Source organism: Henckelia pumila, chromosome 3 (genome assembly GCF_033568475.1).
Source record: "Henckelia pumila isolate YLH828 chromosome 3, ASM3356847v2, whole genome shotgun sequence".
Lineage (NCBI taxonomy): Eukaryota > Viridiplantae > Streptophyta > Magnoliopsida > Lamiales > Gesneriaceae > Henckelia > Henckelia pumila.
In genome coordinates, this window is record NC_133122.1 from 42,943,647 (window position 1) to 43,065,542 (window position 121,896).

Sequence of the window (121,896 nt, forward strand, 5' to 3'; positions counted from 1 at the left end):
TACTCGCTAGAAACCCCTGGCAACCCCGTCTCAACAACTTCCTCGCCTGAATATGAGATATCACCTGAAGCATATCACTGCTCTGAGATGCATGAAAAGTGAACGGGTCGCCTACTGTAGGTCTCACTGACACTGATCTCCGACGAAAATCAATCGAAGCTCCACTGACTGTCAACCAGTCCATGCCCAAAATCAAATCGAATCCACTCAATGGCAAAACTACTACATCTGCTCAAATGGAGTGTCCCTGCAGCTCTAACTCCAGTCCTCGAATAACCTTCGAGGTAGAAATAATCTGCCCTGACGGCATAGTAAAATCATACCCACTGTCACTACTCTCAGGTGTGATGCCTACCCGCCTGATAAACTCCAGGGAGATAAACGAATGCGTAGCCCCTGAATCTAGCAACGCAAACGTGAAGTTTTCTCCTACTAGAATTCTCCCGATGATTAAGGAGGTATCTGGGTCTGCCTCCTCAGCCTGCATGACAAACACCCGCCCAGTGGTGTTCTTCTTCCTTGAGCAGTTGTATGCCCCATTCCCTAGCTCCTTGCAGTGGTAGCAAACGTTGGAACCGATCAAACACTGACCTGAGTGAGGCCTCTAACACTATGGGCACAAGGGAACTACTCCTGTCTTAGGGGCCCCGCCCCTCTGCTGCTGCTGCGGCTGGCGCCCCTAAGGCCTCTGCTGTTGTCCCTGCTGATTCGGGCCCTTAGACGGCCCAGTAAACTGCTTCTTCGCAGAAGGCTGCGAAGATGGTCGATAAGCTCCTGGCTAGAACTGCCTCTTGCTTTGCTGTTACCTCTGCATCTCTCGTCTCCCTTCCTCAGAACGCAATGCTCTGCTAACTGCCGCCTCGTAAGTAGTGACATCCAACATGCGATCGTCATGCATGATGTCAGCCCGCAATCCACAAACTGTCTCAACTTGTCTGGTGCACTCAGCAAAAGAGGCACGAAGCGACACCCTCTCTCGAACTGGGTAATGTAATCCACCACATGTTTCTTTACGTAAATCACCATGCATAACTAAGTGTTTTAACATTAATGCTAACTTAAATTCTTAAAAGTGAATCATGCTATAAACACTAAAAACTTACAGACCGGTAGCGTGGATTTCTGAGCTCGCATAGCAGTAATGACCCCTCCAAGGACCGTGCTTTGATACCAACTGAAACGACCCTAACTCTATAATTAATAAATAAATATGCGGAAATTTTTTTTTTTTTATACTTACTAAATAAAATATGTACATATATGCCCATACATATATGCACAGAATAAAAAGTTTTAAAATAAATAAATAAATAAATAAATAAACAATTAAACACTTAAATAAAAATGCATTCTTTAAAATAAAATAAATATCTGAGTCAAATATTTAATTAAAAATACTGCATAAATAAAATGATTAAAATTTGCATGCACTAACAATATTCCATAAAAATATTCAAAATTCCCAACCACTGAAAAATAAAATAAAATGTAGCATGCTGACATAAATAAACATGCACGTGACTCAGACATCTATCACGGTCACGGGGTCACTGCATGTCCGCTCATACATCCTTGCCTCCGGTGGATACAACATCCTCCTCAACGTACTCACCTGCACCATACCAGTGTAGTGAGCCTAGAGGCCCAACATGCTAACATAACAAGGGTTTAAAATAATTTAAAACAATTAAATACTAATACATACATATACATGAATGAGCATGCTTAAAAATTACATAACATAACTTAACTTAAATAAACTTAAATAACATAATACATAACATTGTTGAGCAATTAATTTTCTAACATCGCATGTTTGTATCCGTAGTGTAACCTTAAATCATACATTAAATACTGATCAGCGTGAAAACCAACGTACGTGGCCGGTGACGAATCACCTCTTAAATTGGCAGTAAACTGCCCTTCAATCATATGGGGACGAATCCCCCTTAAATTGTCACACTATTTCAACTTCCAACATAAAATATTTTCTTGCTCAACCTTAAACATTAAATCATGCATAAAATATTATTTCATGAATGCATGTACTTGAATAAAATGTGTGTCCTTCATATATATTTAATTTAAATTTCATACTATCATATAAATATAAAAATAACTTCCATTCATAAAAAAAAAAATAATTAAATATATATTCAGGACACATGCAATTTCTCATGGGTTGTCCTGAACTGCTGGCCCTAACACTCAAGCCCATTTTTCTTAAATCTGGCCCATTAACACTGAGAATGGCCCAATAACATACTTGAGCCCAAAAATACAATTCTAAGCCCAAATAATTAATTTAAGCCCATTAACACTCTATTCTGGCCCAATGGGCCCAAAAGCCCAAAGACTGGCCCAATAATTTCCATGGGCCCCCAAGGCCCATAAAATTAATGGACTTACTTAATTAAATTAATTAAGCCCAAAATAAATAAATTTGACTCAAAATAATTAAATGGAGCCCAATTAAATTTTGGGATTTAATTAGGCCCATTAAATACTTAATTAAACTTAAAATTTAAAAATAAAAATACCCGAGCCCGACTCACTTAACCCGGACCCAGAACCCACAGCCCGACCCGGACCAGCTAGAAACCCTAGAACCCGAACCCCTCTCTTATCCTTCTCCTCGGCCGTGAGCAGCAGCTTTCCGGGGCTGCTGCCGCCATGCTCCGGCCATCCCCTGGCCGGAGCACCACTACCTACCCCTAGCCCTCTTCAAGACGTTTCCAACAAGCTAAAAACCAGCCCAATCCGAGCCCTAACGAAGGAGAACGAAGCAAAACCAGCTATCCCTTAATCTGCTCGCGTCCTGCGCGCAACGCCGGACTTCCGACCGTTCGGCCGCCCAGCTCCGGCCACCACTGGCCGGAGAACAACTTGGATTACCTTCCCCTATGTCTTGTGGTTCTAACCCAACTGGAATCAGTCTAAAACACGCCTTATGGACCGAGAACGACCCAATCTCCCAACATCGCTCAACCTGCGCACCCTAGGACCTGTTCTGAACCAGCTCCTCTCCTGGCCATGCATGGCTCGAACCAGGCAAGCCATTCAATCCTAGGGACCCTAAGACATCACCCTAGACGTGGCCAGCAGTCCTGGATCGGCCCCTTCCTTAAAAACATGAGTATGCATCATGAACAAGCCAACACATGCAAAAAAACGTGAATAGTTCATTCAAAATCCAAAGTTTCTTACAAAAATCGAACATGACAGTACATAATCTGATGCATACACACTCACACATATACCCACTGATATGGTCTTAAAAAGTGGAAGGAAACATGCCTTTCACCGATGCAAATAAAGAGCTAAGTGCGTAGGACGTTTTCGGGACGACGATTGGACGAAAACTTGACAAAACGTTCGAAAGTTGGCTATGGAGGCTTGAAGGTTTCTGCTGAAAACGTGAGAATGGGGTGGAAGGAGAAGGTGTCGGCTGATGGAGTTAGAGTAGGATAGGTTTTTGTTTTAAATTTTTGATAATTAGGAATAATCTAGGATAATAACTAACATAAAATAATTAGGTAGATAATATAACATAAATATAAGATTTTAAACTTTTAAAAATACAAAATAATCTGATATAAAAGATAAATCCCGAAATATAAATTTAAGGAATTTTTAAACATTAATAAAAGTCATTAAAATGACTTATTTTGGCTAAAAATAAACTCCTAAATAAATATATAATTAAATACTATAATTTTCTTGACAAAACACCTTAAAATATTATTTTGAGGCTCATAAAACTCATAAAATATTTTTGGCTAAAAATATTTTGGTATCTCGTCCGTCCACGTTCCCGTCTACGCGATCAAAACAATTAATTAAAATACTAAAAATCATAAAAATCACTAATTATGGGTTAAATGCTTAAAAATAAATTAAATCATGCACAAATAATTCACATAATTATTTAACCCATAAATCTAAAATTTAAATAATTAAATATCATAATTATGCATGCGGATTTACGTATTTAAAAATACCGGGTGTTACATTAAATTTGTCATATTTTACCCATATATCAAACAAGACAATATAATTGTGTAAATTATAATTTTGACACTCATTTTTACGATTATATGCATGGTTGTGACGTGGACCCAGGGGCCACATTTCGCATTTACACGTTAATGCAAAATAAATGGAATATAATTTCTGGTTAATTTGTTCTTCTCTGGATAATTAATGAAGCATTAATTAACTTGTTCTAAAATTTTGGTGAATAGAGTCAAGTGCTGAAAATATTAAATTACCGATGAAATTTCCCAAAAAAACAAAAAGTAAAAATATATTAATTAAATGCTGGGCGTTGAGTCAACCAACAAGTCCACCTTATGCAAGCAATTTCATCCATCCCAATAATTATTATTCATTCGTTCATTCATTTTCTTTGTTATATTATATACAGTACAGAAGCAATTAAAAAGTGATAATGTCGATGGTGTATGACAACTGGGAGAGGCTGGTTGCAGCCGTTTTGAAAAGAGAGCAGCTCCGGGAAATTGCTCTGTGCCCCAGCTTCAGCTCCAGCTCCTCCTTTTCATCTGATTTCCGTTTCGATCCATCACATTCTTCACATGTTTCTGCAGGTATATCTTATATATTTTCATTTTGAGTGCTTAATTTCTTTTTATCAGATTTCAATCAATGGTAAATGCAACCATGGAATAGTTAGTTAACTAATTCTTTGTTTCTGTGTGATTTTGGTTTATAGATTATCATTTTTTTTTAATTTGTGACAAGTGATGATTGTTTTTTTGTGGCTAACCCACTTAATCACGTTTTTTTTTTGTTATGAATGAAAAAGTTTCAAAATCAAATATGTGAGCATTGATATGTTGGAAATATTAAATCCATGAAATTATAGCCAGAATCGTCATGCAAATCATTAAGATTAATCTGAAAAACTTAAAGCGGAAGCATACCTGAAGCCATGATCTTAAATCTGTAGAAATCTTTAGAGAACGAGTCGGTTGATCTTCCAGATCTACGCGTTCTTCCTGAGAGCCCTTTGTTTTCTCTCTGGTTCTATTCTAATAATGGGAATTAGAGATAGTGGAACGTGATACGCGTAATTTGGGGACCATAACCACGTTATATAGATAATTCTGTTAATTATCTCTATTATTTCTGTTTCAGCCCATCACAAAACCAGAAATAATATTTTAGTCTCTACACATCAAAAGGCCCACGTCGTATTAGATACATTAAAGTCCAATTACTGAAAACTTTAATTGATCACTTTATTTTGGACTAAACTTAACTGACAACCCACAATACATAATTATTCACATATAAGCCCATATAATTAAATTGATCTAACAATCTCCCACTTGGGCTATATGTATAACTTTATAATTATGTTTCATGAAAATAACCTTATGAGCTCAAAACCGCTGTCATTCCTGAATGTATCTACGCTAAATCCGGTCCATCAATCATGTCAACATAGGATCAAAGCAGCCTTCGTTACATTTATGGAATTGTCACATATGCCAAAACAATTGAATGACATGGATTATGACATGGATGTGCAGCATAGAAATTTCATGCAATGTGATCATAACATGCCTATTTCCAACTGGTCCTCCCTAAACCTTATTGAGATCAAACTTTAGTCATAATCAGAGTGTGAATAAACTGAAACTTTATTTCTGCAGAAAATAACCAAATAACTGAAAATGTCTATAACAGAAAAGCATTAAAAATGACAAACTCCCACTAAAACTGAATATCCTCAATCCTCAATTGACACAACACCCATACGAGTTGTATGCTCATGAAACAATTTGGGTGGTAGTCCCTTTGTAAGCGGATCCGCAACCATGGAGTTTGTACCAATATGCTCAATAGACAACTGTCCACTCTGAATTCTTTCTTTAACAACCAGGAACTTGATGTCAATGTGCTTCGACTTCGTCGAGCTCCTGTTGTTATTGGAATATAAAACTGCTGACTTATTGTCACAATGTAACTTCAGTAGTCTGTCAATACCATCAACAATGCGCAGTCCCGTGACAAAATTTTGCAGCCATATTTCGTGATTGGATGCCTCGTAACATGCTACAAACTCTGCTGCCATAGTGGAAGAGGCTATAAGAGACTGTTTAGCACTCTTCCAAGAAATGGCACCTCCAGCAAGGAGATAGATGTAACCCGAAGTAGATTTCATACTATCTTGGCATCCAGCAAAATCGGAGTCAGTATACCCAATGATCTCAAGCTGATCCAACCTCCGATACATGAGCATGTAATCTTTTGTTCTCTGTAAGTACCTTAAAACTCTTTTGACTGCTTTTCAATGATCCATTCCTGGATTACTTATATATCGGCCCAACATCCTTGTCACGTATGCAATATCTGGACGTGTACAAACCTGAGCATACATTAGACTCCCCACTGCAGATGCATAGGGAATCTTCTGCATTTCCTTTTCCTCAAAATCATTCTTGGGACACTAATTGAGACTGAATTTGTCTCCTTTAGCCACAGGAGTATCACCTGGTTTACAATCTTGCATCCCATATCGCTTGAAAACCTTCTCGATATAGCCTTTCTGTGATAATCCAAGCATACCTCAAGAGCGATCCCGATGTATCTGGATACCCAGTACAAATGATGCATCACCAAGATCTTTCATCTCAAAATTCTTAGCTAGAAATCTCTTGGTGTCATGCAACATATCTATATCATTGCTAGCGAGTAGGATGTCATCAACGTATAAAACCAGAAAAATATGCTTGCTCCCACTGAACTTATGGTATACACAATCATCAACCAAATTCATCTCAAAACTGAACGAGATGATCACTTGATGAAACTTAAAATACCACTGTCGAGATGCCTGTTTGAGTCCATAGGTGGATTTTTTGAGTTTGCAAACCATATTATTTGTATCTTCAGACACAAAATTTTCTGGTTGCACCATATAAATCGTTTCATCAATGTCACCATTCAGAAACGCTGTCTTAACATCCATCTGATGTAACTCAAGGTCGAAATGTGCCACTAATGCCATTATAATCCTGAAAGAGTCTTTCAAAGAAACTGGAGAGAAAGCCTCTTTATAATCAATACTTTCTTTCTGTGTAAAGCCTTGTGCAACAAGACGTGCCTTGTATATTTCCACATTACCTTTCGAATCCCTCTTGGTTTTAAATATCCATTTGCAACCAATGGGCCTAACACCTTTAGGTAATGGGACAAGATCCCAAACGTCATTGTCTTTCATAGACTTTATCTCCTCATCCATGGCATTAATCCACTTTTGAGAGTTAGAACTTTCCATGGCTTGACGAAAGTTGATAGGATCATCCTCCATCATTCCAATGTCTACCTCATGTTCTTGAAGAAATACAATGTAATCATCTGTCACCGCATTTCTTCTCTCTCTTGTGGATCTCTTTAATGGCATAGGTTCTGGAGGTGCTTGAGTTTGTTCATCCTGAATATTGTCTTGAATGGGAGGATCTCCAGTATTGTCTTGTATTGTGTCTTGGGCAAGGTCAGAAATGATATCCTGATTAGTTCCCAAAACACCTGTGGGAATATTCACATATTCCTCTTCAAAGACAATATCTCTAACTTTATCTCCCCCCGCAAACTCGGCATCCTCAAAGAACCGGGCATTTTTCGACTCAAAAATCGACTTAGTTGTGGGATCATAAAACTTGTACCCCCTAGATCTTGCAGAGTATCCAATAAAATAACAACTAACCGTCCTTAAGTTCAGTTTCTTTTCATTAGGCTTGTAAGGCCTTGCCTCAGCTGGACATCCCCAAACATGCAAATGCTTAAGACTAGGCTTTTTGCCTGTCCAAAGTTCATAAGGGGTTTTGGTAGTTGCTTTTGTCGGAACCCTGTTAAGGATATATGCTGCAGTCTTTAGCGCTTCTCCCCAGAGTGATTTTGGTAAGGTAGAATGACTAATCATACTCCTCACCATGTCCTTAAGCGTTCTGTTTCGTCTTTCAGCAACACCATTCATAGTGGGCGAACCCGGCATAGTGTACTGTGGGACGATACCGCATTCCTCTAGGAATTTAGCAAAAGGTCCTGGACGTTGTTCACCTGAGCCGTCATATCTACCATAGTATTCACCACCACGGTCAGATCTAACGGTTTTAATCTTTAAGCCAAGTTGATTTTCAACTTCAGCTTTATAATTTTTGAACACATCCAATGACTGTGCCTTTTCATGAATGAGATAAATGAAGCCATATCTTGAAAAATCGTCTGTGAACGTTATAAAATACTGTTGACCATTCCAAGAAGCCGAAGGGAATGGCCCACAAATATCAGTATGTATAAGATCTAAGACGCCTGAAGTCTGGTTGGCTTCAAATCTCCTCTTATTGGTTTGTTTTCCTTTTATACAATTAACACAAATATTAAAATCTGTAAAATCTAAAGGCTCGAGAATTTCATCTGACACAAGTCTCTGTATTCTCTTTTCGGAGATATGTCCTAATCTCTTGTGCCATAACGCAGCTGAATTCTCACTGATTAATTTTCTTTTAGTGCCTTTACTGATTTGCAGGGATTCGTTGAATGAAGCAATAGTATCCAAAGAATAAAGATTATCATAGCCTGATAAAGAACCGGAACCAACTAAATTTGAATCACGAAACAAACTGAATATTCCATTTTCAAAAGAACAAGAAAAACCAGATTTGTCCAATGCAGAAATAGAAACCAAATTTCGCCTAAAAGACGGTACAATAAATGTTTCAAAAAGATCCAAATAAATTCCAGTCTTTAACAATAATCTAAATTTCCCAATTGCTTCAACTTGAACTTTGTTGCCATCACCAACATAGATGAATCTTTCAGCATCATTTGGTATTCGGTAATCCAGGCAACCCTGCATAGACACACTGATGTGAGTTGTTGCACCAGAATCTAACCACCACATGTGTCTAGGCACTGAAATTAAATTAATTTCAGAACAAACCATATTAAGAAACATACCTTTATTAGCACACCAAGCATGATAATTAGTGCAATGCCTCTTCATATGCCCTTCACCACCACAAAAGAAACATGCAGTACTTTGAGAATCACTAGGATCCTTCTTTTGTTTCTTTAGAGGTTGTGCAACTGCAGCTTCCTTACCCTTCTTTTTATTTCCTTTGTCCTTGGTTTTTGAGGTAGAGGCGAAATGAGCACTTTCTGTCTTTTCTTGCTTCAATCTTTCCTCTTCCTGAACACAGTGTGAGATGAGCTCATTCAGAGACCAAGTCTCTTTCTGACAGTTATAGCTCACCTTAAACTGGTTAAACTGATGAGGAAGAGATAACAAAACCAAATGCACTTGCAAATCCTCAGAGAGTTCAAGCTTAAGTGCTTTCAATTTTGAAGCAAGATGAGATATTTCCATAATGTACTCCCGGATATTGCCTTTACCCTTATACCTCATTGAAATTAGATTTGCCAAGAGTGTACCAATTTCAGCCTTTTCATTCTTGACAAACCTCTTTTCAATATCTGTAAGGAAATCTTTTGCCGTAGTGATGTCGCTAGACATCGTGCCCCTGAATGTTTTCGGAATAGCTTTCTTCATAATCATAAGACACATGCGATTCGACCTCTCCCACTTTTCAAACTCCCTCTTATCATCAGAGGTACTCTTATCAGTAAGAGCAGGAGGACGGTCAACCCTTATCGCAAGATCTAGATCCATGACTCCGAGAACTATAAGCAAATTCTCTTGCCATGATTTGAAGTTTGAGCCATTTAACAGAGGAATTGAATTGATGTTGGAACTGATATTCGCAGGAATTAAATCTGAAGCCAGAGAACAAAAAATAAAAAAAAAAATATTGCATGCTCAACAAATATCCATATAAAATAATCAATAAATTCAAATAATGTAAACCCCATTACAGAATACCGATAACTCCATTAATATTTTATTTTTGGACAAAATATTAACTTGTAAGTGATATCCTGACATAGTAGTCAAACACTGACAATAAATATTATGTCAAATAAAAATATTTCTTTGGGCCGATTTATTATTTACATAAAATCGAATAACTGTCACATGTTTACCACCACACATGCATATGTAAAAATATTAAATATTAAACTTCCTTTGGGTCGAATAATACTTATAAAAATTACATACGCAAAAAACCTTTTATATTTTAAAATAAATTAAAATCCACAAGAGAGGTCACTTTGGCGACATCATGTTTCAATTAATTAATTTTAAAATATATAAAATAAATCTTATCATTATTTGAATAAATTGAATATTTAAACCTTAAACCCAAAAATAAAATATTGGGTTTATAACTACATTAAACTTTATCCAAAAAATATGTGATGGGTCAGAAAATTTTCTCAAATCTGAAATTACAGTATCTTAAAAAAAATAAATTTATTTTTTTTTTTTTAAATTTTCGAATTTTCGAAAATTACCAAAAAATAGAACCCTAACCCATCACCCATCTCACGCCGCCACCGCCACCGCCCATTCCCGGATAAATTTCGACCGACCAGTGGCAACATACATGGAGGCGACCACCATGGCACCGTCACCAGTCCAGATCTTGCCTTTATCGGCCGGAGAAGGAGGCCTGAATTTTTTGAATTCGCGCAGAAACAGAAGTCGAAACTTTGGGGTCCAAATTCGATCAATATCCGACGTAATCCGGCGTTAATCTGGTTCTAAGTGAGGCGCCTGTATGTCTCCTACAAAACGCCTCATCCCTCCGCCGCCCGAAAATGGCTGTAGGTTGGCCGTTTTCAGCGTTTTCCGGCGGCTCCAGAAACCCTGATCGGGAAATTCAAAATTTTCCAGTTTTTTTTTATTTATTTAAATCCGAAAATAAAAAAATATATATACTGGACTGAAAATTTCGAATTTCATACACAATAATCATATTCTGTTTTCGATTAAACCAAATCGAATATAATATACATCTTAATGATTTAAACATGAGTGGCTCTGATACCACTTGTTGGAAATATTAAATCCATAAAATTATAGCCAGAATCGTCATGCAAATCATTAAGATTAATCTGAAAAACTTAAAGCGGAAGCATACCTGAAGCCATGGTCTTAAATATGTAGAAATCTTTAAAGAACGACTGGTTGATCTTCCAGATCTACGCGTTCTTCCTGAGAGCCCTTTGTTTTCTCTCTGGTTCTATTCTAATAATGGGGATTAGAGATAGTGGAACGTGATACGCGTAATTTGGGGACCATAACCATGTTATATAGATAATTCTGTTAATTATCTCTATTATTTCTGTTTCAGCCCATCACAAAACCAGAAATAATATTTTAGTCTCTACACATCAAAAGGCCCACGTCGTATTAGATACATTAAAGTCCAATTACTGAAAACTTTAATTGATCACTTTCTTTTGGACTCAACTTAACTGACAGCCCACAATACATAATTATTCACATATAGCCCATATAATTAAATTGATCTAACAAGATACAAATATATATATAAAAAAAACAAAATGTATTATATTCATAATCAAACAATAAGGCAAATTAGCATTCTTTTGAAAGAAAAAATCATTATTTGCAGGAGGGGTTGCTGCCCGTCTATTTGCTGCCCCTTCAATTGCGCTTGCTTGGTTTCGCAAAAGGAAGCCAAAGGATCATTCATTTGATTTTCCTGGTTTGTGGATTTAGAAAAAAAGCATCATAATTAAAATATACAGCTTTTAGTTTTTTTTTTTTTTAATTTTAATTCTCTAATTTTGTGTATTAATATTGTAGCTGATGAGGATCCAGAAGTCCATCTGGGACGGCTCAAAAGATTTTCGCTACGTGCATTGCAAGTTGCATCAGATAACTTCAGTAATAAAAATATCCTTGGCAGAGGTGGATTTGGTAATGTTTACAAAGGTCGATTAGCTGATGGCTCTCTAGTAGCTGTAAAAAGACTGAAAGAAGACCGCACTCTAGGTGGAGAGCTTCAATTCCAAACAGAAGTGAAAATGATCAGCATGGTTTTGCATCGAAATTTACTTCGCTTGCTTGGCTTTTGCATGACTCCTACAGAATGGTTGCTTGTTTATCCTTATATGGCTAATGGAAGTGTTGCATCGTGCTTGAGAGGTACGCTTGACCTGCTGTGCATATTTTACTTCATGTGTTACATGTCCAGGAGAGGATAATGGGCTTATATAAGCCCATATCCCCTCCTGGACTCGTAACATCATGATTCACGAGTAACTCAAGATCCTCGACTGTTGTAGCTTTAAAAATGACTCAAAAATTTTGGAATGTCGTGTCATTTATGTGGGACAACTAATTAACATGATCTATGAGGTAAAATCCATTTTGTTTTTATAATGCTTCGAAGAAAAATGATTTTTCAAGAATACTTCTTATTCCATCTCAGTGTCAAGCAGCCGAATGCATTTGCCTTGATCCAGCATATCTTGACAGAGATTTGGATGGTTTCCTCACAATTCAACGAATCGATTAAAAGCTTGTGCAATTTTATTTCAGCTAGCATTCATATATCCGTATGAGAAGACAATCATTCTATGCCATGTACTACCTTGTAACTATCTCATGGCATTTTCCTTTTTTAGATTCTCAACACTTGTGTGGTTATTTATACTCCTTCAGTCACTAGCTAGTAACTACTATAACCACCTTATTTATACCCAAACATGCAGTACTATATTGCCGAAATTATATGATTCTAGATGATCATTTGCCAGTTGTCCAGTGAAACGCACACTATGTATTATATATGTATTGCTTTTATTGAACTTGTTTGGTGCTTTACTCTAGATAGACCTGAAACTCAACCTCCACTTGATTACCCAATAAGAAAACGGATAGCGTTGGGGTCTGCGAGGGGAATTGCTTATTTGCATGATCACTGTAACCCTAAAATCATTCATCGAGATATCAAAGCTGCGAATATATTCTTGGATGAGGACTTTGAAGCAGTTGTCGGTGACTTTTGGCTGGCCAAACTTATGGACTACCAGGATACTGATGTTACCACGGCTGTTTGTGGAACAATTGGTCATGTTGCTCCAGAGTACCTCTCCACCGGTAGATGTTCCGAGAAAACTGATGTTTTTGGTTATGGGGTCATGCTTCTTGAGCTGATCACTGGTCAGAGAGCTTTCGATCTTGCTCGACTTGCCAATGATGATGATGTGATGTTACTCGATTGTGTGAGCCATATTATATCACTTATACTCTTTGTACTGATGAGTCTTTAGTATATAACATAGCTTCTTGTAATTTTGGATGCTGAATCTGTTTTCACACTTGCGGAAACTAGAGATGACCATGATGTTTCACTTGTGAACCAAACCTAACGTAGTTAGTAACCTTCCATGATTTTTGGATCACTCAAGGGTTTGGGTTTTCCCTACCATTGAACCGCCGGTTCAGTAATCTGCAAGTGTAACAGTGGGTTCAGATGTTTTGTTTTTCGTTTTTAGTAAATATGTAGATATTTTAAATTTAAGTTTATGCTCCATTTCTTCTTCATTTGTATGTTTTATTGAATTTGTCGTGGAATCATTTCAATTACTGTATTCAGTGGTTCATTCTCAGTTCATACATTAAAGTGCATGTACTTGAAAAATGTCAGGTCAGGGGACTTTTAAAGGAAAAAAAGTTGGAGACACTCGTCGATGCGGATCTTCAAGGTAATTATGTCGACGATGAGGTGGAAGAGCTGATCCAAGTAGCTCTGCTCTGCACACAGAGCTCCCCGTTGGAGCGTCCAAAGATGTCGGAAGTGGTGAGGATGCTGGAGGGTGATGGCTTGGCTGAGAGGTGGGAAGAATGGCACAAGGAAGAAATGTTGGATGACCCGAAAACTGATTGGATAATTGATGGTCACGAGAATATTGATTCCGAAGTATTTTCCGAGCCAAGATGATTCTCCAGTGGTGTTCTGAATGGTTTTCTTTTGCTGTTTTTAAGTTCCACTTCTCATTATGTCTCAGAATTTTGATCTCAGATGTTCACATTTCCACCGCAGGAATCGCTAAAATTTATTTCATAGTAACGATAAGAATACCCAAATGAGAGAAAAAAAAATACCTGCAGATATTTAAATGTAATGTTTGTTGATGGGTTTTTGCTTGTCCAATATAATGATTGAACATATTATTTTAACCGGGTTATTTTAAAATTTTGATATTATATTTACAGTGAGAAAAAGACCATTATTTGAAACATTATACAACAAGGATATTAAATTAAAAATCAAATCAAGGGAACGATTTATTAATATAAAATTATATAATTGTGAAATTAATTTTAAAAAAAAACAATAACAACAGTATGGTGTAATGTTTTTTGACGCCTAACAACAGGTTGTTACTTGTAACGCCAGTACAAATCTTCATTTCTTTATTTACATTTTATTTTGAAAAGGTAAGTAAGAATATAAATAAATTAATCTCATTTGTAACCGTATATAATTTGATTATAACGTAATATATTAATTACTATTAATATGTGCTACGGTTAGGTAATGTTTGAAGTGACAAATTATTAATTAATTGATAATTTATCTTGTACAATTTCATGTTTATTTTGTCATACTAGAAAAAATGCATGTGCATTGCACGTAACAACAATTTTATTTGATTGAGACCGAATTTATCAAATTTCGAATGTTTAGCTATATTAAAATCAAGTGTTATACTTTTTAGAGTAAGTTCAAACTTCAAACACTATGATTCAATATCTAATTAACTACTGAAGTGGGAATATTACGTCTTTAACTTTCTTTTTTGTGATATTTGTCGGTTCATGATCAAATTTTTTTTTTGTAGTGATATTATATGTTTATACCTTGAGTTTGATTTATTTTTTAACTAACAACTTTAAAGTAATAACATGTGTTATATATTTATTGTAAAACGTAAAAAAAAAATATTTTTATTACAAACTATAGGATCAAGAGATTTGTAAATCTATAATTGGTGGTAATTGTGCAACTCAAATTTTTTAAATCGTACAACAGTTCAAACAAATACATGTTTCAATTGTTCAACACAGTAGGAGGACAAGTATTGCACTCAAACAATAATCACCTTATCAATAATTGTGCTTTCAATCAATGTGAATCGAAATCATGACCTTCATGACTTCGATATTAATTGTATGACCAAACGTGTCTCGCTTTACCAAAATTTATAATTGATGGTAACAATACGACTCAAATGTTTTTAACAATACAAAATCTCAAGCGTCATGTTTAATTCGATTGCTCTCAGAGACTATTATTGCACCACAACATAAACAATTATCATAAATGATAATTTTACTTATATCGATTTTTAAGTAAAAAATAATAATTTCTTTTTTTTTTTTATAAATATCATTCAAATTTTATAATAATAATAATTATTATTATTATTATTATTATTATTATATAAATATCATTCAAATTTAATTTATTTTTTTAAAAAACAAAATAGTAATATATTATCATATCTAAAATTTAATCAGTCAAACAAACTATCAAACCAAATATTATATTAACTATATTTTTTTATTTAACACAATATATTGTTTATATCTATAATATTATTGCCATCTTAAACGTACAACAAACTCAATGCGTCGAGTCAACAAACAAGTCTATCCATCCATCCCCTAGGCTGCTTCCAATAATTATTCATTCATTTTCATTTTCTTTGATTATTGTAACTACAGAGTGATCATCTCAAAGCAAAAGTGGTGCCGATCATGGTGTATGAAAACTGGGAGAGGCTGGTTGGAGCCGTTTTAGAAAGAGAGCGGCTCAAGCAAATGGCTCCGTGCCCCAGCTCCTCCATTTCATCTGATCCATCAGATTCTCCACATGTTTCTGCAGGTATAATTAGTTTCATTTGGGTTCCTGGTCCATTAATGGTTAAATCTTGGGTGTTTCAGGTAAATTAATTAATATTTGTATGTTTCGTTTCATGCATGTTTCTGTGTTCTTTTGGTTTAAAAGATTCTCCATTTTTAATTGTGACAAGTGATGATTATATTGTTTGTGTGGGTTTCTTTCCAAGATTAACCAACAACATGAATATGTCAATTGGTGTATCAGTTGTCTCGGTTGGATAAATATATATACTGCAGTTCAATATATAGACAAAGACAAACCTCTTCAATTTACCGTAACTTTCGACAACACTATAGCTCACCTGTCAATCAAAATTTAATTTAATTTAATTATTTTACATTTATTTCACATATATTAATTGATGTTTGAACTAGCATGCGACCGTCAAGCTTAGACCTTAATTTATTTTTGTTTTTAGGAATGTGTCAACAACTACAAAAATTGAATAACACTTGAAACAATAAGATCCCTTCATTTTTTTTTAAATGAAAGTTTTTAAAAATTAAATATGTGAGCATTGATACAAATATATCAACAAAAAAAAAAAAAAAAAAGTCCTTGCATTTGCCAACAGAGCCACTGCAGGAGCAGCGCGTCTATTTGCTGCCCCTTCAATTGCGTTTGCTTGGTATCGAAGAAGGAAGCCAGAGAATCATTTCTTTGATGTTCCTGCAGGTACGTAATTTGTCGATTGAGAAATAAAAAAAAAAAAAAAAAAGCGGAAATATCATCATATAATGCACAGCTTTCAAATTTTTTTTCCTTGTTTCTTATTTTGTCTACTATTGTAACTGAGGGGGATCCAGGAGTTCATCTGGCACAGCTCCAAAGATTCTCACTACGTGAATTGCAAGTTGCATCACATAATTTCAGTGAGAAAAATATACTTGGAAAAGGTGGATTTGGTAACGTTTACAAAGGTCGATTAGCTGATGGCTGTCTAGTAGCAATCAAAAGACTGAAAGAAGACCGCACTCAAAGTGTTGAGCTTCAATTCGAACAGAAGTGGAAATTATGGCCATAGCTGTGCATCGAAATTTACTTTGTTTGCGCGGCTTTTGCATGACTAGTACACAACGGTTGCTTGTTTATCCTTATATGGCTAATGGAAATGTCGCATCATGCTTGAGAGGTAGGCTTGATATGCTATCATATTGAGTATACTGTGTTTGTAAAATATTTTATTAAAAATATATCATTCTCATATTGAATGTTGCTTACCTTATGTTTGCCTTTTGTTGGTGCATTATTTTAGAGAGACCTGAATCTCAAGCTCAACTGGATTGGCATATGAGAAAACGGATAGCATTGGGGTCTGCGAGAGGGCTTGCTTATTTGCATGATCACTGTGATTTGAAAATCATTCATCGGAATGTCAAAGCTGCGAATGTCTTATTGGATGACGACTTTGAACCGGTTGTAAGTGGCTTTGGGCTGGCTAAACTTATGGACGGCAAGGATAGTCATGTAACCACGGCTGTTTGCGGAACAATTGGCCATATTGCTCCTGAGTACCTCTCCAATGGTAACTGTTCTTTGAAAGCTGACGTTTTTGGTTATGGGGTCATGCTTCTTGAGTTCGTCACTGGTCAGAGAGCTCTCGATCTTGCTCGGCTTGCTGGTGATGATGATTTGATGCTACTCGATTGGGTCAGCCATGTTATTTCACTTTTGCTTCTATTCTGCTAAGTCTTGCATTTTTTGTTAAAAATAGCTTATTGGAATTTGAGATGCTGAATCTATTTTTTTTCACTCACGGAAGCTATGTATTGCTTCTAATATGAAATATTTCGACTACTGCATAGTGTCAACTTTAAATTTATACATGAAGAGATATATATATATATGTAGTTGAATAATGTCAGGTCAGGGAAGTTTTCAAGGAAAAGAAGTTGGAGACGCTTGTGGATGCTGATCTTGGAGGTAATTATGTAGAAGAGGAAGTGGAAGAGCTGATCCAAGTAGCTCTGCTCTGCACACAGAGCTCACCATCGGAGCGCCCAAAGATGTCGGAAGTCGTGAGGATGTTAGAGGGTGATGGCTTAGCTGAGAGGTGGGAAGAATGGCACAAGGAAGAAATGTTCCGTCAAGAATTCAATCGAATGCATCACCCCAACACATATTGGATAATTAAGGACTCCACTTCGAATATTCGTCCGGATGACTTATCCGGGCCAAGATGATTCTCCATTAGCGCTTTGGACTCTCAACTTTGTATTTGATCAATAGTGTTTATGTAAATGGCTATTTTTTTTTCGCCTTTTTGCCCCCCTTTCCCTGTTTTCGATTTTACTCCCAAGTTCCCGTGCTCGTTCCGTTTCAGAATTTTGATGATGCAGGATGTTAATATTCTTTATAGTTTGTTGGTTGTATTTCAGATGCTCTCATATCCATAGAGCAGGAATGGCTGCGGAAGAACCCAACATATATTTTATATTCACACTCATTTTATATATATGGATTGAATAGGACAATATTGCAAAAGAATAAGCAAAGTTTACGTGGGAATTACAATTTCTTGCTTGGGGATAACTTCTAATACTTCTATCAGCAAAAGATGAATATATAATCATTTTATATCTAACTTTTGCATGTTTTGGTAGTTTTTTTAAAATCTGAACTAGGCTCTGTGTCTACTGTTTCATATGCTAAAAAAAATTGAAGTTGTTCATCTCCTTCCCTCAGATTTCATGGTTATGGGGTGCTGAACGAATCATCCTCAGAAAGTCACTGGCTGAATATATAGTTATTTCTAACGATGACTTTGGAAAACCTGTTGAGGAAATATCCCATCGTGATTTTAATTACCACTTAATTTCCATAATTATATAAAAAAAAATATCTTCTTTTTATCAACCAATTAATACGAATAAAGCTAGCAGGGAGTGTGGGTCTGCTGCTTCCTGTAAAGCAAATGTTGATGGATATTTTGAGAGGAAAGGAGTATAGCTGGAACCTTGTAATTCATTAGGTGGAAGTTTCGCAACTTTTTACTTGTAATAAATCTGAAAAGGAACGAGGGGAAGTTTCGGATTTGGGCAAGAAGAAAGAAGTCGTTAATGACTTGTACAGGTGATGCAAGAAATCTCTTCCATCCATCCCGTAGCTAGTTGGTTTTGATAATATTAATTCATTTTCTTTGAGTACTATAATTACAGAGTGATGTCCATGGTGTATGACGACTGGGAGAGGCTGGTTGCAGCCGTTTTAAAAACAGAGCAGCTCAGGCAAATTGCTCTGTGTCCCAGCTTCAGCTTCAGCTTCAGCTTCAGCTTCAGCTCCAGCTCCTCCTTTTCATCTGATTTCCGTTTCGATCCATCACATTCTCCGCATGTTTCTGCAGGTAATTAATATATACATAACATGACAGCATAAAAATACATTATATGATAGATAATAATGCAACACATAAATACTTATATATATACCTTTAAAAAATTGGTTTAGGAGTATAGATTCTAAATTCCCAGCCTAAAGATAAGTGAACATCATATCATTATTATTTTTAATCTAAAAGTATCTACTAATCCAATAGATACTACAAATAAATATTAAGGATTCGGAACAATAATTTCATCTATCTTTAGCCCGCAGAAGTTGAGAGTACCTCAAATAAGAAATTAGTTCATAATAAATTCGAAAATCAAACAAAACATGTTCTTGAATCTAGACATCAATTCAATAATAATAAGCTCATATCATTTATTCAATTCATTCTCCGTAGGAACGAATTGGACTTAATTCCTATATTATAAATTGGTTAGTAATTTTATTTCTGAGTCCACAAAAAGATTTGAGAGAACTAAGAATAGACTTGATAATATGGAGATACACTTGACCAATGTGGGTACTTTAATTCAAATATAAATTACGTGCATAAATTGCACTTATCAAATTCCCCCAAACTTAGACTTTTGCTAGTCCTGAGCAAAACAATAATGAGCAATATAGTCGGCCTCCGAATTTTTACATTCCAATATTAAAAACACATGTTTTAAAATTTCATCTTTATTGAAAAATCGGAGAAAAAGTCCTTTCGTTAGAAGTTATAAAAACCTGCTATCAAAAAAAATAGGCAAAAATAAACAGGACTGGAATCTAGACATTGATTCTTTTTTTTCGCAATCTTCTTTGAACCGTATGCATCAAAAGGTGCACGTACGGTTCTTAAGGGATACTATTTTACCCTAATCAACCGACTTTATCGAGAAAGATTACTCTTTTTAGGCCAAGACGTTAATAGCGAGATCTCGAATCAACTTATTGGTCTTATGGTATATCTCAGTATCGAAGATGATACTAAGGATCTGTATTTGTTTATAAACTCTCCTGGCGGATGGGTAATAGCCGGATTAGCGATTTATGATACTATGCAATTTGTGCGACCAGAAGTCCATACAGTATGCATGGGTTTAGCCGCGTCAATGGGATCCTTTCTCCTAGCTGCAGGAGAACTTACCAAACGTCTAGCATTCCCTCACGCTTGGCGCCAATGAGGTTTTTTTATTTGAGAGAAAAAAGAGAACTATGCCTTCGCCATATGAATATTAAGTAATAATAAAGTAATAATAGCATGGCACTTCGAATTCGATATGAAAAATTTTTGTATTGTCTTTTTTCCAATAGATTCAATTATGTATCGAGAGAGTAGTATGAAATAACAAGGATTTTCGATTTTCAATTATCTATCGAAAGTCCAATCCAGTGTCACAAACTTTTTTGTTTTTATACCGAAGGGCTTTTAAACAATATTTTTGTTATAAAAAAGATCGCGAATGTTGCGTAATTTTGTGCCCGCAAGTGCACGGTGTCAAGTTTTAATATAAAAAATGAGTCCAAGTCGATCCCACAGAGAATGAATAAAATGATATTATATTAAATATTTGCAACAAATAAAATCTTAATCCTATGTAGAGCTACGAGAATGATTTGAGTTTATATCAAACTAAAATTTACAATAAATAAAATTAATTAATGGTGAGTTCACGAGAGAAAAATTCAATAAGCGAAGAATGCTAGAGGTTCGACTTCACTTGACTGTTCATCGCAATTTATTTCTAATGATTGTTCAATTATCAATTCTTTTAGTTTATTAGCCAAGAATCCCTATTATTTTCTACTACCTCTCTCGAGTGTCAAGCAGAAATTCGTATTCAATAACAAACTCAATATCTCTATCAAAGTTCAATTATTAAATCCGATAAATAGCACAAGAATTCTTCTAATGACTTCTATGGAGTTATATGCCTCTCGAACAATATAAACACCAAAGATGTATTTTCCTATGTCGTATTTAAAATCTCCTCTCTCGAGTGATAGATTCTAAATAAATTATCATTCAATCTATGACCAGTAAATTGAAAGCATTAAAATCAGGAAAACACAAATAAACTGTGCGAAGAATTCAAATATATAAATCAAAATATCTCAATCATGGTTTCCAGTCAAGATCCGTCTACCTCTAGACTAAGAAATTAGTTCATAACGCAATTCAAAATCAAATAAGACATGTTTTTCCAACAATTCATAAACTAAGAAAAATAGAGTTTAAAGAAAAACTAGAACGAATTAGAATGAAGCTTTTCCGTCGCCGGATGCCGCCGTTTTCAGTCTTTGTACCGGAATCTCGAGCTCTTGTGCACTTCAGAAATTCTCAATCGCCGTCTCTATGCTCTGAAAACTCTCTAAACCCTCGTATCCTCCCGAATAAGTCATAAAATCCCAACTCGATTAAAGACTTTCCATATTTTTGGAGACTGCGCAGCATTGGAGCGCTAATAATTCGGCGCTGGGGCACTCAAGTTTCGTATTTTATTTTTCAATGACGGACGTCTAGTGCTGGAGCGCTCAAAAGATGGCGCTGGGGCGCTCTGGACATGAATCTACGGGCGCTGGAGCTATGGTAAACTAGAGCTGGGGCGCTACTTGTTCTTCCATTTCACCATCTGCGCAGTATTTTTGTAAAAATCATAACTTAAGTTTTAGCCGTCGGATTGAGCTGAAAGTTTGACAGCAACTTTAAAACATCCTAAACCTCAATTTTAAAGGTGAAGATCGGATTTAGGAGTCTGTAACATTCCCAGTAATTTTCTGAAGTTTGCTATCCCGTAATTCGGCTTTCCGCTTCTTCTTGCTACTTTTCTTCAAATCCTTGCAACTCACAAAAACAACAACAAATACGCATAATATTCACTCGATACATCACAAAATCCAAGTCAAATCATATATAAATTAAGTGCATAAAATGCACTTATCAAATCCCCCCAAACTTAGACTTTTGCTAGTCCCGAGCAAAACAATCATGAGCAATATAGTCGACCTCTGAATTTTTATATTTCAAGGTTCAATACACATGCCCGCTAATTTTCTCAAGAGTTCTCGTGTGTGTGTGATTTGCCAATCTCATCTACCCACCTAACTTTCGGTAAAATCATGCAATTCGTAAGCTTCATAAAATCATTAACTTCGCCCTCAAGTTTCAAAATACTCTCAACCAAGTTCAACTTTTACTCACACAGATCAACAGGACTTTTTCGGTTAACATTAGGCTCAAGCATAATCAACAGGAGATAAGCATCTATATATATATATATATTAATGCAAACAAGGACTCATGATGCAAAGCAAAGGGAATTGAATATTTTCAATTTGTGCAGGATTATGAGTAGCTAAAAAATGTTTATTTGCATTGCCAGACATTAGTCTTGGCTTTCTTCTACTCCATACATCTCCATCTTTATGCCTTGTATTTGGACTAGAATTTCAATCCATTTTTTTTTCTTTTCAAGGCCTCCCCTCACCTTACTTTCTCCGCCATTACTTTTCTTTGAACTTTTTTAGTTACTCAATTTGTTTTGGATTTTTCATGAATATAGAATGGCTAAAAAAACTCAATAGATTCGGAAAAAAAAAACGCCTAAATCATTTCTGTGATCTTAAAAATCTACCTCAGTTTCAAATAAAAATCACAAGAGTTAAAGAATCAAATCCTCTAATCCACATCACAAATCCACATAATTTTTTTTTCTAATTGCTAGGAGTATCGAAAATCATGGCATTCGTGCATAAATGTGAGAACTCAAGATTAAATATAGCTAACATAAACTTTTTCTGCACACAACATTTATTTTCATCATGGGCCAATACAATTACAACATCATGCCTTCAACTCCAACTAACTCATAAAAAATTTCAAATTTTCACAATTTTTAAACACCCCTCCAAACTTAAATTGTGCATTATCCTCAATGTACAGTATTCATTAAAAACAAGGGACACATACCTTAGGCACTGAAAGGGCCCGTGTCCTGATTTAATATTTAATGATCAAACAACCAGGATTAATTAATGTAAACAGCGAAAACGAGTTAAAAATTTGCGTTTGGGCCTACAGAAATTTCGGCATGACCTATTCGTAAATAGGACATTCCAAAAACCTGTACAACACAACCAGCAATATATACTCGAAAATAGAGTCACAACTCCAATTTACAAACCTATAGCCGCACTGGCCAGGACTAAACACATGCAGAGCCGGCAAGGTTCGATCACACAAATAACAATTCAAAACAAGGTCCAAAACTATTTATACAGATACACAGGGCATCACCCCGGCAAATATAAAACTCGCTAAACTGATATATATACATATATCTGGGAACTCGACTCCACGCTCGCCTCACTGGGTACCACTAGATGACGCTCCACCAGATGCGTCAAATCCCCCTGGATAACCTGCTATGGAATCACAAACAACCACAGCATAAAAAGAAAACAGGGGTCGGACCCCAGTACGACGAACTATAAAAATTATGACAAATATAACTGACATGAATAAAATCAAGTACAATGCAATGAAATGCAATGCAATGCGTGACAGGTATCAATGAAATAAGGGATACCAAAAGGAGTCCAAATAATCGTATCACAATAAACTCAGTGGCCACCCGTGCCAGGAACGCAGCAGACCTCGAATCATCACTGCTAATCCATACACGTAGCATCGGAGGGTGACAGGAGCGACCCGTCCAGCCTCATGCTGTCATCAGGAGTGTCGTACGTAGCATCGGAGGGCAACAGGAGCTACCTGTCCGTGCCTCATGCTATCTCAGGAGTGCACTAAAACAATGTCACTCGCTCCATGATGACTCAATACATCTCAAGAGATTAATATCAATAGCAATCAAAGGAGTCAAGGCTCAACGTGCTATGTAAACTTGTAAATGAGTGAATGCAATCATATAATCCACGTAAGCACATAAAACACATTATCACTCATTACAAAATACTTAATATCATTACATGCCATTATAGGCGTCGTAATATAAACAGCTCATACGTACCTCAACCAACACTTAATTACCACAGAAATATCTCAAGTAATATTCGAATACTCCAATCCTGTGAAAAACCATTTATTTCACATCAATTCCTATTTTCGTTTACAAATCTGACAATTATCGGAACTAAGTCTAAAAATCAAACTAACAGTTCCAAATATTCATATTTCATATTCAGTCATCCTATCCATGTCTAAATCTCGATAAATGACTCTAAAAGTCGAAATATCAACATATTCAGATCATCCTATCCATGTCTAAATCTCGATAAATGACTCTAAAAGTCGAAATATCAACATATTCAGATTCTGAATATTTCCAGAAAATTCCCAAATTTTTTGAATATTATATATATCAATTCTAACACATCAAAACATCTAAAACTTGATTTCAAGACTTCTAAAATTCGAAATTTCCAATAAAATAAATCTGGAAATTCGAAATAATGCTCCAATAATTTCTGAAAAATAGCCAATACCTCCAATCGAGTCCGATATAATACCTACAACCGATAATAAATCAGATATCAATTATCGAAAGTCAATCGAATCAAAATTCCCAAAATTCGAAACCCTAACTACTGAAAATAACCTCAAAGCTTGGAATTAAAGGTCTAACCAACTAACACAACCTACCCCTAAACTCCGGCGACGATCGGCGGTGGCAAACGGCGGCGGCTTTTGACGTTGGGTTTTTAAAACAGCGACGAAACCTTACGAACTTGGTATCAAAAGAAAGCTCTCGTCGCGAGGATTCCGGAACTATATTTATTTTCGAAAATCGATAACCGACGGAAAAGTTACGGAGATTTGAAGAAATGAAGAAATTTTAAAAAAACAAAGAAACAAAAGAAAGGATACGGAGGGAGAGAGACGGTGGAGAGAGAGAGAGTATATATATTATATATTTATATATAGATATGTATTAGTTTAATGTGTGTTTTATTTTATTCATTCGGGGTTCAAACTTGATCCGGTTTGAGTTATTTCAACTCTTGTGTGCTCTATAAATAACATATTCATTTTAATATCGTCTATAAACCGATATTTATAAATACATATTTTTAACACACAAATTAATTAATATATTAATATCGGGTCCTTATATTTTTCCCCCTCTAAAAAGAAGATTTCGTCCTCGAAATCAAACACACATCAAACTTATATACATAGTGGTCAAGCATCTACCACTGATAGTACATAGGAAAATCAGAGTACATGGCATAATTCATGACATTGTCAAACAAATGAGGCCATTCTTGACGCATTCGAGACTCCAATTCCCATGTAGCTTCTTCTCTCCCATGTCTACTCCATTCCACCATAACCAAAGGAATCGTCTTGTTCCTCAGTTGCTTTTCTTTATGATCAAGAATCTGCACTGGATAATCAACATAGCTAAGGGAACTATCCAACTCCACATCATCAGCCCTCAAGATATGAGAAGGATCTGGTTCATACTTCCGCAGCATAGATACATGAAATACATCATGTATCGCAGACAAACTCTGCGGTAAGTTCAAACGATACGCTAAAATACCAATCTTCTCAACAATCTCGTATGGACCGATATAACGAGGAGCTAATTTTCCTTTACGCCCAAATCTCATAGTACCACGAAATGGTGATACTTTCAAGAAAACAAAATCGCCAACCTGAAATTCTAAAGGTCTACGTCTGTTATTAGCATAGCTGGCTTGACGATCCTGGGATGCTTTCATTCTTTTCCTGATCAGGTCAACTTTTTCTTTCATCTCTTGAATAAACTATGGTCCTGACAACTGTCGTTCTCCTACTTCTTTCCAACAGATCGGAGATCTACATTTTTTGCCATACAAGGCTTCAAATGGTGCCATCCCGATAGATACTTGATAACTATTATTGTAAGAGAATTCCACCAGAGCTAAAGATTCTTGCCAACCACCACTAAAATCCATCACAACAGCTCGTAATAAATCTTCAAGTGTCTGAATAGTTCTTTCAGATTGACCATCTGTTTGTGGATGATAGGCAGTACTCATGGCCAATTTAGAACCCAAAGCTGATTGCAAACTAGACCAAAACTTAGAAGTAAATTTGGGATCACGGTCTGATACTATAGTAACTGGCACACCATGCAATCACACTATCTGATCAATGTACATTTTTGCCATTTTCGTATATGTCCACGTACGATCATATGGAATAAAATGGGCAGATTTAGACAATCTATCCACAATAACCCAAATGGCATCACAACCACGATTAGATCGAGGTAGGTGTGTCACGAAATCCATAGCAATGTGTTTCCAATTCCACTGTGGTACTTCAAGACTAAGTAACATACCACCTGGTCTCATTCTTTCAGCCTTAACTTGTTGACACGTCAAACACTTAGCCACAAAATCAAAAATATCATTCTTCATACCTTCCCACCAGTAATGGGCTTTCAAGATATGATACATCTTTCTAATTCCAGGATGTACACTATGTCGACTACAATGAGCTTCTCGTAGTATATCGTCTTTCAAATCTATCAAATTCGGAACCACAAGTCTACCATTATAACGCAAACATCCATCAGAAGCAACAAGAAATTTCCCTAACTGACCAGCTGGAGTTAATTCTTTCAAATGATGAATATATGGATCAGTCTTTTGTGCTGCTTTGATTTTTGAAATTATTCGTGGTTCAACTTGTATAGATGAAACTATGAAATGATTACCTTTAGCTCGATAAGTCCATCCTGAAGTTCTCAAATGCTCATGAACTTTAGAAATAGTTAACGATGCCAACATCTTAGTATGAACTTTTCTGCTCAAAGCATCTGCAACTTGATTCACGTTTCCTGGCTGGTATTGAATATCACAGTCAAAATCCTTAAGTAATTCCAACCATCGACGTTGTCTCATATTCAAATCAGACTGTGTGAATAAATATTTCAGACTCTTATGATTGGAATAAATCACAAACTGCTCACCGTACAGATAATGACGCCATATTTTCAATGCATGCACAATGGCAGCCAATTCTAAATCATGAACTGGATAACGAGTCTCATGTGGTTTCAATTGACGAGATGCATACGCAATCACGCGTCCATTTTGCATCAAAACACAACCCAGTCCATTCAAAGAAGCATCTGTACAGACAACAAATCCACCTGAGCCTGAAGGTAATGCTAGTACTGGAGCCGTAGTCAATTTCTCTTTCAAAGTCTGAAAACTAGCTTCACATTCCTCAGTCCACACAAAACGTCGATCTTTTTGCGTCAATATAGTCATAGGCCTAGCTATTTCGGAAAATCCCTTGATGAAACGCCTATAATATCCAGCCAAACCCAAAAAACTACGAATCTCAGAGACATTGGTTGGTCGAGACCAATTAAGAACAGCTTCAATTTTACTAGGATCGACAGATACCCCTTGTGCTGATATCACATGTCCTAGAAATAATACTCTGTCCAGCCAAAATTCACACTTCGAAAACTTAGCATATAATTGTGATGTTCTGAGTGTCTGAAGAACTAATGTTAAATGTTCTTTATGCTCCTTCCTTGACTTAGAATAAATCAAAATGTCATCAATGAAAACGATAAAAAATCGATCTATAAACTCCCGAAACACACGATTCATTAAATCCATAAAAACCGCTGGAGAATTAGTCAACCCGAAAGGCACAACTAAGAATTCATAATGTCCGTAACGCGTTCGAAATGCTGTCTTGGAAACATCTTCCTCTCGAACTCGAAGTTGATGATATCCGAAACGAAGATCAATTTTAGAATATACAGATGTACCCTGCAACTGATCAAACAAGTCATCAATTCGTGGCAAAGGATACTTATTCTTCACAGTAGCCTGATTCAATTGCCGATAATCGATGCAAATTCTCATCGTTCCATCTTTCTTCTTCACAAACAAGACTGGAGCACCCCAAGGTGATACACTTGGTCTAATATAACCTTTTTCCAGCAAATCTTGCAATTGCGTCTTGAGTTCTTTCAATTCTGCTGGAGCTAATCGATATGGAGCTCGGAAAATAAGACTTGTCCCTGGCATTAATTCAATGCTAAGATCTATTTCCCTTTGAGGCGAAAAACCCGGAATCTCATCAGGAAATACATCAGGAAAATCCTTAACGACAGGAATATCTGAAACTTTCAATTTCTCTTCCTTCGTCGCATCAAGAGCATAAATCATAAATCCTTCATTTCCTATCGACAATAATCTAAACATTTTCATTGCCGATACTAATGGAATGCAAGATTGTGAATCACTACCATAAAAATTCCACTTATTTCCATAATACGGTCTAAATCTCACAATGCCATGGAAACAATCAACCGTAGCTCTATAATTCATCAGTGTATCCATACCCAAGATACAGTCAAAATCAGACATAGCTAGTTTGATTAGATTGGTTATCATGATCTTATCCTCAAATCTAATCACACAATTCAAAACTATCTCATTAGACATCAAGAAAACACCAGCAGGAGTAGCAACAGACACAGTATCCAATAACGGGGTAAAAGCAATCTCATGCTCATCAGCAAATGTAACAGATAAAAATGAATGAGATGCTCCTGTGTCTATCAAGATACGTGCAGGATACTCAAAAATATAACAAATACCTGCAATAACTCCCCCAGGTGCATCTTGTGCCTGATCCTGAGTCATAGCATGGACTTGAGCCTGCTGTGGACCTGGAAAACGTTGCTGACTCTGAGGAGATGGATACCTAGGCTGCTGAGTGGACTGTACTGGAATATAAGGCTGTGTAGGAGCAAACTGTGGTATAGGAGCATATGGTCTGAATGATGGTCGTCCAGAAAACTGGTCAAACTGTTGTGGCTGAAATTGCTGTCTTCCAGCATTTGGACATACTCGAGACGAATGTCCAGCCTGCCCACAAGTATAACAAGTTCCTGGAAATCCTGTACAATGTGCACTCAAATGATTACCACCACATCTGTCACAGTACACTCTCCCAGACGATCCAACTGAACTTCCACCACGACTACCACTGGATCTGGAGGAACTAGACTGTGGTTTTTTTTTTTTAAATGGCTTTCCTCTAGCTTTAAACCAAGGCCTTTTCGCTTGCTGAGAAGATTGCGTAGGCTGATATGAAGGTAAACCCTTTGGTGTCTGTGAACTGCTTCCAGCTCCTTGAGGAACAGATGCTGGGATTGATTGTGGTTCACCCCTGAGTAGACTTACTTCAATTTTCTTGGCCTTTTCTACTGCTTTCATATAAGTAGATGGAGTTCCAGTAGTCACCAAAGTATGGATCGTTCGTGTAAGCCCCTTCAGAAAATGTGAAAGCTTTGATCGATCATTCTTTGCAACATGTGGGACATAAGGCAAAAGAGCAAAAAATTGAGAAGCATATTCAGCAACAGATTTATTGCCTTGCACTAACAGATTAAATTCATCTTCTTTAGCAGAATAGTATGATGGTGGTGCATATTCTTGTGCAAACTGCTTACAAAATACTTCCCATGTGATCTTTTTACCAGAATCAGAAAGTGTTTCTGCTGTCGTTTCCCACCACAGTTGCGCTCGGTCTTTCAGCTGAAAAGGAACTAACTTCAGTCGAATGTCATCAGGATATTCTAATCCATTAAACATATTGTTGAGACTTTTCAACCAACTAGCATCTTTCTCACTTCCTTCATTGCCAAAGAACTTTTGCGGACGCAACTCCTGAAATTGAGAAATTATTAATCGTATTCCTCCCATTTTCTCAGTCAATTGGGCTACTGGATCAGCCTCAGCCTGAATCGCTTTTCCTTTGTCAGGATTTACCCGTGGTTGTTGTTCCACCTCTAATTCCACATCTTTCGGAGGCTGAACAGCTGGTCGACCACGTCTTCCCCTGACAATATCATCAAGATTTCTAACATTTTCCGCTGCAGACTCTTCTACAACTTCCTTCCCTTTTCTACCTCTTCCTCCTGGTGCCATTCTACAAGACACAAGGATTTAAATACAGGCAAAAATATCTTAACAAACAGAAAACTATGATAGGAACTCAGAGTTCTAATAGAATTCATAAACTAATTCTAAAGCCAAGAACTACTGGTTCTAACAAATACGTTCAAAAATAAACACCACAAGTAAGTCACGTAAGAACAAGTAGTCACACACATACGCAACCATTTTGTTAGTGTCTAAACTCGAGTGTCCTAGACTCTAATTCGAGCATATCCCAGTATACGCTCTGATACCAAATGAAAGGACCCGTGTCCTGATTTAATATTTAATGATCAAACAACCAGGATTAATTAATGTAAACAACGAAAACGAGTTAAAAATTTGCGTTTGGGCCTACAGAAATTTTGGCATGACCTATTCGTAAATAGGACATTCCAAAAACCTGTACAACACAACCAGCAATATATACTCGAAAATAGAGTCACAACTCCAATTTACAAACCTATAGCCGCACTGGCCAGGACTAAACACATGCAGAGCCGGCAAGGCTCGATCACACAAATAACAATTCAAAACAAGGTCCAAAACTATTTATACAGATACACAGGGCATCACCCCGGCAAATATAAAACTCGCTAAACTGATATATATACATATATCTGGGAACTCGACTCCACGCTCGCCTCACTGGGTACCACTAGATGACGCTCCACCAGATGCGTCAAATCCCCCTGGATAACCTGCTATGGAATCACAAACAACCACAACATAAAAAGAAAACAGGGGTCGGACCCCAGTACGACGAACTATAAAAATTATGACAAATATAACTGACATGAATAAAATCAAGTACAATGCAATGAAATGCAATGTAATGCGTGACAGGTATCAATGAAATAAGGGATACCAAAAGGAGTCCAAATAATCGTATCACAATAAACTCAGTGGCCACCCGTGCCAGGAACGCAGCAGACCTCGAATCATCACTGCTAATCCATACACGTAGCATCGGAGGGTGACAGGAGCTACCCGTCCAGCCTCATGCTGTCATCAGGAGTGTCGTACGTAGCATCGGAGGGCAACAGAAGCTACCTGTCCGTGCCTCATGCTATCTCAGGAGTGCACTAAAACAATGTCACTCGCTCCATGATGACTCAATACATCTCAAGAGATTAATATCAATAGCAATCAAAGGAGTCAAGGCTCAACGTGCTATGTAAACTTGTAAATGAGTGAATGCAATCATATAATCCACGTAAGCACATAAAACACATTATCACTCATTACAAAATACTTAATATCATTACATGCCATTATAGGCGTCGTAATATAAACAGCTCATACGTACCTCAACCAATACTTAATTACCACAGAAATATCTCAAGTAATATTCGAATACTCCAATCCTGTGAAAAACCATTTATTTCACATCAATTCCTATTTTCGTTTACAAATCTGACAATTATCGGAACTAAGTCTAAAAATCAAACTAACAGTTCCAAATATTCATATTTCATATTCAGTCATCCTATCCATGTCTAAATCTCGATAAATGACTCTAAAAGTTGAAATATCAACATATTCAGATTCTGAATATTTTCAGAAAATTCCCAAAATTTTTGAATATTATATATATCAATTCTAACACATCAAAACATCTAAAACTTGATTTCAAGACTTCTAAAATTCTAAATTCCCAATAAAATAAATCTGGAAATTCGAAATAATGCTCCAATAATTTCTGAAAAATAGCCAATACCTCCAATCGAGTCCGATATAATACCTACAACCGATAATAAATCGGATATCAATTATCGAAAGTCAATCGAATCAAAATTCCTAAAATTCGAAACCCTAACTACTGAAAATAACCTCAAAGCTTGGAATTAAAGGTCTAACCAACTAACACAACCTACCCCTAAACTCCGGCGACGATCAACGGTGGCAAACGGCGGCGAACGGCGGCGGCTAGACGGCGGCTGTTGACGTCAGGTTTTTAAAACAGCGACGAAACCTTACGAACTTGGTATCAAAATAAAGCTCTCGTCGCGAGGATTCCGGAACTATATTTATTTTCGAAAATCGATAACCGACGGAAAAGTTACGGCGATTTGAAGAAATGAAGAAATTTTAAAAAAACAAAGAAACAGAAGGAAGGATACGGAGGGAGAGAGACGGTGGAGAGAGAGAGAGTATATATATTATATATTTATATATAGATATGTATTAGTTTAATGTGTGTTTTATTTTATTCATTCGGGGTTCATACTTGATCCGATTTGAGTTATTTCAACTCTTGTGTGCTCTATAAATAACATATTCATTTTAATATCGTCTATAAACCGATATTTATAAATACATATTTTTAACACACAAATTAATTAATTAATATATTAATATCGGGTCCTTACAGGCACTAAGCGTCAGTACTCAGCACCATCTTAATCACTCAAAACTCTTCATCAGGGGTGACTCCTAAACTCTTTCAGCTCCATACTTTTTAACCTACACAATTCAAAATCATTATTAATGTCTAGTTTCCTCATGATAAAAATAAAAACAAAAACAACTAAAAAAAATAAAAAAAACGCAAAAAACAACTAGCTTGGGTTGCCTCCCAAGAAGCGCTTAGTTTATAGTCCATAGCCCGATTTTATTCCAATTCTAGCCCGGTTCCGTTTTGTTGAGGGTCTTTCCTTTTGCTTTCACCCTCCAAATATATTCAACAACCTTTTTAAACTTTGATTTCTTCTTCGTTTTCTTCTTCTTCTTTGGCACCTTCGGATCATTCTTCTTTGAAAATACCTCATGAACAAGTTTGGGATGACCATCCAGCTTCACAACTCGCTCAATCATGAATAATTCCTCGATGGGTGGATTACTTGATTTCTTGAATATGTTAAAAATAACTCTTTCTCCGTCCACACCCATCGACAACTCACAATTCTTTACCTCAATCTTGGCATCAGCAGTGGCCAAGAAAGGTCTCCCCAATATTAGTGGCATATTTGCATCCTCCTCCATATCTAGCACAACAAAATCCACCGAAAAAATAAATTTATCTATTTTTACCAAAAATCTTCAATGATTCCAAGCGGATATGTAATAGATCTATCATCTAGCTGCAATGCGATCATTGTGGCCTTCACCTCGCCAAGTCCTAAGCTCCTGAAAATAGACAAAGGCATCAGATTAATGCTAGCTCCTAGATCGCAAAGTGCATTATTAAAATAAGAATAACCAATAGTGCAAGAAATAGTAAAACTCCCTGGATCCTTCAGCTTTTGTGGCATCTTCTTTTGGAGCACAGCATTATATTCTTCAGTTAAGCTCACCACATCATTCTCTTGCAGCCTTCTTTTCTTGGACATCACCTCTTTAATAAACTTCGCATAATTCGGCATTTGTGCCAAAGCATCAGCAAAAGGGATGTTGATATGTATCTTCTTGAAAATATCCAAGAATTTTGAGAACTGCTCGTCCACTGCCTTCTTCTTGAACCTTTGGGGGTATGGAAGAGGAGGTTTATACATCGGTTTTTGCTCAGGTTCAGACTCTTTCTCCTCGACCTTCTTCTCATCAACTGCAACTTTTTCAGACGTCTTGCTCTCAAATTTGCCTTCTTCAGTATCCACCTGCTTCCCACTCCTCAACGTTATAGCATTACACTGCTCCTTGGGATTCACCTCAGTATTACTTGGGAATTGGCCTCTGTTATTATCTTTCAGTGCGTTCGCCAACTGCCCAATGCTAGTCTCCATGGATTGCAATACAGCACCCATGTTGGCCACATGCGTCTCTAAGTTGTCAAGGCGAGTCTCAGTCCTCACCATCCTCTTGCTCGATTCCTGCACAAAAGCATTAACAACATCCTCCAAAGGAGGCTTACCCTCACCCTTATTTGTATTGTATCCCGGAGGAGGATTCAACACATTATTATTGTTAGCATAAGAAAAATTTTCATGATTACGCAGACTAGGGTGATATTGATTGGGTACAGGATTACCTTGATAGTTGTTGTAATTTCTGTTGTTCACATATTGAGCTTGCTCCACACTCTCAAATCCATCAGCAGAATTTACGGCAGTCGCCAGTGATGCTGTCTTAATAGAAACTTGATTGCCTTTGGTCAGTGCAGCCAACTGTGTAGAAATAATAGCCATCTGAGCAGTCAAAGCAGTGAATGCATCAACCTCATGAATTCCAACAGACTTCCTTATTACAGATCTCTCACTCGGCCACTGATAACTGTTAACAGTCATTTGCTCAAGCATCTCATAAGCCTGTTCAGGAAATTTAGAAAACATTGAACCTCTAGCTGCAGCATCCACAGAAATCCTCGTTTATCGGAATCTCGAGCTCTTGTGCACTTCAAAAATTCTCAATCGCCGTCTCTATGCTCTGAAAACTCTCTAAACCCTCGTATCCTCCCGAATAAGTCATAAAATCCCTTTTAAAACTCGATTAAAGACTTTTCATATTTTTGGAGACTGCGCAGCGCTGGAGCGCTAATAATTCGGCGCTGGGGCGCTTAAGTTTCGTATTTTATTTTTCAATGACGGACGTCTAGCACTGGAGCGCTCAAAAAACGGCGCTGGGGCGCTCTGGACATGAATTTACGGGCGCTGGAGCGCTGGAAAACTAGAGCTGGGGCGCTACTTGTTCTTCCATTTCACCATCTGCGCAGCATTTTTGTAAAAATCATAACTTAAGTTCTAGCCGTCGGATCGAGATGAAATTTTGACAGCAACTTTAAAACATCCTAACTTCAATTGAACGGTGGAGATCGGATTTATGTGTCTGTAACATTCCCAGTAATTTTCTGAAGTTTGCTGTCACATAATTCGGCTTTCCGCTTCTTCTTGCTACTTTTCTTCAAATCCTTGCAACTCACAAAAACAACAACAAATACGCATAATATTCACTCGATACATCACAAAATCCAAGTCAAATCATATATAAATTAAGTGCATAAAATGCACTTATCAGCGAAAAAATATTTTTTGGATAAAAAATAGAAACTTTGGGATTGTTGAATCCAAGATAAAAAAAAATAATCCAGAAAGCAACGGAGCCATCATAGTATTTTTTTTTATAGCATTTTTGAACTCCTACGAAAGGAAGGGTGGCAATTTGATCATTTACCTATTTGGGGCTGATAAATTCTATTTTTATCTTTCTTCATTGGAGAATAAAAGGGTCAATTTGATTCTAGAGCCGTATGCAATGCACAAAAGATGATGCCCGTACGGTTATATAATTCTATATTTTTCCTATTATTCTTTATCTTTCTTTTCTATTCGTTTCATCACACCAGATAGAAAACCCTTGTATCATCAGGGTAATGATCCATCAACCTGCTGCTTCTTTTTATGAGGCGCAAATGGAGAATTTATCCTGGAAGCAGAAGAGCTGCTAAAAATACGCGAAACCATCACAAGGGTTTATGCACAAAGGACGGGCAAACCATTATGGGTTGTGTCTGAAGACTTGGAAAGAGACGTTTTTATGTCAACAACAGAAGCTCAAACTTATGGAATTATTGATCTTGCAGCAATTGAATGAAAAAAGATGGATTTTGTGCAAATCCGTAATTTTAGATTTTATCTCCGAGTTTACTATTCTATTAAATAGAAAAAATTCATAATCATCCGGTTAGGATCAATCTAAACCAGCCCATTATGTATATGATTCAACATGCCAACCATTAAACAACTTATTAGAAATACAAGACAGCCAATTCGAAATGTCACGAAATCCCCCGCTCTTCGGGGATGTCCTCAGCGTCGAGGAACATGTACTAGGGTGTATGTGCGACTCGTTTAGATCATAAGCTGGCGCACAAAAAAAGAAAGAAAACCGCTTTCCAGTATGAATGATCAATACCTTTTTATAGGATAGAATAAAAGAAGGAACGCCCTTCAGTATCTAAAAATAAGCAAATTGATCGCTTATATTGTGTATTAAAGTTTATGGTTTCCGTTGGTGCAAATCTAATCACCTGAATCTAAGATGATAAGCAATTCTCCATTGGTAGCAAATGGTTATCCATTAAGCGGAAGAAATCTTATTTAATTTAAATGAAAAAAAACATAAAAATGAAGTTCCCACTCGGTCAAGAACGGACTACGAGGGTCAGCTACCCCAGCTAACTTTCATAATGAAATACTGTAATGGGATGGGTGCATCCCTCTGCTTCTGGCCCATATGGATTTCTGCTCTGGGGGGCCCAGGCCCATACTCACGGTCTTCTCCCCACCTGGAAAGGAGAGTTTTTGCCCTCCGTAGATTCGAACTTGGACCACCAGACATATATCCAAATTCAACTCAATTCTGGTACCACTAAGCTGAGCTTCAGAAATGAAAGGTATCATGATGCATATAGAAGAAACGAGCGTGATAACACCGCCAGAGACCGTACGGCTAAAAAAATCCTCATTGATTTTCGGGTACGCATCCAAATTTCGCAACTTGATGTACAATCTTTCCATATATACGAATGAACGTACAAATATATATGCCCCAATCATTTCATCCAATGTCTGTTTCTGCTTCTCCAGCAATTCAATGCATCTCTCTTGCTGCACAAAGAGACGACGCCGAACCGCCTCCGCCTCCGCAGCCTTTGCCTTCATTGTCTTCATTGATGCCTTTGCCAAGTACATCTCCCAAACTCCGCCTGCAAACCTTAAAATATAGCTACCATATGGCTTGAGCTTATCCAAAACCACCGAGGAGTACTTCATTCCTTCGAAGAATAGATTGATTGGGTTTTTTCTGAAGAGTGACAATCACACTCTGAACGTGAATGTGTATTAATATATTTGAGACGCGGTAGGAATGGTTTTTTTTTTTTGGGCTGTGCCCAATTTAAATTTACAATTTAGATATAATTGGCTGAGTTATCCATTTTTGAGAAATTGGTGTTTTCATGGAAGGATTGGGGCATATATGTATGTACGTTCATTCGTATATAATGGGCTGAGTTATCCATTTTTGAGAAATTGGTGTTTTCATGGAAGGATTGGGGCATATATATCTGTATGTTCATTCGTATATATGGAAAGATTGTACATCAAGTTGCGAAATTTGGATAAGCTCAAGCCATATGGTAGCTACATTTTAAGGTTTGCAGGCGGAGTTTGGGAGATGTACTTGGCAAAGGCATCAATGAAGACAATGAAGGCAAAGGCTGCAGAGGCAGTTCGGCGTCGTCTCTTTGTGCAGCAGGAGAGATGCATTGAATTTCTGGAGAAGCAGAAACAGACATTGGATAAAATGAAAGAGATTATGCACGAATACATAAGTTCAAAGAGATGCGAGATTTTTGTCCTTAAGTGCACATTCAAAGGCTCCTGGGCCATTCAATCTATATTTAAGTGTTTTTATTCATATTATCGAGAACCAGCAAGGACCAAGGTGTTACCGAGGTCATAGCAAAACAGGTCTCAAGTTGCGGCATTTTTAACTTATGTGGACTAACGACAGATGGAGTTATAGTCCTGAATCCCTTTATTAATTGGAAATTTTGGAGTAGCTATTATATATTAATACACATTCACGTTCAGAGTGTGATTGTCACTCTTTAGAAAAAAAACCCAATCAATCTATTCTTCGAAGGAATGAAGTACTCCTCGGTGGTTTTGGATATGCTCAAGCCATATGGTAGCTACATTTTAAGGTTTGCAGGCGGAGTTTGGGAGATGTACTTGGCAAAGGCATCAATGAAGACAATGAAGGCAAAGGCTGCGGAGGCGGAGGCGGTTCGGCATCGTCTCTTTGTGCAGCAGGAGAGATGCATTGAATTGCTGGAGAAGCAGAAACAGACATTGGATGAAATGAAAGAGATTATGCGCGAACACATAAGTTCAAAGAGATGTGAGATTTTCGTCCTTAAGTGCACATTCAAAGGTTCCTGGGCCATTCAATCTATATTTAAGTGTTTTTATTCATATTATCGAGAAACAGCAAAGACCAAGGTGTTACCGAGGTCATAGCGAAACAGGTCTCAAGTTGCGGCATTTTTAACTTATGTGGACTAACGACTGATGGAGTTATAGTCATGAATCCCTTTCTTAATTGGGAATTTTGGAGTAGCTAACTATTGGATAAACATGTACTTATCTTTAGGCTAGGACTTTAGAACCCGTGTTCTTAAACCAGTTGTTTAGTTGTACATAAGTACTAATTGAGATATCAAATTGAGTACATATATTTTTTGTTGCATTTTTATTTTTTACATTATTAATAGTCATATGATGCATGTTTATCTTGTCATGTTATATGTGAACATGTATATCAAGTTGAGACTGATAACCATTGAGATATTCGGTGGTGTAGGGTCGCTCTCAACTCTTTTTTTATTAACCATGTAACACCCACTGAGTACATAGAGCAGCGTGTGCAATATTACCCATGACAATTTTAGTCCAAGATCATAGTTAGTGTGTGTAGCACCCATTGGATTTTCGTAGCAGCATACTCATAATGAAGATGTCTTTACTCTAAACACAGATTCCAATGTTTGATCTCTGCTTACCAAAGTAGTCATACTTCATGCATTGCATGTAAACATATGTATTAATAGATTATATACGTACGTGACGATTTCAATCACGTCCATGTTCCTTTCTCGAATATCACATTCGATGAGATAAATTGCAAGTTACTTATCTAGGGGAAAACAATAAAATAAATTAACATAAAAATAAAAAATTTGACCAATACCGGTAAATTAAAAAATTTAAACAACAAAAAATATATCACATTAATTTTTGACCATATTTTATTTAAGTAATTTTTAAATACAAAATATAAAAAATCAAACCACATGATATAGTTGATATTTTTATTTAGATATATAATTTAAACATATAATTTCTGGTTAATGACCATAAGTAGCATAAGACTAATAGCAAATTAGAAGCTCTGAAAAAAATGAATATAACTTTTATTAAACATATAATTTGTGGTTAATTTTTGAAAGTAGAATAAAGAGATTTTTGAATTATAAGATCTAAATTGCACATTCAAAGATTCTTGAGCTATATTTAAGTGTTTCTATTCATATTATCGAGAACCCTCAAGGACCAAGTTGCTACTGGGGTCATCGCAAAATTTTTCTCAAGTTACGGCATTTTCTACTTGTGCAGACTGACGACAGATGAAGTTATAATCCCGAATCCCTTTCTTACTTGGGACTTTGGGATTAGATGTTATTTTTTGCATTATTAGTAGTCATATGATGTATATTTTTCCTGTCATGTTATATATGAACATTTGAGTACATGTTGAACCTGAACCCTTGAGATATTCAATTGAGTAAGGTCGCTCAACTCTTATTTCTTGTAACCATGTGACACGCACTGAGTATATAAAGCAGCGTATGCAAACTTACCATGACAGTTTTAGTCCAAGATCATAGTTAGTATGTGTATTGGATTTTCGAAGCAGCGTGCTTATATTGGATATGCCTATAATCTAAGCATGAGTTTCAATGTTTGATCCTTGCTTACCAGAGTAGTCATGCTTCATGTATTGAATGTAAAAATGTATACTAATAGATTACATGTATGAAGATTTCACTCACATCTCTGTTTCTATCACGAACATCACATTAGACGATATAATTTGCAAATTGTTCATGAGATGGATCATTTTTCATTCGATTGCCAAGGCCTAGAAGCAGATGTTACCAATAGTTCTAGTTTAAATCTATTCTGTTATTTTGTTGTAATTTGATTGAGTTATATAATTAATTCTTAAGTTTTCAATTATCTTCCATTATTTATATGTTAATATTTTAATTAAGTTAGTTACATGCTTATCAAGTGATTGGTTGTTGATCCAGGTAGGGTGACAAGTAAATTAAAAAATTTAAAAATTTAAAAAATTATATACAACAAGAAGTATACCACATTAATTTTTTTTGACTATATTTTTTAAATACAAACCGTAAAAATTTATATAGAAATAAAAAATTAGATATAGAAAACCAAGCCACATGATGTAGTAGATATTTTAATTTAGATATATAATTTAAACATATAATTTTTGGATAATGATCATAAGTATAATAAGGCTAATAGAAAATTAGAGGCTCTGAAAAAATAAATATAACTTTTTTAAACATATAATTTGTGATTAATTTTCGAAAGTAGAATAAAGAGATTAGAGAATTATAAGATATAAAATACACATTCAGAAGTTCCCAAGCCATTCAGTTTATATTTAAGTATTTCTATTCATATTATCAAGAGACAGCAAGGACCAAGGTCCTACCGAGGTCATAGAGAAATTGTTTTCAAGTTGCGGCATTTTCGAGTTATGCGGACGAATGACAAATGAAGTTATAGTCCTGAAACCCTTTATTAATTGGAACTTTGACAGTAGCTATTGGATAAGCACACTTATCTTTAGGCTAAGTCTTTAGACCCTATGTTCATCAATCAGTTGTTTAGATGTACATAACTATTGAATGAGATATCAAGCTTAGCATGCATATTTTTTTGTTGCATTGTTATTTGTTGCATTATTAATAGTCATATGATGCATTTTATTATGTCATGTTATATATGAATGTGTGTATCATGTTGAGCCCTGATAACATTTAAGATATTCAGTTGAATAGGGTCGATCAGCGACAACCAATGGGTACATAGAGCAACATGCGCAATCTTACCCATGACAGTTTTAGTCCAAGATTATAGTTAGTATGTGTAGCACCAATTGGATTTTCGGAGCAGCGTGCTCATACTGGGAATGCCTATAATCTAAGCATGAGCTCCAATGTTTAATCCCTGCTTACCAGAGTATTAATGCTTCATGCATTGCATGTAAACATGTGTACTAATAGATTACGTACATGAGCATTTCACTCGACACTCGCAGCCATGTTTCTATCACGAACATCACGTTTGACGAGACAACTTGTAAGTTGTACAGGAGGTGGATCAATGTAATGCCCCGATTTTATTATAATTGAGTTTAATCGAGATAATCAGGGTTTTCAGTGATTGAGAAATGTTTTGTTATTTAGCAGGGGGTTACTTTACAAGATTGGAGAAATAAAGGACTAAAATGCAAAAGTTGGATTTTTATATATATTAAGGAGCAAGTTGACCAATCATTGGTCATCTCCTTCCTCCCCTACTCCCTCTCTCGATTTCTCTCTCCCCGGAAGCCATGAGAGGCGATTTCCAAGCCTTTCCTTCCGCTCGATTCGATCGATCCGACCGTTAGATTTCATTTCCGAGTTGAGATTCACGATCCCCACAACGAGGGCTCCGTTTAGACGTAAGTTTTGCTTCGATCTCTTGAACTTCGATTTTGTTGAGTTGTCAGAATTTGATAATATTGGAGTATGTCGTTCTTGAGCTAGTATAGATCGTGTATTTGAAGTCGGTTTGGAAAAAGAACGAAGTTTGGATTTTATATGATTTTAGAGGCATATTTTTGAAAATGGTGATTTTTTATTGAGGTTGGATTTGAGTTGTTTGATGGATTGTGATGATGATTGAGTTATTGTGATGTTGTTGGATGATTTGAGTTTTTTTGGATAGTCGATTTATAGCCGTTATGCCGTCGAAATCGAGTTTGAGTTATCGATTTTGGTTCAGTTTGATTTGTATATCAAATTTGTTTAAGTTTGAACTCCGAGTTGATATCGAATCCGTGTCTCGATGTTTTGACAGTTGGTTAGAGATTGGAATTGGAGGACTTGGAGATCGGTTACCAATCGAAGAGTTGGAAGACGGTATAGATTGTTTGATTTATCGACTTTGAGTTTCGAATTGTTTAGAGTTTGAATCGAGTTGTCTCTTGTTTGACAGGATTGATTGAAGCTTCGAGAACAAGGTAAAAGTCGACATGGAAATGAATGAGAAAGAATACTCGAGATTGACTTATTCTCGAGTTCCCAAAAATCACATACCGCTTGTTTATTTGCTTGCGTGAACTTGATTTAGTTATTAATGCACTTGCATTCATATTGAGCCGACTTTCGATTCGTTTTGAAATTAGACGTTTTAGAGAGCTATATTGAAGTGGCTTTGGATTTCGAGTTTTTCCAATTGCGAGAATACTTCTTATAGTTGCTCTGAAGTCTAGGGGATCGAGTTGATCGACTTCCACCCCGAAAGGGTGCGTCGGTGAGTTGTCGTGAAGACTTGACCCTGGGATCCCAACCGAGTACCGATCGATTTTATGATTATCTGACTTGATAATCTTGACTTTTAAATCCATGCATTCATTCAATATCATTTCGATGTTATAATTTATGTTGACACATTTCGATTGAGGTGTTTATTTGATATTGAGTGCATGTCTCTTTTACTTAGAAATTATATTTCTAACCGGATTATTCCGGCTGTTGTCTTTGTTTTGTATGTGTAACTTGGCAACAGGAGGATCAGGAGCTGGACCGAGTCGTCCTGGTTAGCTTGGGGGTGAGATTGATAGAAGTGAGACTCCGAGTCGTAGGGTCGAGTCTATTTGGAATTGTATTAGTTTTGTTGAGTCGGTGGAACTCATTTATGAAACTCGACTGGTTATTGTATTTTGGACAGAACCTTGATTTGGTATATTCTAAATATTGATTTGTATTATGTTTGAACTTGGAATGTTTAGAATTGACTTGTTGGTTGTTCGCAGGCTCCTCGACCCCTCTGCCCATTTTGCCTGCACACGGGCGAGGCAACACCTCGCGCGCGCGCAGGGAGTTTGAGAGGCTCTGGAGATTTTTCCCGCGCGGGCGCGAGTATCTCCGCGAGTCTCTGTTCGCATAGCCTGCGCGCGCGCAAGGTGATGACCTCGCGCGGGCGCGAGGCTTCTAAAAAAAAAACTTTTGATTCGTTTTCCGAGGCTTATTGTGTTCGATTATGATTAATTATTCGAGTTTATAAGATTAGAAACGGGGTCTCACATTAAATGGTATCAGAGCGATAAGATTCTTGGATTTGAACTAGAGTGAGCGGGGTAGATCGAGTCCGCATGAATTGAACTCTCGCATGTGATTGATTTATTTAAATGATTATTTTTAAATACGTGCGAGCATGCTTTATTGATTCTTGAGTTAATTGAATTACATGAGTTGTGATTTAATTTATAAAGCATGAATTATGTGATATATATATCTGTCAATATATCTATCATTGTATATCGTTGAGATTAATGAGTACTCAGAGCAGAGTTTTGGACACCGAGGTTATGAGATTGAGAATAAGTCTGAGATATTGTGTCCTAACCCTTGGTATCAGATGGCACCGCGACGATCTTTGAGAAGGAATCAACCACCTTTGACTCCTTCTTCTATTGAGAATCTGCCGCCAGTTATTACTCCTCCGAATGATCAGGATAGTACAGGAGTGGATCAGTTTGATGCAACCACGACCCCGATGGAGACTCTTTTGAAGAGATTCCGATCTTTTCAACCGCCTACTTTAACGGGTACCGAGATCTCCTTTGCTTGTGAAAGTTGGCTAGATGAAATGGATGAGCTCTTCGATTCCCTCGACTATACCGATGACTGCAGGATCAGGTTAGTCAGTCATCAGTTGCAGGGTCTTGCTAAGAATTGGTGGACCATAACCAAGAGAGCGAATGAGAACCGAGGCACCGCCATCACTTGGAGCTTGTTCAAGACTGAGTTCTTCAAGCGTTTCTTTCCTGTCTCTTATCGAAAGGAAAAGGATGCCGAATTTGCGAACCTGAAACAAGGGAACTTGAGCATTGAGGACTATGTGAGCAAATTTGACAGTCTCTTGAGGTTTGCACCTCACGTTGCAGATAACGAGGAATCCAAGGCCGACAATTTCATCAATGGATTGAACCCTGAGATATTTACCTTGGTCAATACCGGAAGACCCAACAACTTCGCTGATGCTATGGATCAAGCAAAGGGAGCCGAAGCCGGATTCTTGATGCAACGAGGTAATCAGGTAGCTCCTCAGCAGCAGCAGAGATCTTTTCAGGACCAGCCTATTTAGTTTCAGCCTCAACAAGCTCAGTATCAGTACCAACCGTCTCAACAGTCGAATCAGCCTCAGAGGTTTGAGGGAGGCAACAGTGGAAGAAACAGGCGAGATCATTATCGGCCGAAGGGGAAGAATTTTAAGAAGTCTAGTAACAGTTCATCGAGTTCCAGTGGCTCTAGACAGTTCAGTTCTGGACAGAATTTTGGGTTTTCTGGAGCTTCATGCAGCAAGTGTGGAGGACGTCACCCGAGTGATCAGTGTCGAGGCGTGTTTGGTAGTTGCAACATCTGCCAGTAGCCGGGTCATTTTGCTAGAGTCTGTCCTCAGCGAGGATCCAATAGAGCTCAGAGCGGCAGTTCTTCACGACCGCCAGCTCATCCCGAGAGATCAACTTCTGCAGTTCATTATTTTTTGCCTCAGCAACAAAATCGTCAGGGAGGTAATCAGAACCAGAACCAACCTCCACGACAGCAGGCGAGGGTGTTTGCCTTGACAGAGGATCAAGCCAATGCAGCTCCGAATGACGTGATAGCAGGTAACTGTTCGATCTTTGGTTATCCTGCGCTTGTTTTGATTGATACGGGTGCTTCCCACTGTTTCATCTCTGAAAGATTTGTTGTGATGCATGATTTAATTGTTGAGCCTTTATCTGATGTTGTTTCTATTACTTCACCTTTGGGTGGAGAGACTGTTTCGGTGAGATTGGTCTGTAACTGTGTGTTAGAATCCGAAGGTAATTCGATTGAGATTGACTGCATCATTCTTGGATTATTTGATTTTGACTGTATCGTCGGGATTGATGCTTTGACCAAGTATAGGGCGACAATAGATTGCTTTCAGAAAGTTGTTTGTTTCAGGCCTGAGATGGCAGATGATTGGAAGTTTTTCGGTAAGGGTTCTCGATCCAAAATTCCTTTGATTTCGGTGTTAACCATGTCTCGTTTACTTCAGAAAGGAGCAGAGGGATTCTTGATTTATGCTTTGGATATTCAGAAGTTTAGCCCTGAGTTGTCCAAGATACCGGTGGTTAGCGAGTTTCCTGATGTTTTTCCAGACGAGATTCCTGGTTTACCGCCTATTCGAGACATCGAATTTAGCATTGAACTTGCGCCAGGTACTCAGCCTATTTCGAAAGCACCTTACCGTATGGCTCCATTAGAATTGAAGGAATTGAAGGAACAGTTAGAAGATTTGATTGCCAAAGGATACATCCGACCTAGCGTATCGCCTTGGGGTGCACCAGTGCTTTTTGTGAGGAAGAAAGACGGTTCTATGCGACTTTGTATCGACTACCGCCAGTTGAATCAAGCGACGGTCAAGAACAAGTATCCTCTACCAAGAATCGACGATCTTTTTGATCAAATGCAAGGTTCTTCAGTGTATTCGAAGATAGATCTGCGATCAGGGTATCATCAGCTGAGAGTTCGTGACGAGGATGTGCTTAAGACAGCTTTCAGAACTAGATATGGGCATTTTGAATTCATAGTCATGCCTTTTGGTTTGACCAATGCTCCAGCAGTTTTTATGGACCCGATGAATCGCATCTTTCAGCGGTATCTAGATGAGTTCGTCATCATCTTCATCGACGACATTCTGATCTATTCTAAGAACCGTTCTGATCATGCCGAGTATTTGAGGATTGTGTTGCAGACTTTGCGAGCCGAACAGTTGTATGCTAAGCTATCGAAGTGCGAGTTTTGGTTGGACCGAGTGGTTTTCCTAGGTCACATTGTATCAGGAGATGGAATATCCGTGGACCCCAGTAAGATCGAAGCAGTTATGAATTGGCAGAGACCGACATCAGTGCCAGAAATCCGAAGCTTCATGGGTTTAGCGGGGTATTATCGCCGATTTATCGAGGGATTCTCTTCCATTGCAAAGCCGATTACTCAGTTGACCCAGAAGAATGCACCGTTTGTTTGGTCCGAACAGTGTGAGGCTAGTTTCATTGAGCTGAAGAAGAGATTGACCAGCGCTCCGATCTTGTCTATTCCATCAGGTACTGGAGGTTTCTCTGTGTACTGCGATGCTTCTCACCGTGGTCTAGGATGCATTCTCATGCAGAGGAAGCACGTCATAGCCTATGCTTCGAGGAAGCTGAAGCCTCACGAGACTCGTTATCCGATCCATGATCTCGAGCTAGCTGCAATCGTGTTTGCTTTGAAGACTTGGCGCCATTACCTGTATGGCGAGTCGTTTGAGATATTTTCTGACCACAAGAGCCTGAAATACTTGTTTTCCCAGTCCGAGCTGAATATGAGACAGAAGAGATGGATGGATTTGCTTAAGGACTTCGACTGCGAAATCAAGTATTATCCTGGAAAGTCGAATGCAGCTGCAGACGCTCTTAGTCGGAAGCTTTGTTCTTTGTCTCTTTCTACGATTGGTGTCTCTCGATTGATTGAAGATTGTTGTACTTCTGGTTTTGAGTTTGAGACCGATGGGAAATCCATCAGAGTTTTTGCGATTCAAGCCGAGCCAGAGTTGTTTCAGTCGATTAGAAAGGCTCAGAGATCAGATCCGAGTATTCAGAGTTTGATAGAGAGAGTCCGATCAGGTCACCAGTCAGAGTTTCAGGTCAGGGATGACATTTTGTTTGTGAATAGCCGTATTGTTGTGCCCGATGTTTCTGAGTTGAGACAGCGTATTCTATGAGAGGCGCATTGCAGTCGGTTCAGTGTTCATCCTGGAGGCCGGAAGATGTATAATGACTTGAAGACTCAGTTCTGGTGGAAACAGTTGAAAGGAGATGTCACGAGGTTTGTATCCCGCTGCCTGAATTGTCAACAGGTGAAAGCGGAGAGGAAGAAGCCCGGAGGATTATTGCATAGTTTGCCTGTCCCGGAATGGAAATGGGATCATATCTCAATGGATTTTGTCACGAAGCTACCGCGTTCAGTCAGAGGTTGTGATACGATTTGGGTTGTGATTGACCGGTTGACGAAATCTGCTTGCTTCATTCCTTACCGTATGACATACCGTCACGATCAGATGGCCGAGTTGTATGTCAGAGAGGTTGTGAGATTGCACGGCGTGCCGAAGTCGATAGTATCAGACAGAGATCCGAGATTCACTTCTCACTTTTGGCACAGTCTTCAAGAGGCTTTGGGTACTCGTTTGCACTTGAGCACAGCGTATCACCCTCAGACCGACGGTCAGTCCGAGCGTACGATCCAGACTTTGGAGGATATGCTTCGAGCTGTAGTGCTGGATTTTCGATCAGGTTGGCAGGAGTCCTTGCCTCTAGTGGAATTTTCGTACAATAACAGCTTCCAGGCGAGCATTGGAATGGCACCTTTTGAAGCTTTGTACGGGAAGATGTGCACATCTCCGTTATTTTGGGATGAGATTTCAGAATCACCTGAGTAAGGTCCAGTTATGATTCGTGATATGGCAGAGCAGGTGAAGTTGATTCAAGTCAGAATAAAGACAGCCCAAGATCGACAGGCCAAGTATGCGAATGTCAGACGCAGACCACTGTGTTTCGAGCAGGGAGACCGTGTGTTTATGAAGATTTCTCCTTTCCGAGGCACTGTTAGATTTGGGAAGAGAGGAAAATTGTCTCCGAGGTTCATTGGTCCGTATGAAATTCTGGAGAAGATAGGCGATCTTGCCTATAGGATTGCTCTTCCTCCGTCTCTTTCAGGCATCCACGATGTGTTTCACATTTCGATGCTTCGTAAGTACCATCCGGATCCGTCTCACGTTCTTCAGCCGGACGAGGCCGAACTTGATGAGACTCTGAGTTACTTCGAGCGACCGATTCAGATTCTTGACAGAAAAGAGAAGCAACTCAGAAACAAGTCGATTCCGTTGGTGAAGATTCAATGGAGTCGTCATGGAGTTGAAGAAGCGACTTGGGAGACCGAATCCGATATGAGGCAGCGATTTCCAGAGTTGTTCGATTGAGGTGAGTTCGTCTTTAGTTTGTTTCGTTCTTGTTGAGTCTGTGATCTGTCAGATTTCGAGGACAAAATCGAATCTTAGAATGGGAGAATTGTATTGCCCCGATTTTATTATAATTGAGTTTAATCGAGATAATCAGGGTTTTCAGTGATTGAGGATTGTTTTGTTATTTAGCAGGGGGTTACTTTGTAAGATTGGAGAAATAAAGGACTAAAATGCAAAAGTTGGATTTTTATATATATTAAGGAGCAAGTTGACCAATCATTGGTCATCTCCTTCCTCCCCTACTCCCTCTCTCGATTTCTCTCTCCCCGGAAGCCATGAGAGGCGATTTCCAAGCCTTTCCTTCCGCTCGATTCGCTCGATCCGACCGTTAGATTTCATTTCCGAGTTGAGATTCACGATCCCCACAACGAGGGCTCCATTTAGACGTAAGTTTTGCTTCGATCTCTTGAACTTCGATTTTGTTGAGTTGTCAGAATTTGATAATATTGGAGTATGTCGTTCTTGAGCTAGTATAGATCGTGTATTTGAAGTCGGTTTGGAAAAAGAACGAAGTTTGGATTTTATATGATTTTAGAGGCATATTTTTGAAAATGGTGATTTTTTATTGAGGTTGGATTTGAGTTGTTTTGATGGATTGTGATGATGATTGAGTTATTGTGATGTTGTTGGATGATTTGAGTTTTTTTGGATAGTCGATTTATAGCCGTTATGCCGTCGAAATCGAGTTTGAGTTATCGGTTTTGGTTCAGTTTGATTTGTATATCAAATTTGTTTAATTTTGAACTACGAGTTGATATCGAATCCGTGTCTCGATGTTTTGACAGTTGGTTAGAGATTGGAATTGGAGGACTTGGAGATCGGTTACCAATCGAAGAGTTGGAAGACGGTATAGATTGTTTGATTTATCGACTTTGAGTTTCGAATTGTTTAGAGTTTGAATCGAGTTGTCTCTTGTTTGACAGGATTGATTGAAGCTTCGAGAACAAGGTAAAAGTCGACATGGAAATGAATGAGAAAGAATACTCGAGATTGACTTATTCTCGAGTTCTCAAAAATCACATACCGCTTGTTTATTTGCTTGCGTGAACTTGATTTAGTTATTAATGCACTTGCATTCATATTGAGCCGACTTTCGATTCGTTTTGAAATGAGACGTTTTAGAGAGCTATATTGAAGTGGCTTTGGATTTCGAGTTTTTCCAATTGCGAGAATACTTATTATAGTTGCTCTGAAGTCTAGGGGATCGAGTTGATCGACTTCCACCCCGAAAGGGTGCGTCGGTGAGTTGTCGTGAAGACTTGACCCTGGGATCCCAACCGAGTACCGATCGATTTTATGATTATCTGACTTGATAATCTTGACTTTTAAATCCATGCATTCATTCAATATCATTTCGATGTTATAATTTATGTTGACATATTTCGATTGAGGTGTTTATTTGATATTGAGTGCATGTCTTTTTTACTTAGAAATTATATTTCTAACCGGATTATTCCGGCTGTTGTCTTTGTTTTGTATGTGTAACTTGGCAACAGGAGGATCAGGAGCTGGACCGAGTCGTCCTGGTTAGCTTGGGGGTGAGATTGATAGAAGTGAGACTTCGGGTCGTAGGGTCGAGTCTATTTGGAATTGTATTAGTTTTGTTGAGTCGGTGGAACTCATTTATGAAACTCGACTGGTTCTTGTATTTTGGGCAGAACCTAGATTTGGTATATTCTAAATATTGATTTGTATTATGTTTGAACTTGGAATGTTTAGAATTGCCTTGTTGGTTGTTCGCAGGCTCCTCGACCCCTCTGCCCATTTTGCCTGCGCGCGGGCGAGGCAACACATCGTGCGCGCGCAGGGAGTTTGAGAGGCTCGGGAGATTTTGCCCGCGTGCGCGCGAGCTCCCTTCTCGCGCGCGCGCGAGTATCTCCGCGAGTCTCTGTTCGCGTAGCCTGCGCGCGCGCGAGGTGATGACCTCGCGCGGGCGCGAGGCTTCTAAAAAAAAAAAAAACTTTTGATTCGTTTTCCGCGACTTATTGTGTTCGATTATGATTAATTATTCGAGTTTAGAAGATTAGAAACGGGGTCTCACAATCAATGTTCATTCGATTACCAAGGCGTAGGAGCAGAGGTTGCCGATAATTTTAGTTTAAATCTATTTTTGTATTTTGTTGTAATTTGATTGAGTTATATAACTAATTCTTACATTTCAGTTATCTTCCGTTATTTATATATTAATATTTTAATTAATTTAATTACATGCTTATGAAGTAATTAGTTGTGGATCTGGATCGGTAACAAGTAAATTATGAAATTTAAAAATTTTAGACAACAAAAAGTATATCACATTATTTTTTTGACCATATTTTATTTACTTAGTTTTATCTACAAACCGTAAAAATTTTTATAGAAATAAAAAATTAGATATAGAAAACCAAGCCGCATGATGTAGTTGATATTTTTATTTAAATATATAACTTAAACATATAATTTCTAATCAATGACAATAAGTATAATAAGGCCAATGAAAATTAGAAGCTCTAAAAAAAGTAATATAAATTTTATTAAACATATTATTTGTGATTAATTTGCGAAAGTAGAATAAATAGTTTAGCGAATTATAAGATCTAAAAATGCACACTTAGAAGTTTCTAAGTCATTCAATCTATATTTAAATGTTTCTATTCATATTATCGAGAACCAGTAAGGACTAAGGTGCTACCGAGGTTACATCAAAATTGTTCTCAAGTTGCGGCATGTTCTAAAATTATGAAATTAAAAAAAATTTAAATTACAAAAGGTATACAAATTAATCTTTTAACCAGATTTTATTTACTTGACTTTTAAATAAAAACCGTAATTTTTTTTAAAAAAAATAGATATACAAAACCAAATCACATGATGTAGTTGATATTTTTATTTAGGCATATAGTTTTAAACATATAATTTTTCGTTAATGACAATAATGATAAAATAACAAACAAACAATGAACAATAGTGAATGAAAAAATAAAAAACAATTAATAGGTCAACCAATTAACATTGGTACCGAAGTAATAATTATTGGTAGAAAAAAAATTATTTAAGAACATCATTTTTAGCCTTATTTTTAAAATAATCAATGAATTTAAAAATAATGTATGATAACAAAACCAAACAAATAATGCACAACAATTAATGAAGAAAATAAAAAAAACAATTAATAAGGGTACCAAAATAAATTCATAATGAAAGCTACATATTTATGAGAAAATAACAAACAAACAATGCACAATAATGAATTAGAAAATTAAAAAAAACAATTAATAAGTCAAAAAATTAACAATGGTACCAAAGTAAAAACTATTGGTAGAAAAAACCTATTTAAGAACATAATTTTTAGCCTTATTTTTAAAATAATCAATGAATTTAATAATAATGTATGATAACTAAACCAAACAAATAATGCACAACAATTAATGAAGAAAAGAAAAAAAACAATTAATAAAAAAATAATTAATAAGGGTACCAAAGTAAATTCACAATGAAAGCTACATATTTATAGATAATATATAATAGAATAATAGATTATTTTTAAAATAATCAATGAATTTAAAAATAATGTATGATAACAAAACCAAACAAATAATGCACAACAATTAATGAAAAAAATAAAAAAAATAATTAATAAGGGTACCAAAGTAAATTCATAATGAAAGCTACATATTTATGAAAAAATAACAAACAAACAATGCACAATAATAAATTAAAAAATTAAAAAAAACAATTAATAAGTCAAAAAATTAACAATGGTACCAAAGTAAAAACTATTGGTAGAAAAAAATTATTTAAGAACATAATTTTTAGCTTTATTTTTAAAATAATCAATGAATTTAATAATAATGTATGATAACAAAACCAAACAAATAATGCACAACAATTAATGAAGAAAAAAACAATTAATAAGAAAAACAATTAATAAGGGTACCAAAGTAAATTCACAATGAAAGCTACATATTTGTTGATAATAAATAAATAATCATAGAAATAGATATATAAGATCTTGAGAAGTTTATAGAAGCGATTGTATTGTAATTTTTATATATATGAATGAATTGAGTTTATTACAATCTCATAAATTACAATGAAATTCATCACTAAGTGCGCAATCCTTTTCTTGGCCCAAGTTTTTTTTGTTTGTTGGCATATTCTGTCATTTTTATAATGTAAGACAATGAATTGATCGATATCGATCATAGTAGAAAATGAAAAACATATATAAATGATAAAAATTAAAAATGTAAATTTCCCATGTGGTTGGGCCACTTGAGCTTTATGTAATTATTATTATGTCAATCTTAGGTGTAGTTATATATCCTTCAAAGAACTTCTTGGCTTTAGATGTGAATGCATCAGTAACTTCCAACTCGATGGGGTTTAAAACGAAGTTGGTAGAAATTAATTAATGGCGTCTCCGTTGAAAAGCAAAGCATCTACTGGGAACCATTTGGCTGCTTTGCCAACGGAAACATGTGCCAAGAGACGACACTTGTTTGCTCCAATGTTTGTGCATGAATTCACTCACTACGACGACTTTAACAATGTTGTCATCGGAAGGTCCCTCGAATGCATCCCACCTTCGTCGCATGATCAAGAAGCAGCTTGATTCACAGATCTTGATCTGGTTTGGTTTGGTAAGCATGATTAATATAAACTCAAGCTAGCATGTTATGTTTTGATCTATTTGCGTACATATATACATCTTATTGCATAATCATTAATCTTTTACCAGTTTGAAAGACATGGAAAGTCTCTTGCAAGAATTCGGCAACATTATAATGCCGCAGGAACATGAACTAATTGGCTTTCAAGAATCACAGCCATCAATGCAAGAAACTCAGCGACGAGACTATCATTGTTCCTATCCCAGTCTATTGGCGCATCCACATCAAGTCGCGGCTCCGGCGGCGCCGTATTTCGGTGGTTACAATGGCCTACTTGATGGTGGAATATTAGTACCAAGCGCCGAATCCTTATGGCAACGAATAAAGTGGACGAATGAGATGGTTAAGCTGATGATTACAGCCGTTTGTTACATCGGCCAGGATTCGTTTTCTGAATCCGCGGACAGCGAAAAGAGAAGTCGAATAAAGGGTAAGTGGAGGGCTATCTCGAAATGCATGGTCGAACGAGGCTACTTTGTTTCACCTCAACAATGTGAGGATAAATTCAATGACCTCAACAAAAAGTACAAGCGGCTGAATGATGTAGTCGGGAGCAGCGCGGATTCACGCGTGGTGGTCGAAAATCGGCCTTGATGGAGACCATGGACATTGGAGTGGAAGCCAAGGAGGAGGTTCGGAAGATTTTGATGTGCAAACAGTTGTTTTACCGAGAGATGTCCTCGTATCACAACCGGAACTGGAACTATATCCCGCAAGACGAGTCGCTGAGGCTTTCGCTGCTGTCCTGTCTCAGAGGTAAAAGCAAGCATGTTTCTCGAAAAGGGATTCAGGAGATGATCACACCGGTAATTAAGAGACAGAAACAAGGAGAAGATTATGGAGTTGTTTCTACACCTGATCATGATACATATTCGACTCGAGTTTGCGAAAAGGATGACAATCCGGCTATCGTAGCACGTTTGCTGCAGCTACAAGAAATGAAAAAGCAGATACAAGATGAGAAGATAGAGCTGGAGAAGAAGAAGTTGTGGTGGCTGAAATCCAACCAGCTAGAAGACAGGGAGTTGCACGAGATGAAGCTACAAAACGACATCTTAAAGCTCGAAAACGAGCGATTGAGGCTCGAGCTCTCGAGTTGGAAAATCAGGACTAACAATTAGAAGTGATTGCATCATATGGGGCTTCTTCGATCAAATTAACCAAGTGCAATGCCTGCATCAGTTCCATTTGCATCGTCCATGCACAGATTTGTCTTAAGCTTTGTTATTTCTTTTGTGGCATCATACTATGTGTGTGTTTCATTTGCTCTTCGTGCAATAACTATCGCTAACTGAGCATTCTAGCTAGACAGAACAAAACTGATCGTGGTGGTTATATTCTAAAACACTGTTGAATGCCAATGATAAGATTCAACTATTTTATTATTGATATTTGGTTCAAGTTAATTCTAAAGTCAAAGAATAATTATGTTATCCTTATCTTTAAAGAGAAATGTTATATATACACGTTGAGTTACATATTACATATGAAATTACAAACGTATCCCTCCACTTTATTTGAAATTTTTTTTTCCAAAATACATTAAATATATTTATGTAATTTCAAGTGCAACGTATAACCCAACATGTAATCTTTCGTGTACATGTAGCATCACTCTTCTTATCATCTCATACGTCGTCCTAACCATGTGTGGCTCTATTACGAATATTTTGATGTAGAAGTACTAATATTCTCATATTTTTTTAAATCAAAATTATACATAGTAAAATGAAGCCTATGATTTAGAAGCCAAAATTTAGTGTTTCATGTGTCAATTAAGAATTGTGTTCGTAATGTAATGAGATTAATATCCGAATGATAATCAATTAATTATATTGTAGCTTGTTTGTGTCAATTATATGTCATGTTTTTCCTTAAAATTAATAGGGAAAATTGCAAATTTAGTCCTGTATGTTTGTCATTTTGCGATTTTGGTCCTTTATGTTTTCACATTTCAGTTTTAGTCCTGTATGTTTCGATTTTTGGCAATTTCGGTCCTTTTTCTTCAAAAATGCTGACGTGGCACTGTACACGTCAGCTCCACATCAGCATTGAATTTGTGCCACGTCAGCGCCACATCGGAAAAAGGACTAAAATTGCCAAAAAAATAAAGATAGCGGACTAAAACTGCAATCTAAAAATATAAAGGACCAAAATCGCAAAGTGACAAACATACAGGACCAAAAAAGCAATTTTCCCAAATTAATATATAAGATTATATTATATTATATATATATATTTCGAAAATTCAATATTATATAATAATATAATTAGCAATATTTTTTGTATTATTTTACTAATATATCTCTATATAGTAACTAAGTTTTTTTAATAAGTTTTGAAAATTAAATATTGATAAATTAAGAAGTTTGTATGTAAATTTATCTTCTCAATGATTTTTTTTAATTATGTTTAAAAATATATAATTGTGACTGAGCTAGAGACTTTTTTTTTTTTTTTCTTATCTTCGGCTCTTTGCCCCCTCATGCAACAAATTAATTTCTGGTTCCGTTTCTCGTCCCAACTTCACGAGCCAAATGATGTGTACGTAATTATATCGATCTCGTCTAAAATTCATGTGCAACTCGTACATATTACATAATCCAACCATTTAAACGAATCTACCAAGTTCGACTTGAGGAGGAATTGGCCGGCTATACATCCTACGAGGCATGTGTGATATCCTCTCGGGTGTCTTTTTCCTAAATTTTAGACACCAAAATATTTTTATAAACCAAAACTTGTATTCTAAACACTAGAGTGTTCCAAAATAAGGCATAACTTATTCCTAGTTAGCACCTTCAACATAACTGACTTTTTTTTTTTCTTTTGCTATTCTCCCAATATATATACACACACATTTTAAAGCAACAAATTCATCACATACACAAAATTAATTTCCAAAACGTCTAATACTTTTTTAGCAATATATATAGTCCTCAACACAATGGAAACATTTATTTCCTCGTACATAAGAGAAGTACCATTTGATTTGTCATATGTTGCTTGCTTTGTTGGAACATTGGTTGCCATTTATATTACTCACTGGATTTACAGATGGAGGAATCCTAAATGCAATGGAGTTCTCCCTCCCGGCTCTATGGGCCTCCCTCTCATTGGAGAAACCATCCAATTGGTCATCCCAAGTGCCTCTTTGGATCTCCCCCCATTCATCAAAAATAGAATGAAAAGGTGTGCATGTCACTTCTGTTTTTTAGCCAAAAATATTTATCATTTCTATAATCTCTTTGTCACACTTTACGAGTCACCGTTGAACCTATTAAAATATTTGAGTTGCGCTGTCGTCTTAGATATGGCCCTATCTTTCGAACCAACGTAGCAGGACGGCCTGTGATCATAACCGCAGACCCCGAATTCAACCATTTCCTACTGAAACAAGATGGGAAACTAGTTGACACATGGTCCATGGACACTTTCGCCGAAGTTTTCGATCAGGCGAGTCAATCTTCGAGGAAATACACCAGAAACTTGACTCTGAACCACTTCGGAATCGAGGCCTTGAGAGGGAAACTACTCCCACAGATCCATGCTATGGTCCAGAAAACCCTCTCTGTCTGGTCAAGTCGGGGATCCGTAGAAGTCAAAAGCGAATCCGTCACGGTAAATATATCTTCATTCAAACAGAACTTTTGATCGATCATTAATTACACTTTTTTACGACACGAAATGATCAAGAAATTCGATCTCTACTCATGACAGATGGCTATTGATTTTGCTGCAAAACAAATATTCAGCGGCGATGCGCCAGACAAGATAAGTGACATGTTCAGAGACTTGGTTGAGGGCCTAATGTCTTTCCCCATCAATATCCCCGGCACCGCACATCATAAATGTTTGCAGGTAAATAACATGTGAAATCATGATATTGCTAAAAAAAATCTTATGACTATATATTAAAAAACACGGGAGCATATGACTTTTTAGCAATATCGATATTTCACTGGATAATGCATCGCAATTAATCCATGAATATATGTAATATGATCGTTCATCAAATTATATCAAAATATTTCACAAGAAACTATATGTTACCGATTGAAACTTGAAAAACTCATGATCAGATACACAAGAAAGTTCGTGAAATGATGAGGGATGTAGTGACCAAGAGGCTCGCGGAATCCGAAAGGAGCCACGGCGATCTTCTCGACCATATCATCAAGGACAAGAACACGGAATCGTTCTTGAACGAAGACTTCATCGTTCAACTCATGTTCGGACTATTGTTCGTCACCTCGGATTCGATCTCCACCACACTTGCATTGGCTTTCAAGTTGCTGGAGGAAAACCCATTGGTGCTGGAGGAACTAATCGTGAGTAGATGACATTTTTTACAATATATTTGGAACAAATTAATATTAACATTATGGGCAATGTGCATGCATATGAAATATAAATTGTAACATAATTACAGGCGGAGCATGAGAATATAATCAAGAAAAGAGAGGATCCAGAGTCGAGTCTGACATGGAATGAATACAAATCCATGAGCTTCACACTTCATGTCATCAATGAAGTACTCAGGCTGGGGAACATTGCCCCTGGATTTTTTCGTCGAGCCCTGAAAGATATCCCAGTTAATGGTACTGTTATATATATTAGGGAAAACTGCAAATTTGGTCATTTATGCTTGCCACTTTGCGATTTTGGTCCTCTATGTTTTCATATTTCAATTTTAGTCCTGCATGTTCCGATTTTTGGCAATTTCGGTCCTTTTTACTCGAAAATGTTTACGTGGCACTGTACACGTCAGCTCCACATCAGCACTGAATTGGTGCCACGTCAGCGCCACATAGGAAAAAGGACTAAAATTGCCAAAAAAATTTAGATAACGGACTAAAACTGAAATCTGAAAATATAAAGAACTGAAATCGCAAAGTGTCAAATATACAGGACCAAAAAAGCAATTTTTCCTATATATTAATTAATCTTCACAATTTTATTTTTTTAAAAAAAAAATTAGAATGTTCAATTAATCTTCAACTGATTTTACAAAACTTTTAGAAACGTTACAAAGAAGGTTATTTTGTATAAAATCCCCTTTCCCAATACTTAAAAAAAGGAAAAATAAAAATAAATAAACCCCATTTTTTTAAAAAAGAAATAAATAAAACAACCGACAAAAAAACTTGTGGGGTTGCGTGTTAATTGTGTGATAGATTTCTAATCCAAAAATCATCTATAAAAAAAATTATTTTTTATATTTAAAATATTAACTGACTCGTCACATGTATAGATTCGAGTCAAAATAGTTATATATAATTCATAATTTTGTGCAGGATACACAATCCCGGAAGGATGGGTGATTATGATAGCCACGGTTGGTCTTCACCTCAATGCTGACCAATTCGAGGATCCGCTTAAATTCAACCCTTGGAGATGGAAGGTTCAAATCATATTCATGTTACCTGATTCAAACCTTGAAACAATTATATTGAATTATTGATTAAAATCATATCAATATAAAGATATATATAAAATATTTTTAGTTGAATAAAAAATTTTATGGATTGACTTTTCTGGGTTTTTTTCTGAAAAAAATTGTTTGAATTTAGAGTAATTTTTGTAAATTTCAATAAATCCTCTCAAAATTTTCTATAAAAATAATAATCATTAATCATTTTGGACAAAAGAATATGCTGAGTTTAAACCAATTTTTATATCCATTTTTATGACAGGAAATTCAACCGAGTGTCGTATCGAAATGTTTCACGCCATTTGGGTCGGGCCTGAAACAATGTGCTGGCGCCGAATACAGCAGAGTCTTGATAGCAACATTTTTACATGTCTTGGTCACAAAATATAGGTAATTCATTACTCTCTATCTCTTTCAATATTCAATTCAATAAATAAATAAATAAAAAAATTAATGAATGTACAAATAGTTATTTACGATACCTAATTTAAATGTATAGAATTCAAAATTATAGAGTACAGTACCTTTGACTTCACAGATTCAAAATGTTAAAAAAAATGAATATTGTTTCCAATGTAAGCACATTCATGTAATAAATTTGTATTGTTTTTGTAGATGGGCTATGGTGAAAGGAGGTAAAATCGTGAGGTCTCCTATCATCCGATTCCCAGATGGATTTCACTACAAAATCTTGGAGGGCAAGAACTGATCAAACATGTCGCGATGATAAATGCGCTTGTCTGAGATAGAATAAAAGTCGCGTTATGCTTGCTAATTAACGTGTTATGTACAATGTAAACCTATGTTAAAGTTGTTGTATCTGTATTAATATATCTTGTGTTGATGCATAAATAAGCATTTTCAATGCACATTCTTAATTTCTCAACACTTGTTCAAAACACTTTTTTTTTTTTAACTGAATGAGATAATTAAAATGAACGAAGCAGCTGCCTATAAAAAAAACGCGTGGAATTGAATGCGAGCATTTTCCCTAAAATTCATGTCTTCGTCCGCATCTTCCAACCATCATATTTAATATACACCTAGCTAACAATCCAACTATTTAAACGAATCTACCACGTTCGACTCGAGGAGGAATTGGCCGGCTATGCCCACAGGGGCATAGGCGAGTTGGTAAGGCCTGAGGTGACGTGGGAAGAAATTTCCCAGCATTGCGAGTTCGATCCTCGTGTGGGGCATATTCCTCTTTGAAATATTTGGGGGTATGGTCTGGGGATTGGACCATGTTGTTCCCTCCCTCAGGTCCCTGCTTACTCGTGCACATCCCTCGATTTAACCCCCGCATGAACCAATGGGCCTCTAACTCATGTGAGATGGGGTTTCTTCGAGGTCAACCCTTTTTTAAGGGAATTGACCGGCTATATATCTTACGAGATTTAGCATGTGTGATATCCTCTCGAGTGTCTTTTTCCTAAATTTTAGACACCAAAAAAACATGTATTCTAAACACCATAGTGTTCCAAAATATGGGATAACTTATTCCTAGTTAGCATCTTTAACATAACTGACCTTTTCCCTTTTTTTTTCTTTTGCTATTCTCCCAATATATAGGGAAAATTGCAAATTTAGTCCTGTATGTTTGTCACTTTGCGATTTTGGTCCTTTATGTTTTCACATTTCAGTTTTAGTCCTGTATGTTTCGATTTTTGGCAATTTCGGTCCTTTTTCTTCAAAAATGCTGACGTGGCACTGTACACGTCAGCTCCACATCAGCATTGAATTGGTGCCACGTCAGCGCCACATCGGAAAAAGGACTAAAATTGCCAAAAAAATAAAGATAGCGGACTAAAACTGCAATCTGAAAATATAAAGGACCAAAATCACAAAGTGACAAACATACAGGACCAAAAAAGCAATTTTCCCCAATATATATACACACACATTTTAAAGCAACAAATTCATCACATGCACAAAATTAATTTCCTAAACATCTAATACTTTTTAAACAATATAGTCCTCATCACAATGGAAACATTTATAATTTCCTCGTACATAAGAGAAGTTCCATTTGATTTGTCATATGTTGCCTGCTTTGTTGGAACATTGGTTGCCCTTTATATTACTCACTGGATTTACAGATGGAGGAATCCTAAATGCAATGGAGTTCTCCCTCCTGGCTCTATGGGCCTCCCTCTCATTGGAGAAACCATCCAATTGGTCATCCCAAGTGCCTCTTTGGATCTCCCTCCATTCATCAAAAATAGAATGAAAAGGTGTGCATGCATGTCACTTTTGTTTTTTAGCCAAAAATATTTATCATCTCTATAATCTCTTTGTCCCACTTTACGAATCATAGTTGAATTTATTAAAATATTTGAGTTGCACTGTCGTTTTAGATATGGCCCTATCTTTCGAACCAACGTAGCGGGACGGCCTGTGATCATAACCGCAGACTCCGAATTCAACCATTTTCTACTGAGACAAAATGGGAAACTAGTTAACACATGGTCCATGGACACTTTCGCCGAAGTTTTCGATCAGGCGAGTCAATCTTCGAGGAAATACACCAGAAACTTGACTCTGAACCACTTCGGAATCGAGGCCTTGAGAGGGAAACTCCTCCCTCAGATCCATGCTATGGTCCAGAAAACCCTCTCTGTCTGGTCAAGTCGGGGATCCGTCGAAGTCAAAAGCGAATCCGTCACGGTAAATCTTCATTCAAACACAACTTTTGATCGATCATTACACTATTTTACGACACGAAATGATCAAGAAATTCGACAGATGGCTATTGATTTTGCTGCAAAACAAATATTCAGCGGCGATGCACCAGACAAGATTAGTGACATGTTCAGAGACTTGGTTGAGGGCCTAATGTCTTTCCCCATCAATATCCCCGGCACCGCACATCATAAATGTTTGCAGGTAAATAACATGTGAAATCATGATATTGCTAAAAAAACTCTTATGAACTATATACTAAAAAAACACGGGAAACTAATTGATTATTTTTTTTTTTCATATGATTTTTTAGCAATCTCGATATTTCATTGGATACGATCATTCATCAAATTATGTCAAAATATTTACAAGAAACTATATGTCACCTATTGAAACTTGAAAAACTCATGATCAGATACACAAGAAAGTTCGGGAAATGATGAGGGATGTAGTGACCAAGAGGCTCGCGGAATCCGAAAGGAGCCACGGTGATCTTCTCGACCATATCATCAAAGACAAGAACACGGAATCGTTCTTGAACGAAGACTTCATCGTTCAACTCATGTTCGGACTATTGTTCGTCACCTCGGATTCGATCTCCACCACACTGTCATTGGCTTTCAAGTTGCTGGAGGAAAACCCATTGGTGCTGGAGGAATTAATCGTGAGTAGATGACATTTTTGACAATATTTATTAATTTGGAACAAATTATAATATTAACATTATGTGCATGCATGCATGCATATGAAATATATATAATTGTAACACAATTATATTACAGGCGGAGCATGAGAATATAATCAAGAAAAGAGAGAATCCAGAGTCGAGTCTAACATGGAACGAATACAAATCCATGACCTTCACACTTCAGGTCATCAATGAAGTGCTCAGGCTGGGGAACATAGCCCCTGGATTTTTTCGTCGAGCCCTCAAAGATATCCCAGTTAATGGTACTGTTATATATATTAATTAATCTTCACAATTTTATTTTTTTAAAAAAAATTAGAATTTTGATCAATTTTCCTCTTTACTTCCTACTATATAGTGGAAGAGAATAAACCAATATTTGTCAACTGATTTTACTAAACTTTTAGAAACGTTAAAAAGAAGGTTATTTTGTATAAAATCCCCTTTCCCAATACTTAAAAAAAGAAAAAATAAAAATAAGGGAAAATTGCTTTTTTGGTTTATATGTTTGTCACTTTGCGATTTCAGTCCTTTATATTTTCAGATTTCAGTTTTAGTCCGCTATCTTTATTTTTTTGGCAATTTTAGTCCTTTTTCCGACGTGGCGTTGACGTAGCACCAATTCAGTGCTGATGTGGAGCTGACGTGTGCAATGACACCTAAGCATTTTCGAATATAAAGGACCTAAATTGCCAAAAATCGGAACATACATGACTAAAACTGAAATATGAAAACATAGAGGACCAAAATCGCAAAGTGACAAACATACAGGACCAAATTTGAAATTTTCCCTAAAAATAAATAAATCTCATTTTTTTTAAAAAAAATAGAAATAAATAAAACAACCGACAAAAAATCTTATGAGATCGCGCGTTAATTGTGTGATAGATTTCTAATCAAATATCATCTATAAAAAAAAAAATTATTTAATTAAATTTTATGTACAAAATATTAACCGATAGTCACATATGTAGATTTGAGTCAAAATAGTTATATATAATTCATAATTTTGTGCAGGATACACAATCCCCGAAGGATGGGTGATTATGATAGCCACGGTTGGTCTTCACCTCAACGCTGACCAATTCGAGGATCCGCTTAAATTCAATCCTTGGAGATGGAAGGTTCAAATCATATATATCCCTATTAACTAATTCAAACCTTGAAACAATTATATTCAATTATTGATTAAAATCACATCAATATAAAGATATATATAATATTTTAGTTGAATAAAAAAATTTATAGATGGGTTGACTTTTCTGGGTTTTTTCTGAAAAAATAATTGTTTGAATTTAGAGTAATTTTTGTAAATTTCAATAAATCCTCTCAAAATTTTCTATAAAAATAATAATCATTAATCATTTTGGACAAAAGAATATACTGATTACTGAGTTTAAACCAATTTTTATGACAGGAAATTCAACCAAGTGTCGTATCAAAATGTTTCATGCCGTTCGGGACGGGTCTGAAACAATGTGCTGGCGCCGAATACAGCAGAGTCTTGATAGCAACATTTTTACATGTCTTGGTCACAAAATATAGGTAATTAAATTACTCTGTTTCTCTTTCAATCAATATTCAATGCAAAAAATAAAAATAAAAATCTAATGAATGTAAAAATAGTTATAATTTACGATACCTAATTGAAATGTATAGAATTCAAAATTATAGAGTACAGTACCTTTGACTTCACAGATTCAAAATGTTAAAAAAATTAATATTGTTTCCAATGTAAGCACATTCATGTAATAATTTTGTATTGTTTTTTTTGTAGATGGACTATGGTGAAAGGAGGTAAAATCGTGAGGTCTCCTATCATCCGATTCCCATATGGATTTCACTACAAAATCTTAGAGGGCAAGAACTGATCAAATATGTCGCGATGATATATGTGCTTGTCTGAGATAAAATAAAAGTCGCGTTTTTTAAGCAAATTAACGTGTTACGTGCATGTAAACATATGTTAAAGTTGTTGCATTTGTATTAATATATCTTGTTCGATGCATAGATAAGCATCTTCAATGCACATTCTTAATTTCTCTTCACTTGTTCAAACATTTTTTTTAACTGAATGAGATATTTGTTACAAATGAATCTTAATTTAAACGATGAAATATGATATCTCGTCCCAAAATTGGAACATTTGGTCACTTCTTTTTTGAGGACACCAGTTTATTCTAATAACAAATAAAAATATAAAAGTTGTGCCTTTAAGTCTTTAACTAATACAGAGTGATTAATACCGACAAAATTTGATAATCAGCCAACAACTTTGCTATCAGAGAAAGAAAAATTGTCTCCGAAGACAAATATATCACATGACCCATCAATCATATTTTTTTTGGTCATCATATACTAATAATCTACTCATATAAATTTTGCTTTACAATAAAAGAAAAAGCCAATTGGTATAGCAATTATAGAGTATTAGGATAATATTTTTTATTATTATTGTCATGTTGATGATTGATACAATTGTAACATGCCACATGGCCAAATTAATGCACCCCTTTTCCGCCTAACATATTGCACGTAATTTAATTTGCGCTTATGACTGTGGGCTCAAACCAAACCTAATTACCATGTTCGAAAAACAATTGTAATATTGGGGTCCCATCGATTTTATGATCGATTCTTTGAATATGTATTATTATTATTATTATTATTATTATTATTATTATATAATATACGTGACTGCTACTTTTTGGCTATGTATCCATTTATGTGTGATATGTTCGACTGAAAAATTGTTGATAAAGATAATTTAACTCGTGATCATTTATCATCATAAAAATATACTCTATCAATTTGAACAACACGAGAAATGCATTATTTTGTTTCAATTTTAAATATGATATTTTAGTTTTTAACTAATTATCACATGATAGCTAACGGTCATGTTAAGAAACTAAATCAAAAATAGAAAAATTTTCCCTACATAATTAGAATCATATCTCCCCTTGATTGAGGGGGAAAAAAATAAAGCATATCTAGGCCATTCAAATTTATCTCTCGCTTTATAAATTATTATAGATAATGACCAATGAGTCCTATAGGAACTTCATAATCCACGTGATTTTTTTCGAGTAATAACCATATGATTTTTACTCATTATTTGGCAATTGGATAAGGATTATTTATGTATTATAATCTTTAAATAACTTTTATGCTCAAACTTAAATAAAATATTGTCAAAATCTAAATATATACCAAAACGTAGGGTAAAAAGAGTATATCATTGATTCATTGCTTTTTAAAAAGGTGTTCGAGTAAGTGAAATAGTGTTAGGTTAACAGTGACCAAGAATCACAAGTTTGATTCTCTCCACTAATATTTTGTCGGGTAAGCCAGTCGCTGAAGTTCGCAATTTACTTAACTAACGAAAATTTCATACTACTGTATTAGCCCGAAGATTTATCGAGTTCACCCAACAAATAACTGTTGTGTGAGTTTGATCCCCAAAAAAAACCCCCGAAAAGAAAAGGAGAGTATCCCATTTCTTGGCTTTTCTAAAGAGATGCAAAGTTAAGAGGATCGGAGAAAGAGAAATTATATGTTAATCATACAAACTTTACACTGAATAATATCATAAAATAGTCTTACAAAGTAATACGGAATCATTAGATGAGATATGTACGCAATTATTAAAATTCATCAAATCATAAAAGCAAGAACAAAACCACTCTTGACAACTGAAGGAATTCAATTCAAGCATCACTAATGCGCACCAACAAAGGAATAAACTTCAAGAATGCTTCCCATTTTCACCTGCCAAAGTTGGAAAAAAGATAATTAAAATTCTTTTTTCCCATTACCTCCTAATCCTTTTCCTAAAACAATCTTTGAACAAATTTTCATATCTGATAAACTTTTCCAGATTTTTTAAAAGCTTTTTTAAAAAAAAACATGTGATTTCAGATTTTTTTTAAAAGTAAACCAATATTTGACGAATTTTCTTCGATCCACCTCTTAAATAAAAATAATTTATTGGGGGCAAAAAAAAAAAAAAGAGGCAAATTATTATCAAAATCTGGACCACAAGTACCATTTAATCGAAAATAACGTCACGAGTAGGTTAGGTTTTTTACTTTTTTTTTTTTTACGTAGAATTGCTTTTAAACACCACCACCAACCTCCATGTTGTGTTATCGTCTAAATTTCACATCAAATTTTTCAAGTTCATCGAATACAACAAAAATCAACTTATAAAAGTTTGATTAGATATTGAATTTCATCTCACGCGCTTTTTAGAATATATAAAATAATAAGCAGAGAAAAGTACTGAAAATCGCACTTATCTGCTTTTCGTCAACAAAATATTATAATTTTATCAAAAAAAAAAACTAAGATTTGATTAAAGAAAAGATAGAATAGCACGTAAATATAAAGAATAACGTACAGAACTACTTAGTGATGGCGTAGATGGCATAGAGAATTCCAGGGATGTAACCCAAGATGGTCAGCAGCAGACAAATCCAGAACTCATGCTGCACCAAATTTAATTATAATTATAAATATAAATAAATAAACCCTTTATATATTAAAATCAACAATCATGTTCATCACATCCTAATTAATTCCCATTTAAAATTTATTAAAAAAAAAAGAAGAAGAAGAAGGAAAAGATTTATACCCCGCAGCCAAACTTGAGGAAGACTCCAAGAGGAGGCAAAAAAATTGCCACAATAATATCAATGCAAGATGCTGTGCCCATTTTTCCCTTCTGTTTTTTGTTGGATTTATCTCAAAGAAATATAAGTAAATAATAATAATAAAACAGAAATGTATGTAAATAATCCAGATGAATATTGAACGAGTGGAGGGGGTCGGAGATTTATAGGCGGGGGCGGGGGGTGGCGTTGAATTAATTAAGGGTAAGTACGTGTTTAATGGTGATTGGGTGTCTTTTCCATGTGTTGTATGGATAAGCCAACCTTTGCTTGCCTGGCTCCATTATTTCTTGTCCAACCTTCCATTTTCATATTAGTAATATTTTGGGACATTTCGAATTTTTTTTAATAAAATTTTGAAATTTTTTAAAAATTTTTATTAAAAAAAATTGAAAAATAATTTTTAAAAACTCTCTCAAACACTATCCCTAGTTAGATCTTTTTGTGCTCTAATTTTTTGTTATGAAACGGATCAAATGTATTCATATTTATGTGATTAACTCAAACAAGATATGTATGATCTCACAAATTTAGTTCGTGAACACGTCTCTCACATCAGATTTTGTGTTAATTTTATTCTTATTTTTCAAAGTCCAACGTTGTTACTTCCGTTTAATTATATTTTGTCTTCATGGAAGTTATGATTATTTTCACTCATTTTTTTTAAAGCTTTGTTCATATATATTATATACCAGACATACACCATGCAGCAAATTCGAGGATTATGGTAATTGACTAAAATTATTCTTTGAAGAGGGAATCTTGAATTCTTGACATGTTTGTAAAATATAATCAGAGGACATGTGGATAAAAATTGCATTTTGGACAACACCAATGTTAGATGTTGGTAGAGAGTGTGTGTAAGTAACCAAACCCTTAGTAAGCCTCCTTGAAATAGTATTCCATTTGATAAAAATAAATAAATAAATAAAATAAAATATAATATAAAAGTATCTATCTTATCGAAAATACTCCATAAAAAATGAATTTCAAGCCTAAATTCACGCACATGATTTTATTATTATTATCATAGTGGTGTACAGCTAATATGTAAATGCGATGGCGTGTCATGTGTTTGCTTTGCCATATGGACCAGCTAGCTAGAGCATCTTTCAAGGGGTGAAACACATTTTTTATACATACTAGCACGGAGCACAGCGTGTGTAAAATAATAAATATAATAAAAATATAATTTTTTTAAATAATATATGAATCTTTAATTTGTCAAAAATAATATTTTAATTTTTGAATTTTTAAAAGTGAATAAGATATGATAGTTATGAGTAAATTATAGATTTTTTTTAAGTGAACATGAGTATTTTTATAAAAACTATTTGGTATCATGAAGTCGAACCACTAAGTTTTAGGCCTCCACTTTTATAATATAGAAATATATATATAAAAAATATTTATTTGGTAAACAGACAAAAGTAAGGTCGGGGGTAAAACCTGCTAACGTGGACAGATTCTTAAAAGGTGTAACTTTCGTAAAAAAATTTAAATTAAATTAAACGTGTAACTTTAATTACATAAAACCCCCCGATAATCCATGGATCTCTCTTTCATAAACAAATTGCAATACCATTTTCCTTTTAACAATCCTAAGACTTAAAATTCACGATAGAAATATTCTCAAAAAAATTCACGGTAGAAATTTTCTAACCACTTGACAAATTTTCTCCAACTGTTAATATTAATTAAATTTTCCTTGATATGGGTTCCATTCAGTTAATATTAGCTGTCTCGATGTGCACGTAATCACATATAGTTGACTTCAATATGTTGGATGAGAATAAAATAATATATGCGGATAAAATCTAGGGTAATTTTTTCAAAAATCCTCAAATATAAACATGTTTTGCTTTGGGGTTTTTAGTCATAAAATATGGTACAAAATAATACAAGATGTGGTATAAAACCATACAAGATGTGGTACAAATTAACAAAAATTATGGTACAAAAAAATGACTAGAAAGTGCAAAATAAAACATGTTTGCATTGGGGATTTTTCAGCAATTTGCACTAAAATCTAAATAAACCAAAAATAAATTTTTATTATTATTAATAATTGGAGTAGAGGCAGGATGATGTTCCACGTGTGAATCCGCCACCACCGACAGTCGCACGGGCGGAAGAGATAAATACGGCAGGAATTAGTAGATCTTTTTATTTCTTTTTTTTTTTTTTTTGAAGAATTTACTTCTTTTTATAAAAAAGAATTTACTTATTTTTATTCTTACGTGAGGAGTGGTAATTTTATCATTTTTTTAAAAAATTAATTTTATCATTTTATGGGATGAGATGTTTGTATAAAGGGTGGCCGCATCTTTTGATTATATATCCAAAAATTCAATTTTAGTTTAATTATAAAAGATCCATATATTTATTTTTTTGGGGTAAAAAAAGCATGTTTGTTTGTTTTAATTATTTTAATCAATTAGTGAAACTCACGTGCGATGCACGTAAGAATATTTTTTATTATCGATAAACGTTGTTAAATAAATGAGTTGAGATTAGAAGACATAAATTTCCAGTTAGTTAATAATTTTTATAATATTTTAGTAAATATTAAATTCAATGTAATATGATATTTACAACATGTATTATAAAATGAGTGCGAAAAATCTTTGTTTAAATATTTTATATGTTACAAGACTAATTGAATTTATAAACGTTGTTGCAAATACTGGTTGTAACAAATACTATAATTTTGTATAAATTAAACATTGAGGAAAATATATAATTTGATGTCATTACATATTTAATAAATAAAATTTAAGAAAAAAAATATAATAAATAATACATAGTGTTGAAAAAATATTTTACCACTACTGATTTTGAGAAAACAATAATAATACAGATAATGCATTCTAAAATTTAAATTAAATTACAGCGTCTGTTCTTTTTTTTACATAACCATTTTTTCTTCTTTCACGATTTTTTCGTTTTTCATCCATTATTTATTTTTTAAAATAATAATTTTCTTATCATCTTCAATAATAATTCTTGTGATGTTTTATCTATCAATTATTTTCATTTTTATTTTTATATTTTTATTCTTTGATTATTTTGTTGGATTATGTTGAAATAATTCTTTGAAAAAATATAAATAATTTCATTGTCTCCAACCTCCATTCTTGTGTTATTGTATTATATTATTTGTAAGTCAATATCGTTAATAATCAATGTGTTATTGGACATTTTTTTTATTTTTAATTTCATGCTAAGTTGTTCGAAATCTATTGTTGCAATAATTTTTCTTTATATGTTGAATTTTTATATTTTTCACAATTTTTTTTCCATTTATCATGTATTATTTTCTCTCTATAAAAAAATCAATATTCCTATCATCTTTATTAATAAAAATTTTTATGGTGGTTCTGGCCAAACGTGAAGATCCACCTCGGAACCTGTTTGTGAACCCGTTTGGGCGAGTCTAAACTCGTCTCTTTGGGGCGGGTTTAATACAAGGCTAATTAGTTTAGACCCAGTCCATTATCATCCATTTATTGAAGTGTTGTCGTTCTTTAAATAAAATATATTTTATAATAATTGGTAATATATACTATTTGAAATAAAAACTATTATATGTTTAGTTATGAAATCAATATAATCTTTAATATTGCAACTAATAAAAAAATTTGTCATACTTTCGACAATGTAACCCTGAGTTTCAATATTTTTATCATTTATGATCATCATTATTTTATATCTACATTAACAGTTTAGAATAAAACAATATCAATAACTAATGTAATCTTATAAATATAATATTTAATGTAGTTTTACCTTGTCACAATATTGATATTGAAATCTATGCAATTATTACAACTAGTGTTTTCTATTATTTTCTTGATTAATCTTGAGCAATTATGGTTTGTTTCGTATCATGAATTCGCCTTATTTTATATCTCATGTATATATGCTTTCAAGAAATATTATTTATTCTGTATTTGTTAATAAGTGAGATAAATTAATAAATTAAATATTTATTTTGTAATTTCTTTTCTAATTATGTGTTGATTATTTATTTTGTGACTATTGAATATTTATGGAGAACAAATGTAATATAGATAATTTATTCTAAACCTTAATCTAGATTATTGCGCAATTATTTTTTTCTTTTATATTTTGGGTTTTTCTCTCTTTCATTTTTTTCCATTTACCATCCATTTTTTATTTCAATATGAAAGAATCAATATACCCATCATCTTAATAGAATTTTGTGATGATGTCTTTCTCCATCAATCATTTACATTTTACTATCGTTATTATTTTATTTTTTCGTTGAACATACTTTTTTTTATGACTAAACATTTTTACTTGCAAGAATAACAATAATTTCATCATCCCCAACTGCATTCTGGTATATATCGTCTTCTATTACTTATATGTCAATATCGTTAATGATTGATGTAATTGTTGGACATCCTCTTTTCTTTTTAATTTCTTGTTTTTCGAAATCTAATTATCTCCTTTTCTTATAATGTTTTAGTTTCTGAAATTTTTGATTAAATTTTAAATGTCATTAATTACAAACGTTTACATTTCATATTTTATTTCAACCTCTTTTTTTTCTATTTTGAGAGAATGCATATTCTTATTTATTTTGGTGTATCTAAATACTTGTGATATATTGAAGTGTTATCGACTGGTCTTCATATACGTAAAGCAGATTTTAATAATAATTTTTAATCATTATATAGTTTCATTAAAAATAAATAAATTATTTATATATATTGTTGATGGATTGAATCTATATAATATTTAATACTGGAACCAATAAACATATTTGCAACACTTTCGAACAAATATAACTGTAGCAATTTAAGTGTCATCATTTATTATAATTTTTTTTCTATATTTACATTTAAGATAAGAGATTTCAATAAATCACGCGAGCTTATATATATAATATTTAAATGTAGTTTTACGTTGACACAATATTAATAGAATTTATCCAGTTATTACTACTCGGGTTTTTTGTATTGTTTTGTTGATTGATCTTGAGAAATTACTACATGTTTTGTGTCATGGATTTGCCTTTTTTATCTCGTATATGAACGTCTTGAAGCAATATAATTTGTTATATATATATATATATTTAATAAAGAATATGCGTTAAATTAAATTAAATCCTTATTTTGTAATTTTTTATCTCATCTTCATTACATGTTAAAACTTAAAAAAAAATTACCTTCAAACTTGTATTTGTAAGTTATAGAAATCCATAACCGATTTATTCATCTTCATATCTTGTAAAAAAATATTCATTCGTTAATTTTAAAATCATTCCATAAATAATTATTATACTTTTTACCCTTTATGATAACTTTTTCATTTTAATGTTTAATTTACAAATATGTTATGAATGTGTTGGGGTGTTATTTATTTATATTTTGGATTAAAACTTAACTCAGTTTGAATTGATTTATTTCAAACCGGTGTGTAATTTAATTCAAATATATATTTCAATAACAGTTAGAAATATGATATTTGTAATATATATATATATATATATATATATATATATATATATATATATATATATATATATATGAACTCATAATTTAATTATTTAATTCAATAGGTCCTTACACAAATTTTGAGAACGTCCTTGTTTTGAGCTGAATTTTTTTTATATTATTAGTCATAGGAGAAGTAGTGAGTAATGATAATGAATAAATTTTGTAAAAAATTATTTATAAAAAATAAAAAAATTACCTTCAGAACATGTACTTTAAATTACAGAAATCTATAACCGATTTATCCATCTTCAATTCTTGTAAATATATTCCTTCATTAATTGCAAAACCATCTCATAATTGTTTTTAATGATTTTAGCTTTTATGAGGAGAAAAATTAGTACTTTTAATTTCAAATTATATATATATGATATGTGTGTGTTGGTATGTTTTTTTATTTATTATTTTAGATTAAAACTTGACTCTACTTGAAATGATTTATTTCAATATTATTGTGTATTTTAATTAACACACATATATATATATTAATAACTTTTACAAATCTAATATTTGTATATATTTAAATATGAAATCATGATATAATTATTTACCTCAATAGGTCCTTACACAAATTAAAATACATAAGATTTTAAAAAAAAATATGTTTATTCAGTCTACAAACAAATAAAAACTAAGTATTTGATGTTTCAATAATTTTTAAGAAACTGAATATCATTTAATTAAGATTTTTGTGGATTTATTTTAAAATATTTGTGTAAAAAATATATTCACTTTATCTACAAAAAAAATAAAAAACAAAGTATTTTGGTATTTCAATATTTTTGAAAACTGAATCCTTATCTAATATGCACACACTTTGTCAATTTTAACCTTATCATAATAATCGATTTTACATATAATATAAATATTGATTTACGTTTATGTCCTAACTAAAATGTTATTTTTACTTTTAGAACCCTATATATTTTTATATGGTTTTACTTATAGTGTAAATAAAAGGACAAAGTTGTTATTTAATAATGATAAAACTTTGACATTTTATTCACACTTTAGATATTAGTATATTATTATTATATTTATATTATTATTATTATAGATTATAGATTAGATAGATTAGATATATTAGATAGGTAATAATAATAATAATAATAATAATAATAATAATAATAATAATAATAATAATAATAATAATAATAATAATAATAATAATAATAATAATAATAATAATAGATTTTAAACTCTTAAATTTATTATTATATGATGCACTCTTGTTTTAACATGACCCATAATATGATAAGAAAACTCGGTCTTCACAACTTCCAAAAAGATTTTATTTTTATATTGGTATAAGATCTAACATTTCAAAGCGTTTATGTCGACTAGGAGGACATTTAGCTAAATTTATTAAACATAGGGTAGAATTCAATTTAAGCACTTTAAGGCACCGTTTGGTTTGATTGATAGGATAAGTAATCCATAGATAAGTAATATTATGTAAATTAAAAAAAATAAAAAAAAATAGTTAATACATTATTTGATTTAATGGATAGATTATAATTTATTTGATTTAATTGATGTAAAATTATTAATTAATAAATAGATAAATAATATAACGAAAATAAGGCGAAATTAATTGAGATCAGTTATACATAGATTAATAATACATCAAACCAAATAATGCATCTTAATCATAGATCTAATGTCTCATTATGTCATCAATAATATATCATTAATTATGTCCATTTATAGAGATATGAATTATCGGATGCATGATTTGGGCATTATCCCCAATGTAGGTAGAGTTCAACCTAGCATATGAGTATTACCCCAATGATAGATCTAACGTTCCATGATTTTTCACGTCAATAATATATCATTAATTACGCCTATGTGTAAAAATACGAAACATTGGATGCATGATTTGAGTATTACCCAATGTAGGATCTCATTAACCACCTAAAAATGGCTTATAAGCTCCTAAATATTAAAAACTATTTTATGAGCTTATGAGTTGTAAAGCTTTATTTGAAAAATAAAATGTTAAAGGTTTAATAAATATTTTAAACAATTTAGAGATGTTGATATGTTGAGTATTATAAGATTTTTTTATTATTATAATTATTAAAAGATATAATGTTATGAAGGTGATGTAAATAATTATACAAATAGTAAAATAGTTTTAGAATAAATTTATATTAAAAAAATAAAATTATTTTATATTTTAACTTAGAAAAATTTATATTATTTGGAATTTTTCAAAAATAATATTTAATGAGTCGAGGACATTATAAGATTTATGAAAATATGCAAATATAATTTGGATAAATAAAATGTTAAAATAAGATATTTTTCAAAAAAATTAAAGTCACTTTTACTTCTTTTTTTAAACCGCTTGCAAGTTGTCAAACAACTTATTTTGATAGCATATAAGCTCCAAAATAACTTATAAAAAACACCCTTTTTGATTCAAACTTCTTCAAAAAAACAACTAAACTTTTATCATGATATGTTGTTTTATGGGTAAATGATTTTAAAATTCCTACCAACCCTTCAAACTTTATCTTAACTCCTTAACCACAATTTTTTTTATTTCAACTCCCTAGTGGTCCCCATTTTTGAATTAAATATTATTTAGTAACTAATCTTTTGTATGTAACATTGTTAACCTATCGAATCAGTCCCGGCCATGCAAGACTATTAGTTACGCAAGGTTTCCAGCCGATATACTCCGAATTAGGATCCAACATGCTTCCGTAAGATGAATTAAATTCAAATAGCTCTTTGACCAAAATGTCGCCGGGTCATACCTGCCGAGTTTTACGAAGTGCTCCTCACACTCCAACCACGCAGTCGCAACAGATGGTTTCTGCACAAGCTCCTTCAACGACACCCAACACAGCCTTAATTCATTTTCTACCTTAAGGTGTATGATATATAAATTTAATTATAAAATATGAGCATGAAAGAACAAGAGGCTTTAAAGAAATTATTCAGACATAATATTATTACATAAATCAACTCCTTTAAAGAGGAGAAGACAACTTATTTAGCTACTTATAGTAGCTTTGTTCTTGAAATACATGAAAGAAAACTTAATACAATAGAAAGAAAAATATTACAACAATTTATTTGTAAGAAAACTGAAGGGAATGATCGATATCTTCAGCTTCCTTGAACGCTTGTATTTATAGCTGAGGTTCCACTCGTTTCACCGAAAAACTTCAGGGAATATTACAGATGTCTTGTATTTCTTTATGCCATTATTGATGGCATCTTTTACTAGTGGATGAGGCAGCTGTCTTGTATTCTTTATGCCATTATTGATGACATCTTTTACTAGTGGAGAAATTGAAAGAGTGGGTGCCCGGTTAGCCAACTTGTGGTTAAGGGCTGTTATGACTCTATGTGTAAACAATCTTTTGTTTAATATAATTTACACTTTTTAATAATGGCATTTACTTTATCTTCCTTCATATTGATATATTATGATATACTATTGTTGTTTTGATAAAGACCTTGAATATACTATAGTGTATGTAAGATGTGGTAGTACATTGGGATGACTATCATGAAACACATCTTATAGTCACTGTATATTCTAAACAGTTCCTAGTCGATTGAGCCGTCCGCAAATAAGGATAAGGATCGCTCGAGATTGAGACTAGCATTTGCGATGCCTAGTACCACGTTTCATTGGTATGAAACATAGAGATGTTCAAAGCATGCAAATGGATATTCATATGATGAATGATCGAACTACCCTATCCGGATTTTCCAAGTGGTTATCACTTATCGAGTGGATAAAGTCCGCGGTTTTGGTTGTACACCATTAGTCCTTACTACTTGAAACATCATTGAGACAATATATGCTAGTACTGTACTTTGACTCGTTTACCGACTCTATTGGGGTCGTAAGGTGTCGGGATTGGGTGCAGTTACGATACATATAGGAGTCGATGCTTTGTTGTCAAGGATTCACCACATGCTTGCGAGCGTGGATATCCTATGCGATCTGAGGAGATATTAGTGTGACAAATCTCTGGCCAGAGTACATGATGTGCTTTAAAAAATGGTTTCTTAGTAGCACATGCGATGTCAATATTTGATCTTCAAGATGAATTGCGTAGTTATCGAATCTCGAACGACTCTCGATTTACCAATGGTTGTTGATTCGATCGGGATATATGGATGAAGGGACCGTACTGTACGCTAACCAAACTCTATTGGTTCTTGCAGGCACTATCAGTGATACCTAGGGAATCATGGGGCGATGTTGCTAGGCGCTCTTACCATAATTCGTTGGGTAAGTCGGAAATTATTGTTCCGAGTCACAAGGAGTTGTGAGCCCACGGCTAGCTGTATCCCTGAACCATTGAGGGTCACACAAGTAATGGATTTCTAATCCCCGTTTAGATAATTAAATTTAAAGAGTTAAATTTAGTGAATAAAGAAGTGGGACTTCTTATTTAAGAATAGAGGGAGTAAGATTTCCTAAAATGACATAGTGATGGACATTTTTGGAAATCACTGAATTTGGATTCAGAAAATTTATCTTGACTTTAAAAGATGCAGAAATGGTTTCTGTGCACATTGGTGAAATTGATTTATCAATCTGATTCATGATGAATTTTATATTAATTTCTGATCATGCGGGCTTTGCTTGTCAGGCTTGAACTTATGACTAATGGGCCCTAAGCTGTTAGCAACCCACATTATAAATAAGTTATTGCAGTGCAGAAATTACATACAACAGGTCAAAAAATTTTGAAACCCTAGAGAGCATTCTCTCAAGGGATTCGGCCGACCCCTCCCCCTCTCTCACAGTGTTCGAAAATTCAGTCTGTGAATTTTTGAATTTGCAGACTGATTTAACAGATCATATATGTTCTATCTCATCATAAAAACTTCTGATAGACTTTCTAGTGCAGTATGTCAGAGGGATTAAATTTCTGTTCATGGACCTGATTGAAGAATTGTTCGTTCATCAGTTCCTGGGATATACAACAAGAGCAGATTAATCTGTTGGTGTCCATAATCTCGCTTCGAGATTTTAAGGTAAAATTTATATGATTTAAATTTTATGATTTAATTTTAATCGTAGGAATTTGATACCCATAATATGGAATCGTTCCATATAAAATTTTAAAACTTCCGCTGCACTGGGTATCACTTTTTTTTTTATCCGGAGAACGACCGTGTTCCAACAGTGGTATCAGAGCCAGGTTGTTCTCGGATTTTACGATTAAAATATTGTTTAATTGTACAAGCCTCGATTTTTCATAAAAATAAAACGAAAAAAAAATTTTAAGTTTTCGGGGGGCTGCCCACTGCCCGAAAAGGCAGCGGGCGGCCGCTGCCCTGCGCAGAGTGTCTGCGCGCATGGCGCCTGCGCGCAGCTGGGCCGCACCAAGCAGCCCAGCAGCCCAGCGCGCAGCTGGGCCGCACCCAGCGGCCCAGCGAAGGGCTGGGCCCCCGGCCCGATTGTCGGGGACTGCCCGGGATCGTCCCGGGCAGCCCAGAAAAATTAAAATTTTATTTTATTTTTTTATTTTTTTTTGAAATTTTGAATTTCATCCCGTTAATTGTTATCGGGCCCAGTTTTTGGCCCGATTGAAAATTGTTTCAGTCGGTCCACGAGGCAATGTGTCAAAATTGTTTGAGCCCAAAATTTTTAAGAAAATTAATTTTTGGATAAATTTTGAATTTTGGAAATTTATAAATTTAATCCAATAAATTAAATCTTTAATTATTAATTTTGGTACAATTGATAATAAAATATGATTTTATGTATAAAATTGGATTTTATATGTAAAATATGATTTTATGGATAAACTAGATAAAATATGATTTTATATATAAAATGAGATTTTATGTATGAAATATGATTTTATCTATTTAAATTTTATTGCCATTGCATGTTATCCAATGAATTAATTTGGAATTAAAATTATTGGATAAGGATGATCGATTGCCATGATCAATATTATAGGTGTATGTTAGGTTGTTTACATTTGGTTTTATTGTTGTTGTTGTGTTTTATTAATAGGCCTGATTTATGGCCCAATATGAATTGTCATATGTAATATAAGTAGGCCTGGTTTATGGCCAGTTCCCACCCTTAAAATATGTATCCCCTACTTATCATCGAAAGTTATTGTAAATTTATAAGACTCAATGGGAGATAAAGATTTGAAGACAAAGGTGGGCCCAGCAGACAATAAAGACCGAAGAAATGTAAATTGAAAGTTCAATGTAATAGGATTGCATTGCATACTTGCATATTACCTAGGATTGGACTTAGACTCGTGATTGGCAACCACGGGTCGATTAGTAATGGAATCGATCATCCTAAAATAATATATGATATTATTGTTGTATTCATGTTTAGACTAAATTGTATGAATCCCGCAAGCATACAAATTTTGAATGATGAGACAAATTTTTCGAAATTAAAATCTCTCATTTTAAATATGATTTAAAATTGATATCAAGATAAAAAAAGGGCATTTAAATATTGTTTAAATGTTTCTACCTTCCATCAACGATCAATGTATGAGATGCTACCCGCGGATACGGTCCGGCTCATATTATTGGGGGGCCCGTTCGTCGGAAAGCTGTACATTGGATCGACACATGTTGTAAGTTGGGTGGAACTCTCATGGGATTGGCTCATATTATTGGGGATCCACATGGCGACCGTCCATCACAACTTAATATTGATGGGTCATCTTGACGTGTCACAATAAATGACGTCATATTATTGGGCCCATATTGGACATGAGGTAAAAACATGGAGGTTGCTTTGGAAGCAATTGAGCTCTACCTTTTGAAAATTATGGTTTGCTGATATTATTCGGGACTATAGTTTGTCAATTGGACTCCATGTTCCCACTAAAGAAAATGTTTCTCGTTTTCACTAGAGGATAGTGAAATCATTAAAATAGTGGGAATGAGATTCATAAAACAAATTTTGCCATATTTTATGTCTTAGTAAATTAATTAAACAATCACTGATTATTGTCTGTTTCTTTTCAGTATTTCATTAAGATGAATTCGCGCAATCCACTATTCTCTATTCTCGAACAAAACAAACTGACTGGCGCAAACTATACGGAATGGTTCCGTAAGTTGAAGATTGTCTTGACCTCGGAGAAGATGTTCTACGTGTTAGAAAAATCTCCTCCGAAGGAAGCACTAGCTGATATAAGTTCGGAAGAGTTGGCCAAACTTGATAAATGGTGGGACCATGATATTAAGGCCAAATGCTATATGCAAGCTTCGATTTCTGATGAACTCCAGAGGCGATTTGAGGATACCGTGAATGCTGCTGACATTCACGTACAACTCAAGGAACTTTTTGGGGCTCAATCGAGAGCTGAAAGGTTCGCTACTGTAAAAGAGTTAATGACGTGTCGCATGCGTGAAGGGACTTTGGTCCGTGATCATGGGGTACGCGTGATTTGGCTCATTCAGAAGTTGGTAACGCTTGAATTGGTATTGGAGCATGAACTCAATGTGGACTTATTACTTCTCTCTCTTCCTTCATCGTTTGACGGTTTTGTGGTGAATTTCAATATGAACAAGATAGAGGCCTCCCTTGAAGAGATGGTCAATATGCTTGTAACTTATGAAGCCACTTTAAAGAAGGATAAACCGGTTCTCTTGGTGGGCTCCTCTTCTTCTGCTAAGAAGGGGCCAAGTACAAAGGGTAAGAAACGTTCTGCCCCATCCAAGAAAATCGGACCGGAGAAGAAGAACAAGACAAAGGCTTCAAACGTGGAAAAATCCAAGGATGTTTGCCATCACTGCAAGAAACCCGATCATTGGAAACGTAACTGCAAGGAATATCTCGAGCAGTTGTGAACTGCGAAGGGTATGTTTTATATTGAAATAAATGTTTCACTTAATACTACTTCTTGGGTATTGGATACCGGATGTGGATCTCACATTTGCAATGATTTGCAGGTGATGACAAGAAGTCGCAAGCTTAGGATGGGTGAGACCCAGCTGAGGCTCGAAAATGGTTCTCGAGTTGAAGCAAAAGCTGTGGGAGACATTTGTTTAATTTTGCAGAATGATTTTAAGTTATTTTTGAGAGATGTTTTATATGTGCCAGATTTGGTTAAAAACATTATTTCTATTTCTATGCTTGATAGAGATGGTTTTTCTTGCAATTTTGTGAATGAGATTTGCAATATTTACAAGAATGAATGTTTAATTGGATGTGGACAACTTGTAAAACGATCTATATAACTTAAAATTAAAAGACGTTCCAATTAATTATGTTGATAAACCGGCAATAACAAATAAAAGGAAAATTGATAATCAAAACCAGGCAAACCTTTGGCATGCTAGGCTAGGTCATGTTTCCTCAAGGAGGATGAACAAGCTAGTGGGAGAAGATATGTTTGATATGTATGATATTAACTCTCTACCTACTTGTGAATCCTGCCTGAAAGGAAAAATGACTAAATCTTCTTTCAAAGGAAAACCTGAGAATAGTCAAAATCTATTGGATTTGATCCATACAGATGTTTGCGGACCATTTAATATTGGTACAAAATTTGGTCACACCTACTTCATTACCTTTACTGATGATTATTCTAGGTATGGGTACTTATATTTGATGAATATAAGTCTGAATCATTTGAAAAGTTCAAAGAATTCAAGGCTGAAGTAGAAAACAAACTAGGTAAGAGTATTAAAGCACTTCGATCAGATCGAGGTGGAGAATACTTAAGTACCGAGTTCTTGGATTATCTAAAAGAGAATGGGATTCTCTCTCAGTGGACTCCTCCTATGACACCTCAGCTGAATGGTGTTTCGGAGCGTCGCAATCGAACCTTGTTGGACATAGTTTGATCTATGATGAGCTTCACTGAGCTCCCACCTTCGTTTTGAGGCTATGCTCTTGAAACGGCGGTATTGTTGTTGAACAACGTCCATACTAAAGCAGTGGACAAAACACCATACGAGTTATGGAATGGCAAAGCTCCTAAGTATTCGTACTTGAGGATTTGGGGATGTCCTGCTTACGTGAAGCAGACAGTGGGAGATAAGTTGGATAGTCGATCCACCTTATGTTATTTTGTAGGGTATCCGAAGAATTCAATCGGATATTATTTCTATCATCCTACTGAAACAAAAGTGTTTGTTTCAAGGAATGCCACCTTGTTGGAGAAAGAATTCTTATTGGATAAGAAAGGCAAGATGATGGAACTCGAAGAAATTTGAGAAGAACCCGAGATACAAAATAACGATCCTATACCTCAAGAATCATCACAAGACACGCCTATTACTAGAAGATCCGAGAGGACTTCTAGGCCTCCTATTAGATATGGTCTTCTTCTTAAAGGGGATCAAAGTGAACCCGACATTGGATATGATCCGAGAAACTTCAAGGAAGCAATTTCTGATGCTGATTCGAACTTATGGCTTGAAGCTATGCAGTCGGAAATAGACTCAATGCATGCAAACCAAGTTTGGCTTTTAGTAGATCCTCCCGATGGAATAGTTCCAATAGGGTGTAAATGGATCTACAAGAGAAAGCTTGGGCCTGATGGTAAGGTACTGACCTACAAGGCACGATTGGTTGCAAAAGGTTACACTCAAAGACAAGGTGTTGACTATGATGAAACTTTTTCACCAGTTGCAATGTTCAAGTCTATAAGAATCCTTATTGCCATTGCTGCATGGTATGACTATGAGATATGGCAAATGGATGTGAAGACTACATTCCTTAATGGAAACATTAAGGAAGAGATCTATATGATGCAGCCTGAGGGATTTACATCCATGGGAAGCGAGCATAAGGTATGTAAGCTTCAGAGATCGATCTATGGTCTCAAACAGGCATCAAGAAGTTGGAACCAGAAATTTGATGAAACAATAAAGGACTTTGATTTCATCAAGAACCCGGAGGAACCGTGCGTGTACAAGAAAGTAGTTAAGGATGCTGTGACATTCTTAGTACTTTATGTTGATGACATCTTACTCATTGGGAATGATGTAGGAATGTTGCAGTCAACAAAGATATGGTTGTCAGGTAGATTCTCGATGAAGTATTTGGGTGAGGCGTCCTATATTCTAGGGATACAGATCTATAGAGATAGATCTAAAAAAATTATAGGACTTACTCAAGCTACCTACATCGACACTATATTGAAAAGGTTTTCAATGGATGAGTCCAAGAGAGGACATCTACCTATGTGTCATGGAGTCTCTCTATCCAAGTCTATGTGTCCCAAGACTGACGAAGAGATAGAGAAAATGACACACATACCATATGCGTCAGCCATAGGGAGTATCATGTATGGGATGATATCTACCAGACCGGATGTGGCATTTGCTCTGAGTGTCACGAGCAGATATCAAGCCAATCCCGGTCAAATGCATTGGAAAGCCATGAAGGATATTCTTAAGTACTTGAGAAGAACTAAGAATGTATTCATGATTTATGGAGGAAGAGATCTAAAATTGGAAGACTATACCGACTCTAGCTTCCAAAGTGACGTGGATGACTCGAATTCAACCTCTGGATTTGTGTTCATGCTCAATGGCGGTGCTGTCTCTTGGAAGAGTTCCAAGCAGGACACCACAACGGATTCCACCACTGAGGCAAAATACATTGCAGCATCAGCTGCTGCTAAAGAGGCGGTTTGGATTAGGAAATTCATCCAAGAGTTGGGTGTAATTCCTGAAGCTGTTGGTCCAGTCCCGGTGTACTGTGACAACACGGGTGCCGTTGCTCAGGCAAAGGAACCAAGGTCTCATCAGAAGTCCAAACACGTACTAAGGAAATACCACATCATCCAGGAGATCATGGATAGAGGAGACATCACTGTCGAGAGAGTGGCCTCTGCAGACAATATCGCTAATCCGCTTACTAAGCCCTTGCCAGGACCATTGTTTGACAAACATCGCGAAGCAATGGGATTACGTAGTATGACTAGTTGGCTTTAGGGCAAGTGGGAGATTGAAAAAGTGGGTGCCCGGTTAGCCAACTTGTGGTTAAGGGCTGTTATGACTCTATGTGTAAACAATCTTTTGTTTAATATAATTTACACTTTTTAATAATGGCATTTACTTTATCTTCCTTCATATTGATATATTATGATATACTATTGTTGTTTTGATAAAGACCTTGAATATACTATAGTGTATGTAAGATGTGGTAGTACATTGGGATGACTATCATGAAACACATCTTATAGTCACTGTATATTCTAAACAGTTCCTAGTCGATTGAGCCGTCCGCAAATAAGGATAAGGATCGCTCGAGATTGAGACTAGCATTTGCGATGCCTAGTACCACGTTTCATTGGTATGGAACATAGAGATGTTCAAAGCATGCAAATGGATATTCATATGATGAATGATCGAACTACCCTATCCGGATTTTCCAAGTGGTTATCACTTATCGAGTGGATAAAGTCCGCGGTTTTGGTTGTACACCATTAGTCCTTACTACTTGAAACATCATTGAGACTATATATGCTAGTACTGTACTTTGACTTGTTTACCGACTCTATTGGGGTCATAAGGTGTCGGGATTGGGTGCAGTTACGATACATATAGGAGTCGATGCTTTGTTGTCAAGGATTCACCACATGCTTGCGAGCGTGGATATCCTATGCGATCTGAGGAGATATTAGTGTGACAAATCTCTTGCCAGAGTACATGATGTGCTTTAAGAAATAGTTTCTTAGTAGCACATGCGATGTCAATATTTGATCTTCAAGATGAATTGCGTAGTTATCGAATCTCGAACGACTCTCGATTTACCAATGGTTGTTGATTCGATCGGGATATATGGATGAAGGGACCGTACTGTACGCTAACCAAACTCTATTGGTTCTTGCAGGCACTATCAGTGATACCTAGGGAATCATGGGGCGATGTTGCTAGGCGCTCTTACCATGATTCGTTGGGTAAGTCGAAAATTGTTGTTCCGAGTCACAAGGAGTTGTGAGCCCACGGCTAGCTGTATCCCTGAACCATTGAGGGTCACACAAGTAATGGATTTCTAATCCCCGTTGAGATAATTAAATTTAAAGAGTTAAATTTAGTGAATAAAGAAGTGAGACTTCTTATTTAAGAATAGAGGGAGTAAGATTTCCTAAAATGACATAGTGATGGACATTTTTGGAAATCACTGAATTTGGATTCAGAAAATTTATCTTGACTTTAAAAGATGCAGAAATGGTTTCTGTGCACATTGATGAAATTGGTTTATCAATCTGAGTCACGATGAATTTTATATTAATTTCTGATCATGCGGGCTTTGCTTGTCAGGCTTGAACTTATGACTAATGGGCCCTAAGCTGTTAGCAGCCCACATTATAAATAAGTTATTGCAGTGCAGAAATTACATACAACATGTCAAAAAATTTCAAAACCCTAGAGAGCATTCTCTCAAGGGATTCGGCCGACCCCTCCCCCTCTCTCACAATGTTCGAAAATTCAGTCTGTGAATTTTTGAATTTGCAGACTGATTTAACAGATCATATCTGTTCTATCTCATCGTAGAAACTTCTGATAGACTTTCTAGTGCAGTCTGTCAGAGGGATTAAATTTCTGTTCGTGGACCTGATTGAAGAATTGTTCGTTCATCAGTTCCTGGGATATACAACAAGAGCAGATTAATCTGTTCGTGTCCATAATCTCGCTTTGAAATTTTAAGGTAAAATTTATATGATTTAAATTTTATGATTTAATTTTAATCGTAGGAATTTGATACCCATAATATGGAATCGTTCCATATAAAATTTTAAAACTTCCGCTGCACTGGGTATCACTTTCTTTTTGATCCGGAGAACGACTGTGTTCCAACAGAAATCACATGTCTGCCACTTTCTTTTGACTTTATTCTCCTCACATGTTTGCTTTATTGTTGTCGGACCATCTTTTGCTTTTGAAGTAGGCCCCTGTGAAAACGCATCTTCAGTGGTCCTTGTCCACCTTTGCTTGTCTCGGAAAAATCCTTTCGATCCGTTCGGGGTCTAAAGATTTTTTCAAATTCCGGCTCCTTCTGATTTGGGCATTCTGAGCAGATATTCTCTGACCATCGTCCAATATGAGCCATGTTACAAAATTTTCGGCGAGTTTCTTTACTCCCCGGCAGCTTGTTGTTCCACAAAAGATTTCTCTTCTTTTCAAAGAGTTCTTCCGCAAAGGCTGTAGTTTTCCCTGTTATTGTGTTTAACAGGAACGATCCATTCACAGAATTCTGATAAAATTTAAATGGAAACTTGACTTTGTCCATCTCAGTAAGACAGACCCAAATACCCCATGCCCTTCTGGTTGAGATCTCATTTTCCCCGAAAGTGGACACTAAGGGTATTTCTTCAGTTTTAGGATCCTTGATAAATTTGTGACTATTTATATCAGGTCTCCTTAGCTTGATGAAATGAAAGGGTTCGTGTGATCCTTTCACTGTTGGTTCCGGAGCTGCACTAAAAAAGTATAACTCAAGCATATCTCCTCTGGACAAATGGTCGTTATTTGCCCATGTTTCTTGGACTGCTTCCTGAATTCATTTCGGTAACTGTGATCTCTCCGGGAAGCTTGGTGACGTTGTATAAACTGAGTCCAAGGCTCCAAATTCATACCAGAGCTTTATATCCTTAGAATTGACATTGTTTTTTAGCCAAACCCTTGGATATATCCCTGCCACATCAGCCCTACAAGTGTTAGGGTTAATTTCACTTCTTGTACTTAATTTCTCCCACCTTTGTTGATAAACCTGAAATGGAGAAATAATAGTTGGGTAAGTATCGATTTTAGATTTGCCCTTGTCAGTGTTGGGCCTAAGATTGATCTCTTCATCTTTTACCCTAGAGGCGGAGGGTTGACTTGATGAGGAATCCTCATCAATTGTTGCTTCATCTAGATCATCAAAAGCTGATGATAGATTAGCACTTGTTTCTTGAGTTTTAGCTTCCTCAACATCTTGTTTCCCAATCGGTGGTTGTATTTCTTGTTTTTGTAAAACCAATGGTTTTATCATATCTTGTTTATGAGAAACCAATGGTTTCTCTATAGCCTTCACAATTGGCCCTTGAATAGCAACCCATAGTTGTGTTTGAGCTTGCATATATCATGTAATTCGATTAGATACTTTGATCCGATCAGCTTGTTGTAACCTGCCGGCCATTTCAGCATTAATGGCTAACTGGTTGAACTCGGTTTGAAGCAACCCAAGGTGTTCCCTGAGATGCCTCTGCATTTTCATGATGGAATCCATGTCACTGTCTTCCATCTCTTGTTAAGAAATCTGCAAGAATATTTTAATGAGATTTAATAATAACAATATCAAAAATATAATTTTGACATAATGCTTGCCATCTTAATAACCTAGCTTTCTCAGGTTTAGATTCAATTTTATTTCTTAGGAAAGCTTTTACCTGGGTGTTATCAACCTTCAGAGTGAATTTTTTAGCAAGTAAAAATAGTGGCCATTTTTCAAAAGCCCTTTTAACTGCATAAAATTCCTTTTCGTTGATATGTCATCTGATGGCCTCTGATTCTGAAAAAAGACCGCTACAGTATCTGCATGGTATTTCCCCATCTTGAGTGATCTTGGTAAGGACTGCTGCCCACCAATTGTCACTGGCATCCGTAAATAATACCAGATCATCTTCATCTAAGGGTATAGCCATTCTTGGGAGATTCTTACATATCTCTTTTAATTGGTTTACCCCTTTAGTATGGTCATCGGTCCATATAAACCTAGCATCCTTTTTTAACAAAGGACTGAACACCTTTCTGTACATTGCTAGGTTGTTAATGAACATCCCTGCAAAATTAACTACTCCAAAAAAACTCTGGAGTTGTTTTACGTCTTTGAGTTTATCTGGAAAATTCTTTACCTTTTCCACAATATGGGGTTGCAGAATTATTCCAGTTTCATCAATCTCAATACCAAGGAATTCAATTTTCCTTGTTGCTATGACTGCTTTCTTTTTAGATAAGACCAGTCCTTCTTGTTTACAAATTTTAGAGAAAATCTCTATGTGTTTAATGTGTTCGTCTATGTTTTTTGATGCTATCAGAATATCATCAATATAAACAAACATAAAGTTGAAATAATCTTTAAAATGGTTATCCATCTTTCTTTGAAATATCTAGGGTGCATTAGCCAATCTCATAGGCATAACTTCCCAAATATAGTGTTCTTGTGGAGTAGAGAAGGCTGTGAATTTCTTACTGCCTTCTTCCATTCGAATCTGGTAAAATCCAGACTTACAATCAAATTTTTAGAACACTCTAGCATTTCATACACAGCTAATTAGGTGTTCTCTACTTGATATTAAGTACCCATCAAACTCCAGGATTTTATTAATACCTTGGTAGTTAATAACTAGCCTGGGTTTCCCTCTTTTTATTTCACCATAATTTCTAACCAGAAAACCTGGGCTGCTATATGGTGAAACTCCTTCTTTGATTAAACCAAGGTCCAAATGTTCCTTGATAATCATTCTCATATCCTTTTGATCTGTTATGTTCATCGGGATAGGCTTATATCTGACGAATTCATACTCTTTGCCTTCCTTTAGAGTAAGACTGGCTTTGAGTTGATTTCTATCCCACCATGCCAAAGGATGCTCGTTGTAACTTTCTTTGAGTCTCTTTTTGACATCTTCAAGGGATACCTTATTTTCTAACTCTATATCTATGTGATTTAGAGTTACCTTGAGAAGCTAAATATCCTCTGTTTGGAGTTCTTGTTCTGTTGTTATTTTCAACATGGTTTCTCCAAACCTTCTTGGATCTTTCATTTTTGGGTGAAAAAGTTGTCCTTTATCACCACGCTGGCTGCGAAATATTATCGGCAATTGTCGATAAAAAGCAACCTTGAGTCTTTGAACGATAATTTTATGATCACAAATTGTAGTGAACATAAGTTTTCTTGACTCATTGTCTTGTGTGTACTTATTAAACATTTGTAAGAAGTTATTTCCTAACAGGATATCAGCTCCTGTATCATGGAAATAGATTGGTGGTGTTTTTACCTTGTGCCAAGGTGTTTGACCTGCACCTCCCATAAGGATCTCTGCTTGTTTTATTCCTTTGCAAAGAATTAAAATTCTTTGAGAGAAATCTCGTCCAGCAATTTTTGGCAATTCTTCTTCACATTCTTCAGGGAAGACTCCTCTTTTTGCTGTACAAATTCCTGCTCCTGAGTCAATATAAGCTGCAAAGTACTCAGCCTTATATTGTTCATACAACATCCCTATAGGAATGTATATGGAGAAAGAACTTGTTGTCATTTTTTAAAGGAATTACTAAATGGCCCCGCCATTTTTAACAGACTGTGTTGTAATTCAGTAATCCGATTAAGACTATTTACCTTTAGTTTTTCTAAGGCCTCAGAAGGTAGAGAATGGTTACACGTTTCTACTTTTTCAATGTGTTCTAGTAAATCATGTTCATGACTTACTAATTTCAGCAGTTGCTTCTTCCTCTGTTTGTGAACAGAGTTTTCGAATCTGATTAAGGGATTGTCCCTTATCAAATTCTCTTGGTTTTCCATTTCGTAGAATTCTTATTGAATCCTCCAAGTCTTTTCTTTTGCCATGAACTCTATTCCCTTTTCAAGGCGTTTCCATGGTTTATGGTCATCCAGAAATTCTAGACCAAGAATGAGCTGATCCATTTCTTTTCCTGGAATTCCTCTGATTTGAACTTCCAATTCTCCAATATTTATCACTCCTTGGTAAGTTCCTTTTTCCTGTTATTCCAAATAGTAAATCGAGTTACAAGGGAACTGGTTCCGATAACTTGTAATTTCGAATACTATTTTCACTCCCTTTCCATCCTTCTGGAGATCTAAGTTTTCCTATTATAGAAAACTCTTTTTCTTCTAGTGGAATTTCTTGAATAAGAGATTTGTCCCATCTCTTGCTTGTCATTCTGTCTCCTTGGAAAGATAACCTTCGGGGTTCTATTTTAAGGTCTTTGTATAGAACCGGTCTGTCTTGAATTTGAATGTCTGTTTCCTGAATTAAAGGAGACTCGATTCTTTTCGGGTATATTGCTTGAGCAACTTTCCCAAAGATCTCTGGAATTTCAATGAACTCATTTCTAATAAATAATTCAGAATGGTGAGTATTAGAAAGAGCATATGAAATTTGATACATAATAGAATATGGCCTATTACCTTCCTTCATTAGTCTTTTTTCCTTGAAGTTTTGATGCAACGTCAAGGCTCGACTAAAATCTCTATCAGCTAAATTGTAGGCTATTCTTGGATAAATAACTCCCACAATTTTTCCTGCACACAAATTTCCCGAGATAGTTCCTAGAACCACATCTTGTATATTCCTCATTTTTTTATCGCATACTACGATATCTATGGGTGAATCTATTCCCTTTTTAAAAGTAGCTAGCTTTGATCATAATCTGGATTGCTCCAATATGAATCCAAGACATTGTCTTTGCTACTTCTGCTTTTAATTTCTGTAATTCCTCTCGAATTTCTTCAAAGGAAATTAACTGCATCTCAATTTGATTACTGGTTAATTCCATAGGGATCGCCATTTCCCTTCTGGATATCTTATAAATCAAATTATGTCTTCTTTGTCTTAGCCCTAGGTTTCCTAAGACTCTTTCAACTTGTCCTGCCGAAAATCCTTGGTACTTTTGTAATATTGGATTTTCTCTCATAATCATTTGGACCATATTATGAGATATCGTGGTTTGACTAAAGAACCCAGCCAAACTTTCATGTGTTTCATGCCGAAACACTTCCTCTTTACTCTGATTCTGATTCTGATTCATCCTCAGAAACTTCTCGACTAAACAATATCTTTTCTTCGTATATGCTTTCATCTGAGGAGATATCCTCAAATTGATATACTTGGACTAGATCTTGAAAGAAGACTGCATCATCCATATCTGGTGTTGCTTCTAAGAGTTTAACTCTTTTTTTCTCGTTTTCTGGACAATTTGTAGATATATGTCCTCTTGCTCCATATTTCCAGCAGTTGCAATCCTTGAAACTTTCACTTGCTCTTGTATGAGTTTTTTGAAAGTTCTTCTTGATGGTGTTCTTTCCCTACTTTGTGATGAGCCTGTTGTTGGGAATGTTCTTGTAGGTCCACTTCTTCTACCCGATATATAGGATCTGGCCTTTTGTTTGGACCAAAATGTTCTTGGTTTCCAAAAACTTTTCATTCTTTTATTATAGGGATTATTTCTGAATTTCTTCCTTTTAAATCCCTGTGATCTGTTTCCAATAATCGTTGAAAGATCATTTTCTCTACAACACAAAGGTGTACGCTTATCTATACCCCTTATTTTCTTGTAGTTCTTCTGTAATATTGCTATATGGCACCATTCTGCTAATTTTCCTTTCAAAAAAGAGGCACGTCTTGCCAATGTATCAAGATTACCTGGAACATATTCTTTGATCAACATTTCTCTCCAGGAACTTGGAATTTTTGCGAAAAATAGCTGAATAGATATATTTTCCTCGACTCCCGAATTTCATCTGTATTTAGTGAATAACATAATGTATTCATCAACTAAACAGATATCATGTAACTCGAGGCTATAAAGAGCTTGAGTATATCTTCTCTTTTTCTCTGTATCTTGATTATTGAAATAATCTACCCCTATGAATTGTGCTTTAAATAGGATGGCCATTCTTTCTCCAATCTCGCTGAAGGATTATCCTGCTAAGATTGATTCCTTAGTTTCTGGCATAGTCATCTCCCACGTGATCTTAACAGATCCCATTAGACTCATTTCTAGAAGTTTAATGAATCCTTTTTTATTGAGATCTAATGTCCCTGATGCTATTCTCATAGCTGATGTCCAATCATTTATAAGATCTTCTCTGTTTTTTAAGTCCAAAATATCAAGGTTTAACATAACCCCGTAAGGATGTATTGGATTTAAAACAGTTTTTCCGTAAGGAGTTTGATGGAGTGAGATTGTACTCCTTCTTGATCTGGTCCATGCTGGATGTGAATTTTCTCCAACCTGGAACTCACTATGTGGTTCTTCTGTTTTAACCACATATCTTGGGGGATTCCCTATGGGTTGTTCACCCTCAGGGAAATTCATTTTTAGATCTACTACCTTGAGATTCGCAAAAGAATCTGCAAGATCTTGTAGATCCTCGAGATTTAATCTTTCTAAAGTAGTCATCAGATAGTATTTTTCTCTGATACTGCTTTTATAAGATTAATCATCATTTCATCATTGGTTAAAGGTTTTTGAACCATTTTGGTTTTATCTTTCTGATGTAACAAAGGTTCGGTACCAAATGAGAGTGGTAACCTTCCTCCTGTATTTCCTTTTCTAGAACCCGAAGTGTGTTCTAGATTTATGATTTTATTTTGAAGATCTTTTAGAGTTCCAAGAATTTCTTCTTGTTTCTTAAGGATTTCATCAATTTGCCGAGGTATTTCATACAGATGATTGCTGTAATATTGTACCGTCTTTTGAATTTCTCTAAGATCTCCGGAGAGTTTAGAGGAATCTGGGGTAATCTCTAAAAATTGGGAGTTAGAAATCATTTCACTACAAGAAAAATGCACAATCACAACACTTAAAAGACAACGCTTTTAGTGAAAAATGTTGTTTTTTTTAAAAGACAACGCTTTTAGTAAAAAGCGTTGTGGTTTTTTTTTTTTTATTAATCAAAGACAACGCTTTTTTTAAAAAGCGTTTTCATTCAGCGTTTTTTTGGATCAAAGACAACGCTTTTAAAAGTGTTTTCTATTAGCGTTTTTTTCTTCATGTAGCACAACACTTTTTAAAAAGTGTTGTAGAAAATATATTATTTTTATTTAAAATAAAACATAAAAAAATAATATTACCCAAATCCCCAAATCAGACCCCTAGCTTCTCGATTACTTCTCCCCCTTCTCGATTTCTTCTCTATCCGATCCCTTTCTCTCCTTCTTTCAATGCCGACGCTCCCCAACATCGACACTCCCCAACACCGCCGATCCGGCAGCTCCGGTAGCTCCTGTAGCTCCATCCGATCCCTTTCTCTCCTTCTTCTCTCTTTCAGTATTTTTTCTCCTGTAGCTCCGTACTGATTTCATCTTTAAAATATAATGTATGGCAGTCTTCTGAGGACGACGGGGAAGGTGGCAGGAAGAAGAAGGCGGTGAAGGACAAGATCAAACACAAACCCACCTCGCAACTGCTATTCTCACTCGAGCCGTCGGGAAGCCCACCTCGCATCTGCTGCTACGCTCTCATCGAACGACACTACAGGTGAATACCGGGAAAATATTGACTTCTTGTAGCTCTTGTAGTTGCCTGTCACGATTGAAAAAATAAAGTTAAAAGGATTTGCGACAAGTTCTTTAGGGTTTTCAGTGGGTGTTTACAGTCCACCAGTAACAGCGAGGGAGACAATTTGGTACCATTATTTTATTTATATGTTTGGTAGTGAAATTTAAGCTTTTCTGAGTTCAAGTTATCATTACCAGAGCAAATCAATTTACTTGGCCGTTATATTGAGCATAAAAAAAATAATGAATTGATTATTGAAATAAATGCAGAGCTTCTCCATGTTCAACTCGGTAGTTTGGAAAATGTGCTTGAATCCAAACTTTTGTTCAAATCAACGTTTTGGTCGATATATAATTAATATTTCTGAGTTCACAAATTAAATATTAATTTATATTTGTGATGTATATTGTAATATATAATTTTTAATTATGTATGTAGCTGCAACTTCCAGGGTAATGTGATATACTTGCTTCAATTGTTGAAATGAAATTAGCCCATTATTTTCATTGCGTGGGTGTGCAGAATGAAGGAGATGGTAAAAGGTTGAAGGCAGAGGTCGTTTCGAATGGAAATGGCAAAAATAAAGCTCGAATGGATGCATCACCTTTCTATTTAAGTAGTAACATTTAAAAGATTTAACACCATTTTTGTAGTTCTATGCTATTGATTGTTACCAACTATTAGTCAAGTTAGGGTGGATAAGAAGCTAGACGATGCCTATTAGTCAAGACGTCTATTATACTATTTAGTTAATATAAGCAGATTTTTTGGTAACAATTTTCTCCTGTATTATTATCATTCAGGTTTCATTTTTGTAATATTACCTTATCTCTGTTTTCTTTTTATAGACAATTAAAGTATTAGACATATTTATATTATTTTTGTCCCAATACACAAAATCAAACCTGGGTTTTGGTATTTCGTACATGAATTTCTACTTTTATTTTATCAATGATATGTATATTAAGCAAACCATCTGGCTGGCTATGTTAATTCTGATCAATGGGAGCTACGTGTTATTTGTGTCGTTTTGCATCTATGTGCATCTGGATTGCCTACTCTGTTTCATGCTTTGTCTATGTGATTTGTTCGTCGAAGAATAACTTTTTATATGTTTTTTAATGCTACTGATTTGGAAATATATTTGACAATAATTTTTAATGTGGAAAAAATTCTTTTACAGAGAGATTTTTAATTTGGTTGATTGTTCACGAGATCGATGTTTTAATATTGATAGGATCTGTCAAAACTTTGGTCATTGAATTTCTACTCTTTTTTGGCCTTTGGCCAAGCATATGGGACGAACCACTTGGCTTTTTTTTTCAACATAAAACTATATATAGATGTCCCAATTTTTACAAGCTTGAGTTCAATCAGTTCGTGGATCTTAGTTAACTGTAGCCTTCTGTTTGTTCCAGCCAAATTCGGGACGTGTGGATGGAGGAACCGGCATCAAGTACATGAACATGTTTGATGCACAGGTCATTAACTAGTACTGTTTTATGCTTATATGTTATTTATAAGTTCTTACATAATCTTCGTCTTCTCGATTTCTTCTTTATTAGGACTGGATAATATACATCTGGGGTTACTCATGCCGCTGCCAGAGCCTTCTGTATCTCCTTCTGTAACAAATGGTAAATATGAACAAAATTTAGATTGCAACTACATAACTAAGAAATTGAGGCATAATTCCCCATCGACAATGATCTGTCACTTGTTGTATTGCAGAGTCGAAGCAAGAATTCTTTTAGCTCTATTTGAAAAGGAGAAGTTTTTTATGCGTATCGTTTGAAAATAAGCTACTGGCCAATTCCAAACCACATCCATTCCCTCTAAATTCCGCTGTTCCACCCTTCAAGTTAAATCGTTCTTTCCCCAAACTATCTCCTCCTGCTTGGTATGTTTTTATTCCTCCTATGGTGAAAGAATTAAGCTTTATTGATTTATGTTTGATAGTTTTTTTTGGGTTTTTTTGTTATTTGATTGGTTGTTCTTAGTCCTGTTCAACAATTTAAAGCATTGAGCTATATTGTTATGTGAATCCAGTATTTTTCTTGGTTTATCTTTGCGTTCTTGACTGTTGTCGGTTCAGTTCTGAAGTTGGATTTGTACAGCCGCTTTGGTTTGATTGTGTTTAAGGTTAACCCATTTCCCACGCTAATTCTTGCTGGGTTTTAAGTAATTTTTTCAGTAGGTTTCGAGGTTAAGAGGGATTTAATGATTTCCAGTATGTAAATTGTTCTTCTGATTGTATAAATGATTAACCTTACAAATAAAGGGAAATCACCGTCAGTTTTAAAACAACTTCTTCTGAAAAATGAGACCAGATTTTAGATTCCAATTTCATTGTCTGCTTTCTTTAAGTTTGAAAACAACTTCCGAAAAATTAATTTTTTTTTTCGTATTATTAATTTACGTTACTTGTGTATTATATTGGTTTTATTGCAAATGATTCTCGAAGAAGCTGATCGAACAAGTAACTAGAAAGCACGAGCTAGTGATCAGTTCTTAATGACAGTAATCTTGTAGATAGATCCATGTGGTTCATTCACACTTTAGATCAGCACGATTTTATTGAATATCATTTCATTTTTTTTTCTGTCTAGCTACTCTTTGATTGATTAATGTTGGTATATATGAAATAATTCTTACTTGTGTGATCTAGGAACCGTAACACATTATTACAAATGAAAATATGTAACTTTCTTTCCAGGTTTTGGAACTGCGTGCAGCCTCATTTTAAATTGTTTACAGGAGACTTGATAGAAGGTTCATATAAATAATTTTGGTTTCCTTATTTTATTCATAAGGTATTAATTCAGATAATTTTTTTACTGTGTCTTCCTTGCTTTAAAAACAAGTCTAGCTCTAGCTTATGTGTTTAGTAGTTCAAGGGTCCAGTATTCCTCAGTGATCACTGATTGGTAAATGCATTGTGCATAGTTTTCTCAAAGCATGGATAATGTTAAATGATTTCCACAAAGTTAAAATTTTTATGTTCAAGTTTCGAGGCTGGTCATTGTATATTATTTAATGGTTTGCTTGGATTTAACAGAGAATATGCTCGATATACATTACTTTACCAGCTGTGAGTTGTCAAGATGTCGATTAGTAGAAATCACTAACAAGTATCACTCCCAAAGTTATCTTTATTTTTTATTTTCTGTCCATTTCAGGATGATAGCTGTATTGAATCAGTCCTTAAATTTGTTAGAAACGTGTAGGCTATAAATTGTAATCTTTTTTCCAAATGATTGACAGAGCCTTGATTTATTCTACTTGTAGTAACCTATGCAATTATTTGTTTTCTATTTAAATGAATATGCTGCTCAATTAGTGAAATAGAAGATGGATTATTTGTTGTGTGTTCCCTAAAATTGCCAATGATATGTATAAAAATCAAAATCAAAAAATACTAAAGCTCTTTAAGATGTTTTAAAGAGTACTAAAATGTTTTTCTTTTGTGCATAATCAAATATCTATGTTGATTATCATCAGCTTGAAAATATATATATTAACATTATATATTTTATTCTCTATAGTGTTACTTACTAAAATAATGGACAGAGAATGGATGTCAAAGTCTTGGTTATCATCAGCTTGAAAATATACATATTAACATTATATATTTTATTCTCTACAGTGTTACTTACTAAAAGAATGGACAAATAATTGATGTCAAAGTCTCGGTTATCAAATGAATATGAGCATGGAGTAGAGTCTTTCTTGAAATTTGCAATAAAAAATGCCGAGGATCGGGAAGCAATATCTTGTCCATGTACAAAATGTGGTAATCTGAAGAAGAAAAAGGTAGAGACTATAAGGGCACACATGTATTCTAATGGTATAGATTTGACATATCATACTTGGATATGGCAAGGTGAAAGGTCTGCGATGAAGAACTCAAATAATGATCGTGATCAAGAAAGGGAAGATGTACCAAAGTTTGACGCCAAGGAACCAATAGATATGGTACATGCTGCATTTGATAGTTATGCTGAGAATCCAACCACATTCAAAAATCTACTTGAAGATGCTGAGAAACCTTTATATCCTGGATGCACTAAATTTACAAGGTTATCTGCAGTTGTAAAATTATTCAACTTGAAATCCAAATATAGTTGGAGTGACAAAAGTTGCACCGACCTACTCAATTTGTTAGAAGAAATGCTTCCAGATGACAATGAATTGCCTTTATCTTTCTACGATGCAAAGAAAAGCTTGTGTGCATTAGGGATTACTTATGAGAAAATTCATGCTTGCCCTAATGATTGCATCTTATACCGGAAGGAGTATGAGGATATGAACAGTTGTCCTACTTGTGGGATGTCAAGGTGGAATATAGGCCAAAAAGATACGATAAAGGAAGGAGTTCCTGCAAAGGTTCTATGGTACTTCCCTCCAATTCCGAGATTTGTACGAATGTTTTGGAATAAGGAGTTTTCCAAGGAGCTGACTTGGCATGCTGATAAAAGACTTAATGACGGATACTTACGCCATCCAGCTGATGCACCTTCTTGGAAATTAGTAGATCACAAGTGGCCAAATTTTGCTGCCGATTCAAGAAATCTTAGATTGTCCATTTCAAATGACGGGATCAATCCCCATGGTATGATGAGTTCTACATATAGTTGTTGGCCAGTTTTAATGATCACTTACAATCTTCCCCCGTGGTTGTGTATGAAGAGAAAATTTATGATGCTCACAATGTTGATTTCTGGTCCCAAACAACCAGGAAATGATATCGATGTTTACTTAGCACCTTTAATCGATGACTTGAAATTCCTATGTGATACAGGTGTTGAAGCATATGATGCATATAGACAAGAAACCTTCTCGCTCAGAGCTGTCTTGCTGTGGACCATCAATGACTTTCCTGCATATGGAAACATGTCAGGATGTATTGTGAAAGGATATCACGCATGTTCGATTTGTGGTGAAGAAACATATTCAACAAGGTTGAAACATAGCAGAAAAATGTCGTACACAGGCCATAGAAGGTTTCTACCTGCAAATCATCCTTATCGAAGGCAAAGAAAGGCATTTAATGGGGACCAAGAGTTCAACCCTGCACCCAAACCATTGAGTGGCGATGAAGTGTTAAAAAAAGTCGATGGAATTCATTGTCATTGGGGGAAAATGAGAAAGAAGATTCAGTCCACGAAGGATGATGTAAAACCATCATTCAAAAAGAAATCAATTTTCTTTGAACTTGAGTATTGGAAACATCTATATGTTAGACATGTTCTTGATGTGATGCATATAGAAAAGAACGTCTGTGAAAGTCTTCTCGGTACGTTGCTTGACATTCCGGGAAAAACAAAGGATGGAATTGCAGCTAGATTAGACCTTGCTGAAATGAATTTGAGAACAGATTTGGCTCCAGTGATAGGGGAGAAGAAATCTTTTCTGCCAGCAGCATGTTATACACTTACAAAAGATGAGAAAAGAAAGATTTTGAATTCTTTGTCTGGAATGCAATTACCTACATGTTACTCATCCAACGTTAAAAACTTTGTTTCGATGAAGGACTTGAAACTTGTTGGCCTTAAGTCACATGACTACCACACTTTAATGCAACAATTACTTCCAGTGGCCATACGTGGTGTCTTGCCCAAACATGTCAGAGACTCTATCACTCGTTTGTGCTTCTTCTTCAATGAGCTATGTAATAAAGTGATGGATCCCTCAAAGTTGGATGAGCTGCAGAGAGAGATTGTGATCATATTGTGTTTACTTGAAAAGTATTTTCCACCTTCGTTTTTTGACATAATGATTCATTTAACAGTTCATCTTGTGCGAGAGGTGAAATTATGTGGCCCAGTTTGGTATAGGTACATGTATCCCTTTGAAAGATACATGAAGATTTTGAAAGGTTATGTGCGAAATCGCAATAGACCGAAAGGTTGCATGGCTGAATGTTATATTGCTGAAAAGGCGGTTGAATTTTGCTCAGACTATCTTGGTAGTTTGCACACAATTGGGATCATTACAAGTCATCGACAAATATAACTTACTAAACCTTTGTCGGCTGCAGTTGTGCAATCCATTACTGAGGATGAGTTGCAACAAACACATCGTTATGTATTGAAAAATGATGTTGACACTGATCGCTATATCGAGTAATTTCTTCCACTTACTAATATGTTCATTAAGTTTTCTTAAATCTACATGTTAGCTTACTCTTAATAATAATTTGAATAGGGAACACATGGCATATTTGAATGCAAGATTTCCACAAAGGGCTAAGTCCAAGAGGTGGTTACAGGATGAGCATAACCGAACGTTTAGTACCTGGTTGCTTGATCGTGTGAGTTCATTAATTATCACAATTGGAGTACATTTATTATCATGACTGTGCATAAATAATAATTTATCACATAAATAATATAAGGTGCACGTTTACAAAGACTTGAGGAAATGATGCATAACATGGGTGCACGCAACATTTTAGTGGATGACAAAGGCAGTTGCTCAGTGAAAAATCAAGTTAACCAAGCCAAGATGGAAGACAATGATTATGAAGACATGCTGATTTTGAGCAAAGACGATGCTTTACAGGTATGACAGTAGTTTGAGTCATATTAAATATATGTAATAAAACTTATTGACATGTCTATTTGTCTTTTTTAGGGTAAATCAACTGCATTAACTTTGGAATCTAGCACAAATATTGTTGCTTATGGTACAATTATTTGTGTTGATCCTCAAAAGTTGCTTCATGGGGTTCCATTACCAAAGAATTGCTACCGAGTCTCTATTGATGTAGTAGTTGATAAATCAGCGCCTTTGCCATTTCCTATTGCAAATGAATGTGAAGTAGTGGGTGATTCTCTTGGAACCCATGTGGCTTGGCCATAACACTTGATAGTGGAGCAAGATAAGGTATATGTGATATTGTAACTTTATTCATTATTCAACCTATCTAACTTGTATGTATTTACAATTAATAGAAGCCTCGAAAGAAGGATTTGACACCACCCAAAGAGAAACATGATGTGTCACCTTCTGTCCCAATGTCACTACATATGATGTATTGTTATAGCAAGCATGCTTTGGGTGAAGAAAGATTTATATCACTGCGTTTAGATCGTGAGGTGTTCGATGATGATTGTGTAATTCTTTTGCACTGTGAGGACATTGATGGTTTGTATCATGTTGGGCCAATATCAGGCAATTGTGTAATTGCCTATATATGGTAAGTTTTTTGGTTTTAAGCTAAGTAATACATCAACTTCATATTTTTGCTTACATTCATTTTTATTTTATTATATTTACAATGAAAGGTATCTTTACAAAAAAATGTTTAGAGATAACAAGGAAGGAAAATTCAGATTTGTGAATCCACACAAAATCTCAGATATGGTAGAAACTACACACGACAAAAAGAGTAAGCTTGAAAGGTTGAACCAAAGGGCGAGTGCTTTAGCAGATAGACTGAGTGGTGCATCGGTTGATCAACTAGTTTTGGCGCCATGTAATATCGGGTAAGTAAAAATTTAAATATCAATTTGGCTGCTTTATTTCGATTATTTATTGAATTAGAAGCACTAATTATGTTTTTTTTGCGTAGCTATCATTGGATTCTCACTGTTATTCAACCATACAAGGATGTTATTTATGTGTTGGATTCCTTAAGTCACCGCATTCGTGATGATGATTGGAAATATGTAGTAGAAATGTGAGTTCATATTTATTTATTTTTATCAAATATTTATTTCACTCATACAAAAAACTCATATATCAAGTATATTGAAGGGCCATGCGATTGTTTAACTCAAACAAAGGAAGGAAGAGTAGAAAGAATGCTATGTGGGTAGTAGTACAGATATGCATAATTTATGTTTAATATATTATGTTTAAATATCTAAATTTTTCACCAAAAATTTTTCTCTACTACCATAGGGTCCTCGGCAGCCAGATGCAAAACAATGTGGTCTTTATGTGATGAGATATATGAGACAAATTATTCAAGAAGTTGAGAATATCAAGAACGTTTCACTACGATCATTAGTAATCTTTCTTAACTCAAATAATTACAACTAAATTATTTTAAATTTGCAAAGTTATTGTTATATGATTTTTTATTAACATAATATATGTGACAGTTCTCAAAAGGTGAGTACTCGTTAGAAGAAATGAAAGAGGTGCTTTCAGAGTTGACAGAATGTATACAAGAACACGTTTATGAATAGGTATGCACATGTATTTCGTGTCTTGAATAATGCAACAGCTATCATAATGCATGGATGCATTGAATTAATTAATGCAACTGCATATCCCCATATTTCCACATAATCCAAAAACTTGACACTGATCACTCACAGCAACCCACCTCATAGTTGAAGTTCCACTACCTGTTAGAAGCATTTGTTGCCAACTTGCCATGATTTTTGGTTCCACGATTAGTTCTAGACTTGGGAAGTTTCAGTCTTCCTTCTCTTTTTCCACAGAGAAAGGAATTACAAAGAGACCATGATGGATACTGAGATTTAAAGGCTGAACTACCCCATTAATTATAAAAGTCTTAATTTTTCTAACATAAATTGAAATGGATAATGTGTGATGAACTGTAAATTGTATGTTACTGTTTCTCGCCACATGAAGTTACTGTTAAAAAAAGATATGTACAAGAATTTGGTATCCTAGGAAATAAAGGGAATTAGCTTTTTCAAGTCAATCTGTGTGTAGGCTTAAGGTCAAAAAGTATATGTACAAGTGTTTATACACAGAAAGAAGAGACCGGGAGACATCATAATTTGAATGCGAATAACAATTTAATCTATAGTTTCAAGATATAACCAAAATTTATATGTTTATATATGTATCCTTGTTCGATCATGCTCGAGTATATATGTGCATGTGGAGTGGCTAGCTCTGAAATATAGAGAATTAATAATCATGAGTTGCTGCGCATGCATGATATACATATGATATATGATATATGATATATATGAACCCATGAATATGGGATACATGGGCTTTGCAAAGATTTATAATATTTGTTTGCAAAGGAAGTTACCATCATTAACAGCGTAAAAAACTTCATGTGACTTTGCTATAATTAATGTTCCAGCACCAGTTTTATATGTATATTTATATATTTGTGTATGATTTGAAGAACATGGTCTCTTTGGACAGGCCTGCAGCAGGCTTATCTTTTGAATCATCATTGAGTTTCTTCTTGTTCTTGGTCATGATTGACTAAAGGGTCCAATAATATTCCCAATAATAAAATGTAAAAATCTTATTAATGTGTGATGAACTGTAAATTTACATAAAAATGAAAGCAGCCCATGTTATGAGGTTTACATTTATTAGTCTATTTTCTGTTTCATGATGTTTGATATGCTTCCACTGTGTTGTCATTTATAAATTTATGGTTAGATTTATATGGTTTGATATGATGTGTTATATTTAACATGTGTTATCTAATGTTGTATTTCAGAAGTCTGGTTCTTACTGGTGGCGAAGATCGTCTGGTTCTTACTGGTGGCGGAGATCGTCGCTAACTGTGGTCGCATTCAGAAAAATTGCATTGTTAGGAACAATTTTCTTTCAATATTGCAGCACCATCTTTGTGGGGATAGCTAGCGTTAAATGCTTGTTGATACCTTGCAATTTCAATATATTGCAGCACAATGACTCTATACTTTTTTATGAGAATATTTTGCCACACATTTGCAATTTCATGTATTTTAATAGTGTTATTTATATAGAAATTTAAATTTGAAAAAAAAAATCGAAAACAACGTTCTTAACGACAACGTTTTTTATTAGTTATTTTGGCACAAATTAACAACAAAGCACAATGATTTTTTAAGCAACCTCTGCCAAGCACAACGCTTTTTTACACGGAGAAAGCGTTGTCGTAGCTTCAATCTACAACGCTTTTTATGCGTAGTTAATTCTACAAACAACAACGCTTTTGCAGCGTTGTCTTTTATACAATCTACAACGCTTTTAAGCGTTGTGATATACTAGAAAATACAACGCTTAAAAGCGTTGTAGATTGTATAAAAGACAACGCTGCAAAAGCGTTGTTGTTTGTAGAAATCACAACGCATATAAAGCGTTGTGGATTGAAGCTACGACAACGCTTCCTCAATGTACTAAAGCGTTGTAATTTCAAAATACCACAACGCTTTTAATAGATACGACAAGAGTTGTCGTATCCAAATACCACAACGCTTTTTAAGCGTTGTCTTTTCCGAAAACCACAACGCTTTTTCCGCATTGTCTTTGAGCGTGGTCTTTTACAACACTGGCTACGACAATGCTTTTTTGGGGACATTAACAACACGGAAAAAGCGTTGTCTTTGGCCGTTTTTCTTGTAGTGTTTTTCTTTATCTCTTCAAAATTAAGAGCATTAATCACAACCTGTTGTAAGTAATCTATTGTGAATAGATTAACTTATTTATAGGATTTTATATGAATAAAATCCTCTTGATTCAAACCTTCGTTTGAAGTCATCTTTTGTAGAAATCTTCTCCTCAACAAAGAAAAGCATGAATTAACGAATAATATTACGTCTGAATAATTAACCTAAAGCTCTGATACCATTTTGCGGATAATTCTTTATACTGCAAATGAACACAAAATCTCCAAATTCAAGCATAAAACCTTTAAATTTTAAGCATAAAACCTATAGATTTCAAGCACAGATTAGCATAAATCCAATACAAGAATTAAACATTAAAATATTCAAGTTTGGTGGTCCTAGGGAGTTATAGTAAAGAATCTTTTGGCTAGGGAGTTATAATAAAGTTAGGAAGGGTATTAGGGATTTTAAGACAATTCACTCTTGTTTTATTTTTGGTAAATTTGTTTTTAAAATTAAGTTTGAATATGATCTCTATCAGAAAAAATATTACGTACTCTTTGATTTTTTTTTTTTCATACTTTCTAGATCAACATGTCTTTCTCGGATGAAAATTGATAAAAAAAAACATTGAAAATATAATATTGATTTATGATATATGTCAATCCGTGCACCAACTATTTCACAACCAATAAGATTTTTAAGTATATAATTGAAACAAGTTTATTGATATCAACACTTGCTACATATGTTAAAATAATTAAATATCATATATGATATAGCAAAAAATTGACATTACCCGATTCGAGAAAATTCGGGTAATCCGTGGAGATCCGAGTGACCAGATTAATACTCTAACAGGTCCAGATAACGAACTTCGTGGGTTGTTGCTTGCATCACAATCACAAAGCAAAATGCGGCGGGGGTTGCCCAGCGAATACACTTCGATCCGATGCTCAAATCAATATTTTTTCAATAAAATTTTTAGAAAACTAGAACATATAAATATAAATAGCGTATCTTAAGGTGACTTAAGTTATTTATAGATATTCGGAGAGTTTCATGTGCTCGAACATCTTATGAGTTTTTTTTTTTTGAATTTATGAACCTTGATAAAATGTCTCAATAAGTAATTAAATAATATTGAATCCAACTGGGTCTAGTCATTGGCCTTAAACTCAAGAAATAGTAAAATTGGATCGTAACCCATCAATATATTAATACCAAATGTCAAACAATTGTCGCTCAAATATCATATCTTAGTACAATATTTAAATGTTTCATATCGATTTTTATACCAAAAAAACAAATATAATATTAATACTTCCTATACATGCTTGTGCACTAAAAAATATATTAATATCATATAAGAAACAATCGGTAAAATATCATATATTGACCATATTTTCCTGTTTTATACGATTTTCATATGATTAAAAAAATGTGAATCCAAAGAATGCAGATATAATTTGTTCAGCGACTGCAAATTTATCGTTTTATTTTCCTTAAAATCATTTTAAATTGGGGATAAATGTTCAAAGACGAAAGGTTAATGAGTTTCTATAATGGGATAGACTCAACTACTACCATTGACCCAAACATGTCGTATATAATATATATGATCTTGGGGAAAAAAATTGTGGGCAAATGATCCTATTGGAATTGGATCTAAACAACCAGGATAGCATGAACTCGACCCAAAATAAAGAGTAATGTTACATGTACACGGAGTCTTACACGTTGGATTACACAATGCACTTGAAATTACATGATTATTTTTTTGAAAGATTTTTTTCAAATAAAGTGCAGGGATAATCATGTAATTTCAAGTGCATTGTGTAATCCAACGTGTAACATTCCGTGTACATGTAGCATTACCCTAAAATAAATACTTTTTTTTAAATACTCCTGATGCATACTTTAAATTTGCCTTACTTTTTTTTTTGGCCATATTATTATTATTATTGTAACATAAGGTCTACAAAGTAGATTACGTACATCAACCACCATGAACTTGCCAGAATATTACAGCAGTGTTTCCTGCTGCATAGCTCGTAAAAATTGCTTAGATTGCTACTCGGGGAACGAGTACCCATGGTGTCACCGGAATACCAGGTTGTGACAAGTTTTGTCACACGGGTACGCACAGTCGATTGCCTTGACATTTGCTCGATCAAAATACCAGTCTCCGACAGCAATCGCAATTGCCTGCATATTGCATCAAGAAGTCGACATTAGAATACTTATTTGCATGATCAACACAAGTGGATGTGTAAAATGATCCACTCGGTTATTATACGGTGAAACAATTGAAACTATAGGTCTTTTACTTCCAAAGTTATAACTGATTGTAGCAGTGCAACTCGAATTTTGAAATAATATTACAACTTGAACATCATGTTCCAATCCTTCAACAATATAGTGCATATGCTTGAATTCTTTTCTTTGAGGGTCAATCAATTAAGGGTTGATTCACACACTCAAACTGAAGAGAGGATTCGGTACATCAAATAAATTCCGAGAAACAACGGTGTTTACTGCTTACCTTGTTGCCGAGTACTGGAGAATTATCTGCAAACCAAGTGTCTTGCCTCTCGGACTGGCAATGAGCAAAACAAGAATTTATGAAGAGCCCACTTTGTCTATACGCTGAAAAGGCTTTTACAGCATTCAGCATATGATACCTAAAACCTGGTGCACCAACGGAATTCTTAGAAAAAAAAATGGGAACAAAAGGCTTAAACAAATTCATGCAGAACCTCTCCACCTTGCAAAAATTGGATTTGGGATGCGGAACATAGTTCATTGTTCATTTTACAACCATGCCAATTGCCATGCGGATCAGCGGTTGGAGGAGCCAGGCTTTCTTGGAGCTAAATACAAGAGGAATAATAAATTTTGATGAGTTTTTCAAGAAGGGTACAATTAAAAGAATAGTTTATTCCACGAACTAAAGAGAATCGATGTACAGAAATTGTAGCCTACCTGCCATGAATCATAGGCCGCATTAAGAATAAACAGAGGGGTTTTAATGTTGGCGATTAGATTCTGAGGGAAGAAGCACTGCAAGGGACAGCATACGTATAAAGAAGAATATCACAAGTTGGAAAACGAAATTAGAGACTGTCTGTGTAGAAGCACGAGGCTCACAGAAGTTGGATCCCGGTGGATGGTACAACTGCTGGGAATATTTCTACGAAAGCCCTGTTAAAATGGGTAACAAGTTATACCTACGGAACAGCAGTAAAGGAAATCTAGCGCGTTTACCATTCAAATACAAATACTGGTATCATAACATTCAATTTTATAGCAAAACAAAATCATAATAAACCTATATGTGCAATGCCTTCCTATCACACTTTCATCACTTAAATTCCTTATTAAAGTCACAGTTATGCAACTCGAACAAAGTAATGTACCCATCAAAATTTGATGGGTACATTACTTTGTTCTTGAACATTTGATGATCAAATGTTCAAGAACATCAAACTTGACTCCTTTATCTGATCATATATGCATGTAAACTGGAAATAAGGAAAATACTGCTATCAAATATAACAAATGGGTTCAACAACATTAGCACATGGAGACAGAAATGCTGAAAATTAAATTTAATAAAAAATAAGGAAAATTAGTTCAACTGAATAAATACCTGTAATCTAACCACACCGGCGAAGAAATTTCTGAGTGCACGCCCACCAGATACATCAACACTGAAAAAGGAAAGAAAAGAAAACATATTGCCATAAAAGAATGGGAAAAAGAAAGCCCTAGGCATAATAGTATATTTGAATAACAGAAAATAAGGAAAAAGTTATGGAATTTACGCATCCATAAATAATCCAGCATCACTCAAACACTTCACTTTAGTATTTCTCGGAAATAAATTCCGAAACTCATCACAGTGCAGTATGGAAGCTAAACCACCCGCTGAACAACCCGAAAGAAGTGCCTGAAATGCTTTATATGAATCAAAAGGGAATATCAAACCAGAATAGAGGAACTCAATTAAAGTGGCAACCGGATAAAAAATTGGTTATTACTTGGTGAGCATTCTGCATTCCTTTGGACATCAGGTCTTCTATTACTGCAAGCCAAATGCGTTGACCTCTGAATTGCAATCCTGCAGCCTACAGAAACATGTTTTATACTACCTGAGAAAACACATATTGAAAGCTTGATGCAGGAGCGAGCGCATGGCTGTAAATTTCTCGCTGTTAGCAATGATGCAACACTTTATAACTGTACATCAGCTCGATTATTACATTTCAATTGTTGTGTCACATTGACATAGCCACACAGAACGGCATGGGCAGTTGATACCCCTTGCACTTGAATACAAATCACTGAACGAGTTAAAGGGATTAACCATTATAGCCCACTTGAATACAAATCACTGAACGAGTTAAAGGGATTAACCATTATAGCCCAAGTTTCCTGTTTCTTTTGCAACAAAGGAAAATTGAATAAAATTTGGTGGATATGTAGATTTTCTCAGTTTCAATGGAAATAGTAAAAGATTATCAATGTATCTTTCGATCTTTAAGCCATTGTAAACAACCAGTGTACAGCTACTTCGATATGTTGTCGGTATCTTCCTAAACACACCTTATGCTGATAGCTAAAACAAAATTGAGAGGCAAAAGCATTTTTTTTTTCTCGATACAACTGGTGCAAACATAAAAAAGCAAGGCCAGTGGTACGCACCATAGTAAGTCGAACTGTCAAATCATAGATGAATAATTATATGGAAGACAATGTTGAGAACCTTATTTTCAGCATCTCCAGCAAATGATCCCCCATCACAATATCGTATCTTTACTCTATTCCAGTTAAAAAAATCTGCATGTATGAGACTAAGATGACAAAAGTGATGACAAAAGCTGGTATATAGAAATTTCACAGTTTTATTGAATATGAAGTTGTGAACCTGGATTTTCTTCAGCCCTATTGCTAAGTATCCCTGTAAATGGAAGTTGTCTTTCAAAATAGGTTGAAGACCCTCGATGTGTCTTCTTGCGATAAACACACGATCTAATACTGTTGCACCATCCTCCTCCCTGACATGCGACTCAGTTGATAAGATTCATGTACGTGTGCATAATAATAATAATTTAATTATGTATGGTTTTTTGTTGACTGAAAAAGGAACCCGAAGTTCAAATATCACAAAATTAAAGCATGGTTGGTATTTTGGCAGGAGAAACTACAATTTTTATTTTTGCTCTATGTAAGGATCAATCACTAGTTGCTTCACAAGATAATTACATTTTTGAAGGTTTCAGAGAAGTTTGAAAAATGTAAAGCCAGACAGGAAAGAGAAGCAACCTTGTATATTTCAATATTTTTATGTTTGAATTTAATGACTTCACTTATAATAAGTGACTATTTCGCAGGTAAATTCATGGTTATATTAATATGAGCTTCATAGGCATTTTTAATTTCTTATCAAAGCTACAAGAATATAAGAAATTGAAGGGTGTGAATATGATACTAATCATGGACAATGAGAATCTAAATAAACAAGAGTATTGGTTCTAGAGCGTGTTTAACCAAACAATTGACATAATTTTTTTCTGTTAACAAAATATTTACGATTGCCAACTGCGTAAAGCATGATTAGAAGTAAAATAAAAAATATGAAATCAATTTAAGTGTCATCATTCCCAAAGTTGTGATTGTAAAATACACCTCCAACTGGATGAGCCAACTGTTTACTCCTGTCCCAAACCCATGATGCAAGTGATAGCCAGGTAATGTTCCATCCATACATACTGAAAAATTTATTCACCAAGAATGAGGTCAGTCATACAACTATCTTATTGTTAATTACTTTTTGTTTTGCTTTTAAAATAACATACTAACCATTACCGATTAATACAACTTTTTTTTCAAAAATTATAATTTGCCAACGTACTTAAAACTTTACCAAAAGATATAGTATCTACTATCCAAACCCAAAGTAATTTAGCTGCCCATTTCATTAATCTTGTTGAACCCTCATCTTAACATTAGGCTTATATATGAATACTTTTATGTTGCTGATTGTCATTTGGGTTAAGCCCATTTAAAAGTGATCTCATGATGTTTAGCTTAGTTATCTTCAATGCATTGGGCTTTTAGTATGAATAGATTTAATACTAAATTCAATTTTTTATGTTGAGATTAAATGGAAATACAAAATATAATTGGAATGGTTATTGTTCTCAAATCATTCATATTATTATATTTAGTGTCTCAAAAAGAACAGAGAGAGAGTTTAAAAAGTGGAAAATCTTTGACCTGGTAAGCCAAACAGTACGGCGTCAACAAATTAATTACTTTTCTTTATAGATTTGACAAATGATTTTGGACTACAGAATTCAGATGTAACACAGTTGAAGTTCCTACAAATGTGAGAACATAACAAAATCAACTCAATCATGTCACTCCACGAATCATGCATTAGAAAAAAGAAAAATGAAGAACACGCTGAAATCACTCTACTTTTTACTATCCAAAAAGCAACACTAAAAAAATCTACCTAAAGAAAATTATCAAATAAAGGAAGAAACATAAATTGAGATCCAATGCATCTACAACACAAATGGAAAACAATGACTGCATCAGTAAAACTCAATTTAAAGCAACCGACACAACACGAGGAAGAACTAAATTGAGAACAAGAAATTAAATTCAATGCCATTTACAATCTTATCATGAACATTAACCCAAAAAGGGAAAAAAAAAATCAACTCCAAACAAGGCAAATGAAACCAGAAACCAATAGAACTATAATACACACACACATCATATTATACAGAGAGAAATATACCAGCGCCTTTAGCAGCAGCTCCATGAACAAGAGTCAGACCCACCATTAGAGCATTTGAAGGGAGAGCTGCAGCAGACATTCCATACACACTCTCCAAAATTGACACAGACTCCAAGAACGAGACATCCGTTCTGTTCTTTCCAAAAAATTCATCAAATTCAAAACTTTTAACAACCCAGTTTCTCAAAACTAACACAGAAAAAAGCACACCCCAAAACTCCAACACCCTTCCCATAACCTCAACTTTCGCTTACAATTTGCAATGAGCCAATAAAACGCCCCACTACCCACAATTTATATCAAAGAAAGAATCTTTCTTCATTAAAATGCATTTATGTTAACGAATCACGGTAAGTATAACAAGTGTCCTGGCGCTAAAATGAGGGACACCTGTGAACAGCACAACGACACCAAAGCGATGAAATGAGGCACAGGTTTTGTGAATCTGGTAACGTAAAGACACACGAAACGGAATTATTGTTTCTTGGGAAAAAGTGGGTAAATTGTTTTCTTTTTGTTTTCTTGGAGATCTGAATAAAGAATTGTTGTTTTCAGGAAGCAGCTGATGGTATATCTGCCGGGAATTTTAAAGATCTTTATAATTGCTTGTGATTATTATTTCATTTTACCCGTGAACTCTGCCTAGTTTTTTTTATTAATATTAGTATTCGATTTTCGTGTTGTTATAGTTTTTTATTTAAAAAGTTCTTTTTGAAATAATTTTAAAATGTTTTATAACGTTTAATTAATTTTTTATGATTAGTTTGATGTTATTATATTAAAATAGAGATGGTATTATAATTATGAAATTTGATCAGATTAATAAGATAATTTTTGAAATTGGCTATTATACCATAAGACCAATTTGTCGGTGGTCGGAGCCTTGATATAGTGTACAGATTTCTTATTTAATCCATTTTGGGTTACAAAATGAAAACTACAATCAATTCATCTTTGAAAAATAAAAATAAAAAAATAAAAATAAAAAAACTATAATCCATTTAGATTTGAGTTACATGGGGTGTCTTTCCCGATTTGTACTTTCCTTGTGCAAGCGCCTGCGCGAGAGTTTCTCGACTAATCAATTTTACACTTTCAATATAAGCTAACTCATGTCAATTTTATTTTTTTAGATGGTACAATCATCATTTCACGTTTAAACCATCCACTTAATAAGCTCATATATAACTTGTCGAATTTTCATTCATATAAATGAAAAAACCCAATAGTGTCCAAAGTCCAACACATATTTTAGAAATCTTACTATTTAAATAATTCTAATATTTTGAGTTTTTTTAAAAATGGATTAAGGTACGTTGTAGAGTGGATTATATTGGGCAAAAGCAAAAGGTACTAGGATACATTAGTTGGATCATATTTTATAGGGAAAATTGCAAATTTAGTCCTGTATGTTTGTCACTTTGCGATTTTGGTCCTTTATGTTTTCACATTTCAGTTTTAGTCCTGTATGTTTCGATTTTTGGCAATTTCGGTCCTTTTTCTTCGAAAATGCTGACGTGGCACTGTACACGTCAGCTCCACATCAGCATTGAATTGGTGCCACGTCAGCGCCACATCGAATAAAGGACTAAAATTGCCAAAAAAATAAAGATAGCGGACTAAAACTGCAATCTGAAAATATAAAGGACCAAAATCGCAAAGTGACAAACATACAGGACCAAAAAAGCAATTTTCCCTATTTTATATATTATCATATTTTTTTAAGGCATCAAGTAATACTGAAATAAACTCTTCATTCTTCTACTCATTTTATTTTTCTCCAGAGTCAATTAATTTGAATTAGGGCAGGTAATTAGGGGGAAAAATTAATTCGATTCCCTTTTGTTAAAACAAAAAAAAAAAAGAGAAAAAGAAAAGTTCATGTCACCTTTCAATTTGAATTATCACGTAAATATTAAATTCCATGATAATTTCGTTAGATCGTATATATCTCTTGGTAATTGATATATCCAAATATCATCTAAAGATTCGATTAAATGAATAATAAATAGCTACGATTCTACGGATCGAGATCCTAAAAATAACACTTTACTACCGTGAATGAGAAAATTATAAATCATAAGATAATAATTGAGAAACGTGATCGTTAATAATCAAATCCTCGAGTTCTCATACTAAAATATATAAAAACATGAGGATTTTTTCTTTTAAAAAAATGAACCATTGTTTGTTTTGTCGGTGAAATTAATATTAATAATAATAACAATAATAATAATAATAATAATAATAATAATAATAATAATAATAACAACAACAACAAAAATGTAAAAACTACTTAACACGAGGCATAATCGGGCTGAATGGTGATCTCCAGATTTTAAAAAGAACATACATAATAATGTCCACGTAAAAATGGTCCAGGCCCAGGGTATTAACTGAAAAAATATATCCAATCAATATCCACAATATATCCAATCAATTTTCATCCAGCCCAAGATCCACTTGGGATTTCTATTTTTTTCGTGACGCCCCGTATTTATTTTGGTTCGGAACCAAAATTTATTGAAATAGAGAATTTTCTACGCGTGATGTGTGAATTTCGCTAGAAATTAAATTTTTTTTTTAAGAAGAAATGACATGACATAATTATTAATTTCAAACGAGTCACTAAATTAACGAATATTCATAGTAGAGCGGATTGGCTCGATGAACCTGATCAATTTTGACGATTTAATGAGATCATTTCACATATTAGTTTTTTTTGAAACAAATCGAAAATCCGACTCAACCCATAACAAATATTGTTTTTTACTATAAATATAGACCGAATGATCCGTCTTATATGAGATCATACAAATATATATATATATATATATATATATATATATATATATATATATATATATATATATACCTATGAGGTGACAATCATCTCATGAATGAGATGAATCATATACAAATGGTTCATCTAATGGATGCCACCTCATAGGTGGGCACGAATGTGGGCAGCATATCAAAACTTTATATATATAATAGAGAGAGTTTCTTTCAAGTGCACACCTATCATGCCCACTACCATGTCCACCAATGATGTGGCACTATTCTATTGGATGTGATAAAGATGTGTTCCAATAGAATAGTGCCACATCATTGGTGAGCATGGTAGTGGGCATGATAAGTGGGCACTTGAAAGAAACTCTATATATATATATATATATATTGCGAGTACTCAAATTAAATATTGGATTTATTACCTTCACAATTGAAAGTAGAATAAAATAAAAGTTGATAGTTTGACGGAGTCAAACAGTTAATTTAGAAATTTGTCAATGATAATATCTGTTTACCAAAAAAAAAGGGACTTGTCTTCTCCTTGTGTAATATTACTAGAATATATTAGTAGAATATATACAAATTGAACCAATACATGGAGTAATATAACATTAATTAACCAAAAATTCATACTCCATAATGATGTAAGGAAGAAAATCAAATTAATCCAAAAAATATATATTAATTATAGTATTTCTTTGAAATAAAATCCAAAATTCATGTTAATCATAGTATTTCTTGATGATACTTCTAGAAAGTATTTGGAAAATTTTTAACATATATATTTTCCAATCAGACCAGCTGCTTCGAGGACTCTTCCGACGGGAGTAATCGAAACGCGTCCAATATTATTAAAAACTTATTAATAATAAAAATAGTCAAGTTTGCAATACCATACATAAATCCCCTTCTCTAAAGGCAAGTCCCGTGCATGCTTCAAAGTCTTCTTCTTGGTTGAATTTGTGCCATCTAGAAAAATGAGCACATATGAACGATATAATCCTATATTCCTATTTCAAATAAAAACATGGAAACTCACTTTTATTTTTTGGGTATAGTTTTTGTTTGTGCAAAAAAATTAAGTAATGTATGACTACAACTAAAATTAACATAGAGAACTGAAGTCGTAAATATACAAACATATAAAACTAAAAATAAAATATGCATTTTTCCCTAAAAATGTTCTAAGTGTTTTTTTTTTTAATGTAAAAAATAATAATAAAAATGGAATCTTCTAATCTCATACATTTCTAACAAGTTCGGAGACCACGGGGGTCTTAGATTGAACCGGGCCACATAAATAAATATTTGTCCCAAGTCATCATATAGACGATAAACATATGTTTATTTAATAATATAATAATATTAAAGAGGTTCGACTTCTACAACGATATATAAATAACCCAGCTCCTAGCTCATTTAATCCTCATCCCAAAACACGACTCTTTCTGTTCATTTAAGCTTCGTGTTTCGAAATTATATAATGGCGGTTGCGACTCATGTGTGCAAGATGCTAGCAATCATCTGTTTGATGATGCTAACCCACAGGGTTTATGCAGATCCAGACTTGCTTCAAGATATTTGTGTTGCTGATCTCACTTCTGGTTAGTAACTACTGCATGTATCCATCCATAATATATGTGTATATTGATCGAATCATTTACTTGTGTCGCTCGACTAGCTAGTACAATAACGTAAATCTTTTTCAATAAGAAATTGGCATGAATTCACTCTCACGTCATGTCGAAGCAAAAATCACTCATCATCGTTGTTATAAAAATGAAAAATAAATTGACTTACGACATCATTTGATATAATATTCATTTTTTTAATCCAATTATTGGCTATCTTATTCAAGTATATTGATTTATTATTTTTATATTATACATACTTCATCGTCCTATCAATGAAATACTGAGCCGCATCTTAGAGTTTTTTATCGCTTCGATTTTCTAATATCCATTTTTTTTTAACTTAATGGGAAGTTGAATTCTATATTTCTATGTATAGTTGCCACCTAAATTTGTTTGTCCACCCTATCTATCTATAATTGAATACTTTTCTCGTAGGGCTTTGAATATACTTTCACCTAATAATTGTGGCATCATTTACATCTTCAAGCTTCACATTTATGCGAGAGTTAATTATATTTTTTTTATGCATTTTGACAGCTGTAAAAGTCAACGGGTTCACGTGCAAGTCAAACGTGACGGCGGACGATTTCTTCTCCGCCGCGCTGGCAAATCCCGGCGTCACCAACTCCTTCGGCTCACTGGTAACCGGCGCCAACGTGGAGAGAATCCCAGGCCTGAACACCCTCGGCGTGTCTCTCTCCCGCATCGACTACGCCCCCGGCGGCCTCAACCCGCCGCACACTCACCCACGAGCCACCGAGATAGTTTTCGTTCTCTACGGCCAGCTCGAAGTCGGCTTCATCACCACCGCCAACGTCCTCTACACCAAGATCATCAAGAACGGCGAGATCTTCGTCTTCCCTAAAGGTCTCGTCCACTTCCAGAGGAACAACGGCGTCGGCCCGGCGGCGGTAATCGCCGCCTTCAACAGCCAGCTGCCGGGGACTCAGTCCATCGCCACCACGTTGTTCGGGGCTTCGCCGCCTGTGCCTGATATTGTTTTGGCGACTGCCTTTCAGATTGACACCAACGAAGTTCAGACGATCAAGTCCAAGTTCGCACCCAAGCCCCGTAATTAATATCATCATAAGGAGATTTGAACTTTAATTCGTTTTGGGTTAAATAATGTAATTTGTTTTTATTTGTATACATTATAATAAAACACAGTTTTATTTATTAAAAGTTCTATTTGTTGCCCTGTACTTTCAAATAATAATAGTAAATTAATAGCCTAGTAGTTTATTCGCAAAAAACCTCAGTGAAACTATCTTATCCGACTTCATCTATAAACAATAGTACTTAGGTCAATTTGTCTCATCATGTTATACTATTGCCAATGTTGGCACTGGGACCGTGTTGCCTTTTCTTGTTTCGACAGCATGGTTTACCCAAACCGCCGCGAAAGTCGTCGCGGTTACTACTGTTCCAATTTTATTGAAACTACACAATGTTGGAAATTGGACATAAAAAACTAAGCTGTCCCCGTGCTATAACCCCTCAAATCATCGAAAGACCACCTATACTACCTTATAACATAATCGAAACTGTACATAGCACAAGCGCAACAAGCAGCATGTTACAAAATGATCAAAACGGACACAACGAAGCCACATCACATCTATTCCTCCGAAAAAAAAGACAGCTAATACAAGAAACCTGCGTATTTACAGCACAGAACAACATGCTTCTGCTGGCAAAGAAAGAAACCAAATAGAAAACGCTGTATAGCTAGAAACTTCTTCTCTGGACTTAACAAGGAACCAAAGAAACGGTCATGTTCGGTGGTTAGAGATAGCGAGTTCAACGGATATAATAAAAGTGGATCGTTCCGCCTCCCTTAAATACTGAACCTCACCATTCATAAGCTTCACCAGTTTACGGCAGATAAAAAGGCTAATTCCTTCTTCAGATGCTTCTTGTTCATTACCAAACATTTGGTTCAACAACCCTTGAGGCACTCCTCCGCCACTATGTGTTATCCTGCATTAAATCATAATACATAACATAAGAAACTAGAAAAAGCTAGAAACTTATAACTTATGGTCCAATAGCCCAAGTTCCGTCAATTTCAAGCGAAAACTATAGTGCGCAATATTTTACAGAAATAGAAAACACAAGTTTTTTTTTTAAAAAAATTCATTGGATCATGTATAGGATTGACATACCATTACTCGTGCTTAAAAATGAATAATTCAGGAGAAAACATGAAACCATCGAATCAGAAGGACCTAGTGTGGAAGGAAAAGGATTTGCTGTAGTTTTGCCATATTTAATCCTTCTGGAGAAGGAGTGAAGTTGTCAAGTAATATCAGTAAGCGCCATTTTCTTTGCAAATATATTTCTAAAAATTTTAAGCCCCGAGTTAAAAAGATTCAAGTGTTAATGTATCACAAAAATATAAAAAGAACAAACAATTTTTTTTCCAAATAATTCGTAGGTTTCTTCTAGGTATGTTCAGTGAAGATTTTCTTATCTGTTATCTTTTTCAAGAAAACAAAGTAAAGCATTTACTCATTCGAATAAAAAACTAAACAGGGTATTCATCATTCCTTGGCACCGACCTTTTGGAGAAAAGGAAGACCCATAAAAACTGAAACACAAGTACATTAGCAAGCATTTTAATACAGTTAGGCAAGCAAAAAGTTCACAAACGCAAAACTTACCAGCTTTTATAAAGAAAATTGAAATTTAGAAAAGGCTATTTTTTAATCAGAAATTGAACATAAGCTTGCCACTGGTGCCTTAGCAGGTCAGCAAAAGAATGATGCTTCATTAATAGTATCACCAAAAAAATGGAAATAATTGTGATCGTACCTGAATTCTACATGGCCAAGCTGAACAGATTCCCCTATAGAATCTTTTTTCAAAGAAGCTGCAACACCAAGCTGGCCTCCACTCGGAATGAAAGTAACTGATACAAGCAAGAAAGCCGCTAGGACTTGCTGAAGCCTCACACTGTCTCCATATAGGGTTTCATTTGAGAGATTTGGAGCTAAATTATCAACTATTTTCACACCCTTTCCATTGCTCTTCATCATGACTTGACTAATGGAAGCTATCAACACCTCATGCAGCTTAAACTCTACCATCTCCAGATCCATGTACCTGGCCAGATAGTAAAGTTCAGCGAAAAAATATCCATTTTATCAGCGAAAAAAAGGGGGCGGGGGTGGTTGGGGGTGGGGGTGGGGGCGCCAGTTTTACTTTACCCTTCAATTATATGATCAAGATCCGTGTCATCGAGAATTTTATTTAGCTGCCGTTGGCAATGAACACTAGTGCGAAGAAGGCTTTTCTGCTCATCATCCAGGACAGTTCCTTCCATCATCTTTCGTGAAAAGATAATCCCAGATAGAGGACTCTTAATCTCCCTTCTAATATATGCCAAGAGCCTCAATCTTTTCACTGATGTTTGTTCTGTTAACCGTTGAATGTGAAGTGCTTGTTGGAGTTCTGGACTTGCCAGCTGCAGGAAGCAGAAGACGCCAGTTATTTCGCCATCTCCATCCAACTTTTTGATCGCACAAAGGAGGCATTCCACATACTTCCCACTCCTCGAGAAAAAACCAAACGGTACCTTTTCAGATTCTTGACTAACTGCAGCATTGTTGAGTACAATACCAAGGTTCACATAAGCCTCTTGATTCTTGAATCGGCAACAAGCTATGTGGGTTCCAAAGACCTCACCCAGAAGCATTTTATTTATCACAGCATCTCTAGGCCATCCAGTTAATTTAGTCATAGCAGTATTCCACTCGGAACACCAGCCAAATTCATCGGAGCCAAATATAGGTGGGATAAGTGGATTAGGATTTTGTACTATAGCTCTGTAATCTCCTTCAATTCTAGTGAATTTGTCCATCATACTTTTCTGTGCGGTTACATCCTGAGCAATAAAACATACTCCCACAACATTTTCTCGTACGTCTCTGCTTGCACAAGCGTTTACAATTAAGCTGACGGGACCAGACTCTCTTCTTGACCCGTGTGTTTTGATCTCAAATTGAACATTTCGTTCTTCATTCCCTGCGAGAATAAATATAGAGTTAGATTTTGTTGACACATTATCTTACACGCATGCATATAGTTACTTCAAATCTAAGAGATGTGTTTGTCATTGTTTTCGAGTCCACACCTTGAAGTGCCAATTCCAACATCTTATTCACTGCATCAGCTGACGAATCTTCTACCAGTGCAAGAAAATGCCTGCCTATTGCTTCGTCAACAGGAAGACCAGTTATATCAGATATTTTTGTATTCCATCCATTAACCCGCCCATCCACGTCAACTGCCAAGATAGGCACAGATGCAGTTTCAATCAGCCGGACCATCTCAGATGTCACTGCTTCAAGCTCCTGCATTCCATCAATTCGCATGTCATTAAGTCTCGTATGAATCGCCATTGTGTCCAAATCTGTAGCCTTGGTATCCTTGAAGGCATTTCGTAGAATGAGCTGCAAAGAGTGGATGGCATCCATCTCGTAGTCCTTCCAAGGTAAACTCCGTTCCTTGACAACCTCTAAGAATGCACTAAAAGATGACCTTGGATGCAACTTCTTGCCGTCATCCTCAGCATACGGTTCATTCCTGGCTCCACCCCAACGAATTTCTGCAGCAGTGTGCGATCTGAACCAGAAAAGCCAGTCCTTATCAGTTATCTTGACAGCCGCCATTCCACAGATAGTGTCACCGAGAGCAAGCGCTCCAGGAAAATTGGCGTCATATAAGCTATCTGTACTCAAACCTGTGGAATCTCGATGATACTCATCTAGCCAAGAAACTATGTCGCGAATCTGAGAGTCATTTGGGGTCGATCCTAAGCTATAATTTTGATTCTTATATAGTAGAGCAGCACCATCGCATTTCACGAGATCCATTATGTTCGGGCTTTGTGAGACGATGCCTAAAGGAGCATCTCGCAACAGCATATCACACAAGAGGGTCTGAGTTCGCAGAATATTCTTCTCGAGCATCTGATTTTCCAATTCTAACTCTTTGTTGACATGAATGGAAAACACCTGGGCAAGAAATTCGCATGCATAACGGAGAGGGAAAGGGATGAATCTTGGGGTTGAGTGATGGCAAACCACGAGTCCCCAAAGCCTTTTTTCCTTTTGTGGCTGTGAGGAATTGGAGCCTTCTTCAACTTCCTCATTAACAACAACCGACATTACCAATGATGCAATTGAATTCATGTTTTCCATGTATTGTGAATGGCAACCGTGAGGAGCTCTGAGTGTCGAGCCACATAATGTAAGATTGAAAGGAAGCTTCTCGTCTTGAAGAACCTTAACAGGATTTGCTCTACAGTCGCAGATCATCCTGACCTTGTTCTTCATGAATAAAAACCGAGCAGCTTGAGGGATATCTGTGGCCGGATAATGCAAGCCCAAATAAGCCTCAAGCCCAGGCTTTACGACCTCGGTGTACACCTCCCCATGATGATCATCATGAAACTTGTACATCATTACCCGGTCATAACCCGTGAGTTCAAAAACTTCTTGCACCATTGTATCACAGAGCCTTTCCATGTTCCCACTAGGTAATGACTGCAATCTCGTAATGGCTTTGGCAGCAAGCTTATAAGATTGTAAGGCACCAGCAGCAGTCATCGGGACCTCGTGACTATTCACAGGCTCAAAGTCGATAATAAAACTACCTGTAACTCTGTGGATGATAGCATAAAATGGTTTTCCAGAAGTTTTGCAGTGAACCAAGATGGGGTTTAATAGAGAAACCTCACCAAATCCTAATGCTTTATGTAAAGCAGTAGCACTAGGAGCAGTGAAAATGGTTTTGATATCAGTTCCGATGCCGAGTACCGGGTGCTCTCCGACGCTTGGAACAGCGTGACTCGCCATTGTAAGCATTTCGGGAGCATTTTCACTGTAGGCAATCACAAGGAATGACCTGTCATCAAGCGCCAACAAACACCCAAATGGCTGAATCAGCTTTCCTTTCTGAATTTGATGGAGGTAAGCCGTGGTAATTTTGTCAGGCCTAGGCCCCCGATCTACTCGACAGCACTTGTCGTACGCACTGAGCTCGAATAGTCGAATGAACTACCTGATTCCTCAAAGTCCGTGTGGAGTTTTGCATCTATTGAGGTTTGAGCAATCATCCTAGTGCTATGTCTCGATTTTGAACTTGTAGAAGATTGACCAGGATGTGAAGACGCCATTGCTACCAATAGCATAACAAAAAGGAGAACGAAATGGTAAGAACAAATAAATAGAATCAAAATTATGAAGAACGAACCAACTGCTCCAATTTTATGCACAACAAAGGTAAATCAGCAATAGAATTATCTATTGTGTTTCAGCCTTTCGCGTTACATTCCAATAGACTTTTGAACTTCCTCAACTTATATACAACCTACAGTCTATGGCATCAGCAAACATATTTTGAAAAAGCCACATCACATCAATATCCAAATATCATTAAAACATTCTAGCAGTCAACCACAAAATGGGAACTTAGACAATGACCAAGACACAAGTTAGCCACATCAAATTTATTGCTACATTCAATTGACAACCAAGTGGCTTAGATGGTGCTTCTTACGGTCTTTTGAGTGGACTTCAGCTATTTCTGTACACCATCTGGCTTAACTTACACATAGATCTACTTTCTTTCATGCCAAAACATCATTCACAACAGAGATTCATACCCCAAAACTTATAAATTTCAACATCTCACTCACGTTCTTTAATCTAAAAAGGATCACATCACACAAATTCTCAAACACCTCATGGACGTTCAGAAAGTAAACATCTCAAAACAACAAAGATCACATCATCTTCAAATAAATTCTTACCAAGCACAATCATTCAAAAACCACTTTCAAAACATAACTTCCTAATCCCCTCTAGTCAAGAACCCACTTTCCAACAACTAACATTCAATATGAATTTTCGAAGCAAAAGATATCATGGGAAAAACATAGTCAGCAAACTAAGTCCTATATCTGTTATACAAGAAAGTCAAAACATCATCTTCTGCATCAAAAAATCATCCCGCCATTCTCACCCAAATGAAGAATAAATCATGAACAGAGCAGTAAGACATACCGCAAATAGAACTGGTAAATGTCCTGAATTAAACACCTTTAGAGCAAACTTGCAGATGCCCAGTAACAAAGCTCGAAAAAGAAAAAAAAAAAGAAAAAAAAAAAAGGAAACCTTGAAATCGTGGGACACGAAACAAACTGAAGCGCAACAAATTAGAAGTCCCAGTCCAGTCAACCGAATCTTAATCCCGCCGAACGAAGGACCTCACACCCCTGCTCGAGGAACCCACTTCCCCACCCACCCATTTCTATTTAAACAAACATTTTTTCGTCACGAAAATCCCATACACACTTCCCAATGGTGAAACAGTGCAGGTATGACTAGGTGCACTTCCCCGAAGTAGAAGGTAGTTAAAAGGGTCGAGTTCAACGTACATCTTTTCGATATACATACATGTATTTTCCATTAAAGAATTCATCAAATTGTGACACAGAAACTTTAATAGTTGGGGTATTCACTGTTCATTCCAAAAATAGTTTAGAGGTGCGAAATTTAAGGATACTTCATACTTTAACATATATATTATGATGAAATATTTAAAGGGGTAATAGAATAAATGAATATGCGTAGCACGGAACTGTTTCATTCATCGATGCGAGTGGAAAGGTCAAGGGGAGAAAAATATACGAAAGATTGCAAGTGGACATTATGGTTCTTAGATAGTGAGCCAAGGATAGATAGGCACCACTATGGATCGAGCTCGACTCCAACCCAACTCGTTCAAAACCGATATGATTTGACCAAGTTACTTGTAGCGTAAGAAGAGGATTGTCCAAGCCATGTATGCAACTCTCAATGACTATATCCAATCGACATGAGATACTAACACACCCTTCATTCTCAAGAAAAACAACGAATGAACATCTATACAACACATAACTAACACAACATTGACATTCACAACGAAACTAACTCAAAATAATTGTCTAAATCAATATATGTAATTCTCATTAAATTTATCCAACCGATGTAGTCTTCAAATTAAATTTTTAAAATATAGATGTTGTTGAAAATATATATAAATATATATTATTATTTATTGTTGAATGTTGAAGGTTGAAAGTTGAAAATTGAGTTGTAAAATATTGAAAATTAGTATGTGATGATGTAATTAATGATGTATTAATTTTTGACTAATCTCCAATTGAGATCTATAAATAGGTCTCTCCATTTGTGTAGAAAAACACAATTGTGAAGAGAGAAAAATTTTATAAAGTGTAGAATTTGATAAATTTTGAGTTTTTGAGTTTTTACTTTTTACCGTAAATTTTTACTTTTTCACAACACGTTATCAGCACGATCGCTCGAAGGTTCTCTATATTTTCCGACGC

At 35.1% G+C, this 121,896-nt stretch overlaps 8 protein-coding genes and 2 pseudogenes across 11 annotated transcripts; 7 read left to right on the top strand and 3 right to left on the bottom strand.

The window, feature by feature from the left end:
- The first annotated feature begins 4,443 nt into the window (after positions 1-4,443).
- LOC140893445 (BRASSINOSTEROID INSENSITIVE 1-associated receptor kinase 1-like) lies at positions 4,444-14,008 on the top strand. 2 transcript variants are annotated; one of them, XM_073302514.1, is made up of 5 exons: positions 4,444-4,607; positions 11,571-11,663; positions 11,765-12,106; positions 12,794-13,188; positions 13,614-14,008. In XM_073302514.1, exons 1-5 carry the CDS (start codon positions 4,451-4,453, stop codon positions 13,905-13,907), a joined length of 1,281 nt encoding a protein of 426 aa, XP_073158615.1. In that variant the 5' UTR covers positions 4,444-4,450; the 3' UTR covers positions 13,908-14,008. The 2 variants fall into 2 exon arrangements, with proteins under 2 accessions (XP_073158615.1, XP_073158616.1); XM_073302515.1 differs by lacking the exon at positions 11,571-11,663.
- Positions 14,009-15,597: 1,589 nt separating this feature from the next.
- Positions 15,598-18,233, top strand: LOC140893444 (BRASSINOSTEROID INSENSITIVE 1-associated receptor kinase 1-like; annotated as a pseudogene).
- An 804-nt stretch (positions 18,234-19,037) lies between these two features.
- On the top strand, positions 19,038-35,699 carry LOC140888578 (ATP-dependent Clp protease proteolytic subunit-like; annotated as a pseudogene).
- A 19,958-nt stretch (positions 35,700-55,657) lies between these two features.
- LOC140893383 (beta-amyrin 16-alpha-hydroxylase CYP87D16-like) lies at positions 55,658-58,867 on the top strand. The gene is made up of 8 exons (XM_073302446.1): positions 55,658-55,902; positions 56,022-56,331; positions 56,431-56,571; positions 56,793-57,041; positions 57,143-57,311; positions 58,008-58,114; positions 58,407-58,534; positions 58,760-58,867. Exons 1-8 carry the CDS (start codon positions 55,658-55,660, stop codon positions 58,851-58,853), a joined length of 1,443 nt encoding a protein of 480 aa, XP_073158547.1. The 3' UTR covers positions 58,854-58,867.
- Positions 58,868-60,130: 1,263 nt separating this feature from the next.
- Positions 60,131-63,385, top strand: LOC140888579 (cucurbitadienol 11-hydroxylase-like). The gene is made up of 8 exons (XM_073296268.1): positions 60,131-60,378; positions 60,502-60,811; positions 60,890-61,030; positions 61,242-61,490; positions 61,609-61,777; positions 62,532-62,638; positions 62,932-63,059; positions 63,292-63,385. The coding sequence occupies exons 1-8, from the start codon at positions 60,131-60,133 to the stop codon at positions 63,383-63,385; spliced, it is 1,446 nt and encodes a 481-aa protein (XP_073152369.1).
- A 1,657-nt stretch (positions 63,386-65,042) lies between these two features.
- Positions 65,043-66,315, bottom strand: LOC140891745 (hydrophobic protein LTI6B). Its single transcript, XM_073300372.1, has 3 exons — positions 66,151-66,315; positions 65,917-66,004; positions 65,043-65,285 (listed from the first exon to the last, which is right to left on the bottom strand). The coding sequence occupies exons 1-2, from the start codon at positions 66,229-66,231 to the stop codon at positions 65,921-65,923; spliced, it is 165 nt and encodes a 54-aa protein (XP_073156473.1). The 5' UTR covers positions 66,232-66,315; the 3' UTR covers positions 65,043-65,285; positions 65,917-65,920.
- Positions 66,316-95,607: 29,292 nt separating this feature from the next.
- LOC140888580 (uncharacterized) lies at positions 95,608-97,944 on the top strand. Its single transcript, XM_073296270.1, has one exon. It carries the CDS (start codon positions 95,608-95,610, stop codon positions 97,942-97,944), a length of 2,337 nt encoding a protein of 778 aa, XP_073152371.1.
- Positions 97,945-104,303: 6,359 nt separating this feature from the next.
- Positions 104,304-109,637, bottom strand: LOC140887220 (pectin acetylesterase 10-like). Of its 3 annotated transcripts, XM_073294328.1 has the most exons (13): positions 109,459-109,637; positions 109,069-109,199; positions 107,946-108,028; positions 107,185-107,314; positions 107,023-107,096; positions 106,298-106,384; positions 106,082-106,206; positions 105,907-105,967; positions 105,405-105,458; positions 105,240-105,317; positions 105,022-105,127; positions 104,800-104,945; positions 104,308-104,462 (listed from the first exon to the last, which is right to left on the bottom strand). In XM_073294328.1, the coding sequence occupies exons 2-13, from the start codon at positions 109,145-109,147 to the stop codon at positions 104,355-104,357; spliced, it is 1,131 nt and encodes a 376-aa protein (XP_073150429.1). In that variant the 5' UTR covers positions 109,148-109,199; positions 109,459-109,637; the 3' UTR covers positions 104,308-104,354. The 3 variants fall into 3 exon arrangements, with proteins under 3 accessions (XP_073150430.1, XP_073150429.1, XP_073150428.1); XM_073294327.1 differs by having other exon boundaries at positions 104,309-104,462; positions 109,069-109,637; XM_073294329.1 differs by lacking the exons at positions 107,946-108,028; positions 109,459-109,637 and having other exon boundaries at positions 104,304-104,462; positions 109,069-109,234.
- Positions 109,638-113,293: 3,656 nt separating this feature from the next.
- Positions 113,294-114,689, top strand: LOC140886301 (germin-like protein 5-1). The gene is made up of 2 exons (XM_073292837.1): positions 113,294-113,465; positions 114,033-114,689. Exons 1-2 carry the CDS (start codon positions 113,345-113,347, stop codon positions 114,572-114,574), a joined length of 663 nt encoding a protein of 220 aa, XP_073148938.1. The 5' UTR covers positions 113,294-113,344; the 3' UTR covers positions 114,575-114,689.
- Positions 114,690-115,090: 401 nt separating this feature from the next.
- Positions 115,091-120,998, bottom strand: LOC140886300 (phytochrome A-like). Its single transcript, XM_073292836.1, is given in 6 exon segments — positions 115,091-115,475; positions 116,310-116,600; positions 116,705-117,521; positions 117,631-119,511; positions 119,514-119,678; positions 120,566-120,998. Coding segments are annotated over 5 exon segments (3,360 nt in total). The 5' UTR covers positions 119,677-119,678; positions 120,566-120,998; the 3' UTR covers positions 115,091-115,267.
- Between the last annotated feature and the right edge of the window lie 898 nt (positions 120,999-121,896).

Coding starts and splice junctions, on each gene's coding strand:
- LOC140893383 (XM_073302446.1), top strand. CDS start 55,658: ATGGAAACATTTATTTCCTCGTACATAAGAGAAGTACCATTTGATTTG. Junction 56,332..56,430: donor TCAAAAGCGAATCCGTCACG/GTAAATATATCT, acceptor TACTCATGACAG/ATGGCTATTGATTTTGCTGC. Junction 58,115..58,406: donor TCAACCCTTGGAGATGGAAG/GTTCAAATCATA, acceptor TTTTTATGACAG/GAAATTCAACCGAGTGTCGT.
- LOC140887220 (XM_073294327.1), bottom strand. CDS start 109,303: ATGGGAAGGGTGTTGGAGTTTTGGGGTGTGCTTTTTTCTGTGTTAGTT. Junction 106,385..107,022: donor CTGGAGATGCTGAAAATAAG/GTTCTCAACATT, acceptor ATGTTTCTGTAG/GCTGCAGGATTGCAATTCAG. Junction 105,128..105,239: donor CGGCCTATGATTCATGGCAG/GTAGGCTACAAT, acceptor TCTTGTATTTAG/CTCCAAGAAAGCCTGGCTCC.
- LOC140891745 (XM_073300372.1), bottom strand. CDS start 66,231: ATGGGCACAGCATCTTGCATTGATATTATTGTGGCAATTTTTTTGCCT. Junction 66,005..66,150: donor TCCTCAAGTTTGGCTGCGGG/GTATAAATCTTT, acceptor AATTTGGTGCAG/CATGAGTTCTGGATTTGTCT.
- LOC140888580 (XM_073296270.1), top strand. CDS start 95,608: ATGTCAAAGTCTCGGTTATCAAATGAATATGAGCATGGAGTAGAGTCT.
- LOC140893445 (XM_073302514.1), top strand. CDS start 4,451: ATGTCGATGGTGTATGACAACTGGGAGAGGCTGGTTGCAGCCGTTTTG. Junction 11,664..11,764: donor TCATTCATTTGATTTTCCTG/GTTTGTGGATTT, acceptor TTAATATTGTAG/CTGATGAGGATCCAGAAGTC. Junction 12,107..12,793: donor TGTTGCATCGTGCTTGAGAG/GTACGCTTGACC, acceptor GCTTTACTCTAG/ATAGACCTGAAACTCAACCT.
- LOC140886301 (XM_073292837.1), top strand. CDS start 113,345: ATGGCGGTTGCGACTCATGTGTGCAAGATGCTAGCAATCATCTGTTTG. Junction 113,466..114,032: donor TGTTGCTGATCTCACTTCTG/GTTAGTAACTAC, acceptor GCATTTTGACAG/CTGTAAAAGTCAACGGGTTC.
- LOC140888579 (XM_073296268.1), top strand. CDS start 60,131: ATGGAAACATTTATAATTTCCTCGTACATAAGAGAAGTTCCATTTGAT. Junction 62,639..62,931: donor TCAATCCTTGGAGATGGAAG/GTTCAAATCATA, acceptor TTTTTATGACAG/GAAATTCAACCAAGTGTCGT. Junction 63,060..63,291: donor GTCTTGGTCACAAAATATAG/GTAATTAAATTA, acceptor TTTTTTTTGTAG/ATGGACTATGGTGAAAGGAG.